Below are 116,730 nucleotides of genomic sequence, written 5' to 3' on the forward strand. Positions count from 1 at the left end.
AATCAGTTCCATCGAGAGCTCAGACATGGCAGGCACCTGCTCACTAGAAGATGCACAGGGAGTTAAATCTAAAGCAGCAGAAGCTTCCTTTGCTCCAACCTGTGGGACTGCAAAGCTTATGCAGTTCTCCCAAAGCAAAGACACGCACACAGACCCGCTGAGGATCCGTGTTTCATTCTCCTGCTTTCCTGTACCAAGAAGGACCAGGAACAATCATCGTGGGTGAAATACAAAAAAAAAAAAAAAAAACACTCAAGAAACCTTGAGAAACTCTTTATTTTTCTGTTTTCAGTGGTACCGATAAGGAACTAACAATAGTCATCTTAGCGTCTGCAGCTCATTGTATCATTAGAGGTTTTCAATAAACGGAAAATAGAAATACATTGTTTCATACAGGTTTATGTTCTAATCTACAAGATATTAACTGCCTCATTTTATTTTTAGTCGACACCACATCATTGATGACTGTGATGTCACCATTTCACATATACCCCATGTTTTATGAGTGATTAGTCAGTCAGAGAGATTACATTTGGTAAGGCATTTTTCTGCATCCCATGTGGCACACCACACAAAGCCGTCACATGGCTTTGCCAGTTTGCATCCCAACAATTGGTGTTGATGCCAATCTGGGTAAGAATCAGGCAGGACACACAAAGCTGGTGTTTGCACTGTCGGGGGAAATGGGAAGTAAATGACCATTAGTCAATCCATCTGTCACTGCCAAGTTGATCTCTTTTGAGCCAGTGTTTCAAAAAGCCAGGTAGACCCTTACTTTGGTCAAGTAATATGTGTTTTTTTTTTTTTTTTTTTTTCCTTAAGAAACTACCACACATGTCCTCATCATAGCCCATGACCTCTGGCACAATCCGTTTTTATAACAATACTTTTTGTACAATGCATAAAACTGTGAAAATCAACTGAAAAGGGAACGTTTACAATATCTTTCAAAATGAACCATTTACAACGTCAATATCAATACCACTCCTGCCTGAATTGCCCTCCTTCCATGTGACTTAAAGAAGTGGTTAGCCCGAGGTTCTGGTAATAACCTTTGCCTGTTATGGATTTCGTCTTCATCATTCCCTATCAATAGAGCAGATCTATTGCTTTGGGACCCTGGGGATTATTGTGTTGATCTAATCAAGCAAACTTCTCGTCGTTGTTGGCTACGGAAGACCTTCCTCTAGGATTTGTTTCACAGATAAATGGTGCCTACAAATGCTTTGAAAACTAATGATACACAATGAAAGTTATTACCAACATTTTAAAGGGTAAATTATATGTACTCTCCCCCACCCCCACTTATTATGCTTTCCTCTGTTTTTGCACATTATTGGAGAGGTTGCAAGCAGGCCTATATAGTCACATTTGATTCAGGAAAATATATAATTTTCCTTATTTAGATAATGATGAAAAATGCAGCCAGATAGTTCATAAAGGATTCTCAGGCAGTATCAGTGTCACTATAAAAAAAAAACCTCTTTGTTGTGTTTTCAATAAACCCCGAACAGCTTTCACATGGTACAGTGTATTTCCAAAACGGTTTCAAATAACAGTTCAATGCATCGTTTTAACTATTTAACTACTGGTAGGATGCCCTTACGTCATATTTGCAGAATAGTCAATTAAAAGTCCTTAACTCTTACTTTAACACAAACAAATGTCTTACACAATATTTGTATGTAAATTGTGGGCTTTAGTTTCCCCATTTACCTTAAACACCATGTGATAATTATTTTTTTAATAAATATAAAATTTAAAACCGAAACACAGCAGAGAGAACAGTTGATAACTACCTAGCTACAGCAGTTGATAGCGAAGTCATTTGTAATAAATGGAATTTATAGCCTAGGACACAGTAAACAGTACAGTGAATTAATGAACCCTGTCCCGGCAAATTAACTCAGGATCTTATTTTAAAGAGCAAGGACAGCACTATATTAAACGTATCTAGCTTTAATTAATTGTAACAACTGCATTCTAACAGCAGAGAAAGCCCTTCTAATGGAGATGGGAGAGTAGGACACAAAAGACAGAAAGGTGCTGGGAGAAAACAGAGCCCACTGGCAGACTCCTTATCCTCCCATTCACATTGTTCTAGGAAACAGTCCTATTATCTTGGACTGTGACTCGCCTTTATTTTAGGGAACATATTTTAACCCCCTTTAAAGATACAGAATGCTGATATTTGTCTTATAATGCAAATGCAAAGGCATACATGTGGTCTGAAATGCACACTAAGATAAGTTCAAGGCAGTAGCGTTAGAAAGACAAGAAACTTACAGCAAGCATTTGCGTGCTTTTATCTTCTATCATGTGATTAACGTCTATTTTGCACAGAAAAATGGTTAGAGCAAAAGGCTTATATTATAAATAAATTTAACATTTCTTATTATACATTTGCTCCCCCCACCTCAAGAAAAACATTTAAATCTGTAAAACTAATTTGATTTTCTTTATAACAAATGTGTCCTTTATTTCTGCGGAGGTGCTATTATAAATACACTATTTGTATTTTATTTTGAAGGGATTTTGTACTTTCCAAACTTAAAAAGGACATGCATAACACTCAGAGTAGAAAAATGTAAGTAGTAATTGTTTTGGGTGGCTACACAACACAAATAGCATTAGTCTGGAGAGATACATTGTAATATTGTTTTGTGTCGAAGTAAGCTGGAAAGAACTTGCATTAACTCTCTCTAATTTGTGCATTTTAACACTTTTTGATGCATCTCAAAGTGCACCCGAGACACCTGCATAAATTAAAATTCTGTGCATGTAAAATAATGTGTAAATGCCAAGTATTGAAACACTCAAACATACTTAATTATGTAAACCTATGTTTCTATGCTGTAAAGCATTAAAATAGGACTTCAGGAGAACACTGGCAAATAACATGCAGTGTATCTCTCTGAAACTTTCCATTGATAAAAAATATGTTTAAAAAACACTAAATACAAGAAGAACAATCTGAAGAAAGGTTTATAATTCTTGCCCATAGTGTTACTGGAAAACATGACACTAGGTAAGATCAGCCTTGGAACAACTGATTTCAGGAAATGCTTTTGTACATAAACAAGATACAGATGTTTATGGTAAGCCATCAGTATTATGGCACTTCCTTAGTGAGTGTAAATATATATGAAGACAGATAAAACGGAAGAGTATGTACAGGTCCCTTCAGGCAACCAAAACCTCATCAATGTCAATAATCTAATAGTAAAAATATATATATATATATTCTTAGTAAAACTTAGTAATTAGATAATCTGCAAAACAATGATATTTAAATGGATTTCATAAACACACATGTGATATGGCCATATTAAACAGTGCCTGTATTTAGATCACTATGAAAACTGCCTTGGCTACAAACACTCATAAATTTTGGAATTAATTGAAATACCTTATTTATGCATACATCAAAAAGGGTGCGTTTAGAATACCATTATCATTTTACCAATTAAAGATTCAACTTTCATTCTGTACTATAGTACTTAACTGGGTGTCAACTTACAGACAAAAGTTTCTTTATCTTCAAAGTAAATCATGGTCAAAAGAACAAGGACACATTTTTCCCCATTTCATTCAAGACTTCCCCCTGACGATTAGTGCCTACGTATTTGAGATAATACTGCACTGGGACAGTAAGAGCGTCGGTTAGGAATCAGTGGGTTGATGTGAACACAGGCTTAGCGTGTTAATGTGAATGTCCCTCAACTCCGCTTACCCAGAGCTCTGTACTAAAAGCCCAGCACAGCTAGAATTCAATAAAGGAGAAGGTCATTTTATTCTATAAATAACTCACACCTGAGTATCAGTGCAAAATACTGCTGCAGTCTATTGTCCATTAGCTCGAGTCCCTCAGCAGGAGCAGTTTCCACAGCCCTTCACACTGTTGAGTATGTCCTCCTGCAGCTTCTTCCTCTCCTCCTCTTTGCGGGACAGTCTCTCCTGCTTTTCGCTGGACAGGCTGTTGCCGCTCAGGATCTTGCTGTTCTGTGTGTTCCACAGCTCAGAGTAGAGACTGCTGGGATTGCTCAGGAGCTCATAGTGACTGCCGCGCTCCGCCACTTTACCCTGAAACAGACAAGGCACACAGTGTTTACCTACAGGAGTGATCTGAAAGGGGGGCAGGGGGAGAAGGATGACAACTGAAATGTATACCCTCTTCCTTGGTTTCGTACTCGTTTCATGTCCCACCGAGTTGGCAGGCTAACATCTCAATGCAGAGAGGAAGAGTGACAAATAAATAAATAAATAGATAGATAGATGGATAGATAGATAGATTAGATAGATAGATCCCCCAAGGCAGAGTGTGAGTATATAAGGTGTGGAAGTATGTGGGTGTAGCTCAGGCTTTGGTGCAGCATGCTATTCCAGTGAGCTTCAGAAGAACACGGATAAAGATAATCCGTTTCCCCACGACACTCCATCAGAGTCAATAGTGTCTCTGGAAGCTACTTTCAATTTCCAATCGCAAAGCAAATGACAAACTGGAGCAAAAAAAGAAGAGTACAAAGAACTACAAGAATGGGATGTTTTTTTGTTTTGATTTTTCATTTAAATACCTGCATTGCATTGCCCATTAAGTACGAGACAATTTCCAAATCAAACATTATCTATAAAGCAGACTTTTTATTTCAAACCATATCATCTATAAAAATACAGTTAAAAACAATGCAGTTTCAGTCAAATAGCCTAGGCTTTGTCAGGATGCATTACAAATTCAATATACAGTGAACCCTTGTTTAAATAGACTGATGGGGGAGGGGAAAGATATCCATAGAGTCTGATTGTCCGCTAAAGGCCAAATTACGAATTTTGATTACAAACACTTACTGATATGATAGTTCAGTACTGACAATTATAAAATATTGTACCAGAGGTCGACCGATAGTGGATTTCCAAAACCGATTATAATTATGGTGGGGGAAAAGCAGATTTCCGATGAATCGTCCGATAATTTTCTCTTTACTTTTCTAATCAATATATTGTATAAAATACATAGCACTCAATGTAAAATTGCAACAGTTTGCACTTTATTATATATAAAAAAAAAACAGTATGAACTAAAAAAAATGTATTAAATAAATATAAAAAATAACAAATAAAATAGATCAATTTAAAATAAATGACAAAATAATAACTGTCCAAATTCTGGAAAATTGTGAAAATTAGATGATAAATTTGGGAGTTATGAAGAATTAAATTGGAAAGTTTTTTTAAATAATTAAAGCATTAATTCAACATTACCCTTTTTAGATTACTGATGAAAATAAACTACAAATAATTAATGAAATTCCAGTAATAACACACTTTGGGTTCTTTACTTATTTTCAGATATAACGGCTAGCTGTAGAATGTGTAGATGTGTAAATAAAGCTGCGGTGCCGAGAGGCTCAGAGCTGTGGTCAGCTGTGGCCTGAGGGCAGAGCTGCTGCTCACCTGACTGACCCTCACTCTCACACAGGCTCAGTCATGGCTGATGCACTGGCTCTGCTAAAACAGAGACTCAAGACAGCTGCAGAACCGCTTTATTTCTCAAAAAAATGCATGTTGATGTAAACATAAAATAAACACATTTACAAGAAATATAGGCGGCTGCTGTTGTTTTTAGAACGGGATTAGCAAGGAAACATTAGAAAATAATTCTGGAATCATTAGTGCATCACCATGTGCATAAATGCCCAATGTTTAATCCATGCACTTGATTTGCAAAATAAATATGAATAAATAATATAAATGAACAGGTTCCTAAACAGAAATACGAATCTACAAATAAAAGACTTGTGCAATTAACTAAGTAGAAATTAGTAAAGATCCAAATGTAAAATAATGTAATGCCCTGATTAAACTTCCCCACGCAGCTACAATTCCACTGTACAATAAAATATTTTAAATTTTTATTAACTTATTATTAATTAACTTTTAATTGTAATTCTTCACTACTAAACTACTTATGGGACATAATTAATTAATTATACTTATTATACTTCCCAGTCAAATAAATTGTATAAATCCTCTTGGAAACAGAGTTTTTAATCAGTAGGAAAAAAAAAATCCAGTTGGGAAATGTTGCTGTCTGAAGTCTCTGAAATGTACGCGGGTGCGGGTTTTCGAGGATATGAGGTACTGGCAGAGTCGTAGACAAAGTACCTTCCATTTTATTTTATTCTTTACAATGTTTGATTGACTGTGTCATGACAACTTTAATTGACTCATTAACTCATATACGTACCTCTTCGGCGTCTGTGCGCTGAGCCAAGTCACATTTGATAATAAACTCCATAAGGGAGTCAGTGATGGTTTTAATTTTACCACTAGAGGCCGTGTTTGTCCCCTATAACCAAGGATATTAATGCGTACAACCCCATAAAACTATCGGCCATTATCTGCGTTCATTTCTGCCGATTGCAGATAGTTCAAAAAAGCCGTTATCGCCCCCGATTAATCGGTCGACCTCTATATTGTACTGCTTTGCACTTGCGGGGGGGGGGTGGGGGGGGGGGGGGGATTAACAGTAAGTGTAATAACACCTGTACATTAAAATAGTAATATATTGCAGTATGAACAGGTCCACTGAATGGGGATGCGTTAAACGGAGTTTACTGTGCATTTAATGATGTTATATTGAAACAAAGGACATGTTAATGATAACTGATTGTTTGCATAGTAAAAGGTTATTTTTTATGTACGTTTTGTACAGGTTAGAAGCTTGTCAGAAATTCCTCTTGAATTATTCTCAGTTTGGATATAAATATTCATGACATGAAAACTCATGAGGGGGGAATAAATTTGTCAAAATTAATGAAACCCCAAACTTTCAAAAGCTGACTAAAATGGAGACTTCAGAATACTACCATAACGGACATTCCTGCAGCCTGCATGTAGTACTTTGCACTTTGCAACACTAGATTTAATTTGCCAGGTGTCGCCCTTATCCTCAATAGTATCAAATTAATTTTCACTTGTTTTTTAAATTTCCTTTGCTAATGCTAGTGTAACATGAAAGTAATCAGTGAATAAATGTTAAACACTGATTTTCCTGCCAGTGAATGTATCTGCCAATAAGGAAACCAGAACATGTTTACTCTTAACTTACTCCAGCCAACACAGATTCGAAGACATGAACAGCAGCCAGGTAGCTGCTAGTTTCAACAGCTGCCTACAAATAAACCTTCTGGACTTGATGCATTAGACAGATGGACTTAAAATTGCAATTTTACAATTCTCTGCTTGCCTCCGATTTCGTCTTCTTGCACTAATATACTCCAGCTGCTGTTGTCCGCTGTAGTATCCTTATTCATGCACTCTGGTGGAATCTATCTCCGATATGACCCAATGGCAGAATTTTAATTTTATTATTAGAAATCCAACCCTGCACCAAATCGTCTGCCACAATCTCACATTTCTTTTTTTATTTGGATGAACCATTTAAATATAGATATGATTTTATGAAAGTCTATCTTCTCAGGTACTGCTGCACTTCAATAGAAATATTGTGTTGAGCTTCTGTGAAAGGCTATTATCTCCAGGGTTAAACGCAAAACCCGTTTTTCTTACCTGTACACAGGTAAAGCTTCCAGATGCTCCCCATGCCTACGGATTTGTGCTTGTGGAAAACCTTATCATTAAGACTGTTCTAAGATGTGAGGAACAGACATTTGTAAGGATTGAAACGCGCTATACAGACTGTGTGTGGGAGGCAGCAGCAGGCCTTTCGCAGAGAAACACATTTAATTGTTTTTTAATGTCCTCTGCCTTCCTTAGCAATGATCCTCGCAGGAATCTGCCAAGAATAATTCAAAGCAGCATTTCAAAATAGAAACGGCTTGTGCTGTCAACAGTGTAAACCTAACCCATCATCTCAGACAAGGCCTTCCTTTTTTATTATTTTATTACAGGGTAGAGATGGTCAAGCGGCAGAAGACAAAGGCACATGAGTGACAGAAGGCTTTGTGAAAGTTTGAGGAATAAATGAATAAATGTAAAGGGGACGTGATGGGAAATAAACGGTACAAGACACTTCTAAAGTTCCTGGGTGAAAACAAACTAGACTGTCACTTGCCTCCGACTCGTTTCAAATCGCTGCTGTGTGCAATTTATCCAAGTGAAAAACAGACTTGATAATATTATTCCAATGACTGAAAATCAGTGAGCGTATGCCCACCGCTGTGCACCCACACACGTGAGCCCCCCCTAGCATTAACACTTCCTTCTTAATCTCTTATACAAAAGTCCACCCACAGTTTTCAAAATAAAAAGTTCACTTCAAGAAAGACATAAACAGAGGTATCAAAGATATCTGCAACTTTAGGTCGTTTATTTTAATGAGCAATTTAGCGTGCGGTGCCCCTTATGAAACCATGCCATGCTTAAATTAATCACAGTTAATCACTTTTTCGAATGCCATTTATGTTCTATATTTCACCTTAAATTGCAGACCTTTTAATTCATCCAAATAATCAGAAAACAATTCGCAAAATAAAAAGACTAAGCCCAGCCGAAGCATTTTTTTCAGCTCCTTTACATAGCTGTCAATGAACATGCTTATCTCACCTTGGGGCTTTCTTTGACATGAAAACAAAATGTATTTAAGAGGAAAATTGTTTGTTTCTTTCCCCCCAGTATTGAAAGTAAACTAATCTAGCTGCATACATCATTTCTGCAAGCAAGATATAAATCTAAATTGTGTTTTTTTGTTTTTGTTTTATATTAATAGGAGGTAATCAAGTACTTTATTGATGGAGATAAGACTGTGGTGTTATTTCACTAATTGCTGTTAATTGGTTTGTTTTTTCTTCACAAGAGACATGAAATTCCAAGTCATTCTGATATAAATAAACCACACAAAAAAAACGTTTTACTGATGAACATTACAATTTGAAGCTCAAATCTGTAGGAATGAACAAGGCCCCTATGATAAGAAACGTTGATTCTGTTGTAGAACCTTTATTTCAATGTATTTATTTCAAAATGATGGAAAAAAACACCACATCTAAATCAAATCCATTCAATTTTCCATTTAAATTCTTTCTGTATATAAACAATTGTTTGGGAATTGTACCTCGTGCATATAAAATATTTAAAAATATATATCTTTCCCCTGTTATGGACCTTCTGATCAACTATTCTCACTGAGCAATAACACCATTTTAATGATCTGTACATATATTGACAGTAACGCAGCATGTGACGGCAGCAAATGACCCTGAAAAATTGACCTTCAATGTTTTACCTGATTCAGGACAATAATTTCGTCTGCATCTACAATAGTAGACAGCCTGTGCGCAATGAAGACAGACGTGCGGTCTTTCACCATCTCTTTCATGGACTTGAGAATATTCTGAAAAAGATCAGGGCAACAAAAAGTTAATTAAAATTAACCCCAAGATAAAATGGAAATGCCTCAAAACAGGTTTACCTCTAGCCCTATCCTACCTATACATGTGTGGTCTCATTTCATTGTTTGAAGCATGTCTATACAATGTGCCTTTTACCTCTGGAGAATTCCATGTTTGCCTTTAGTAATATGTAGTTATGACTGACAAGGTAGATATGAAAAATGCCTTTAGAGACAAAAAACAAAAAAGGCATATCACCAGGTAAATCATTGAAATATAATTATGCCATTTAATTGCTTTGTACTAAATTGTGTAACACAAAAGTTACATATATATACATTATATATACATTATATATATATATATATATATATATATATATATATATATATATATATATACACACACACACACACACACACACACACAAAATATGCAATATTTCTCAATATCAGAGCACTTGACTTTGTATCATTCCCATTAACTGCTTCCTGTTTTATATTTATGGTGAAAACCTAACATGAAAACAATCTGCAGTTTTTACATTTTATGTAGCTTGACAGAAACTCATCACTGATAAAATGAAATAAATAAAAATTAAAAAATGAAGTGGTTCCCAAATAAGTCCCTCGTTATTGTAATCTTTTGGATTAAATAACATGTTCAAGGTACTAGTAGATGTTCTCTTTAATAAGCATCCCAGCTAGCACAGATTAAACAATCATTCAATTCCTTTATTGTGAAGGTATTATTGAATCCTTTTTTGAGATTCAGTGAAACTTGGAGCTGTACAGCCACTGGAAAACATGTTTTACAAAAATAAAATAAAGAAATAGAAAATTAGTAGTAGTCCACATACTTCCTCTGTGATGGAGTCCAGGGAGGATGTAGCCTCATCATATAGCAGAATGTGTGGGTTCTTCAGAATAGCCCGGGCAATGGCCACCCTTTGTTTCTCTCCTCCTGCAGCAAACACACAAACCATGCTGCATGAAGCCTCTATCACACAGAGCATTGCAGCACACACCAGTCATGTCAATATTTCTATTCAATTTTAGGTATCCCCCCCTCACCGTAATCACCATCATTAATCTTCCTACATTTCGTATTTTAAATAATCCTATTTAACTGGGGAATTGCAAACATGGCTTTGTTTGAAGCAGACAATTTACTTTGTAAGCATTTGAGTTGGATCCCTTTTATCTGTGCATTGTCATCAGTAAAAGGCTTACTAAAGTAAAAGTGTGAAAGGCAGCAGGTTGTGGGAGTCTGGAACAAGTTACCCAGCCACGTCATTGAAGCAAACACTTTAGGATTCTTCAAAACATGGCTTGATGAAGCCCTCAGATCAATGGGTTTAAGCTTGTATTCAAAATCAGTTAGGTGGGACACATGGCTTCCTTCTAGTTGTAATCTTTCATATGGTCTTATACTCGTAAAACATTTGGAATACAAAGACATCTCTCAGGTTATGAATGCAGAAAAGATTTAAGGCTATATGTAGGAAGCTGAAACTTCCCTAAAACGATTTAAGAAAATCTAAAAGCCCTTCAAGGAAAAGAAAATGGACAATCCAAGGAATTTAAAGTTCAAACATCGGAACTCTGTAGTGAATAGCAGTTGACAACCAGAACCGCCTCAGACTGAACAGTTACAATTATGAAATTGGTCATATTTTAAGGACACAAAAGCTGAGACATGGTTGGCTTTAGAGCTTTAGAGCTTTAGATAGTCGAGCTCCACATTTGACCCCACACCACCTGCTCCCTAAAGTTTGATGGCACACGCTCAACCAGTTATTGCGGATAACTTAAGAGATGAAACATCACAATTATTAATACAAATTTGATTGTTTTGGTTCAGCTTGACAAAACACTTGCATAATTCTAAAATATCATGCATGTTCTCAAAATATTTGTTTCAAATCTGGCACACTTCCTTTGGAATCAAAGGCGTCAAGTTTTTTTTAAGGGCTCCAGTAAAATAGGCTCGTTAACATCAAGGCTGCAGTGATTAATAAGGAACAGGAGTTTCGTTGGGTAAATGGCTCAGCTTCAGTTTCTTGTCTGCCAGGTACATGTTGCTGTCTGTAAAGCAGTCTGTTATAAAAATAGCTCACACCACAGACCTACAAGTTCAAATCTATTTGGTGCTTTATTTACCAATGGCACTTTCACAGAGACCGATTTCTTTCACTTCTTTCACTCCTTCACTTTTTTTATTTTGCCGAGAAAGAAAAGAAGACCATTCTTTTTTAAATGTTGTATAACCCGGATTGTACATCACAAGCTGGGTTAAATAAAAGCTTTATTTAGTTCAAAGTAGATTAAATGACTCTACAGGTGGTGTGTGTTACACTGATATGCAGTAATTACACAGAAGACACTGCAGAAAATCATGAGGGATATTAAAGCAACAGCCTTCTTACTTCCCCACATTTCCTGAACTGTAAAGATTTACTGAACTCACATGGATTAATATCCATGATATAATAAACTAAAAAGAATCAAGTTATCAATGCGTACAATAGAGAAATATAAATAGAAACCTTTATGCCTAGAAGTACTGTGCTGTGATGGGTTTGAATTATAAGGGACATATTTCATTCACTGCATTGGGCAACATACATTTCTTCTCTATGGGCAAGATAATCACTGACAGGTTGCCTTGAAAAAAGATACTTAAATACGGCTGAAATGATGTTGAAAAATCATATCCTGCTTTAGGCAGTTCCTAGAGCCATCTCTGTTCTGTGACTACTGCACTCCCCTTATCCCTTTACAGCATTTGAAAGAATGACCGCATTTTTACAGCTCAAAGGATTTGGGCTCAAGTCTACCCTGTGCCTTGATTTTTAGAGGACTGTGATTTTAACACTATAGCTACTACAATAACGTTCCAATATGATTCAGCAAGCGTTTCCACAACTTGTCTAAACCACAGTAGCATGTATTAATTTAATACATAAACACTAGATGGACACTTAGTTACAGAATAATCCCATTTTGGTGAATGAAAACAGAAAAACAAACTGACAAACAATAGGAATTAGGAAAGCGATGAAGCGATGAGTGCTAGGTACCTGACAGTTTCAGTCCTCTTTCTCCAACCTGGGTGTCATATCCATGTGGCATTCGGAGAATGGCGTCGTGGATGCCGGCTAACTTTGCAACTTGGTACACTTCCTCAGGTGAAGCGTGAATATTTCCATATTGGAGATTATAAAAGATTGTGTTGTGGAACAGAACAGCATCCTGCAAGTCCAGACCAAAGGGGTAAAAGATAAGCAGCAGAAAAATAGTTCCATGTTAAAAAAGATAAAAATATCAAAGTCTAACAAATCAGATTTTGAAAAGTAAAGCTTTTGCTCCACATCATGGTTTCAATACAGATTCAGACGGTTATTACACAAATGGACAACTTTCATTTTTGGTGTGCCTCCCCTAAACGATACTGTATACTTTAAATTCCTCATGTCACGTCACATGATGAGATCTCTTCATTCATATGAATAGCACCACATGTAATAGCCTGATGAAGCAAAGTCAAGTGGTGTAAATGTTCCAATATATTACTGATCTACATAAGAAGTGATACTGTATAAGCAAATTAAAAAGAATGACTGTATTCTCTTAACAGCTCAAGTAATTTGCTGTGATATGCCACATACTGTCAATGTTTTACTGTGAAAGCAGCTCCATCAAGACCTCAACAGTACATTGGTATCTAATAAAAGTATCTGTTTAATTTACTTGCCATTTAAGACAGAAAAGTCTGATGAAGCAACAGCAGTTACATGGTTTTCAAATAAATCTCTTCATCTTACATAAATAAAGTGTATAAATAAAGTCATAGTGGCAGAAACTGCAACTGACTGGTGGTTTTCAAACATAAAATACATATTTGAATATTATCTTTAGATTTTCTGAGTTATCTAAATTTAGTTTTAGTAAGCTTACAGGTTTCAAGACAGGACTTTCCATGATCTCTTAATACCTACATTGATTTGCATTTTAGAATGGTATACAAATATTCAGGGATTACTCCTGCCTTGTATGAAAGATTTTAATTAATTTCCTCACCTGTGGAACCACCCCCATGGCCTTCCTTAGACTCTCCAAACTGACATCTCGAATATTCTGGCCAGCAATATAAATATTGCCTCTCTGAGGCTCGTAGAAACGATACAGCATTCTCACAATTGTGCTCTTCCTAAAATTAAACAGAAAAGCACAACAACATTACAAAATCATTGTAATCTACATTACTTTTAAGATGAATAAACATCCCTCTGAAGAGGGATTTTGTTGGTTCATAACAGTTGTCAAAAAGACCAAATGTAAGGTTTTTATTTAAATTACCTGTAAATAGTGATGCAGATATATATCTAAGGCAGGCACTACCTTCAATTAAGTCATGCGGTTTGAACAGAATAGTATGTTCAGAGCCACAAACTATTAACAGCTTGACTGAATGCAGAATCTAATAAAATTGTGTATATTGAATTAACAGACTTTCTGTTTTTGTTTTGCATTAATCTGATGTAGAGTACTTTAATTTTTCCATTGCTCAGCAGATAGTATTGTATCTGTGGATACCCATGACAGTTTAAAAAAAAAATTTAAAGAACAAAAACAAAAATCATGAACCGGAAACACTTCAGGTCCATAAAGGGCATTGCAACACAAATATCCAAAGGCTACAACAACCAGAAGCAAAAGAGATATGGTTTTGCATGAGGAATTTTCAACAAGAAAATGCAGAAAGCTTTTTTATAGTTTCATTTTTTAAATAATCAATAAACTATAATCAGTGTTAAGTTTCCTATACTTACAGACTACAATTATATATATCTCATACATACATAAATACATACATATACACACACTTTTTTTTTTAAATGCCATTTTTATATTTAAGTGCCAAAGGTAGCATATGCTGATGTTGAACATAACTGCTGATGCCAGGCCCTGATCCTTGTTTGCTGGTGATTACTACAAACAAAATACTAATCCCACAAAAGGGAAACATCAAGGAGCGTTGAGTGTGGCAGCCTGGCAAATAGCTCTCAAACACCCCGATGGTTAGGTCACTCATTGCACACACACACACACACACACAACACTTCACTTAACAGCAGCAATAGGTTTGAAAATGCTCTGTGTCAGTCTGGAAATGAACTCTGCCTCAACAACTCTCATCTTGACAGCCTTTACAGAACAAACACACTTAAGTGTCTTCATTTTTGGTAGAATACGCCTTTGCCACTGTGTAGTTACTTTAATACCACTCCACTTCCTCTCATATATGAACCTACAGGAATCGTTCTTGCCACTGCACATTAATAAACACACAGTTAAGATCATCAAATCAAAAATGCCCAACTGAATTAGGATAGACTAAATGTATTAAATGCAAAACTCCTGGCCTGTTTGTATAGCTTCCTCCCAATTAATACACAGGGCAGGACTGGACTGGAAGGTTGTGGGTTCAAATCCTGGGTGGGTCAGTGCTGTTGTATCCTTGGGCAAGGTAGTTCACTTAGATTGCTCCAGTAAAATACCCAGCTGTATAAATGGGTACAAATGTCGCCCTGGATAAGAGCGTCTGCTAAATGACAAATAATGTAATGTACATACCCAGAACCACTGCCACCAACAAGCGCTACCTTCTTCCCTGCAGGCACGTCGAAGGACACACCATTGAGCACTTTCTGCCCCTCGAGATACTCAAAATACACATCTTCGAACCTGATCGTAGCATCTTGAGGGGAAATCAGGAGTGGAGGAGCCATGTCTTTCTCCTGATGGGAAAACAGACAAACAGACAAATAAACAAAAATATGAAACCATGGCATTGCATGCAGCGAGTATTGATTTAGTGCCAAAATGGTTCTCTTATATTATTACTGCAGTGTGATGATTACAGCATAATCTGCCTGGTCACAAACATGCCCAGAATATTAAAACTGATAAATATACCACTTTTTTTATTTAATAATATTTTGCTAATTTAAAACAGGAAACTGCATACCAGTCACATAGAACAAAGAATCAGATTTTTTTATACATGAATAAAAACACAAAGTGAATGTACTGAAGAAGGCTTAAAAACCACAGTGTAATATGGATGCATATTTCTTTGTAGCTTTTACTAGTACTATCAAAAAAAGAGGGGCAGCTGTTTTTTCATTGTTTGACATATTGGATTCCCTTGAGATCTGACCACCTGTTTCAAGCCATTTTCTATTACTGCATCCTAGGGTGTCTGCACCTAATTATCAAAATGTGTTTTTAACCCTTAAAAGGTATCATGCTAACACAGTAGAAGTGAAATGGGCTTCTGGGACATCTACCATGTAAGTGATAGAAATATTATCTGATTTTAGTTGGCTTATAGCACTCTCATGTCACTCAGAAGACAGACACTCATATCATGTGACAGGGAAAAGACTGCACAGAATAGAAGGAAATGCACTAAAAGATTTGCCTAAACGTCAATATTATTAACCAAAACTTTCAGAAATCAGTGTAAGGTCTCTCAGGTCACCGCACATTATGTAAATGTATTTGAAAACAATATGCAGAACGCACTGTACTAAACACACATTAGTTGTCTTAATGAATTCTAAATTACTACATAATGTTCATTAGAGTGTTTAAGAAAAAAAGGACAACAATTTCCACATGCTATCAAAATAAAAAAATAATTCTGGAGAGTAAAAAAAATTCCCCAAACTGGCTGGCTCAGAGCAACCCACTGAAAAACGGCTGGTCTGATTTTCATAATCCATTTAAAATGAATTACAAACAATTACAGTCATGTGTAATTCATTAGTATGGTTGCAACTCTTTCAAACAAATGGTTCAATATTAGAAGTGGTCAATATATTTCTGTAAGAGGTTGGACTGTGTCCCAATAGTATTCTCCAAATATTTTTTGATCTTTACTTAAGCTGTTTGGAACTCATTTGAATTATCTATGCATCTACTAATACATCTGTTAATAGTGTCAAGTGTCTCCTTTCTGCACTGCTGTGCAGCATCACAGTTCAGAATATGGTTTCTGAATATTATTTGCATTTCCCATGACTGTATTAAGTGAAGATTTGGATGTTTTAGAAAAAAATATTGAGAAAAAATAAAAATAACAAAAGACAAATTACAAAGAATAGCAAGGCTGAATTGCCGGTTGTGACTGAGAACCCTAAGGGAAGGTTAATAGTCCGTGATGTGTCTACCTGTAGAGAAGGAAAAATCAGCCTGGCTTAATTCCCACTAAGCTTGCAACCAGAGATGCCAGACATGAATGTGGCACTTCATTAGCTAATCCCTGCATTGTAAATACGGTGCTAAATTCCACTGATTACTTCCAGGTGTAAAATGGATGCGGATGGACATTTATTGTTATGTGGGGATTACAGTTTTTTTTGGTATATATATATATATATATATATATATATATATGTATATATGTATATATACACACACACACATTTTAATTTGGCACTATTTTGACCTAAGCTAAGACGCAAGACAAGCGAGATCCATAAAAATACTGTTAACTGAAAATTAAAGATTTACCTTGATTTTGGTATCGACACTGAGGAGCGTGAACAAGGTGTTCATGTCAATTAGGGCCTGTCTCGTTTCTCTGTAAACTGTTCCCAGGAAGTTGAGAGGAAGAGAGAGCTGGAAGAGCAGACCATTGACCATCACAAGGTCTCCCACTGTCAGGGATCCTGAACACAAAAGCAATGTCAATTACAGATCCTCTCAGCCTGTTTCTAAGAATTACAAATCATTTTATTTTTTAAAACAAAACAGAGCAGTTTGCATTCTAAATAATGAGTACAAAGCAAAACAGCTTAATCAAATAGCACATTGTGACTGCTGTTAATTAATGAATGTGTACATCGTAATACAATGTATACAGATAGTAGATCTATAATGCTAATGTATACTTAGTATCCATGAATGTTTGATTGATACTTTGTTGGTTGCTTAAACATGTTTTTTTTAATATGATTTTATTTAATTTGCTTATAGTATTTTGTTTTTAACATTTTAACATTACTGAGTGAGTTCTGCTTCTTATGCCCACAAATCCAAATTAGGCCTTACTTTGTATATTTATTTTTCTTTCAAAAATTACTGAAATGAAAGCAATCTGGATTAAAATAATTAATAAAATACACAGCAAAGCTCATATATATCCATGACATGAAATTCTTATATTTCTCAGGAATGTATTGTTTCACGAGATAGAGGTTGCAGTTTCCTCACCTGACATTATACCCTGACTTGCCAGAACCATGATTCCTGTGAGTCCGATGCTGAAAATGGCATTTTGTCCAAAGTTCAGCATCGCCAGAGTTGAGGTAGTTTTGAGTGAGGAGGATTCATAGACTTTGAGAAACCCATCATATCGCTCAGCTTCATATTTTTCATTGTTGAAATACTAAAACAGGAAATGGAAAGAAAGGAAACATATTGTAGGAATTAATTGAAAAATAAGAGTTAAACCTGTACAGAAAGATAGCTTAAGTCTTAATTCCTTTCCAAGCCTGAAGGCACACAGGGAAAATAGTGATAGAGGTATTTAATTCTCAGGATTTACAATACAACAGAGGCATGTGGGCAGCTGAAATCTGACCAAATTTTGATTTGACATCACTAAGTCCTGTTCAGACGCACCAAGGGTATCCAGTCTGCCCCAGTTTGGATACAGGCTCCCTACCTAATGTAGACAGATGTTATCACAGTGATTTCAGTTCAAATCTTAATATTTTAATACAATAAATGTACAATCTGTTAAGGGGATCATGTTACCTGGGCAGCTTGTTATTAAAGACTGTAGAGCATGAACTATATAATAGTAACATAAACAGTGATAATATTTAGAAATTCCCCAAAACATTAAGTCACTAACACCTTTTACACAGTATAGACTGATCAGCCATAACATTATGACCACTGACAAGTGAAGTGAATTACACTGATAATCTTGTTATCATGGCACCTGTCAGTGGGTGGGATATATTAGGCAGCAAGTGAACATTTTGTCCTCAAAGTTGATGCGTTAGAAGCAGGAAAAATGGGCAGCGTAAGGATCTGAGTGACTTTGACAAGGGCCAAATTGTGATGGCTAGACGACTGGGTCAGAGCATCTCCAAAACTGCAGCTCTTGTGGGGTGTTCCCGGTCTGCAGTGGTCAGTACCTATCAAAAGTGGTCCAAGGAAGGAAAAGCGGTGAACCGGCGACAGGGTCATGGGTGGCCAAGGCCCATTGATGCTCGTGGGGAGCAAAGGCTGGCCCGTGTGGTCCGATCCAAGAGACGAGCTACTGTAGCTCAAATTGCTGAAAAAGTTAATGCTGGTTCTGATAGAAAGGTGTCAGAACACACAGTGCATCGCAAGTTTGTTGCATATGGGGCTGCGTAGCCGCAGACCAGTCAGGGTGCCCATGCTGACCCCTGTCCACTGCCAAAAGCGCCTACAATGGGCATGTGAGCATCAGAACTGGACCACGGAGCAATGGAAGAAGGTGGCCTGGTCTGATGAATCACGAGTGCAAGGTGTTGACTTGGCCCCCAAATTCCCCAGATCTCAATCCAATCGAGCATCTGTGGGATGTGCTGGACAAACAAGTCCGATCCATGGAGGCCCCACCTCGCAACTTACAGGACTTAAAGGATCTGCTGCTAACGTCTTGGTGCCAGATACCACAGCACACCTTCAGAGGTCTAGTGGAGTCCATGCCTCGACGGGTCAGGGCTGTTTTGGCGGCAAAAGGGGGACCTACACAATATTAGGCAGGTGGTCAAAATGTTATGGCTGATCTGTGTAGTTCAATCTATAGCAGTAGTTCTCAACCCTGGTCCTGGAGGACCCCGTACCCTGCAATTGTGTAATTGATAAAAAGTTATCTTAATAAGGTAAGTTACTTATATAATTTTATACTTAATGTAAAACCCCTACTGTTCAAAATATTAAGTCTCTGATTTATTAAATTATTAGTTAAATTAAGGATTCAATTTAAGTAACTGAGAGCTCAGTTGGACCAAAAAGCAGCAGGGTAGGAGGTCCTCCAGGACCAGGGATGAGAACCACTAATCTAAAGCATCATTAACAATATTTATTTAGGTGATCTCAACAACCAGCAGACAAAACACAGCTAATAATACATAGGCCTGGCTAATGTATTTCTATTCTAATCTAAAGGACTAAACTAACCTAAATGACTGAATCATCAAGAAAAACAGTGACTAACTGGGAAAGAAGCTAATATTTACAAGTTATAAGATGGATGTAGAAGATATAGGGCCTTACCTTCACTGTCTCATAATTGAGAAGTGAGTCAATAGCAGCATTTCCAGCCTCGTTGTCAGCTTTATTCATTTGTATTCTGAACTGTGTCCTAATGATGAAGTGGGGAAAAAAACAAAGTAAGAGCTCCTTCACACCTTCATTTCCAAAATCCATCGAAGTGATTGTATGTACTGTACCTCCACTGTGTGACTGCAATGGTGAAAGCTGTATAAGCGGACAGTGTACCCAGCGTGACCAAAGCGTATTGTCCTCCACATTTGTAATACTATATAGGGAGGGAAAAAGAAAAAATGTTAATCCTAGAATTCTTTCGAAGCCTCTACACTAAAGTACCATACATCCAACTGTAGCTTTACTTTTAACCTTTTTAATTCAGTATACTTAATTTTTGTGTGTGTCCATTCACTTGTCACACACGCTTCACAATGTTCAATTCAATCACTTCAGTGCAGCAATTCAACCAATTCACACAGCAAATATCAACTGCCTTACATCCCACTGCTCTGCCAGCAGACTCTTTCCACTAGCGCAATCTCAGTCTTTACGCAAGGCTCTGAACACAGGAGGATGTAGCTCATTTCAGCCTGCCTTCCCTGGGTCTTAATGGTTACAGCTCAGTGGTGGCAAAGTGATTAGAATCTGTCATAGCTAGTCCTCGGTACAAGGTCTGTGGGAACACAGAAGCCAACAGAATCTGCCTATTGGTTGAAGTCAAATGTATTAACTAAACTTAATGGGGAACTGTACAAAATAACTCGCTACTTTGTACTGTCATTTAAACAACCATAAGTGAACACTACCACACAAACCTAAAACATGCCCACGTCACTCACCGAATATTACCAGATAGTTTCATCTTATTTCCAACTTAGAAATCCATTGAATTATGCCAATTTCCAGACATCTGTCTAACATTTGCACAAATTTGTATTGATTAGTCTATAAACCAATTTCCAAGGGTTGACCAATTCTTTTTTTATATTCCATTGCTAAAGTTGCAAATTGCTGGGCTCCTCACTTCTGTGTAGAGTTGCTAAAATTATTATTTATTTTTTTAAATGGAGACTAAGGTTATCTTCATTTTATATATTTCTAAATATATATTCCATATAGCACCTCAAGGAGAACTTTGTAATGACAATACATGAATAGTAAGAATTCAGCAGGGTACTGAAAATTGTGTTTGCATTAAGATTATTCATATAAGAAACAGAAAAAGGTTTAAATCATGTAACATCCAATTTTTCTTTCTAGCCTAGAGGTCTTATATGTAATTATGAAATTCATGCCATTTAAATGTTTGGAAGCAGACCATAAAAACAACATTGTGTTAAGCAAACTAATACCATATTTATATAATTAGAAAAATAAATATTTAAAGCTATATTACATTTGTGGAAAAAGCTAATTTTAAAATGAAATATAACAATAAGATTAATTTTTCAAGGAGGCAAGTCATATCCCCCCAGTTTATTTTCTAGTAGAAGTAGAAGAGGAGCACAAATGTAATGTCTTTAAATATTTATTTTTCTAATGATATAAAAATGGTATTAGTTCATTTAACAGTTTTTTTTATAGTTCGCTTTCAATCATTTACATTTATCTATTAACATATACAGTACTGTGCAAAAGTTTTAGGCAGGTGTGAAAAAATGCTATAAATTAAGAATGCTTTCAAAAATAGACATGTTAATAGATTATATTTATCAATTAACTACATACAAAATGAGTGAACAGAAGAAAAATCTAAATCTAATTCATATTTGGTGTGACCACCCTTTGCCTTCAAAACAGCATCAATTCTTCTAGGTTCACTTGCACAAAGTCAGGGATTTTGTAGGCATATAGTCAGGTGTATGATTAAACAATCATACCAAACAGGTGCTAAAGATCATCAATTGAATATGTAGGTTGAAACACAATCATTAACTGAAACAGAAACAGCTGTGTAGGAGGAATAAAACTGGGTGAGGAACAGCCAAACTCAGCTAACAAGGTGAGGCTGCTGAAGACAGTTTACTGTCAAAAGTCAAACACCATGGCAAGACTGAGCACAGCAACAAGACACAGGGTAGTTATACTGCATCAGCAAGGTCTCTCCCAGGCAGAAATTGCAAGGCAGACAGGAGTTTCCAGATGTGCTGTGCAAGCTCCTTTGAAGAAACACAAAAAAAACGGGCAATGTTGAGGACCGTAGACACAGTGGTCGGCCAAGGAAACTTACTGCAGCAGATGAAAGACACATCATGCTTACTTCCCTTCGCAATCGGAAGATGTCCAGCAGTGCCATCAGCTCAGAATTGGCAGAAAACAGTGGGACCTGGTATACTCATCTGCTGTCTGGAGAAGTCTGGTCAGAAGTGGCCTTCATGGAAGACTTGCGGCCTAAAAGCCATACCTCCGACGTGGCAACAAGGCCAAGCGACTCAACTATGCAAGAAAACACAGGAACTGGGGTGCAGAAAAATGGCAGCAGGTCCTCTGGACTGATGAGTCAAAATGTGAAATATTTGGCTGTAGCAGAAGGCAGTTTGTTCACCGAAGGGCCGGAGAGCGGTACACGAATTAGTGTCTACAGGCAACAGTGAAGCATGGTGGAGGTTCCTTGCAAGTTTGGGGCTGCATTTCTGCAAATGGAGTTGGGGATTTGGTCAGAATGAATGGTCTCCTCAATGCTGAGAAGTACAGGCAGATACTTATCCATCATGAAATACAATCAGGGAGGCATCTGATTGGCCACACATTTATTCTGCAGCATGACAAGACCCCAAACATACAGCGACAGTCATTAAGAACTATCTTCAGCGTAAAGAAGAACAAGGAGTCCTGGAAGTGATGGTTTGGCCCCCACAGAGCCCTGATCTCAACATCATCAAGTTTGTCTGGGATTACATGAAGAGAGAGAAGCAGCTGAGGCTGCCTAAATCCACAGAAGAACTGTGGTTAGTTCTCCAAGATGTTTGGGCCAACCTACCTGCCGAGTTCCTTCAAAAACTGTGTGCAAGTGTACCTAGAAGAATTGATGCTGTTTTGAAGGCAAAGGGTGGTCACACCAAATATTGATTTGATGTAGATTTTTCTTCTGTTCACTCACTTTGCATTTTGTAAATTGATTAATACAATCTATTAACATGTCTATTTTTGAAAGCATTCTTACTTTATAGCATTTTTTCACACCTGCCTAAAACTTTTGCACAGTACTGTATATACACACATGTATTTATTTTTATATGAGGAATTTGAAAAGACCTCAGCAAGCTGACCTCCAGATGGACTGTGGAAAAAACTATGATTAATCACATATACAGGGTGGCTTGTACCTCAAATAGGCACTGAAATGCCATTATGGATAAATGCTATGGTTTAATGAATCCTATGCAAAATGTGCATAGTGCTCATAGGATTTACTGCAAAAACTACAATCACAATATAATCATCATTATTGGGTAAGAAGTTAATGCTAAAGCACCAGTGATTGTAATGACTCAAGTTGCCTAGAGGAAGACAAATCCGGTATTTCTGTAGTTTTTTCTGCTATCCAGGACACGTAATGTGCTATACATCTTACTCATAGACTATAGCAACACAAAGAGGCCAGGAACCATAATTTGAGGAATTTTCCTTTAAGCTCCATTTGATTCTGCAAGCAATTAAAATTAATAACACAAAACAAGATTGTGACATGCCTTGTTCTAACTGTTAGCTAAACCCTACACTATATACTCAATCACGTCCATTTGCCTGTCTCATTATGAACAAGTCATGTGCAAAGAAAAGGTCACAGGATTCAGGTATAAACAGCAAAGAACATAACATTGTGGCTTTGTAAGTCAATCACATGTCTATATGTGTCTAAAGCATAAAGGGGGAAAAAAAAAGAGAAAATAATGGAAAAATCTAAAGCCTGTGCAGTGTTTTATATAATCAAATCAAATATTCAATCTGGGAATGTAGCATACATGTTTGAGAGACCATATTTATGTTTTAACACTTGTTTTTCATGTTTATTTTTTATTTTTTGTTCCCATTGTGTTGTGTAAGCTCATTGTGGCACAATTAAACCAAAAAGATTAAAGCTTGAGTTAAGAATGCTTCATTATTATTTTTAGTGTTTTCTTTAGTACTGATGGGAGCTGCATTGCAACATGATTGAACAGTTCCTATATGTTCAAAAAACACAATATCTTGTATCAACATATTGGGCCGTAGCTGAGAGCATTAAATGCATTGTTTTCCCACAAAGTTTCTGTGCTTCTAAACATTAAAATAAAACACGTATTCTTTATAAAAAGCTTTACTTACTAAAATCCCACTGACAAGTGCTACTTCAAACATTGTGGGTCCCAGGTTAAAGACCAAGGCACTGAGCACAAAGCTGATCCCTCTGGTCCCCCGGTCAATGGTCTTAGACAGAGCCCCAGTCTGTCGGCTCAGATGGAAACCAAGATCCAGATTGTGAAGGTGCAGGAACACATTCTTAGCAATTCTTCTGATCGAGCTTTGGGCCACCTTTCCAAACACTGCGTTGCGGAGTTCATTGAAAAGTGCAGCACAGGCTCTTGATACACCATCTGACAGGAAAGAAAGAGAAGCCAAATCATAAAGCATTGTCAAGTAATTGCCTAGACAGTGACTGGACAGGAACTGTATTATTGCATTAACAGTTCTTCTTTACATTACTAAATAAACAAGAATTCCGTTAGCAATGGGTCATCATACCCACAAACTATGTTGTTGCTTTGTGTTAGACATGGGACCAAGCATTATATTCAGTGTGGCCTGTGTGTACGTTTTACTTCTTTAATTTCCATGTCCCTTAAAACTTCTTAGTTCTTCAGTGTGGTACGCCCTTTGTATTAGTGTACAGTCAAGTACACTCAGTTTTCAGTTTGGCACTGTGGTGCAGGAGTCCACTTCAGAATAAACAATCAAGGCGCACAGTAACCCCTGGGATCAACAACTGCTGAATGTTCAATTGTTTTTTATTTTTTTTAGAATAGGAAAGCAAAATCAGAAAGCTGAAAATAATACACATACAAACCCTGTAAATTCCTGTAAAAGTTTCCATTTGCTAGAGGAACAGTCCTTAAATAAAGCCACTGCTTCATCATAAATGCTCCTGGAAAACATGCGGTCAGAGGTGGCTAGTCTAATAGTTATGTACAACTGTCTTTTCACAATATCGACAGATTGTACCATGTTACAAATGATCAAGGAATTTCTGTGCTCATGTACAGTAAGTTAATTTCTACACTCTAGCTTTAAAAAGTAAGATTCCTTTCCTGATAAATGTACATTTCTGTCAAATATGAAAATAACATAGAAAGGGTAAATGTATTAGTTTAGAGTGATTTTTATGCTTACTATTTATAATCCTATTGTTTATCATGCATTTCTCTTCCCTGTGGTCACAGCTCAGAGTGAGGGTTAATCAATTACAAATTCATTCACAAGGACAACTTCAGAGAGCACAACAAAAGACTCTGTGAAGATGACTACAGCGATGTGGCTTTGTGATGTAATTATCATTACTAAGGGAAGTCAATTCTTTTGTTTCAGTATCTAAAAAAAAAAGGGGGGGTGACCATTTTTAAGCACTGCAGCAGCTTTAGAAAGTCATCACAAGCCTCAAGAATGAGAAGAGCATTTGAATGAAAAAATTACCCATGAAACAAAGCAATGTCAAAAAAGACAAAAGAAAAACTAAACAAAAACAGAGCCACCCTATTCAATGACACAATTTCTTTTGGTTAAATCCTTATGTCTTTTTTAAAGGTTTGCCAATTAAACAAACCTTGGTACAATAGTCACTGGTAATTAAACAGGTGTGTATGCAAATTAAGTAAATGTATTTAGAGGTGCCACTAGTGAGTAATTTATAAAAAGAAAATATTTAAAATAAATTAGATACAGCCAGAATCTTATTTATCACTGAGGATGAATGAGCAAATGCTATTTTTTCATTCAAACTCCTACACAATGCCACATTTGCACCTTATTGGAGATGTTTTATACAGAAGAAATATATTTTAAGACACTGGAAATTAATGAAGAGGGAGTGTGGGCTCTTAATAACCTCTTACCCACACAACTGGGCAGTAATAAGAATATGGCTTATTATTTACAAACACCATATGCCCAATTGGAGCAGATATAGAAATCTACCATTTTGTCATGCATAGGGGAATCATTTGCACAAACCATCAAAAGGTCAAAACCTGAAACAGACCAAGGGGATATAAAATTGAGTATCTCTAAAACAACAAAAACAAAAACAAAACAAAACAAAAACACATAATGGGAAGAATAACATATTCCCAAATGGATAATCAGGTTTCCCCTCCAGTGCAGGGTGTAGTGACATCCAGAGTGTAGACAGGTTAAATCCTGGTTGTCTGGGAGTTACCAGCGGAGGAGATTATTTTGGACTGGATGGGAGATACTCATGCAGCTGCACAATGGCAATCTGCCCAGGCTGGGTACAGGCAAAACTGGATGGTACCATTATGAACCCCATTAATCAAGCAGAGCACTCATGGCTCAGTCTTTGTAAAACCACTGGAGGACTGCAATGGCTTTTAGTAATAAATAATACCTTGCCATTCTATAATAACTTCTAAAAAGGGATAATAAATGGTAAACTGATTAAGAAAGGAGAGCTAAAACGAAATCAGCATGTTAGCTTCCAGTTTCTTCTATGACGCCACAAAACATAAATCCATCTCTTGCAACACTGCAGTTGTTTCATGCATTCCAATAAGGAATGTGGGGGGGAAATTACATTTACTTTTAGTTGTAAAATTGCTTTTGAGGCAAGACAAGTAAGAAGCTTAAATGAATTATAAATTCTAATTTGAGAAAAACAAAAATGTGTTTCTCCCTCTGCTTCATGCAAAAAGCCAAACTTTATTATAGTGCCAATTAATTCTGCAATGGCATTTTGTGCACAGGACTTAAACAGTCTAATTAAAATGTGTGGCTGCAGGGAAACAGAAGGCCAAGCAAATTTTTATCCATGGGAGATTGACTTAGGGGCTGAAATGAATTGCTAACTAAACAGCTATACCAAGGCAGGCAAAAACGGTGGTCTTTATTTAAGCATACAATACACTTACTGACACCTTTTCAGGACTAGTTACTGAAAAAAGTATAGGAATTATTAGTGGGCATGGCATTATTCTCATGATACTTAATTAGAGCTAACAAAATAATATACCCTACGGAGCACGATAAAAAAATCTTTTAAATTGTCCCAGTGAAAACTGTCAAAATGTATTAAAATAGTCACCTCAGATTTAAACATGAAAAGCATATAATTCCCTAAATATTTTCCATGCCGTTATTTTTCTACAAATTTTCCTTTACATAATTATTTTCATAGCACTAATTTCTGAGGTTTAAACCCCACAATACCAAAGAAACAGACACACTTCGTGGCCTGGCTATGCATTTACAGAAGGATACAAACTTATTGTGACAGAATATTATCCAGTACAACTCTGCTAATCCTGGACAGCTTCCAGGAGAATGACTTTCAATTATGCATTAGAGTAATTAGCAGCTCCACATGCCCATTTTATTAATCAATTGTTCAAACCCCTGACACTGATTCCTCAAAAAAAAAAAAAAAAGAACAAACAGATGCAAAGGGGAATGACAGCAAGACAACAAGAATCAGAAAATGCTTCTCTATCAAATGTGTGAGTTAAGTTGAACTGTGATGGTGTCCTTTAGTTGAACATGGAAGCCATGATTTTTTTGTGAAAATGAAATTAATATTCCATAATATTAGGTATTGACATTTCCAATGAAATCAAAGCACACCTATGAAAATGCTTTGCTTTTATAGAACAACACATTCTTTTTTTGCTCAAGTTCATATATGTGTGCTTGATTGATCAACGCTTCAAAGTTAAAGGTAAGATTGCCACCCGCAGAATGACAAGATAACTGAAGCCACATAAATAGACACAAAACACACCGCAATTAATCTTGCCTTTTTAATTCTCATATAAATGCAAACTTTGGTCTGGTAATTTGGCTTGCGACTCCAGTGCCCTAGTCAAATCCTTACGACAGCCAAACTCGATTTGCAACAAGGAACAAAAAGACGTTAAAGAGCAGCATTAAAATTAATCTCTTCAAAAAGGTCAGCTGCTACATAATACGCAGTAACCTTCCAGAAAAAGTCAACACCTGCCAAGAGATAACAGAATTGTACTTACAGCCAATCAGAACAGCCGTTGCCATGGTTGCAACTGTATTCGGAGCGTCACTCAGGTTCAGCATGTTTCCCGACATCTGGTTGAGGCTATCTACTGCATATTTAAACATGAAGGGAACCACGATGTTCGTCACCTGAAAAAACAGGAAAGTGATTTCAGTTTACCATTATTATTCAAGCAAGCAATTCTCTAGCCTTCTGAAAAACTGTGGAATGACCCCCATCAGGTAGTCAATTTTCAGAGACTTGCACCTTAACTCCTGCCAGATCAAGGAACTGAATGACAATATTGGATTTTTTCCACCCATTTGGTATTAGTAGCCCTCTGCTTTACTTAACCAGCAATGTCTTAAATGCACATTTCACTGTTCGCTCAAGTCTCGGGAGATGGGGATTTGGAGATTAGCTGAAATGAACCTGCTCTTCGCATAGTTGACATCCACTTGACGCTTGTAACAGAACAGGCTTGAAAGTTACAACAATTCCATCAAGCCCAAATCCCCAGTCAGCCTACTAATTATGGATATTTCATTGAACCTATTATATGAAATAAGCCAATAAAATATTACTTTTGTGTGGGGTACATTTGAGAGAGATAACAATAATTCATCACTGGAGTACACAATACTATTACGATTAAATCGCACACTGAATTATGAGAAGATTCGCTGCTGTGAAAGAACTGCCCTAAGGAGAAGTGTCTGGAGAAGTGTTAACATGTTTTATCTTAATTGAGTTGCTAGTTTTGTTTATTCTTGTCCAGATCTAGTGTTTGCATTAAAACATTATTGTCATACTCTCCCTTTCCTCACCTATTATTTATAGGTTCTTCTTCCTTATTATTATACCTGGAATTGTAACTTTGTCTGATCACGCAATACAGTATAATTTACCTCTTTATTGTGTAGTTTTAGATAATTTAATGTAATAACGGAAATATCCAAAAATGAAACATCTTGCGTACACAAACATGATGTACACTATTTTATTCTAGCATGCAATCACATTTATTTTGATTGTTTAAATGGATAATAAGAGTAATGTGGGACAACAGGACCAAATGTGAAGGAGGGTTCACTAACAATGTTGCAATGCTCCATCAACTGGGATTGTATTGGGTATTCATTCACATGGCAAAGGACCTTTGCAGGCACTGAATATTTACTTTGATCATGATTATGAAGACATTAGGAAGGTAGCTATGGGTAAAAAAATACTTCTGCTGATTTCTGGATTTAAATAAGCAGCATTGGGCATTCTGCTCTGGTGAGATATATATAAAGCTAAGCGTGCATTAAACAAGAGCCACAGGATTGCAGGATGTCACCGTCCCTAAAGCAAACTGAATGGCATTAACAATGATACAGCAAGTGCTATAAAACCAATCAAGGGAGGAATGGTGTTCCTTCATTACAAGGTGACCTTTCAGAGCAATGAAGCCGTTACAAGGCAAAACACCGGTGACTTTTCCAATAATGCTTCTTGAATTCACATTCTCATTATTAGAGTATGAACTGTAGACTCTTAACTGCTCTTAAAATAGGGCAGTCATATTCAAACAGTAAGTGGAACAACAATTTCAAGTGAGAAAGTTTATCATACTGACATGGATACAAATCTCAATTATGCTACTCAATCTATAAATGTTCTTTACCACATCTGGTGCTAAGCTGGTATACAAATTCAATCAGTAACAATGCTATGAGTGATTTCTCACTTGTTTTAGAATCCCAGAAGGGCTTCTCACCAGAAATAAAGTTGCAAACACATACAAACACTTTGTATGTCCTTGGAACTCTGAATTGGAACAACTTAAAAGTGGTAAAGCCACCTGTATGACCATTTTCCTAACAAGGTGAAAAGGCCTGAGGATAGTCTAAGGCTGTTGCTATGGACACATCACACAGAAAGCGAATACAAATATTGCATACGAAATTTGAAGTTAGAGGGATTGTATGTTGGCTGACTGATATTCTGGACAGGAGTTGCTGCACAGAAAATGCATACAAAAATACATCTATATAAAACAATTCTAACATATACTAGGTTAGGCACTAAGGATCCATAGTGAAAGACAATGTATTATTTGAGAGATTTTGTATTTAGCTGTAAATGGTCTAGCATGCTTGTGTGTGAATAATTTATATGTAATGCTACGTTTCCTTCCAATTACATCAAACAATACAAAGAAAACCGCACAAAAAACAAATGAAAATGCATGCTGATATTTTGTAATGGAGCCCTAAAATTAAAATGGTAATCAAAATGCATGTTTTCCAGCACTACTCCCCCCACCCACTGACACAAACCATTCACAGCAATTGCTGCTGCCTGATTAAAACTAATGTTTTTATTTAAATTGGTGAAAATGACAGTTAATATCACATAATGGAAATGCTGTCACATTTTTCGAAGATGAACTCCCGCCCACACAAAGGTCATGAATTTCCCATCGGAGGAATACAAAAAACAAACACCAAACAGAACCATGGCTGTATAAATTTAGATCAACATATGCGTTACCTTACAATAATGCAGAGAAAGACTATGCCTGGAATTCAGTTGTTAAAAGTTATGCCCTATAGTTCCAAATGAGGATTTACAGCATTGCAAATTTCAGTCCTACTGCTCGACATCGATTAAAAGATAAAAATTGTGTTTATCTGTCTCTGCTCACTATTGGCATGTCAATCTTTATCTTAATCCTGCAGACATGGGGATATAATAAAAAATAAATAAAAACCTGACTATCCACAAATCCCTATACCCCTGTAAAAATCATTTAAAAATATATAAGACTAGTACTTTGTGAACTATCTGAAAACTCATGAAAGGGAAATCTTGGAGTTCATAGATCCTAGATTGTTAAATTTGAAATTCGTAGATTCTCAAACGAACATTTTCAAATGTTAAATATAACCGTCGCAGGTCCGAGGTCACTGAAGATACAAAACTGTCATGTAATTTTAGCATAAAATAGTAAGTAAAAAAAATAAATGTATAACTCTTATAAATCAAAGACTGTAGAACCACGGTACCGTACCAGATATCAACCGGTAATCTCACACTGTTAATCATGTCTCCTCATCAGTGAACTCTTCTTTGTTGATTAAAAAGCAAACAAATACATTTACAATGGATACCACAGATTTTTTTATTCCACATCCATCTTAGCTAGAGGCCTAACCATTTCTCAGACACTTATTAACCTTGGATAGTTTAGAAATTGTTAATCTAAATATACAATAGTTCTACAGGAAATTACAGATTGGCATTACAAAACTAATACCAACTAGGATAATTTCATAAACAGAATGTTAAAAAAAAAAAGAGATCAATTTCAATTTGACAATGTATGTTTGTATGTAATCAAATATTTGCATTTCTTAAATGACAGTTGTGTGCCAATTGTACTTATAATTTAACATTTTTTAGTGAAAGATTTTATTGTTGTGGACGCACGTGCAATATCAAACAATGCTGGGGGGAACACCTTTTATGTTTTATGTTTTCTCTGGGAAAATGTCATCTGATAGAAAGTCTAGGCTGTAGAAATTTTTTGTATAATAGCTTAACAGAGTACATAGTGACTACAGGTGACAACTGCTTTGAAAACATAATGGCGGCAATAAATTGTACACTTAGTCACTCAATTGGCCATGAGATAGTCATGCTTACAGACTTCTCAAGACAAGACAATGGTTAGCTAAATTAAGTCTTACTCTATAGTAAGTGCTTAGCTCCTTGTGACAATACCGGCCGAGGTTCTGCTCCTGCTTTAGAGCTTTAGAAAGGTACACAATAAGACCATACCTGACAAAGATAAACTGGTCTAATACAAAATTCTGTGTAGTTTTGTATATTTTATGAAACAATTTGAGCTTTCATTATTGGGATTAGTCCATTTTGAAGAGGTTGTGATGGTGCATGGTGTTTTAATAAGGAAAATAATCATCTCTGAAATGTGCTCATTTTCTATACACACTAATGTAGCAATTCATGTGCTTAAAAAAATAAATAAAAAAAGTCCTGTACATCACACTCAATGAAGAGCGCTAACATTTTCTGGATGCATCAATAAATAAGCTTCCTTAAAACTACATTTACAGAGGATATTAGAATGAAATTAGCAAGGCCACCGCAGAGCACTGCAAGGGCAAGATAATTTCAATGTGTAAAACAAGGGTGGCACGCTGGGCTGAATAATAAGGTTCACACAAAAGGACTGGAAGATCGGATTACTCCGTAGCTGTGAACTCACAAATGCCTTTGCGGGATGGCATTATGCAAATCGAGCATCATACCAACTACAGCTTAGACGTGTGTTTTAGCACTGCCACACTTACCAGGGGTATACTAGTATACTAGTTATGTTTACACAGGCTTCCGAAGTTCTTAGGTGCCACACAACAGAGGTTCTCAACCCCCGTTATGTTGAAAAGGTGTGTGACACTAATGTTTATTTATCCTGTACCTAGCTTCAATTCTAACAGTGGTATTTGTTATGTAATGTAAAATGTGTCCTTAATTATACGTAGACAGAAGCGAGACTGTTTTGCCCAAATACATTTTAAGCATGGCTCTGGCAAATGCAAGAAGAAATAATTTAATACAAAATTACAAAATCAACCAGTGTAAAGGAGTATTGGATAGGAATGTTTAAAAGCAAGGAAAGGGTTATATCAATGTCAGATAATTGGTTCTACAGGGGCATTACTGTAAATCATAATGGCATGCTTACTTACAATGAAATGGCCTTTATTAGTTTAACCACCCACGAGAATACATTTAAGATATGGAAGATGAGATCTAAAGCACTCTTTGTTTATATCTTAGTTCATGCCCACTATTCATGCAAAGTGTATTGAAAGCCTTCACTCCATTCACTGTAGCTGCTGTGTCTTTCCTCACTCTGTAATTTACTGCATTGTTGTATTCAGCAGTTTTTGTGTCAAACCCACTCTACAGTCACTTTATGAGGTCCTCTCTAAGGTGTCAATGTAATTGTGCTTGAAAATGATAACAAATATATATATATATATATATATATATAATCTAGGTTTGACAGTTAAACTGTAGTATAACGCTAACATGGACATTGATGTCAATAATGCACCAACCATTCAATGTTAACACTGACACTGACAATAATGTTAGTCCTTTAGACAGATGTATTTGCTTATTATAAATCTTCCAATACATTTTGAAATCCAACATGGGATATGAAAATACACATGGAAACTGCGGAGTTAGTTTTACAATTATTTAAATGTATCCCCTCCTTAGAGTGGCCATAAGCTCTTTCACAAACCCAGTTGGTGCAAATAGCGTGTGCCAGCCTGAATTAATTATGACAGGAGATTATATCTTCTGTATTTTTTTATTTTTTATTTTTTTACATTTAATATCTTAGTGGTGTCATATCTTATTATATGTATTCTTCACCATTCAGAAAAGGTTCCTCAGAGCTTAGTGAAGTTTTAGAAAACGTAAAATGTTCAGGGGCAAAATACTTCAGACACAACTGAATTTGCACCTTTACATATGTGTATACTTGATTATATGCTCCTTTAATTAAAAATGACAAGTCTAACTTTATTATCATTATTGCTCATCTTGGTATCATGACATGCTGGTCATAACAGTCACCAGTTTCATTTTCTATTTGAAAAAGTAGTAAAGACTCTCATATTAAGGACCCTTTTGAAAGCACAACAAATAAAAAGGACTAAAAAGGATTAATGGATAATGGTGCTGTGCCACTTTACCCCTTTGGTGAGGTAAAAATAAGACTCTACCTTGGCGCTGGCAAGAAGTCCCAGAGAAAGAGCCACACGTGCCCGGAGATCCGGCCTGTCCTTGGGCCACACATATGACAGCATCGCTGCCAGAATCTTTCCTGTGTGGACTTCTTTCAACTGTTCATAAGAAAGAACAACAAATTAAATTAATATACGTCCTAGTCCGCATGCCCTTTCAGATAACTGGAGCCCTCTGTGTACTGTACCTCAAGTCAAGTCAAGATGGAAATAGATTTATGGTTAAGGATTACATTAACGAGGTTATGACCTTCTTATGAAACCTGAAGCTAAAAAAAGGCTTTCGTTACCAAATGTTTGAGGAGTATATGTTGATAATAATATTCAGTTTTTCAACCTAAGGGCTTCGATTACTGATTCAGAAGCAGTCATGAAGCCTTCAATTCCCATATTCTGAATTGTGTACTCTATGTCAATAATAATCATCATCATCATCATCATCATCATCATCTACATACATTCTGACACACACAGTCCTATAGGCTTCACAAAAGCAAACATTTGTTTAGAAAATTATAGAGATACACACATTCTCTGTGTGCATCACAATATTAATAAAAAAAGGTAATAATTCATCTGGCAGAGTTCTATTTGACCAGAAATTGGTCAATTTAATTTAATATGAATTTGCTAAGATATCTCTATCCTTTATACATTTAAAAAAGAACAGCATATTAAACATTTCACAATGTCAAAATTTCAAAAGAACAGTTTTTTTTTTATTATTGTAATAGGCATTACACAGTCTTTAAAATAATTTTTTAAATCTCCAAATCTCCAAAAACAGCACAGCAACAAAGAATAATAACAAAAGTAATATGATCTGCAAGGATTCTAGAAGCCACTTCACTTATTACAACTTTTGTAATACAGCAGAGTTTCAAAAATATTTCTCGAATACATTCAATTCAGACCTTAGTTTGCTAAGACCTCTGATTTCATAATGACAAATTGTTCTCTGCACTTGAAAGCTGAGAATTCTTCCCAGAAGCCCACAGGTATTGCAGAGCAGTACAGCATGGGCATAAGTTGCTTGAGTTTGATAGACTAGCGATCTGTTGCCAGTGTATCTGTTTATCTTGCATACTGCATACTGCCACCTGCTGTGGGGACGACTGTAGTCTCAAAAGCATGTGTAAACTTCTCAAACCCCTGAAATATGGCATTGGGACAAAGCCAATCTACATAGAACTACACTAGTTTTGAATAGGTTTCTTTAAAATGCTAGTGATCTTGGTTATCTTTCAAGTCGGAAGCACTGCCCATGGCTTTTCCTCCACAGCGAGAGCGTCAGCAGCGGCAGTAAACCCGAGCCCTCTTAAGAGATCTCGCCCGTGTGAGGTGCTCCTCCGCTGGCTTGCGCGCGCACTACAGCCTACAACTGCAGCTGTAGGAGATCTTGTTATCTCAGCTTGCTGGGATCGAGCTCTGCTATGCTCCACCATCCGTGCGTGGACAGTCTCTGCTGCGCTCCTTCAGCTGGTGGCCTACTACCCTCAGTCCCCTCGGACCCCGGACCCGCGTCACCTAGTGTCCCCGGAAATCCTGGCACACATGGTGTGGTTAAGCCAACAGGCCTAAGCGGCGCATGTCTGGATACACAGTGTTCTGTCCGGCAGCAAGGTTCGGTTTCGGTGCGGTTGTGCAGTTGCCCCTGCTGTTGGCCAGTGTAGCGTTGACAGGTGGAGACGCGATTACAGTGGCCAGTCCCGGTAGGCGCTCCCCCATATCGTGAGGGCGTCCCAGTTGCTACGTGCCTGCGGTGCCTGCACTGATCGGCACCACCACTGCACGCTCCTGCCAACGCACTGTGTGGCACTCACATCAGAGCATGGAGAGACTCTGCTCCTCCTCTGCTCGCCCCCACTGCTTGCGGCCATCGAACCTTACCACCCCCGACCCACCCCTGGAGTGGAGAGGTCATCTGCCCTGTCTGTTTGTCGACCACAGGCGCAGTTAAGATTTGGACCCCAACCCTGCTACGGCACGCCTCGGGTCCCAGTCACGTACAGAATGCCACCAACATCGCTGCCGCGTCCTAAGACCCTCCACGTTAGTGAGTGACAGTAGGGGCTCAGTAGATCAGAGTTCCACTTCTCCCTGAGCCCCCGTCTCCTCTTCCAGGCCAGCATACTCAGAAGCAGCCACACATTATGTGCCTACTGCTACAGCTGTGCCTGCCGTTCTTGCTGTATGCACTCTCTTGGCCACAACACAGTAGAGCTTGCTGTTACCCACTACTTGCTGCACTGGTCAGGCTGGGAGGGGTTGCTCTTGTGGTAAGCGAGGGTGCATGAGCTGGTCTCCTGTTGCCCCGCTTCTTTATTTAGTGTTGCTGCGACAGTAGAACTTGCTGCCACTCCTCTCCGAGCTGTGCTACTGAGCAGGAGGTGACTGCTCCTGTGTCAAGCGAGGGCACAAGAGCAGGTCACTTCTTGCCCTGCATGTGTGTTATATCTCAGTAAAGCTTGCTGTCGTTTGCTCCCAGCTGTGCTAGTCGAGCAGGATTTGACTGCTCCTGTTTTAAGTGTGAGTCACAAGAGCTGTCTCTTGTTGCTCCACTTTGTATACAATTGCAAAGTAGAGCTAATATCGCAACACTCTTAGCTTCCAGTTGGCAGAAGGTGAGTGCTCCTGTCTTCAGTGGAGGGTACACGAGTCAGATCTCCTGTCAACCCCGCTCCATATATGGTCTTAGTTTTGTTGAAGATGAGAGTAGAGGCACTATTTGCCCTCCCCTCTCTGCATTACTGTTCCCAGTAGAGTGTGACTGATGTCCTTACTCCAGGACGACCAGAATGTGGTCCCTAGGGGCCCCTGTGGCCGTTTTTACCTGGGGGACCGACGCAGCATCTCCTCTATAGACCAATCTAACCCAGGCCTGCTCCAGCTCTGGGCCTGGCCCCTGAGCGAGATCGCTTGATAGCCACTATCCAGTTGGTCGCAGTACTCCTACCGCTGGTGGACATTTAGCACCTGGGGCCGGTTGTATAAACATAGACAAAGTCTTTGTCTTAGTATGATAATAAGTCCTACTAACGATAGACACTCAGTTAAGACCATTGCATAAAAGTCTGAAAACTGAAAATCTATGCTATTTATTGAAATATAATGCAGAGAAATATATTTTTGGCAACATTTTCTGAAACTTCCACTAACGCACTCAAACACAAGTCATGGGATAAAATGAAAAACATTGTCAAGCCACTGTGTGTGTGCTGTGCGGTCTGTAAAAGACAGGAGAAACTATGAAGTAATATGTTAATTTAAGAGGAAACATCCGTGTACTAAGCGCAGCACAGAGTTAATTTATTATTATGATTTATTCCTTGCCAGATGCCTTTATCCAGGGCAACTTAGAAGATACAATAGCAAAACAAAAGTGCTAAATACAGCACAAAATTACAAATCTCGCATAATACAAATTTCAGTTTAAAAATTACAGAAGTGAAGGTAAAATATACAGTTAGTTATTGAAGTCTTTGGGGAGGAGTCTTGATGTTTTGGGGATTGCCAGTGTGCGGGACAGTGGGGTGTGTGCTGCCCCTGCCTGTCAGCATCAGTGACTATGTCGGTTTCAGTTGAAAGCTAGCCTGGGGCTAACTTTTCAGGCTAAGTCTTTGTCAGTGTTACTTTTTATGCAACTGACTTAATTGCATAGACTAGTCTAACTGTCAAAATAAGACCAGTCTAATGGTTTAGACTAGTCTAATATAGTTATATGCAACCGGCACCTGGAACTGTTGGACCAGGGCAAGTCCCCATTCATGCTCAAAATGTATCTGGCAGCCATCTCCACTTGTGATGTTCGGATCGATGGCGAGCCCACAACGGCTACGGCCTCCTCACACCCCCTCACTGCCCGCATGGCGTCTTGATGTAGTGCTGGAAACACTTTCCCAAGCTCCATTTGAGCCACTGAACTCAGCTGAGTTGAAGCTGGTGTCACTTGCTGGCAATCACCTCTGCAAAATGCATAAGTGAATTACACGCCCTGTCCGTACACTGTGTGTCCGTTTTGTGGGAGATGGCTCCAGGATCACACTATGGCCTAACCCTGCGTTCCTCCCAAAAGTGCTGTCTCCATTCCATATCAACAGGCCTATTGAGTTGATGGCTTTCCATCCTGCTCCCTTCTCTTTGGAGCAGGAGAGTTGACTTCACCTGCTCTGCCCTGTGCGGGCCCTCAGGTGCTATTTGGAATAAAGGACATTCGGCGCTCGGACCAACTGTTTGTGTCCTAGAGTGTGCACACAGGGCCAGGCGCTTTCAAAGCAGCACCTCTCGCATTGGAATGTGGACACTATTACCATGGCCTGTGAGTCCACATGGACCCCGGTGCCTGACCAACTGGTGGCCCATTCGACTTAAGGCGTCGCCACATTGTGGGCCCCGTTTTAATGTGCCCCCTTGGCAGACATTTGTGCGGCTGCAACTTGAATCTTGCCACTTACATTTGTCCGTTTCTACAGGCTGGATGTGATGGGGCCAGTCCCTTCCATTGGGAACTGGTGTTGGCTTCAGCTGAGCCCCAGTAGCCTGCAGGCTCTGGCTCCTGGTCTCTATTCCCAGTCTGTGGCCCGCTCTGCCTGTGAACCATTGTGCAGGAGACCGCTGCTGCTGTCCTCAGTGGAAGGCACTCGAGCTGGCTCTCATGCCAAACAGTGTACATAGTTAATTTATCCCAACACCGTAAGAGCTGCCGTTGCCCTGCCTCAGCTGTGCTAATCGGCAGGTGTGGACTGCTCCCGTGTTGCATGGGAGGTGCATGAGCTGGCTTCTGTAACCGCAGTGTTTGTAGTTAGACAGCAGGTCTGTGGCCCTGTCCTAGCTGTGCTAGTGGAACAAGGGGCTGTTGCCACTGTCCCCAGTGCATGGCACTCGAGCTGAATCTCCCTGCCTCGCTGTGTGGGTAGTTTATTGTATAGCAGGTCTGTGACCCTGCTCTAGCTGTGAGCTAGTACAGCAGTGGACTGCTGCTGTTGCTGTCCTCAGTGGAGGGCACTCGAGCTACTCTTGCCCTGCTGTATACAGATTATTTGTCCCAACAAGGAAGAGCTGTTGTTGTCCTGCATTAGCTGTGCTAAACAGCAGGTGTCAACTGCTCCTCTGTTACGGGAGAGGTGCCCCACGGTGTACATTGTGACAACATGGCCGAGCTTGGTGTGGCCTTGGTCCTAGCGGCCACCACTCCTGTGATTGCGCGTAGGGTGCATGAGCTGCAGTGTATATATATTTTTATAATGGCAGAGCCCGCTGTTGTCCTGCATCTAGCTTCACTAGTAGGTGACAACTGCTCCCGTGTTATGCGTGCACCCACGATATATATTATGACAGCACAGTGGAGCTAGCCGCTCTGTACTGTTCAGTTGAGCAAGATTGCTCTTGTGCTGTGCCGAGGCAGCATAAATGTACCTGCTGCCAGTGTTGTACTTACATGTTGTGCTCAGCTATGATTACACCAGTGTCTGACTAGCCAGCTGTATATTATGTTGAATAACAGTGGGTCTGAGGCCCTGCTCCTGCAGGATCAGGAGTCCACTGCCACGTTAATGCGCGGAAGGCGCAGAAGATTGCCAGCGCCATATATATATATATATATAAGTAGATATATGGCCTCGCTCCTAGATGCTCTAGTAGAGCAGCTGGCCTTGCTATTGTGAACGGAGGGTGTACTAGTTGACCTCTGTAGCCCTGCTTTGTATATGCTTATTGCAGACAGTTCCCGGTAGAGCGTGACTGCGGTCCTCACTCCCGGGCAGCCCAGGTGTAGCCCCAAGGGGCCTCTGTGGCTCCTGTCTGGAGTTGTGTTGCCAAGGCCCCCTAGCGTTACGCCATGGGGCAGGCTGCCTTATCAGCTCGCTGCCTCCTTCCTTGCAATGGTTTTGTTATACAGTAACCCCTCCCCCTTGGGCAGGGATTCCCACTTTGGAAATGCAACCCCGATTATCTGAAAAAGGAAGCACTGCCCAAGGGTTGCAAGGACGCTTGGGAGTTCAAGTCTCCCGGCAAAAGAGGAAGTTCCTGTACAGACGTCACGTCTTATACAAACAGGAAGTAGGAAGGGACCTGTTTTAAGTGACGTACACAGGGGCCAATGGCAGCTTTGATATAGAGATGTTTCGATTGGGTTCCAACGGAAGTGCACTGAAACCCCTCCCCCTTGGGCAGTGCATCCTTTTTCAGATAACCGGGGTTGTATTCGCAACCCATCGTTGTGTGTCATATATTGTGAGATACACATGATTATACCCAATATCAGACAGCAGAATAACTGAATTAATAAGGCTGATCAGCATGGATTGACAGCTGAATAAGTTTATAATTCTATACTTCCAGCAGCAATAGGTAAATACTCTACACTCAAGTGTACATTCAACCACAAAAAAAAAAGAATGAAATTAAATCTCACACACACATAGTGTTAATGGGTTATTTTGTCTTTATCTCAGCACAAAGACAACTGCTGGGATATATATATATATATATATATATTTTTTTTTAAGGCATTCAAAGGCCAGTAAGCACAGGCCAAGACACAAACAGAAATCAAGTACAAGTAGAATAAGAAACTCTTCACACACAACAATGTAGGCGTGTTGCACTGACTGTCAAATTATTTTGTGAATTGTTGACACTCAAGTATCGTTCAATAATATCATTTGGCTGTGATATAATAAAACTAAATAACTTTGGTTTTGGTATTTTCCATTATTAGTTATAAGTGATTTGATTTACATCTCATATTCTGCATTGTAGTTTAATGAAAAAGAAAATGCCTACCACATTCTTTGGATCTGCATTCAGACCCCCACCTGCATGACCATGCCAACATGTTCGTTTATCTGTTACCTGCCACCACTGCAGACCCTGAAACACAAAAAGCACCTTAACATTTAATTTGAACATCAAATTGAACACAGAAATACATTAACAAATGGGGAAGACCAATGCATAATACGTTTTTGAAATGTGGACCCTTACTGCTTGCTGATAAGGAGCAGTAATATGTATTTGTATATGTATATGTATGATAAACCCTTAATTACTGAAATGCAAAATAAATGTGGTGCTATGATCTGTTACAGGTAATACATGAGAAAATACATTATACATTGGGTCCATTTCAAGACACCTTCCCCAATTCAGGCTTAAATACTGAGGTTCAAAACAATGAAGCTGTAATATTAACAGCACATTTTCTCTGTTTTTCTTTATTAAACATACATTTGGATCTGTATTCTTGCTAGCCGTGCCCATTCTGGACCCCTAGCCAATGTGAAACTTTCGGTTATTGCACTGTATCCATGGCAAACCGTTGTAATGAAGAACCTAGTTCCAGGACTCCTGGAGTACACTAAAAACTTGCAGGATCTCTAATGAGTGTTATAGAGATTTCATCAGAAGACAACATGATATGGGAGTGAGATGGGATTGTTCCTTAAAATCAGCTTACCTTCGCAGCATCCAGTATCTGTTTACAGTTGTCACTTCTGTTTTGCCATGCAGTGGTCCTTACACATGTCTTTGAAACCTGAAAGGAAAATCAAAAATATGCACAAAAACAAATAACAATTAGTAAAAATATATATATATATTTTTAAAGATAGCTGGTTGATCAAAAACTTCAGTACAGAAGGAACTGAAAATGTTGTGACTCATCAATAAAAATAAATAAATGAGAAGCTGAAAATATTATATACATTTTGTAAATAAAATTAAATGCTGTATTACTGCAACACTTTGAATATTTCCTTGCATATCCGCAATGCACAAAAAATTGGGAATATTATAATGTTTTTTTTGTTGTTTTTGAACTCCCATCAGCACATCTTCAGAGCAATCAACCACACAGCTCTGAAAAGGCTGATCAATAAGTCACTCACTTAAATACTCACCCTTCCAAAAACTATTTCACTGTGTCCAATTCAGTAATGTCTGTTATTTAGGCCTCAAATACTCTTTACATGCAGAGCTACACCTTTTTCCCCCAAGAGAGATAAAAGGCCTAACCATATAGAAAAGCACATGACATCATCATGTAAACAGTTTCTTATAGATATGTTCAATGCACAGGGATGAATTCCCAGAATAATGTTTATAAGTGTTTATCTTGAGCTGCTGGGTGTGCAGTATCTGTATTTTTCTAAATAGGACTTACTTCAACTGGTCAGGTAACATAACATGGAAAATGTTAACATTGATGCAGACAATTTAAAATGATATTAATTAAGGTGAAGATAAGTTGAAATGACCAGTTTAAGCAGAACTAGCACAAGAAACGAACAAAATCTAGATTTACTGACAAATAATGTATTTTACCCAAGACATTTCAATGTACTGAAAATACACTGCAAATTGCATAAAAAGAAGCCACAAGACATAGGCTACTTCTGAAGCTGAAGGGAAAAGATACCATTTATCTATCAAACAACCTGACATCTTTAATCAACTCCTATCACCAATTTGGTAATTTGTGAAGCATACATTACTAGTTGTTGCAGCTCATTAGAACCATTAAACAGTTAAATGAGTCATAGTGAAAAAAAAAAAAATCTTTACTAAAAATGCAAACAATTATATAAAATGACAAAATGAAAAGAGCAAAATCATTATATTAACAATGGTGTCTGATTTCCTCAGAAACACAGTAATGAGGCCTTGGATTTTCAATGCTCTCAGAAAGCAATTTATATTGGTGGGTCAGTGTAAAATTAATGCTATCTAATACCTCCAAGACTTCTGAAGAAACATTATCCTTTTCCTCATGGTCTATTAAAAAACAATACAAAAAAAACACATTTGATTATCAAGTTTAACTTCCAGTCTGACAAAAAGAAATACTGGCTATGTATTCAGAAGATCCAGGAAAACAGGTCAAAATATTAAAACATTTATAAAAAAATAATATTTAAAATGAAGAGCCACATCTTCTATCACCAATCATATAGGCTAGGGCAGTTAATAGGTAAATGACAAATGAAAGTTATCATAATAAAGGAAAAAAAAACATGTTATGTAACCTAATTTTCCTACTCATAGGCAAGTGTCTAACTTGTCTTCATTTTTTATGAATAAAACTACGTATTGTATAGTGAGTAATCTAAACCTTAATAAAAACCCGAAACAGGATTTAGAGGCTTCATTTTGCATACTGAATATACTGTTTTTCTGGATCCCTCTTTTTTTTTTTTTTGCTTTAAAAGAACCACATAGGCATGCGTATCTGGTTAAACTTCCAGAGTTGTCATACATTAACATACACAGGCCATATTGTCTAGGGCAGCAGTTTCCACATTCATGAATGCTTATATGTGAAGGAGTTTTAAGCAGTCCCACCTTCATGTAATAGTATAAAATGTGCAGATCTCCCTTGAATACAACTGAATTCATATTGTAATTCATGGCACTTGTGTCTTAAAAAAATATTTCAATCAATAAGATGATGGTCAATTAAATTCCTTACATGTTCCAAAAAGTCTATGGAAAGAAATACCTGCCCAAGTGACCGATACAAATCCTAGTTAAAGAGGTTATAACACAAATATTGGAGAAATTGAGTTAATTGTTTTAAAACTGAGCAGGGCAATTGCCTGGAAATCAGCAGCACTGGTGGCACTGCAAAGCTTATCTCCCAGTCCAAGTTGCAAAACAGGAACAACACGCGTCCTGACAGATACATCAGAGCTTCCACAGGGATGGGGGGTTAAACACTGGTCGTTCAAACAACCCATTAACTCCTAAATATCTGAATCAATAAATAGTTGACTGTGATGAAAAGCTCCAATTGAATGCACTTCATGGATCTGTCACTTTTAAAATGCTCAACACTAACTGGCATACGAATACGTATCTGTACGAAACTAAAATAAAAAGCCATCACAAAAAGAGAAAGAAAAACTACCAACCCAGCCCTGGCTCTGTTTAGTATACTCATTTATATGTATATGTACAATACACGACTTAAAATTACATTCATGTAGTAGTAGTACAATGTATGTAGCTGAGCAGTAGTTAATCGCTGTAAAACAACTTCAGGAGTACGGTATACCTGTGAATGTTGTAAAGACAGGTGCACATGAAACAGTCTTTATTATTGCATGCTTGTTGCTGTCAGTGAAACACAACACCATTGTTTCAGATGCAACACTGCCTTCAAGCTTTACAATCGCAACAGTCAAAACTGGTGAATAACATCGTTGCAGGCTTACGGACACACAGTTTATATCACTCCAGCATAACTTTTAACCCACATTTCGCCATCTCCGCGTTGGGTGAATGATGTGTCCTTGTGACTTACAGACAGACAGCACCGGTGCTCCTCTTACCTGGAATGGGTGCTGCTGTCTGGGATATGCGCTGCTTTTCGGCTCATCCCGGTGTCTAAGGATGTGATAGGAGCTGCTCTGCTGCAGCAAAAGGGCCAGTTTTCTTCTTTGGTAGTGAAATCCACATTTTCGGGGAACTAAAAGCAGCGCCATGTTGAGCCAGAGAGAGGCAGGTCAGGAGAGACACTGAAGTATTGTGGGAGGTGGTTCCGCGAGCCCCACGTCAGGAAACAGGCGCCATTTTGGCTCAATCGGAAGGCAAACACCCGCTGTAAATTCTTATTCACATCAGTCAAGATGTACAATGTTCAGATCCATTGTACAATACAGCAAGCGCCAATGAGTGGTTTATCTGAGTGGTGGTTTGTGCAGGAATGACAACATCTGCCAGGCAGCAACTGCAGTGGATCTATTTACACTGACCATAGAAAAGAGCAAGGTGAAATCTTGAATGTAAACCTTATCGAGCCTAAACTATGAGATCTACATACATATCTATAGGCTACCTATTACCTTAAATTAAAAATATATCCCTGACTAGTTATAAACTGGGGGAGCGCAGTTGGACGCATATGCGCCGCAGATCTGCGCGGGTCTGCGCTGCTCTATCAATGGGAGCCGTGAGATTCTGCACAACTGCGCAGAACTGCGGAAATCTGCGCTACAAGACTGGGAGCATGGTGCTTTTTTTATACAGTCATTTCGGTATATAGTCTAACCCCGACCCAGCCTAATGAATACTAACTCTGAGCCTAACATTATCTATAAAAGGTAACTGTAATAAGGCGAGCTTCTTAAGCTTAGACTAGAGAGAGATTTAAGGATGGGTTCTGGTTGTTATTTACTCCCATTAGTTTCCAATACGTGCTTATGTATAATACAAAAGGTGGAGTTGTAAGATGATTATATATCATGCATTTGAAGATATAACCTGTGTCAAAAGAATTGCATTAGTAGGGAAGGCGCTGTGATGGACTGCAGTTGCAGCCACTCAGGGAGCAGCTCGTCCCAGGGAGCAAACATCCTGTTTCTCAGTTGCACTTCCTCTCCAGGCACAGACTGCCAGTGACGAGTGCAGTTACATCCATGGCCGAGGGGACACGTTATTTTATGTGTTGATATCTTTGAAAGCCAGCTGGACGTCGGTAGACAACACGGGCACCAGTTTCTGTTCTATGGAAACGTATTTTGACTGCGGTATCGCCACTGATAAGACCATGCCTTGCCAGAACCAGCAGCTCAACAACAGTGCCAACCAGGAGCATGCTGTGTTGAGCAGCACCAAGCAGGTCAGGTTTGCGAGCAATAGCAATAGTGGCATCTCAGCACTTTCCAACGGGGAAGTAGAGGAAATCACTGAAACGGGCGAAACTGACATCAACAACGAAATACTCCAGGAGATCGGATCGCAGTTGAAACTACTCCCTTTGAATGACCAAATCCGAGAGTTGCAGACCATCATTAGAGACAAGTGAGTCTGCTTCATCATGTGCGTAAGCGAGACGACGAGCATCGTGCCCTCGTTGGCGCGGTGTCTGACGTCACTGCGGATGACAGGCGTAGTGTCAAAGTAGCGAGATGGTAGATACATATACACACACATATATATATATATATACATTATAATTGAATCGAGGGTGAAATGTAGGTTGTTTGGTAATTCATGAAAGCTTAGCTAAATCAATATAACGCATACAGGATAAAGGCTTTGCAATCACCTCTAATTCTGTTTTTCCAATTTAATAATGTTGGCATATGCACAATACAAGTTTTGACCATCGTTAAGCAACTTAACTACGTAACAGCACGATCTGCCACCAAAGCTGTTTTCTTCCACGTCAATCCATAGACATGACATGAAACATGTTAACAGCTGTAGATGTTTTATTTTCAAATGATGTAACTGGATCTGTCTTTCTGTATCTTAATACAAATACAATAGGAAATCATGTGAAACCGAATTGCTAACTAAAAACTAATGACACAGTACCTTCACAGTAAATAAAACAAATGCCTATTCCAGGACTAAAATGACTATTGAAACAAGGCTTGGAGGTGAATGGGATGGACATTTGTAGTTCATACCAGACTGAAAATAGGCAAGTTAGCATGGCTTCCTGTAATTAAATGGTTGGAAATTAAACTCAATAAGATAAAAAATAAATACATAAAAAAGTAATGGTGTCAGCAACTGTGAATTTGAATTTCAATTATTTATATAGGCCAATATCATACAAAAGGATAAAAGGTTATTTAAAAATGATTGAATCTATTTCTGGAGAAAAAAAATCATAATCCTTTTTGAAAATAATGTTGAATATTGTGTAACTTTGAATAGAGCTTGTGAGCAGAATGACATTTCAATGTTGACATTTCACAGAAGACAGCATCTATAAGGTATATTTAGCTGGAAAAAAATCTGTTTGATTTGTGTTATTCTATATTCCATGCAATCCTGATTTAACATATTTAGTCCAGGGATTATTAACCAGACATATCCCAGCTCCAATCTACTGAGTGAATCTTTCAAATGTATTGTTTTTCCCCTAATAGAACAACCAGCAGAGGGGACTTCGTATTTTGTGCTGATCGACTGGTAAGTAGTCAAGACAACACAATATATGATTGTTTACCTACTTTTTCTTTATAAATGCATGCATGTACATATATATGTTTACATTTGTGATGCAGAACAATGAGAGGATGTTCTTGCAAAGCCATTCAATCCAAACCTGAGCTCTGGTTTGTGTAGAAAGGTTATGTGTGTCCTGTTGTTTATTGGAACGATGAACTCATGTTGCCTACAGATCAGACTAGTGGTGGAAGAAGGACTCAATCAATTACCATACAGTGAGTGCACAGTCACCACACCCACAGGTGAGCTAACAGGCCGTTCTGTTTTTTTTTGCCATTACTCGTTTTGCTGAATTGCAGTGCAGGTGTACAGAGGTTTGCATGTGAAAGAGTGAACTGAAAATCATTCATATTCATGCAATATATCACAAAAAAAAAACATTTTAATCAAAATAAACAAATCAAGAGCATGTGCAACTGCCAATTTTTAGTCTGTTAATAAGGATTTTACCAAATAGTAACTTTACTTCCCAAATAAGATTAACTATATTGTTGGGTTTTTTGTAACACGTTATAATAAAGGGCACCAATTCATAATGATTTAATGCATGAATCCCCACAGGAATAACCTCCAAATGCCTCGTGCACTTCCACTGATGTCTGATGTTGATCACAAACCCTGACCCTCACCATGTGGACCTTGTGATTAACAGATCTCAGATGAAGGATTCTTTAAAAATACACTTGAATTTATTTGAGCAAATCAAACATATGTTCAAAGATGATACAAATGATTTTTTTCTCTGAATTGTTTATGTACCAGTGCCTTGATAAGCACCCTCTAGTCGTGCTTTCTAGAACAGATGGTATTTATCTTATGCTAGTGATGTATATGTGTACATTACTTTTTTGTTTGTATAACAGGAAAAGCAGTTGCATCACCAAACTTGGAGATGGGAGGTGGGGGCTGTGACATCCCAGTCCGTTCTGTGACCTTCTCCTCTCTCTCCCTTTAGGGCACAAGTATGATGGGGTCAAGTTTGAAAAGGGCAATTGTGGTGTCAGTATCATGAGAAGCGGTAAGAGTTTATCTGACAAGAGATTTTTGGAAAAGAGCATTTCGAGCTGCCTTTATTCTGTATGATCATTTAAAGTTAGAGCTTAAATAGACTGGCATAGATAGAAAAATACATTTGCAAGAGATCATCTCAACATGAATTTCAGTCCCTGTTATTTGACTGATTTTGTTACCTGTACAATTAACTGCTACTGCTGAGACTAAATTGTGTGCATTGATGACAAGTCTAGTAATCCAGGTTATTTAAATCTTAATCTAGGTTATTTAAGTAATCAAAGCAGCAGCCCTGATACTGCTCCTGAAGGGATCCACTGTACCTTATTTTTTTGTATTTAAGGTAGTTCTCCGGATTTAATTGATTTTGCGCTTGACCCATCTGATGCTCCGGTGTCATTGCAGGCGAAGCGATGGAGCAGGGGCTGAGAGACTGCTGCAGATCCATCCGCATCGGCAAGATCCTCATCCAGAGCGATGAGGAGACTCAGAAAGCCAAAGTGTACTATGCCAAATTCCCCCCAGACATTTACAGGAGGAAGGTTCTGCTCATGTACCCGATACTCAGTGAGTATTTTCTGCTGCCGTAGCTCACTGGGTCGGGCGCGAAATGTGGCGCCCAAGCCGGCTCATGCAACGGACAGGTTGGAATGATTTATCAACCAGAAATGTAATGGTCACACTCAGTGAGGCTCACCATAAGATCAAGATTACAGCTTAGTAGTAAGATATCTTTATGTGCATGCTGGTTCACATAGGAAAATAAATAAATACTGCTGTATCAGTGTTCTCCAGTTCCCTTTAAATTTGCTGAACCGCAAAGATTGCTTGTATTGCAAATAATTCCTATCCATCGTTTCAGAGAACTCTTTTCCCCAGCTAGCTTGGAGCATGCAGGTATATCATTAGATTCTCATCAAGTTGACCTTGCTCGTTTAGCATTATTTACCCAGGCACATGAGTAAAAATAATGTGCACTGTAACATTAATATTAGTAGTATTTTTGAGTATGAAGCCATTATCTGTCTAATATATATATTTTATTGGATTTGTCCTAGGCAGGTCATGTCTTGAATCATTGTTATCTTTTGAAATAATCTTAAATGTATATTTGAATATTTGAGAACAGTAACAATTTAGATGAAAGCTGGGGCTGTACTTCAGTGGAGTCTCATAATTTGCAAGATAACTTTCTGGGGGTAGTTAAAATAAATCCCATAATCATTGATACAAGCAAGACAATTTAAACTCAAACTTAGGATGCTGTTGTATGACAGTGTGCTGTTTTAGTTTCACATATGTAAAACTGTCCTTTTAGGTACTGGTAATACAGTGATTGAAGCGGTCAAAGTGCTCATAGAACACGGCCTACAACCTAAACATATCATACTGCTCAGCCTCTTCTCTACACCTCATGGTAAGTAACTACACCCTCCCATCTAGTCTTTTTGCATGACATTTCCCTTCAAAAAGATCATAAAACCCCCCAAAATGTTATTCCTCAAATTGAGAAACTGTCTCAGTCAAGTGTTGTATGTGTACAGTCTAGAATACATGTTGTTTTCTCTGTCTCAGGTGCAAAGTCAATCATACAGGAATTTCCAGAAATCACAATCCTGACCACCGAGGTACATCCTGTGGCCCCAACACATTTTGGACAGAAATACTTTGGCACGGATTAGCAAGTGAGGTATTTGTGTTGCAAATGCCATCAAATATATCCTGTTGACTGTCTGTTTTACGTTTGTTGCTCTTAAAGAGAAGCTTTGTTGACTTGCGGTGCCATTTTGTGGATCTACTCTTTATGCCTGATCTTATATCAATTACTCTGGAACATAGCCAAGCATTTCTCAAAAAGCACATTCCACACGAGTCTCAGAAAATGGTGTGCTTGTATGGATTGCTGAGTGCTGTATGCCGTCATCGTATTTATTGGTTTGGGAGACCTTTTGTAGTTTGTTGCTTTACATTAAAATAACTAAATGTTTTTTATTTATATTTGTTTTTCTGGTTTATTTCCTTCAATTTCCATGCAAACCAAGTACGAACCGAGCTGCAATGACACTAGAAAAAACAAAAAAGAGAATTTTCAGATTCTTACATATGAGAGTTAAAAAAAAGTGCTCTGTTCATAAACAAAACTGACAATACTTTTAAGGTTTTAATATGTCAGCAATAGCTTAATTAAGACTGACAAGACGCTACACCATTGTCAGGGAAAGCTGTGCCTCTTCACAGTGACCCTACCATCAGACACAATAATAGTACATTATCTTTAGGGACTTCAGTATTTGACAGTTTGTAAACCAAAAAGTAAAATTAAAATCTATACTTACCTGATATGCACGGTTATATGTGATTGTCACTCTGTTCTATGCCATCACCTTGACAAGTCCCCACTGGCTATACTGCCAAATTCCTCTTTGTGAGCTGGCTGTGGGTTCCAGTGCGAGAATTGCTACAAAATAATCGGCTCCCAAATTTACGGAAATTACTGATAACATGTAAGCTGCGGATTATAGCCTCTACTTTTGAGGGAACCCAGTATAAATCCTTAAACCACAGCAGAATAAACCCTTCTATTCTGTGTAGCACAACTACTGTACAACACAAGATAGCAAAACTGTGCGGGGGATTCGGGAATAATTTTCACTACAGAAAAAAAAAAACGAGGTCACGAAAAAACAGGCAGGAGAATTTGTCAACCTAGTCCTCTGCAATACAATTTCCATAAAACCAGTAAGCAGTGAGAAGATCATACTACAGTCTTGTGCACTAAGAAAACATCATTATGTAAGTATTGTATAATCAACAGCTTTTATTTGTTTGTAACAAATGTAGGATCTTGATTTAGGAAGGCAATAGGAAGCTTTCCTGAACAGAATGATCACATTTTAAATAAACTGCCTGACTTTCAATAAAGCATATATATAAAAAGAAGCTTTGTAGGTTTTGCTGAAAACAAGAAACAGATACTATACATACCACCTTCACAAATGAGAAGTGTTGACATACATACAAAAGGAAAATTTTATATATTTTTATGACAGACAAAAGGTAATAAACATTATTTTGAGTTAAGAGATACAGGACATGCTTTAAAAGTGACATTACTGAGGTTCTAATAAGGCTGACATCTTCGGTAAAAGTCCAGTGCAGTAACACAATGCTTGTTGGTTTTGAGGAATAGTTGGAGTCACCCTCAGTATGACCTTATAACAGGAGTTGGAACCCTTAGCAGTCCACCCACCCATCTACCACAGCAGTAATCTTACTCATTTTTATTTTAAATTAAAATAAATAAGGAATATGCTACTTAAAATAAGGTTTCACCCTGGTTGAGGACAATAGTTATGCACTGTAGTGTGCTTTCACAGTCTCTATCCTTTTGTATTCCATTAACTATGTTCACTTGTACATTCATACAAGGTCAAATCATCAATGTGACTGACTTTTCTGGCATTAATTTTATTTTGTATATAAAAGGTTTTAGACATTGTAATTTAAGATAAAATTAAACATTTATTAGGGGACTTTAATTACGGTTATCACAAGAACTGTTAACTTTAGCACCAACGCAAGCATGAACCCTATGTTCTAATCTGGGCATTACAACAAAATCAAGATCGTTAGATAGTGGTAGTTTTTCGGCATTCTCGATGACGTAAAGCAGATGTACACTGAAACACAGAGACTGAATTACAGGTATGTAGAGTAACACACAGTTTTTAGATATCTTCAGAACATATTCTTATAGAATACTGGAGTACAAATGTTATTTAGTGATAGAGAAATCCCCCAAAAAAACATTTAATCTTGAGGAAAATGAAGCAGAAAACAAATGTGGTACAGTACAATTAGTCCAAGTACAGTAATACAGACACACTGTCACAAAATAAACAAGGTAATAAAATAAAGTGTTTGTTGGAGGGAGGGGCATACTTGAACACCAGGTAAATTACTTTACAAGCATCAAAACAAATACACCATATAAAGTCCAGTATAAATAACAGTTTTAAAACTGAGTAAATATGGAGTTAGATATCCATGTGTAAAGCAGTTGTAAGTGGTTTGGTATATTTTATGCTACCTTTTAGCTTAATTAAAACATTAATTCAAGCCATCAATGATTAGTGACCCTGTAGTTTTGACTAAAAACCCCACTGACTTTTTTTTTTAATTATTAACCCCCCTCCCAATCAGTCTCTTCCAGACAGCCATGAAGATTGACAAAAGCCTACTCTTCTGAAGTGGCAGAGATAACATAAGACTATGTTAGTCAGCAGCTACAATACAGCTACTGTGTAATACAATTATCCTTTACTTGTTATAAATTACTGTTAAAACAACACCATCATCATTATTGTGGATGCCATGAGTACACAAGTAAACATTAAACTCTACAAGTATATCACGTACAAACGCCAGAGCTAGTACCTCATGAATGAGAAGAGTAATCCACTCAAATATTTTAACTGGTATATAACTAATTTTGCATGTAAAAATGTAATTCTGTTTATCAGGCAATGCCTACTGTAACCCCTAAACATCTTGTTTTATCAGATATATAGTTAAGTGATTTAAAAAATATATTAAAAATATATCAATATTATAACAGCTGTATTTAATCCTAATTTGGAAAAGCATTTCACTATTGAAAGTGACTCATACCATTCATTGGAATCATTGGAAAGTCTAGACAAATTTCTCTGCCCACAGATACACGGCAAGGTTAGTAAATCACCATAAAGCAAAGTCCCAACTGCATGAATTCCCTGTCTCTTCACATAGTAAACTGCTAGTGAGGATGCGTGATATATGATGCACGCTGAGTGGAAAATAAGATTTTTTTTTTTTTTTTCAAAGCAGGAATGCGACTTCAAATGCAATTTCAACTCTGGCAAATCAGATTTCTGAAACAAATGAAATATCAGTTAACGACTGTTTGAGCTGAGGTATGAAATACTGTTGCTCTTCTATTCTCTCTCTGGATCCAGAAACGTTTCAGATGCAGTCAAAGCAATTCTTGGGCAAGCCTATGACAAAGTGAAGGCCACATGCCTTTATCCAGGATATTGTACAGCATCCCTTGCTCAAGAAAAACCTGTCCTGTTCCCATGAGTAATATAAAAAACAGATAAAACTGGATTAAAAATAAACAGCAATAATAGAATACTTGAATTGCACCAGTTCTTCAACACTCAGCTGGTTTCTTCTTAAGGGTTGCTTGGAAATGTTCAGTAGCTGGAATGCGTCAACTTAAATTGACTGTTAAAGCAGTACCTTTCATTTCTCCTCTTGTTTTAGTTAACAGTCTTTAAGACTTTTTTCCCCTAGATGGATAAACAAGGAAAAACAGATCAGCATCTACCCTGTGGGCTCTGATTCTACTTTGAATAGAACAATGGTCTAAAATCAGCACTCACATTGCTTACATAAGAGTAAGAGCAGAATATTGGTAAAAAAGCTACTTTCAAATTGCAGATTCTAACTAAGATTTATATGAACTCTTCATCCTGTGATAATGAAGACTCTTTTTGTTGACCTCTGAAGGGCTGTATTGTTATGCTTTCCCCTTAGAAATCACCTTTACATATTGAATGCATTCCAAAAAGAGTGCAAATCCTGCAAATTTCACAAGAGATGTCCAGTGAACTCACCAGTCTTTGAATATAAAGCCCCTTAGACAGTCTCCTATGTCTCCATTTCTATGGTCACTGAAGGATCTGTTTGAAGTGCTAAGACACAAAGCAAAAATATGAAGTTGGTGGGGAAAAAATTCTGTAAGAGAAAAACTCACTTTATTTCTAGCAACCGTGACAAAAGACATGGGTACAATTCTTGTATAAGACCTCATTTCTGAGATTACCTTGATTAAAACAGTTTATTGAGAAATTCCTCAAGGCTATGGTGTATATAAACGTAAAGTGTAAATTAGATTCAAAAATGTTCTGCATGTGTAATTCCACTTGGTGGCAGTAGAAACCCATGTTGCTAAACTGCAGTATGTGATTGTGAAACCAAACAAAAGTATGATTTAGGCTTAAACTGATTTTTAGGGCCATTTATGGAACCCATAAAAAAATCTGAATCCCTTAAGTATTAATAAAACATGAAAACAAGTAAAAGACCATACATATCCTGTATTTAATCCTCACTAGTGAAGGATTACAACCGAACTGTTTAAATAATCCTTTCAAATTAAGATTTTCGAGATATCTTGCACACAATTTTGTGGTCACAGGAAAAACTGAATACATATACAATACATATTTTATGCTTTAAACCTTATTTGTAAAGTTTTTTTTTTCCAATGAAAAAGAGAAGTACAAGTAAGTTATAAACACCAGAAAAAACAGCAACTTTGCTTTCTTACGTATATTAGCAACAACCTCTTCTGAGATCCACAAGCAAGTAAAATGAGCTCAGGGAAACTTAATTCCCCCAAAGGAAAAGAAAGGTGATACTCTTTCAATTTGTAACAGATAAAGTATACAGGAAATTTGAAACCCTGCTGTACCATCACAGCAAAGATTAGTATCAGATCAGCCGACACTAACAAGACCCGTGATCTCAGTCATCCATCTTCCAAATTACAGTTAAAATTACAGAGCTCCTCCTGGGAAGTGACAGTAATACAAGCTCTGTTTGCAGTGGTGAAATCAAGAGTGTTTGAAACTGTCCCCTTTTATAAGCATATCATCTCTGTAATCCAAATGGATGTCAATTGTATGGCTGCATTTCCAACATTTCCAACACTACTAGCAAATAAACATGAATACCCCACATGATGGCCCATGCAAAGGTTTCAAGAAATTAAATCCAGTTGCCTGCGATAGTGTCTCAATGTGGCACAAAGACTAGGAAAACCAGATCCGATACCCATGATAGTAAAATACCTTTCAAAAATTATCCCTATTCATTCACACCTTGTCTGAAGGCTGCCTTTCATTAGGTGATCAACATGAAGATAACAGAGAACACTATCTGTAATTGCAGAGTGCTATATCAGAAAATGCAGGAAATTAAGATATTTTCATTGGCCTGGTTGCTCCATGAAATGTATAAGCCTTCAAAATCACAGGTGAACAATCGCTTCTCAGCTACACGATCCTTCTAGGTCATTTGATTGATTTCTTTGCAGTTGTAATTCGGCAGTTCTCCCAATGGTCATTTAGATTAATTACCTGAAGCTCAGCACATGTAACTGTGAACCAGCTTATTTTTCTAATTACTTTCCCCCCATTTCACGTTGTCAGATGGCTCAACTTACCCGAGCTCTCTTCATCCGATCCCCCCTCGTCCCACTGCTCCTCATTAGCTAACAGAGGATTTCGGGATTCATTCACACACCGCATGGGGAAGAAGTGGCCGTCACCCAGGCTAAAGTCACCAGGTAGACACATGGGAGAGGACAAACATTAGGAGAGTGTTGTGTGAAGACTGGAAATGGAACATCTAGATCTTCCATCACCGACCAAAAATGCAAGACAAACTAAAACCCTTCCTGTCTACTGACACTGCTCAGGGTGTAGACGACTGGGTTGTGAACCACCATTGTCCCCAAGGAGTGACTCTGAGAGACCTAATCTTAGGCTGCTCAATCTATCTATTAGGTACACAGGTGTAGAGATCCAGTTTTATAATTTATGAGCACAATTTTCTAATACAGCATGCATATTGCTATGCTGTTTAAACAAAGGAATTTGATTTTCTTTATGATAATACATTCCTTGTTCACTTCTCATCCAAACACCATTCTATTGACCTTTCAAATATGCATGGGATTTTTTGTTTGCTTTTACTCAGACCTACCTGGAAGACACAGGTATGAACCAGTATTTCTTGTCTTCTCCAAACACCTGCTGCAGATTTTTTCGAAAGCCAACATTAAAGCCATTTCTGTCAGGCCCAGTCTGAAACACTGGAGAGGAAAATGCCTCTGGGATGAAAACAAACAATAGAATATTATACAAGACTGTGTGCATCATTACAAAGATCGTTACAAATCATAAAGCTTTACAAAGTACCAGGAGCTTAAAACCTTTCACAAATAGCCAGATAACCTCAGTGGTTTTATGTGTTACATAACAAGTGGTATTTTCACTCCAGGGATGGAAGTAATGTGTATAATTTTAATAATTCTGAGTTTCTGTGAGCCTTGTACGGAGGGTGGCATGGCAGCACATAGGGCACTCTTACCTAGCGTGGATCTGTTCTTAGCCACCAACCAGCAGTGGTAGACAAACAGAAACATGAGACTCACAAAGAACATGAGAGCAACAAACATTAAGAATAATACATGGAACTTGGCATGTCCATTGGGAAGCTCGCCCTGTGGGAAAGAAAAACAAAAAATTTAGAAATTCATCAAGACTCAAGGGCTCCCTCAGCAATAAATACTTACGTGAAAAGTCCAATATCCAAATATTTCAAAAAGCTTCAGCATGTTGCCAAATTACTTGACAATGTTCCAGATTTCAGCTGCTAAATCTCTGACATATTTCAAGCATCTTCTGCTGAAGAAGTTAGTGTAAGAGTAAGAGCACTGATGTTTGGAAAATTAACTGAATTTGGAACCAGTTAATCTGGGCATGATAAACAAGGTAAGATACACAAAAGATACAGAGCCACGGTGACTTTGTTAACAAAACTGGTATATTTTAAAATGAGGGAGACCTCATTTTTAACACCCACAACTCCACAAAAACTTGGTCAATTGGGAGTGGCCCCCATGGGGAATCCTGGCCACAGCTGACTAAGGACATACCCCATATAAAATGGGGGAATGATCTCTAGACTACAAGGTTCAATGTCAAAGAAGCTGAATTTTCTCATTTAAAAACTTAAGAAAACAAAATAGCGTCACACTTACTGCCCAAAACTTGATGAAATACCGAAATACTGTTGCAGCAATATAGATGCAGTAGATCATGGAATAAGCGAGGAACAACAGGAAAAACTTGTAGTTCGAAAAGCAAACACAGTTATTCACCCTGTATAAGAAGAAAGTAAAAGATATTCAGCAGGCTGGTGAAATGCTCAATGATTTTACTGTAGAACATTATATGGGGAAATGTAATAAATGCAATAAAAATAAACTGTAATTTGTGTAGTTGTTTAATATACATCTAAATTGAGTTACTTCTATAAAATTGTAACTGAACAATAACATAGTAATTGTAGTTCCAAATGTCAACACCAGGTCTGATTAAGTCAATCAACATGCACATTCGTCTTAATATCTGAATTTTCATTAATGTTCATTCAGCGATTTGTTTGAAGTAAACATGTAAAAGATGATAGGATTCCTGAACCTACCAAGGACAATGATGATCCATTTTCAGAACACACCTGTAACAAACCACACAACAAGGCACACTTTATAAATTTAAATCAAAGGTTTAACAGTTGCCTATAGTTTTATGTTGTAAAATGTAATTTGTCTTAAATCTCAGATTGTGATCTGGGCCCCACAGGCTTGGGGAAGAAAGGTCCAGAGGGGAAAATGCATTATTCAATGTGTGTGGGTGGTTAGACAAATTACACATAGGCGTGGTACTAAAGAGGGAAAATCCTGTCTGTCCAATCTGCGATCTACAAATCTTAAAACACTTTCCCATATTGCGTATACTCAGCTTCTTAAAAGAACCTCACTTGGGTTTGATCCTCTATTAAATGAGAAGTTGGATGAGCTGTAACTAGCACTTAAGGCATCCATTTCCCTTCTCTGGACTGCACCACTTCAAACTGGATACTGGAGACTCCACCCCACCAAGAGAACCCACAAGACTTAAAATAATTATGGGATTCACCATGTTAAGGCTAGAAAAGGAGGGTGCAACAGGGAACACAAGAACAAAAAGCGTATTATTTATTGATCTATCATATGATGAGTGCATCACTTTGCTCCATTGTTTCATACTTTGTTTTTCATTAGTGATTAAATAATGCCTCGTTACAAAATGTGTTCAGCCAGTACAGACTAATCAAACACTGGGTAAACTGAAATGAAGGCCTGCATGACTACATACAATTAGAAAAAATACGAAATAAAGAAGAAGACAATACTTGGAAACAAATTCCTACAGGGCTGCAATCCAGCATGTATTAGAAGTGTCTCTGAATGATCAGCACCATTAGAACTGGAAAATGTTAACTTGGTTCAGGTGGAATGGAAACTTGAAGACACTGCCGGCCTCCTGGATCACAGCTGTACAATCCTGCCTTAAATAGTTTTCAAATAGCTCTCCTCTCTGGGCATGTTACCTTCAACTTGACCTAACCTGACCTAACCCGACCTAACCTGTCCTAACCTGTCCTTAGCTTTCCATGGGTTGCTTATTATGAAAACAACAGAAGCACACACCTTGATTTTTGTCATCCAGTGACTGTACTTCTAATTATCAATCCAAATCACACACAAATGTATACAGCACACACTTAAAAAAAGCATGCCGAAGACAGATCTAGTAAAGAGCGCAGACTTACATTTCACAGACTGAACAGTGATGACACCGATCTGGCTTGATTAACTGGCATCGGTCGCAAAACCTGACCGCTGCAAACACAATGAAAACAGCTGCTATCAAGTCATTCCGTTTTAAATCAAGATTCATGATTGATCTGCATATTGGAACTGTAACAAAGTATAGTACACATGATAATATAAAAAATACAGTGGTTGAGGCAAAACACTATAATTGTATAAATAATTGTGTTGGTTGGAAATTATTTAGCACCCTAGGGGTTCCAAGAACAGACACTGGAATAGAGAGAGGCAGAAATCCCTCTGTATTCCCCTCCTGACAGAGAAAACACCCAACAACCTTTCTACTGTATTGGCTGAATTTTAGACCAATGAAATGAATAATCATCATTATGCTTTAACTAAGCCCTTCTGTATACATGTGTTCAGGGCTGGTAGATCTTTGTTAATTTTTCAGCTTAAAGTTAAAGCCAAGTTTCAAAAGTATCACTTGGTATAAAAAAAGATTGAGAAGAAAGTATGTTGTATACACATGAACTCTCACAAGCATCAGTCGGTACATTTCTGAAGGTTGTCAGGCATAACATTTTAAGAGGTTATTCCTTTTCCCCCTTACCATAGATTTACTAACATTTACATTTTATAAATTTAGTCAACCAAAATAGGACAAAAGCTCACCAACACATTTCCTTTTCACTGGCCTTTAGCTAGGCCTATTATTTTGGAACAGTTCTGTAACATGGCTTCAAGCCCAATACAACCACTCACCAGATGCCACCTTATATTTCTGAGTAACTAAAGGAAGTAGGAAAGAAACAATGTATTCAATCTTACAAAGTGAAGATCCGGTCCCTAGTTACATATTCAAAGTTTGTCTTTGAAAGAAAATTGAATATAATGGCAAAATGACTGGTAATTGCATTCTCTCTCATCTAATTTTAAATGAATCCTTGTGAACAAGGGAAAGAAAATATGAAAAAATCAAGAATTTAGACAAGTGAACTGATAGCTATTATACTGGGAAATACAGATTTCGTTAAGATCAGTAAAATAGCCAAATTATATTCATTATAGTTTATCTTGAAGAAACAACAGCAATCAGAGTTAATATTCTCATCAGCACTGTCATGACATCATTCATGCATTTCATTCTTGAATAAAAGATGCATGCGCTGTTCATTTTTCATTTTCTTTTTTTTAATGGTTCTGCAGAGTCATAGCCCAGGCTAGAAATAGAGTTTGGTTGCTCAAACAGGTGTGAAATTACAGGCACTATTACTGAATTATTATTATTATCTTGAATTGTAAGTAAAGATTTATTTTTACACTTAGCAAGTTTTGTCATTTTAAGTTAAAGCTGAGAAAGTCAAACACTGAGAAATTAGTCCATTTCACTTAAGGAATGATAAAAACAATTTACCACATAAATCACTTTAACTGGAAAAATGTCAGAAGGACAAAATTCAGTTCACATCTGATATAATGTGTCTTTGTATCATTTTCACAATCTTCTCTCACACAACAATTTCCTCTAACTTGTTGTGCAATTTTTTGTACTACAGAAGCACAACACCAACTACAGCATGAAAAATGTGTGGTCTCTTTCAGCGATTTATAAAGATGCCTGTGCTTACGTTTCTTGTAACACTAACTGCAATTGTACCAGAAAACAGTACAGTGAAAATGCTCTTTTAATAAAAATTCACATTCAGAGCTGCACATTGCTACAATGCTGAATCAAATGGTGTCCCAAGTTGTTTTTTATAGCGGTAATACAGTGGTTTTCAAACCGGTACTGGAGTACCCCCCGCCCTGCTGGTTTTTGTTCCAATTTAGGTCTTAATTGCTTAATTGAATCCTTAATTGACCTAACAAAGCAAATATACCATTCAATTAAGTAATTAAGACCTGGGTTGGAACAAAAACCAGCAGGGCAGGGGGTACTCCAGGACCAGTTTGAAAACCCCTGCGGTAACAGAATGGCCATAAAATGTATCTCTCTCTATCACTTACTCTGTATTCTTTAAAGAAACATAAATAATATTAAGAAAAATACCACGTGACATTTTAACAAATTAATTTGGTTAAAATCTGAGAAATGGTAAACCTCACTCTGTAGACTAATCTTGGTATTATACTTTCAAGTGGGTCACCTTGGAAATAACTGGCCAGATTTCCTGCTCTCAGTACAGAAAAGACAGATGCTTTTGGGCTTTATGTAATGGATGGAAGGATTGCATGGATTGACAACAAACTAGCCATGGGTTTGAGAAAGTGTAATGAGACGAGACCAGCTTTCATTTTCTGGAATGGTGTAAATCAATGACCAACATAGAAAAGTAAACCATGTCATTGGTTAGGATTGAAGAAGATTTTCTCTTTTCTTTTCTAACCTGGCCCTGTGGCATAAACCCAATCGGCCCACAGCTGCAAGCTTATTTGAACACGGTTATTAAAATAAGGTAATGAACAGAGAAAATGTGAATTTCAGCTTGAGCGGCCAATTGCTCAAATGTGGGTGTTGAATCTGGTAACTTCAATATTGATTTTAGATACAGATTTTGTTGCTCTGATTAAATAAGCCTTTTATGGCAATTTTACACTTGTTATAATAATCAGATAGAAGTAAACCGAAGAGATGGAAAATGAATGTAAAGACTCTCGAATTGCATTTTCAGACGCATGTACTTGTTTTCATATTCTGCTATTTTGTTTAATTTGTTCCCTTGAGCTCCTAAAATAAACAGCTATGGACACTGATTTACCCATCTTATGACACATTTAAATCAGAAAGTGATTGAAAAGCTTAATACAAGGTATTACTTTTCTTTCCTGTATCTAATTTCTTAATTGTGCTGTACGACTCCGGTAGTGAATGTTCTCCAATGCTTATTACAATGTTATAACAGCCCCCAGAAAGTAAATCTTGTAAATGTTATTCACCTCCAGAGGCTGCACGTGTGAACACTGGGAGCTTCTTTGCAATATCAAGCAGAATCTGTTTTTGTACTTCTGGTCTCTCCTCCATTTCATATCTTTCTTTGTCCGAGTAGGATAGATGGAACTGGAATAATAAAAATAAAAAAACACCATAATGATATGAACTGGAATAAAAATCATCAATAACAGGAGGGGCAGGGGGTATAAAGGGGAAGTAAAGGATACACAGAAAGTGGATATACCAAAAATACCATCAGGCAGATATAAGCATAAAGAAATAGAGAATCTGAAAGAATGAGAATACATCCTAAAAATCTGCATAAATGTTACCTTTTTTGAAGGTGAAGATGGGGGTGTAAAGATAGACTTCCAATACGTCCAGGCAAACATTGTAAAACAAACATGGAACACCAGTATATAGGCAACTGTAAAGGAAATCAGAAAAAATTTACTTCCACAATTCTGGATCATTCATAGGCGACATGGGGTCAAATGCAAATACAGATATAAATGTTTCCCCATTTTATAATTGTGAATTTGAAAAAGCCAAATGTGGTATTTTCACAACAGAAACAAATGCAAATATTTGACTTACAACAAATGTATTTTAAATAGTATTCAACATAATAGGAATTAAGTTACTTACTACCCTACACAAACATTAGTACAAGTCATGTTTTATGTGAATTAATTTGGCAGTTGCTCTTATCCAAGGTGACTTACAAGGTGTACAGTTATACAATAGTAGCATAAACACAGTAATCATGTAGTTAGGTGTGCTTAATTTCAATGTTTATTTCTGCTGTGCCTACCTGCCAATAAGTATAATAATTAAAGTGGAGAGCAAATCTCATTAGTTGAGTTTTTGAATAAGTGAGTTTTATTGAGATGTCCTACCTCATTGTTTAGCCTAAATATAAACTTTGCAGGCTGTGAGTGTTGGGTCTTTCAAATTGCATAATAAAATGGCTCGAATTCAAATTTCAGTCCGCTTGTTTGCCAGTGACCACATGATTGACCAGGAATTTTGCACTGCAGCACAATCTACAACATTGTTTCCCAGGTACTGTCACTGTGCTCAGAGCAAGGCAATGTCTGGGTTGTGAGCGCAAAAGAGTATTCTGTGGACACCCCGATATATATCTCCTTCTCATAGAACTAATAAAATTGTTTTTGAAGTGATAATGCAAATAGTTAAGGGAAAAAAAGGTAATGAATGCATTCTTCACTCACTTCTTCACTTTCACCATTTATTTCAAATTGTGTGGAATGAGGAAATAAATTGGCTTTCATTTTCTGGCCTAGAATATTATGAAACCAAAGATTTCACCAAAATAACCCATCACTGTATCTCACTTCCACAAAAATAAACAAAACATATTTTAAGAGCTACTGGCTTGTAGTTAATTTCCCCCCAAGCATCCAACATCACTGCTATTCTCCTGGTTCTAAATTAGATAATAGAGGTATGAGATTTGTTCTTCTAAGCTTAAAATGAATGATTACAACCGAGTATTCAACATGTATGCATCATGTAGTTCCGTAGACTATTTTTTGGTGTTATTTGAATACATAATTATGAATGTCACATGACATTCCCACACACCCTTTAACATTAAAGGCCCTGTTCCCAAAAGAGATACATAAACATCCAACTTGGGGTAATCTACTGGAAAATTGCACTTTTGCAATTGCAAATTTAGAAAAATGTTATGGGCACTACATCAAGCACAGGGTATATTAGAGAGCATTGATCAAGCAGAGGCACAACACTCACACACTTCCCCTTCTGCCCATTATGCTTTGAAAAATGCTTTCAGGAGCGATTTGCTGGTAGAATCCTTAAATTGCACATGAAATGGGATGAACATCCAGCAACAAATTAAAATAAGTAAAAAGCATGTTATGTAAGTTTAGATATAGTCTGTTGCAAGTGGAAGGTGAAACAAAACATTTAATGCGAAGACTAATTTTAGTTGTTACATGGGGCAGCCATATTATATTTCTGGATCACCTCTGGCAACTTAACTTTGTTCTTAATTTCGTAAAAAAAAAAAAGATTTACTGAATCTATAATTGAGAATTTTTATGTAAGAAAATGAACATACACTACACAGTTTCTAACATACAGATATTAGAAGAGGTCTGCTTTGATGTTGTCAGATCTGAAATTACCCATGAGTTACGTGAGCCAAACCAGCATCGTTGGGTCATCGTAAGTGCAACGTTTCAAATGGGATGCATTTCCAAACACAATAGTTAAGACATCTATGTATGGCATAATGAGCAGTCTGGGGCAATCATGAGTCTTGAAAGTACATAAATTAATTGGCTGTGTGGAAGTGTGGTGTCCTTCTCCATCGTTTAATGAAAGATATTGCTTTATTCTTTACTGTACCCAATGTAATGTGTAGGCATTGTAAACTATTACATTATCAGGGTGAGAATAAAACAATTGTGGTGAAAAGTGGTTGTCAGAGATTTATAGGAGGATTCAATTTTAAACTATTACATTACTCAGTCATTCAATATGAACTTTCCCTGCCTATCATTTAAAAACATGTGGTTTTTATAATCATGGTGAATGTATTGAACAAATCGACTTTTTTGCAATTGACTCCCCATCCTTTTCAGCACTTTTACCAAAATAGCACTTTCTACGATGTACTTTAAGATTGTTCTTCAACTGCAGTTTCACAAGGTGGTTTGGGAAACGCACGGCAATATTGATGGAAGTTGGTGGTGGTTAATCGTGAGAGTGATCTTGAAACCTCAAGTACTATCGTGATTGGGAAATGGCCCAAAGCTCAGTGCGTAGGAGAACTTGAAGAAAATCAGTTTGCTGCTTGAGGTGGTATTGGTGGACCAGTAGATGGCACTCTTCCTTCTGGACAACACATTTCTACCTGGACTCTGGCTCAACTGTTTTATCTGTCTTTTAATATAAGTGAAAATAAATTGTAGCAGAAAATTACCAAACTGTTAACTGGTGTGACTCACAATTAAAATTAGTAAGAGCCTTACATGGAGACCCCAAAGGCTCTATTTGGGGTTAATGTATTACTTAAAGATTGCTAAACAGGTTAAAATACTTTACTAGGCAAAATACCAGTACTCAAGCATAGTAAAAGGACATAACCTAAATACTGACTTTAAAATCTCAGCTCAATGTCTTATTTGGCTATATTTTGGAGGTCTTGGTATAAATAACTGAAAAGCCATATTTTGTGCAAACAGTATCTCAAGACCTGAAAGTAATTAGCACACAACACCTGAATTACTTGTGGCATCAACATGACAAGACCCAATTGATCAGAAATGTATATGGGGAAAATGTATGAATATTTACATTTAAATTTCACACACACAACCCTAGTACTACTTACCTTTTTCTAGAGTGTTGCTGAGTGTAACTGTGGAAGGGAAAAGACATTCACAATTTACATTTTAAAAGCTTTTACAACAATACAATACAAAAATGTACAGTAAAACATACCAACTATAATACTATGTATAGGAAACAATTCCAATGAAATATGCAAATCCCTTTGGAATTTCTAGTAACAATTATGAAATAAAAAAGCTTTCACTGCTTTTACTTGAAAGCAGACTGACAACATAGTGTTAACATGGACCCATTGCAATGCATGTCTTCAAATAAATAACTTCCTCGACCATAGCCTACTATTTGAAGTTAGTCATTTAAATGCACCGGGAGAGACATACTAAGCGATGTTTATCCTAAAACAACACATTCTTGTTATAATGTAAATGCAACTATCGTGTATATATAATGCAGGTATTTATATTATATATATATATATATATATATATATATATATATATATATATATATATATATATAACAAGAGTGAAAGATACATGGGATAATATTACTGATAATACAATGAAGGATGCTTATACTAACAATAAGGACAATTCATTTGAAATATGTATAGTGGTTTTGTTGTCTGTATAAATTACAAATACATTAACAAAACACGGAAATAAGTTGATTAATAGCATCGAGCAATATACATACAACACAATCAATGTCCCAGACTTCCTGATTATTATTTAGCCCCACAATCACACTTAGTTAATGGAGCTGGCAAGCTGGCTACACACTCCCCACACATTGATGCCTGTTGGTGCTACTTACACAGACACAGCTCAAAAACATAGGCGTAATAAGACCACAACACCACGGCAGTGATAATAATGACAGGTATCCAGGAGAAAATCCTTTGGCACCACCTCAGCCCTCTCGACAGAGCCATGTTCAGACAACTACATGAAGATCAGTGTCTCTGGGTTGGATTAGTAGGACTGACGCAGATCGGTTATCTTATCGACGTTTGACATCACAGCCTGGATGTCGAAGAAAAGCCAACAAGGCACAGACAAAGCCCTGAGAATAACCTATAGTGCCTCCAGCGGCAATAATGTGAAACAGCAGTCAGGCCAATAATAACCAATTGGTTGCTTGCTCGTTTTTATTATACATAATTAAAACAGTGCATAACCTTATTGGAAAAAAAGTATATATAATATTAGTATTATGAACATAAAGAGGCATGCATTTTGTATATGTAATAAAGCCCTGGGACATTCTGAAACAGGACAGGCATAATTTTGCATATATTTTACAGTATATTCTAAATTCTAAATCAATGCTTGAAATAAACTGCACCATTGTTCTTCTTGATGTGGAAAATATCTGCATGTATGTAAAATCAGCTCTACAGTTCTGTCTTCATTGGGATGATAATGAAAGGTAACACTGACCTCTACTGGTTAACAGCGCACTATACTAATATACTAGTATGTAATACTATGATCTACACTCACCTAAAGGATTATTAGGAACACCATACTAATACTGTGTTTGACCCCCTTTGGCCTTCAGAACTGCCTTAATTCTACGTGGCATTGATTCAACAAGGTGCTGAAAGCATTCTTTAGAAATGTTGGCCCATATTGATAGGATAGCATCTTGCAGTTGATGGAGATTTGTGGGATGCACATCCAGGGCACGAAGCTCCCGTTCCACCACATCCCAAAGATGCTCTATTGGGTTGAGATCTGGTGACTGTGGGGGCCAGTTTAGTACAGTGAACTCATTGTCATGTTCAAGAAACCAATTTGAAATGATTCGACCTTTGTGACATGGTGCATTATTCTGCTGGAAGTAGCCATCAGAGGATGGGTACATGGTGGTCATAAAGGGATGGACATGGTCAGAAACAATGCTCAGGTAGGCCGTGGCATTTAAACGATGCCCAATTGGCACTAAGGGGCCTAAAGTGTGCCAAGAAAACATCCCCCACACCATTACACCACCACCACCAGCCTGCACAGTGGTAACAAGGCATGATGGATCCATGTTCTCATTCTGTTTACGCCAAGTTCTGACTCTACCATCTGAATGTCTCAACAGAAATGGAGACTCATCAGACCAGGCAACATTTTTCCAGTCTTCAACTGTCCAATTTTGGCGAGCTTGTGCAAATTGTAGCCTCTTTTTCCCCATTTGTAGTGGAGATGAGTGGTACCCGGTGGGGTCTTCTGCTGTTGTAGCCCATCCGCCTCAAGGTTGTACGTGTTGTGGCTTCACAAATGCTTTGCTGCATACCTCGGTTGTAACGAGTGGTTATTTCAGTCAAAGTTGCTCTTCTATCAGCTTGAATCAGTCGGCCCATTCTCCTCTGACCTCTAGCATCAACAAGGCATTTTCGCCCAGAGGACTGCCGCATACTGGATGTTTTTCCCTTTTCACACCATTCTTTGTAAACCCTAGAAATGGTTGTGCGTGAAAATCCCAGTAACTGAGCAGATTGTGAAATACTCAGACCGGCCCGTCTGGCACCAACAAGCATGCCACGCTCAAAATTGCTTAAATCACCTTTCTTTCCCATTCAGACATTCAGTTTGGAGTTCAGGAGATTGTCTTGACCAGGACCACACCCCTAAATGCATTGAAGCAACTGCCATGTGATTGGTTGGTTAGATAATTGCATTAATGAGAAATTGAACAGGTGTTCCTAATAATCCTTTAGGTGAGTGTATGTCTAGACCAGTGTTTCCCAGCCTTGGTCCTGGGGGTCCTGTTTCTTCCCGCTTTCATGCCATTCAACATTTCTTAATAATGTTGAAAGATGTAACCCTTTATTTATCTATTTTCTTAATCAGCTCCTTGCCACCCTGTATACTTGGTTTCACAAATACTCCACTTGGCGTATGCTGTTGTCAAGATATTGAACAAACAGAATGTCCTCTGTCCTCAACTTGCTTTATAAGCTCTTGCTATCTGAACAACTCTAAACAGATCAAGATGAACGATGCACAGACCCAGGTGGCAATGATATTGTATTGAACACTCCCAGTAAGCATTTTTAATTCTGTATGGGCTCAACAGGTTACATTCCAGACAGATGGTGGCTGAAACAGCTCACTATAAATGAGAGTTTTGAAACCTAGCACTTGGTAGATTAAGGTGATTTTCTAAGGGTAAATTACCTTATTAGGGGCTTTAAATCAAACAATATCAATACTCATTTAACCAGCTTCATATTTTTGTGTGTACTTTCCAAGAGCCTTTGCCAACTATTTCTATCTGCCTGAAATGGTCTAGGATGGAAAGAAACATGTTCTTAACCACAACTGTTTGGATATAATTTGTAACAAACCTCAGTTGAAGGTCTAATTTAGAAGTTCAGTGCTTTGCACCCCAAATTCCACCAGGTGGCGTAGTTTGGTGGCTTGAAGATCTTTCTTGGATCAACTTTATTCATGATCTAATAAGGACTCGTTTACAGACTTCCCAGTTTATAGAGTGTTATTTGTTTTCAAAGCAGGTCATAATGCATATAACACCAAGTGAACAAGGCAATTCATGGAAATGCTTTTGAATAATAAATACAGACATAATCAATCTTAACTCAATATAAGTTTACATAAAATAACTTGTCATATTTGTGTGATATTCACCAGACGTGATTTGTTAACAATTCCTGCTAGCTAATTCTTTAAATTTTTCCTTAAGCACTGCACTATGTCATGTTCATATGATCTCTTTCACAACTGCTTGATTCAATTAGCAAACAAATACGCAGCACGGCTGAACTCTTCCTTTATTGCTATGTCACAGTTTGATTGTGAGGAAGGAAAAACAGCAAGTCAACAAGAAAATACATGCACTGTGTGTTCAAAGGATATCGAATACATAAATGCTCTGTGTGGGTCGCCTTTTCATTAGATGGAAAGTTTAATTGTGTTTAATTTCGTCCCAGCTTAACTGCCTCTTTTGCAGAAGGGAATGTCAATTGGAAAATATGAACTATAAATAATCTCTCTTCTAGGGGGAAAAAACAACAAAATAAATCCTTATACTCGCATTGAAGTTTCATCACCCACAATCAAGTTTCCATAAATACTCCTGATATCAGTGAGACATGCTATTTGTGTTGACAGATGAGGAACTGCTTGTCTAAAGTTACAAAGGTAAGTGCAATGCACACCTACAACAACACATTTGAGCTCACAGGAGCAAAGGAAACTGTGGAAACTCTATCATCCATAAGATTTCGCAACTGTATTTGTTTTTCATTGTAAATAAGCAATGATCCTAAACTCCTCCATAATTTCTATCTGTGTTTGTTTTCCATTTCCATAGCCTTGCCTGAAACTAAATAACCCTGTGTTGTTCTAATCCCCCATTTAAATGGTTAAACAATAAAGCAGGCTTTATTATAGAATAAAACCTTAAACAACTAAGACCAGAATTAGTGTAGATGAAGAGCAGATGAAATATAATTGGCTTTACAAATGTATTTTTTTAGATTATGCCGGTGTGTATGTATGGAGGATTACAGCAGTCATGATGGCCAAGATAAGGTCACCACCCTATTAAATACATTGTGAACAGCTGTCTTTTGTGTTTTGTCTGCTTGTCTGTTTTGTACATGTCGTGCTTTTATCAAACCATCCATTTTCAAAATCGCTTATCCTGGTGAGGGTCATGGGGAAGCCGGAGCCGATCCCGGCAGGCATAGGGCGCAAGGCCGTAACACACCCAGGACGGGACGCCAGTCCATCACTGGGCAAAACACAGACACACACACACACACACACACACACACGGCAATTTAGACTTTTTTTTACAAACCATTAACATTTTTTCAATTACAAAATTACCTTGACAAAACCAAACCTATTTCATGTTTATTGAATGTAATTTCCAAGCCAAGGCAATTTTGTACACATTCTATTTATTTCATAATGGACTAGAATAAATGACATACTATGAGGAAAGATAACAAGAAACGTGTAGTCAAAGAAGGCAAATCAAACACAAAAGTGACAGAAATGTATTGCCAGAGTAGGCGGACAGAAGTATCAATACTTAAGTTAATTAAGACTAATAGCTAAAGACCAACATAACTAATGAGCCTTCCTGTTGTCTGAACCCTTCTACCTCTGGGTCCTAGAGAACCTTGTTAGGACATAGATAGGAGTACGGGTGCAAGTGGCAGCCTTAGAAATTAATCTTCCTTATTAGGCCCTTGGCATCTGTACTGCCAAGAAAAATACAATAATCCTTCCTGTCACAATTGAAAGAAAAATAGCCAGTCATCCTTCTATCCATGGATTAAACTGTCCCCCTAAAAAAAAAACAATTGTTAGGAATTATTTTCCTCCCCCCAAAAGGCTTTCTTTGCATTAGAAAAGCTGCATCCATTCAAGAGGAAGACAACTTGAAATGTCTAGACCAGTGTTAGTAGGTCTACTAAGGTTCATGTACTAAGGTTAGTAATCAAAAGATTGCTGTCCCACAAAAACTGGACAGAGGAACAGAGACCTTTACTAGAACTTCCACACCAGAAGGGTGTGAGAAAAGGACTCATTGACCTTCCCAACACTTGCCTGTAGCAAATGTCCTCTCTGGCAAAGAAATTACCCCATTCCCAGCATTTAATACCCGAGGGGACTAGAGTAATAAAATCAATGCAAGTCTTTAATTTAAACAGATTAAAAGAGACTGTCAAGCCCTTATAAAAAATACTATAAAGGTTAATAAGTTACAGATAAATTGGGAAAATTGTTTGCAACCGTTCCTGGAAGTGAGGAAATAGTCCACCTGGCAGTTTGTAGAGGGGTACAGTCTCTTCACAAGAGGCAGCAGGGGGAGCTGGCCTGCAGGCATCGCTTGAGCAGGACTAGACAAAACAACAAAAGAAAACTAAAAAGGAAAATATGAAATTAACAGGTTTTACGGCGACAGGACACATGCTGGTACAGGGATGGGCTTTGCGTCTCCCTCATTCTCCACTGAGAAATTACAACTGTCTTGAACTCAGTGGCTCTGTTCAGGTTGGGGTTGTAAGATCCTCGTTCCACGCCAGACCTTCTCAGTGTCACTCTTCATAAGCAATGGTGTTTGACATTTTAAAAATAAAATAAAAACTGGTATCAGTTGTTCATCTTGCAATAAACTCCAGGATAGGATACAATCCTACAAAACATATTATTGATTGGCGTGTGTTGACTCATTTCTGGCAAAGACTGGGCAAAAACAACATACCAAATATCATGACTCTTTCTTAGATTACTTTAGCTCATTATCATTGATCCAAGACTGTCAGACCACCAGAGTTTAGTATCCAGCTAATGACACTGAACCAGCACTGGAGTGACTGATCACATGCCAGCATGGACACTACAGGCTGCAATATGCAGACCATGGCGATATATAGAAGATCTGGTTGTAGCTCTTATCTAGCAAGGGTCAAAGTTGTTTGTTATACAGCATCCTTCATGCCAGGCAATTCTCAAAAAATGTAGAGATTGTGATACTATGTGGGGCATCCAGGCTCTTGATATAAGCAAGGTCTCTGGAAACAGATTTAAAGAGGCAGTGATTTGGTGCACAGAGGTATTATTTATTACGTACAATGAGGAAATGTTCAATGAAATTAAACCCAAACCAAACCAAAAACCATAGCTTTCATTTGGCACTACCTTGACTTCATCCAGAGCCGTCTCTACAAACAACTGGACAGCTAAACAATTGCCAGAACAAAACATAGAATAACCCTGAACACAGAAGCCAAATCAAAACCCAGAATCTTTTTTTTCATGGCTGTGATCTTACTCTCTCTCTCTATCTGTCTCTTTCTATCTAGCAGGAACTTTTATTTCCATTCATAAGCTTCCCAGGGTAGCCAATGGAGGGATCCAAGGAATGCAGTATTGTGTCAGGAGAGAAATACCAGTTAATTGTTTATAATAACTGTGACATTGTTTTGTAAATGTTATATTTGCTACATGTCTATTTATGTTTGTGTCCATCACAAAAGAGGAGTATGTGAAAACGGATGGAATTAATTCACACACTGTTGCACGATAAATTATAACCTTATCAAGCTGAGCAAGAAATATCTGATACATCAAACAATTTATGGTTCAGATCAATTAATTTCAATTGGAATACAAAGTATTCTAGATTTATCTCAATTTTTAAATTGATTTTTAAATCGATTTAAACAAAGTGGTATAATCTTCAAAAGATTTTACTGGTGTAAACCACATTGTATTTTTTTCATTATTAATTAATTAATCCTTTAAGTCTACCTCTGTGTGGGAAGGTTCTGAAGACATGGCAAGAGAAGCCAAAAAGATTCTTCAGATTATTATATTTCTGAGCCAGGCTCTTTCATTTTTATTTTTGTTTTAAGTCTCAAATTATAACCCAATGTAAACAACATCAAATAAAGGCAGAGAGGATTAAAGGTGGAGTATAATGTGTAGTAAAAGCAGAGCAACAGAGAGGCAATTACCTCATTTGTGGCCGACTGATTCTGGCAGAGCGCCCCTGGAGCAGCAAGTACCGAGGGGTTCATAGGGGTTAACAGGCAGTAAGAGAGAAAGTGGCATGGCATTAAAAGCGGGTATTACGTCCTTCTTGCTATGGTTCTGCGAACAGCAGAGAGCAGGCAAAGACCTAGAAGCCAGCCAAAGGTGGTTGGGCTGATGAGTTGTAAATCACATTAAAAAATAATGTTGTTCATATTAAAACATACTTCAAACACTAATGTATTTTCATGTTCAGGGTTACTAAAATAAAGTGGTTGCACTGTGGTTTGTTTAAAACATTTTTTTCCAAGGAATTCAGGGAGAAATTTCAAACAAAAAAAGATTTGTATTCAAATGATGCAGCATAGTAAGGTCTAGGATTGAAGCCCTGCCACCCTGGAACCCGATTTAGCACAATCCCAAACCCCAGTCCTTTTACTGTAATTTAACTGGACTTTTATTTTTTATTTTTCACATAATTCACTAATTGGAAAAGCAGCTCTGGATGAAACAGCAATCAGTGGGATTAGATTTCATCTTAAGTTAAAAGGACCCAACATATGTAAGTAAAAAAAACAAACAAAAAAAAAACAATCCCTGTGTTCTTACATGACAATCTAGTACATGTTTACATAGTGCTATTAGTTGTTGTTATACCTATCCTAGCCTTACAACACTGGGAAAGTGATGCTTCAGGGTCATAACTTATGCTGATTGGGTTTTGTGGAAAATTGGCTTCTACTTGGGCAAAAATTCCACCTCTCGTTCTGTTTACAGTGATTGAACACAGAGTCTGTTAACATGTTGTTTTACCTTTAACACGAATGCAACGTGATCCATGATTTCACATTCTCAATCACAGAAGTACGAACTGATGGAAACTATGTTAAGCAATGCATTTGCCCGTTTGGACAACACAATCATGTTTTTATTTATATTTTATTGGCATGCTGTCATTGTTTTTCTTTATGTTTTGTTTGTTTGTTTTTGGCTGAGGTATTCTTGAATGAGAACATTTCCATCTGACACATTCAAGTGTGTGATCAAATAAATGTTTCTTTTAGTAACTGTAGCGAATCACGCACCCAGAAGCCCTGACAGAGCTCAGACAAACAACTTGTAAGACATTGTGTGTCTGCTCCCTATGTTGCTTTTGTTAATTATCACTGACTATGAGCTCTTCGTGGGCTTACTCCTTCACAACAGGTAATCTGTTTTGAATTACAGATCCCTTGCTTTTGTAGCATCGTCACACGATGACTGTTTCCAAGGACAATACCTATAGTGTAATGTATCATATCCAAAGCAGAACCAGAAATTCAGTGTTGCAAGAGATGCAGAAAAATAAGCAAAGAGACAATGATAATTCATTCGGATTTGGATAATTGACATGGCCATATGCAGACAGGCACAGTTTGTCCTATAACAGATGCACTTTTGTGCTAGCTTCAGACTGTGGGCATATTCTGCTGTCATCCTGGAATTATTCTAAGAAACCCTTTTTAGAATGGAAAAAAAATAATGGAAACCCATGGCAAGAAGAGAACAGCTTTTCTCTAGAAAAATAGACATGCACCTGCTCAGAGGATACGCTGAAATCGCCACTGTTTTTAAATGTTATTCAACCATTCATAGATTTTATACTGATGATGTATTCCATTGGCAGTCGTTTTTATCCATCTTGTTGTCTAGCTCGAGTTCTGCAAGTTTTGCATTATTTTTTAATTGTAAAAGAGATATAATAGATATCTGCATTATTATCGTCAAAATTGTATAGTCAACATTGTATACATACACAGTTAGGTAAATCAAAATCAGAACTGTTTAAGTGAATCAGCGCAAATTAGTTGGAACACTGGGTTTCACTGGGTGTGAGGTCGACCATCTGCATACCAGACTTCACCAAAGGCTTGTGGTTACAGTCAGGGCAAGAAAGGCAGGATGAGTACAAAATGGTGAAGTCATGTAGGATTTAAAACATGCTTCCAAGAAAGTATGTCTTTCTTGATTCTTTGTAACAGGACTTTGGAAAAAGACTTCTCCATGTGACATTGGTTCAGTATGTCTTGGGTGCAGGTGTCCAGTTATTCTGTTCTTTCTCTTTCCCTTATTGTGGCAAGAAGATCTGTTGACCTCTTGCATTGATTTATGACACCTGTTCCAAGCCAACTGTATAGTCACATCTCCATCACTATTCTCCTACAGAGACAGGAATGGAAAAAGTTGGGAGTTGGGTTCCAATTGGGCTCTGTAAGACTCCTTAGGGGAACCCAGCTCTCAACAGACCTCAAATGTAGACCCTTTTCTTTCTAGAGCAATGCTTAGAAAACCTCAGAACCCCTGGCCCTGCAATAACTCCCCTCTTCCAGGGACAGTTATAAATTACACTGGTGATGTCACAAACAACAGAGGGCGAAACACAATTTAAACAGAAATACATTAAATGTGTGTGATTCATTGATGGGAAGGTGTATTAAAGAGGGAGTACGTAATTGTTCAACTGCAAGAGTGTTTCTCTTGGATTGTTGCTTGTATTTAATAATGTAAACAACTGTCATCCCCTGGAGAAGATAGATGGTACATTCTGAGCTGCATATTGGGTGCGGTGTTTGCTTTTCTCGCTTTGCAATGTATCACGGGCTTGCGGATCATCTTTTGTAAGATATATACAATTTTTCACATCTTTCACATCTTACTTCTTTATGGACAGCCTCCGTATTTCATATTCTTAATTGTGGACACCCGGTACTATAATGAACACTATTTTAAATGACATTTAGCAAGGTTTAGCATGACTCAATTATACTATGCAAAGAAGATCATACTTATTGGTAAGGCTATCAAACAAATACATGAAAAGGTCATACACTAAACTAAAAGGCCATGTCTTCAGGGGAGGATTAAATAGCACTGCATTTACTTCTTATAAATACAAAGTGATTTTGAGTGAAGCCTGCTTGCTATAGTGCTTTCCAAAAACATAGAAAGAATTTGAATATCGTATTAGTATTCAGTATATAAAGGTTGAATCCAATTCTACATCTGAGTGGAAACACAAACACTAAAAGTCTTAAAGGTGGAAATCTGATCTCTCAAATGTGAAAAAAAAGAATTACAGGTGTATTTGTTCATAGGTAATGGTTGAGACTTAATGATCAGATACATCTTTTTAATACTATCTGAATTTCAGAACCAATTTGCGATTACAAATGAAAAAATATATATTTTATCCAGATTACAATTGCATTCCCAGCCTTTGTTAATGTTTCTATTGGTATCTTTGTATGTCTGTGTCTTGGTCACACACATTTATTTCATGCTTGTGACATACACAGAACTGGTATCCATTTAAGACTAGAATGATCATTTCTGCTTGTCTCCACATTGAAGAGGAAAACACACTTTCACTGAATGTGTACAGATACACTGAGCTGCACAGAACAGACAAAAGAGACATTAAAGCAGTGTGTTTTTACTTTTCCCAGCAGAAAACATGAACAAGAGATCTTCCCCCTGAAAGGTCAAAGTGTGTCAGTGCAGATGTGATGCTCTTTTTATCAGTAGTCTTGAGTTAGATTAGGAGATTTATAGTATGAATGTCATGATAAAATCACCCATCCATGGCTTGGAGAATATCTTTGTACTTGGGCAGTGATGAGAAATTGTTACAATGTATTTTCCACTTTGCCAATGCTGCCAAGAAAAATATCACATCAGCAGGCAGACTTCAAAGTCTGGTTCCTGCTCTCCTTGCTCCTGTGCACACGCCTGCTGCCAAAGCACACAGCACAACAGCACTATGCTCAGCAGCTGCTCGTAATGTTTGACAGATTTCCCTAACTCTTACAACATTTGCATAAGAATTTTCCACTTGAGGTAGTTCTTTACAGTTCCCTGCCTTTATTTTACAAGGCCTTTTTAAAGTTTCCAGACAGAATTATTAAAGTAACGTGGGTCTTGTAAGCTGTTGAAGCAAAACCAGAAATATGATTGAAACGATGAAGGGGCCTACTTGGTATCTTTCTTCTTTTTTTTTTTTAAATGCAATGCAGGTTGGTGCAGAGCTCTCCACAGAAGCCCGCCCGCTGAATGAGATGGGCACTCATTCACAAACCACCTGGCAAAGCTACGGTCACTCACGAAAGTGCCAATACCACTGTTTATCATACCCTCATAAAAATCATTTAGGAGGTCTATGATGGTTTTCCTCAGTTCCATCCCATATCTTTGTGGTATACTACATTTTTTTCTGCTATTAAAATACCAAATTTTTTATATAACCATAGCACACAAGGTTATGTTTCTTTTTAGAGAGCGGTTCAACGCAATAGTGCACAAATAATAATAAACTGTGCTTAAACCACAACATGTTTCACAGCTGTTGTTGACATTTCATGTCAAACGGGAATCCGTGGAAACATCTCCAATAAAACCAAAGAAGAATGATGTGTGTATTATTTAAATGCTCTGGGGGCTATAATCCCTTTTCTTGCCACTAACACGTGGATATACATAAGTTAACATATAGTAGAGTGTGGAAAACTACATATCTGTATATACTAAGAGAAGTATTAGAGATTTTACCAGAGTAAAAACAGCAAGAAAAAAATAAATTAAAACATCAGTGTACCCAGTAGATATTTAAGCTTCAAACAGGTTTTTCTTCAAATTGTTTCTATAAATTACAGATCTTCCTGGAAATCTTCCTCTTCTGACAATTAAAGTACTCTAATTGAAGTAGAAGAATGTATGTGAAAGTTGTATAAAGGATTAATCTATTCAGTGGATTGTTATCCCTCATAGTCAATGTTATTTATCTTTCCTGTGGTAACAACAAAGGCATCAGGCTGTTATGTTGGTTGCATACCAGAACTCTGCATGGTTGGTATATGACATCATTATGTCTGTAATGCAGGTTACAAGATTACGTCACATTGTATCATCGCCTGATACTCCTATGTGGTTTACGCAATTGTTCCTTCATGTCTGATAAACCATAAGAGCATGTTGCATTTTGTTGTATTACGTATGTAGTATGTGTCATATTTTAGGGTAATGTTTGTACTGCCTACAGCACTACAGGAGTGACCTTCTCAGTTAAGATTCTCAATATACTTACCTGGATAAAAAAAGACTGAACTGATTTCATTTTATAGTCAGGATACCACACCAAGAGGCGTACAGCAGCACTAATGCAGACTTATTTTAGTCTTGATAATCACTTTCACAATGAAGCATGTTTTCATGTCCGATTGTGTTTTAATGGGAAGCAGACTCAATTAATATAAGATTCTTTAACATGATGGATGATATTGATTCAATTTTCCAATTCTTTGTTTTCTCTGGTCTGAAATGTTTCATTACTGTTGCCATGGTCAATTAAAATGATTGCTCTCTGCCAGAATTAAAGAACTAAAGAATGGAAATGAATCCTGCAAATGTCTTAAAAAAAAATGTGCATACTTAGGTTGCTGAATACATGTCTAAATTCTCTTAGGGAACTTTCCAAGCATGTAATCAAAAGAGACATGGGTAAAATACAGACTATTTAAAGACTGATTTCATGTCTGGTTTTATAAAATATTTTGTGAATAAAACTAAAAGATTCTGGTCTTCAATTTTATATTTTATAAACTATAGTTTCTGTTAATCCTTACATATGGAAAATGAAGTCAACACTGGAATGCTGTTTATTTTATCATATAGAAAATATGAAACCAATTAGAGATGGTCAAACTAATCAAACTAGTAATTTTATCCAGGTCAGATACCCAAAAAGAGCTGTGTATAACAAGCAAACAAAACGGTAACACCTTACAATAGTTCTCCCTAATTACATAGTAGGTACTCAATAACTACATGTTAGTTACTCATAAGAACAGTGTAATTATGCATTTGTTAATATGTACTTAATGTGTGATAATGTCCAGCAGGGGCTTAGGTTTAGTTTCAGAACTGGGGGGGCACTGTCAATAGTTGGGGGAACACTGTCAGTAGTGGGGAAGTCATGTCCCCTTTGTCTGTGGAGTCAGGCATACAATGTTGGGGGGGGACAATGCATAATTACACTGTTCTTATGAGTAACTAACATGTAGTTACTGAGTACCTAGTATGTTAATAAACTGTAATTTGGTAGACCTATTGTAAAGTGTTACAAACAAAACATTTACAAATAAATCAACTAACCTGATCTCTGTGTTTAAAAACTGATATTTTCATAATGGTACCTCTACATAAGAACATCAGAACATAAGAAAGTTTACAAACGAGAGGAGGCCATTTGACCGATTGTGCTCATTTGGTGTCCATTAATAACTGAGTGATCCAAGGATCCTATCCAGTCTATTTTTAAATGTTCCCAAATTGTCAGCTTCAACCACATCGCTGGGGAGTTTGTTCAGATTGTGACAACTCTCTGTGTGAAGAAGTGTCTCCTGTTTTCCATCTTGAATGACTGTCTTTAATAAAGTGAATACCCTATACAAGACTAGCAGGGCTCAAAATAGGGGTATGATGGGAAGCATACTCGATCAACTTTGAGCATAAAAAGTCAGGTCCATTCTTAAACTTTGAATAGATCTTTGGCTACAACATATTTTCAGAACAGTCTGGACATTTTTACATTACAGTGAATCATCTCTGGCCTCTCATCATTTTGTATTTTCAGTTTTTGAAGTCAGAATGTGGAATCATGTGGAAGAAAAAAAGTGATAACCAATCTAGGACTAGAGCATGACAGAAATAGAAAAAGTAGCTGAAAAATAAAGTGTTAAGTATAAGAAGTAAAGAAACAAAAACCCCAGGAGACACTCCAGATGTGCTTTCCTGTTTGCCTTAGGTAGGAAAATAATGTAGAGAAGAAATCCATAAAAAAGACTTATAGAGCAGTCATGAATCAGACTACAGAAAGTGCCACGCACCTGTAAAAGAAAGTATTGCAAACATTCAAATTTAAGCATAAATATGTTTGAAGGTCATTTCCTGTGTGCTAGTACATGATCCATACAGTGTATGTTGGCCACCAGACACAATGGAACTTTGATTTTGGCCACGCATTCCCGTGATCAGACAGCGTACAATTGCCGTTGAAGCTGGGCTCGTCTTGTATAAAGGCATTCATGACTCCTACAAAGTCCTCACATCCTCACTGGATGTGATGATATTGCCCTCTGTAGCCTGCCTCGAGAAGTGTGAGCAACACTCACACAAGTATGATAGCAAAGTAAGTTTTGCCTGTCAAAAAAATCTAATTCCTTGGCAAAACAATCATCTCTCCTTCATCATAGCAATCAATGTCCTGCAAAATAGTCAGACTGCCAGCCTTGTTCATCTCTTTTTGGTTATCACAGTTCCCAGCCATGTGTTTGATTAATTAACAAAAGAAAAGGATAACTGTTTTTGCATCGAAGAATTACCTTTTGTACATGTTGTACATTGAATGACTTAATCATGGATTTGACACTCAGCTCCTCCTTTGAAACATTTGAAGTAATGCTGATGTTCCTCTGTTTAAACAAGATAATCTAAATATATAAATATTTGAAAAGCCTTCCAAAATTAGCAGTCAGTGGACCATCAACTTATAAACATGTTGCGATTTCCTGCTTTCATTTGGCTTTGATGTTTCCACAGTTATCCCTTGACTTGAAAATCAGTCACCTGGGTGATCAAGGACTAAGGCAATGAAATATTTAAAGTAGCACAATAATTCATGATACTACTTATATCCTCCAATTGTCTGATCTTTCTCCATGGTGGCTTATATTGTTTGAGGAGTGTTTTGCTTTTATCCTACTGTTGAGCCCATGGTTTTGCTTGGTGCTGGAAATACATAAAAAGAGGCAGTGCTTTCACCTTTAAACAAATTTGTGGATGGCTAAATGAATCCTCAATGGCTGCTAACAAATAAAAGCGATTACAGCAGATTAAGCCACTAAGAACATAAAATGGAAACTAAACAGAGAATGTTTCATTTTCCAGTGATATATTTGACATGTTTAATCAGCCATTTTTCATCAGCACTTAATGTGACAGTCCAGGGATTAGCTGATAACCTCTTGGAAAATATGATTCTCTTAAATTACTATGAACAAAATAAACTCAAAATATATTGTAATTGGCACTGACAAAGAGAATGCTGCCCGACTCATTGGTATCCAGTTGCAGAAATGAAACAACGGGCAAAATGTTATTTACACTGTATGAGTAGATTCCTCTCAGTTCTTCATGGTGGAAAGTTCAGGTCAGTAGAGTTCAGTTTTAATTTAAAGGCAGAACATTTTGGGAAGTCCATAGCTGATGTATTGTGATTTAAAAAAAATTTGCAACTGGAAAATTGGTATCCTAGAGAAGCAGATGGTACTTTTCTTAGGTAGTCCCACTGACATACCTATACACGATATAAAACAAGTTTGAAAATACACAGCATAATATACAGATCTGTTCAATTTAGAATAAATACCTGTTTGACAATATGTATGCAAAACTATTTTCATTTTTTAACTTATTTATTATGATTGCATAAGGATATTCTCAGGTTGGTATTTTGTTTATTTCACACATGCTTCTCGTGTGTTATTTGCCATTAAAGTTAGCATTTAATCAACAACAACGTGACCATTAAACCTTGTTTATAGTTTGTGTGCTGAAACAATGTTAAGATGCTGACTAAATGAAGCATCTTGCATATAAAGGTTGCATTGGCTCAGTTTGGTTGCAAGGCCAAAGAAGCACAAGCATATTCTTTCCTGCCAAAATATTCTATATTTTATTGTGCGAGTGGCAGCAGAGTGAGTTTTAATGGTGCATACATTTGTGTGACATGTGATCCACCAGTTAAAACACTAGCAACAGAAGCAGAAAAAAACCTAATGTGAACTAGTTAATAGGTTACATCTAAAAGCTGCAGCACAAATTGTGTTTTTAGCAACATTTGTCATGTGTGCCTAAACATATTAATAAGCCTTGATCAGCTTTATAATGACTTCACATTTAGGTTTCACATCTCCACAGGGTGCCCCACCCTAATCAGAACCAGATGAGGTATATCATGTCATACTTGGAGGGAAACCAATCAAACATGACAGAAGTGGGTGGGTATCTCTACACTTTTGATAAAAGAAAAACCTAGGAAAACATTTCTAAGGGGATATTCTAGTAAAACACACAAAGGGTTTTACACAGCTGTTTTGCACATTGACAAACTCGCTGTGAGCCAGTTATGGTGTGGTAGACATTGCTGAGGCTTGTTTCCATATATGCAGGGTGTTGGTACAGCATATCGCCAGCATTGCAGAAGAAAGTGATCCAGGAATACGTATTCCTTTGAGGTGATCAGGAGACTTTATTCCTTTGCGAAATACTTAAAAAGGCCCCAGTATTTAAACAACTGGAAAGGGACATTTCCCAGATGGACTGCACACAAATTACAAGGAAAACTCTCATAGTTCCCTGCTACAGCAGATTTGTTCAAACCAAATTTGATATATTCCTTTACACACCATGCCTTCCAATTACATAAAATAGCTTCACGATATCTAGACATAACATAGACACCCAGAGTTCTGCCTTTTGTGCTAAGTTTCTCCAAAACCTTACAAATATTTCAGTCCCCCACCAGAAAATGACTTCAATTGGCACGTGGAAAATGTTTTATTAACTTGCATCTCCACATTGATATACTGCCAATCTGTCACAACATACCATGTTAAATTAATCTGGATGCACAATTAACACCATAAAGTACTTTATAAAGTGCAAGAAACGCTTCTGGAAAACAGGTTAGAAGAACTGTGTGTATGTGCTGAAGCACCCATAAAAAGTTAGCAAGGAAAATAAAGTTTTTCTATTAGTTCAGTAGTGATGGTTTTAAATGGGATTTACTATTTAAGATTTGAGATTGCATTCAACCAGCTGTAGCAGACATTTAAAGACACCAGTGGTATACAGCTTGAGGGCTATTTTAATAATCTATACCAGAGGCCCTCAAGCTCTGGTCCATGGGTCACTGGAGGCTCTCTCTAGCTGGGTCAAGGAAAGGTTACACAGTTATGGGAAGAGTGCAGTTGGAGAGTTCAGATCCCATGACATATGAGAAATGTAACACCTTAAATAAAACTACAGTAGCAGGGAGAATATAACTTGAAGAGGTAAACTAAACTTTTAATAGCTTTGGAGTTAGGTGCAGGTTTAAAATGTGATCAACACTTCCTATTCCTAAGCCTAAAGGTATGTGTAGGGCTAAAAATTCTTTCAGTTTGGGCTAGAAGAAGGACTGATGAGGTATAAGTAGGGATACAGGTGGGAATGACCATCACCATTTCCAGATCTCAATCCAATAGACAATTTGCGGTATGCCCTGAAAAAAGCAGTCCACAAGTGCAAGGCATGCAAACTGCAGGAGCTGGCAATTGAATGACCCTAGTGAGAGGTTGATGAAGCTATTAGAAGGTTACAGGAAGCATCACAACCATGTTATCAAAATTAAAGTCAATCAAATTCACTGTCCTCTAGAGAGAAATTACAATTAGCTTGATTGTATTTATAACCAATACAAAGTGTAAAGCTTAAGGAATTAGTGCTACAGAAGAATTAAGAATGTCTTCACCATATTACATAAATAAATCAAGTTACAAAGCTAAAGCACAGCAAAATGTGTTTTCTGGTATTTTGAATGCACTTTTAGGCAGCATTGATAGTGTTCAAATGTTGTTTACTTCCACCTTATACAGAAGCATATGAACAGAAAAACAATCAAGATGTAATCAAATGTTTCTGCTCAGGGTGATTGAAGCACATTTTGTCTGGTTGATGGACCTTGTGTTCTGATGTCTTTTGTCAGTAACACTTTACAATAAGTCTCCCAGTTACAGTGTATTAACATAGTAGTTACTTAGTAACTGCATTATTATAATGTACTTAATGTGTACAAATTGTTAACGGTATATGTAAGTACACAGTTGTTTGGTAAGGATGCCCACAGGGACGTTACCTTTGGAGCTATACCGGGCATGGTCCACTTTTTACACATTAAGTACATTGTAATAATGCATAATTAAACTGTACTTATGAGTAACTACAGATGTAGTTACTGAGTACCTACTATGTAAATAAACTGTAACTATGGAGATGCATTGTAAAGTATTACCCTTTTGTCTGTGTGTCCAGTTCTCCATATATGAAGAGCAAAATGTAATTATATTTGTGTACACTTCAAAGTTCTTGTGAATTTCTGTGCTTCAAGTGTGTGGATTGCCTCATCCATACATTAGTGTCAAGTGCAATCCAAAAAAAAGGCTGTAAAATTAAAATGTGGCCGTAATACTTAATACATTTTTTGGTGAGTGTTGCTCAGCAAAATCCCAGTAGGCCTAATGTTTCCTTCTGCTCCCGCCAAGTGTTGAACTCTATTTCAGTAACCATTCTGAATCTACAGTAAGTACCACATCTCTTATACTTGCAAATCTGCTGGACTATGGACCACTTTACAATATATATGATTATTCTATTGCCCTTACTGTTGATCCCAATAAATCGTATTAGTGAGACACAATAAGCCCACAAACTGCAGCTCAAGAGATGTTTGGATCATCCACTGAACCAATGAAACTCAAGAAAAACTGTATCTATTTCAGTTTAATCTTATATTAATGACGCCAATGATAGCTAAAGAACCTAAGTGCGTTCCATAAAAAAATACAGCCTTCGTCTCTGCAATGTAACAGATTGAATGCTCCCTAGTGGCTCACAATGCAAACCTCCACTCTCCAGCTCTCAACATCTTTTATATCCCATGTGTGATCCCAGCCCTGCAGTAGATTAAAATTACGCAAATTTAAGGCCTGTTCCTCAGCTGGATTTCATTGCAAACCCCCAACTGCTCTATTATAACAGGGGCTTCCTATAAATCTGTATTTTAAAAAAATGAGCAAAAAAAATCAACAAAGCTTGCTGTTGCTTAATATTTCCCACAGTGGCTTCTGACATAAACTGTTCTGTTGTTCAGAAGTGAGAAGTTAAGACACAGGGTAACAATTACTTTATTAGGCTCCTACCCAATAACCCACCTGTTCCCCACACATGCCAGTAAATGTTTTCTTTTCATAGTTTTTTTTTTTTTTTTACATTATTATTAATATGTCCACCCCTGAACATTGAGCTTTGGGACAATACTGGAGCGGCAGACCTGTTTCCACTCTTCAGAGGAAGGAGTACCACAAACATATTACAATTGACGCAGCTTTTTGTTCTCTTGCATGCTGCCCATTATTTTTCAACTGGTTTCCAAAAACATATGATGTTAATGTTGACGTGGGTCCTGCTATTCATGAACAGTGTAACAGTGGACTTCCAAAAGTAAATGTAGTAAGTCAAGAATTCTGAGGACCAAGAAGAAAACAAGTGCATATTGTCTAGACATGCAAATACCACAGTGACCTCTGTTGCAACACGGCTGGACTGTACAAGTTAATGCTTAGAGGATTTGACCAAATCCTACACTAACCTAATACTTACCATATGAAAATATAAAAAGCACTTAAAGATACTATTGTTCAAAACAAAGAATAGTAGTGTAAAGAGCAGCAGTTCTTTATCAGTTTATACTTTGTATCATATAATGTCGCAAATAGATTTTGCATGCAGGGAGCTAATCAATCCCCAATTCCATGCAGTTAGATATATGCTGACTATATCTAAGGTTTTTCATTATGGATTTGCTCAGTTGGTGTATTTAACTGATAATTCTGGTGTTTTTTTAAGAGTAATTGCTGTTGGTTCCATAGTGCAGATATAATAATGTGTGCTGTATTTTACTGACAGAAAAGTAGTTGTTTTTTTAATTTCAACCCTGTAAATGATAGCAGAAGCCATGCTACCTTGGCAACAACTTAAATTAACTACTTCATAACTTGAAATAAGTTTCAAAATAAACTAGTCTATGAGCTCAAGTCCAACATACCTATTAAGACCACAAGGTGTCAAAATAATTGTTCAGCTTCAATGTACCAGCTGTAGCTCAATTGAAGTACATTTTTACACTTTATGTTAGACCATATAGCATGGGTCTTTATTTATAATTTTTAATGTATTATTTTTCATTCAAGTGAATCTGTGTATTATTTAACAGATATTAAGTAGATTTAATTTCCAATTGCCAATTGCCTTCTAGAAATATACAGCTCTGGAATAAATTAAGAGACCACCCCAAGTTCAGAAATCAATGTTAAGTGGTCTCTTAATTTTTTCGAGAGCTGTATAACTCTTGTCAACATATACACAATAAAACCTTTAAGGCAGAGATTCATATTGTTCATACTTCAGGCACAAAACATTAACATGAGATGAAAAGTAATTAATCAGATTAAAGCGGGCCTTGTCTGTTTTTGATTTTTATGAGAAGCTTTTCCTAAGCAAGGATTAATGGAAGAAGTGAAGATGATACATTTATGCATTTATTTGGAAACTGTAGCCTCAGGTGGTTGGTAAATGAATTTCATGTGACTACATCAAACAAAACGTCAGCGGCTCACCTCAATGTTAAGGTCAGGGGTCTTTCTGAAATTGTGTCTGCTCTCTGAGATACTTTAATAATGCAACCTGATGTGGGATGTTCACAAGAAGACAAATTAAGTCATCATGTGTGTTCACATGTTTCTGTTTTCTAACAATCAAAGAGCACTTCTCCACCTTTGTGGATATTTCAGTCCTTGAATTAGAAAAAAGTATTATAAACAATACATACATCCATAGGTGAAACATCACAACATTCACATTTGATTGGGTGGAATCATTCGTGCAAGGATAATGATTTTCTGTAGCTCTTATAGTATATGTGCAATAGCAATATTTACACTTAAGATGCAACACTTAATATTGTTCAGTATTAATCACATACATACATGTCCTTTTTTCCATATTCACCCTTTTGCTTTGCTGTATTAAAACTACAATTCACTTATTAAATTACTGTTTCAAACTGTCCACAGGAGACTAAAAACAAGCAAGAAAGAAAATGTCTGTTAGATGTTCCCAGGCTAGATTTGTTAATAGTTCTGCTTTGATTTGTCGGTTTCTATGGTCACTGTATTCATTAGAAACACTTTTCTTGTCAGAACACTTTACTGGTCTATCAATGGGAGCTGAACCCTCCCTTTTGGATGAATCAGACGGCACTCAAACCAGTGGAAACACTGTGTAGCTGTAATTAAACTAAGCACTAAAAGCTTCAAGCAGAATAAATAAATAAATAAGAATTGATCTTTGTCTCTTTAGTATCTTATTGAGCATGGTGTGCACTGCACTGTTTGATAGAGGTGCCCCTAGCTTTTCTATAAGCTACAGTTTTTGGCATTCACTTGCACTGAACTCACATTTATTATTCAAGCTCAGTCCAGGCTTCAACAATAGAGAGCCCCGGAGACCAATTCCATTTTGCAGGCAAACCCAACTCTAACTGTGCGTCACGAAGTCCACACTTTTTTTCATCAAGCACTTTGACCTTTTAAGAATTTTCACAATCGTTTTTTTATTTTTATTTTGCTATTTTCCCATTATATATGTATGTATGTATGTATATATATATATATATATATATATATATATATATATATATATATATATATATATATATATATATATATATATATAGTGTGTGTGTGTGTGTGTGTTGTTTTCTTGTTTCTCTGTTGATTTCTATGGTGACTAAGAACTGCCCAAGTACAATTATATGAATGGGATTAGAGAACATTAACTTTTGTGAGTTTATTTTGTTTGTTTGTTTCTTTTCTTAATTAACTTAGTGGTTGTTTTCAAAAATTAACCATATGAAACAATAGAAACAAGACCAACTCCAGGCACAAGTGATAGATGAAAGTAAAATGTTGTACTCGTTTCTGACTTTTCCCTAGTTGAGTATTGCAAGGATGATTGTATTTGTTTAGACCTTGGTGTTCGTACAAATCCTAGACATCACACAAAAGATGGAGCATAATATAATCTACTCAAGAATCGCTTTGCTCAATTAAATAACAACAAAGTTCATGTTTGACCATCTAGAGCAGGGATGGGCTACTCCAGAATTTGAAGGTTACACAATTTAGTTTTATTTGGACCATTGAAATTTCTGAATTGAATATATTAGCCAAATTGACTTTTCTTTCCAGGTCTTAATCAGTGATTAATTGAAAGGTGGGTCTTAAACCTATAAAACAATGAAAAGTCATCAGGAGGTTGTTAATGGGTGATGCAATTTGTTGCAATTACTGCTGCAGCTGGTTTGTAAATAATTTCCTTTGTGTTGCAAGACTAAAACTACACTAGAGCACCCTTTTTCATATTTATGTATAGTCTTTCACTAATTAGAGCAATAATAGAATGATTGTTTCTAAGCCTTGAGCGAAAGATGAATTAAGGGAGTGTAAGGAAATATACAATTTTATTTGATTGCTTAAATATACCTACATTCTTTAAAAGTGAATATATACTTTCCCATGAAAAACAAAATGTCTTTCATAAATATGATTTAGCAGGGAAGGGCACATCACAGCAAATCATTTGGACTACAGATTAGAAATGGGGCAAATTAATTAGTTGCTTCCTTCCATGGTGAAATATTAATGGTTTTCCCATCTGTGTACTTTCTTAAAACCCATAACCTGTCAGAATGGGGGGTGTGGTTACTTATAATTATCTTAAAGTGTTGGACTGGTGGGCTTCCACTGTTCTAATTGATTTAACACAGTAGTGTCATTGCAAGCTTTCTGAAGCCAATTGAAATGTTATGAACTCGGTTTGCTTTTACCAAAAGTGCACTTTCCACTGTGCATTGCCAGACGGTTAACTAAACTAACAGCAGCTTAAACGTCTGCCCTTCATGTCACTCTGTCTGTGGGAAGTCTATTAATTTCGAACCCACGGGGGACTGGGGTAAACCCTGACGGAGCACACATGCATTCTGTGGCTCTGGTGACGAAACCAGCTTCAGACTGAGCAGCAGCTCTGAGCGCGCCCTGGGAGCGGGAGTGATCATTTCCTACACAAACATCCTGTAAACCAGCTGAACACACAGTGGAATCCCACAAGCACTTGCAAACAGAAGTCAGGGGAGGTCCAGGCAGACACCATTTGCTAGGACACATTTTACCTTTGCTGTAAATCGAGATTGACTGTTACAGCACATTTGCTAAAAGACTATAAATCATCTCTTCACCTCAACCCTGACACTTGCTTCAGCTCATGTATAGGTTACTGAAGTCATTATTTTTTTATGATTATTATTATTAAAAGCAGAAGTTAACCTTGAGCAAGAAAAACACAGACATCCATACACCATGCAAGGTATGGTAAGCATTGTGTGATGACAAAACCCCATAAAGAGATGAAGAAAGTATGCCCAAACATCTCGTTCCAAAACATGGCTTGCATAATACTGTTTTTTGTGATAGGCTTCATATAAAGCAAACCAGCACAAATTCCCTCCATGACTTGTTTTATACATCAGCATTATCTCAATTCTGTAGCCATAAGAAAGCAATAGTGCATTTGTTGTGGGGTATTGGGAGTTTTTGTATGTATTGGCTGTCCAAATCTCCTACTTGTTTTTCTCCTTAAACTAGAAAATGATTGCGGTTTTATTTGAAAGTAAAAAACATGACAGATATTTGTTTTTGTTTTTTGCTGTATATCTGTTCTCTCTTTATCTACATTGACCTGGTTTTAGTGTAGATCATGATAACTATAATTATGGTATCGTCGTTAACATCCAGTGTCAACAAATGTCGAATGTGAAACACTGTTTAAACCGCATGTAACTGGGTAACTTATCACATCAACAGCATGCTATAAAACCAAGACTAGACTTGCATTCCTGAAGTCTGATTGTAGACATCTTCTCTTTACGTCTTGTTACGGTATGTTACCAGCTAGCTAGCTACACGCTATGTGGGATGACTGAAAAGCTGGGGATTACAGGTGATTAAGTCTGGAGACTTTTCAAAGAAAAATGTTTTAAGAGTCTTGTCTTCTTTACTTAAAGACGCTACTGAAACAAAAGACAAACACATAGGAGGGATTAAGAGGAATGTTTTTATAAAATTACCAATAGAGCTGGAATTTGGGGGAAAGCTGCTACAAGTACTTAAAGAAAAGATGACAACAATTCCCTACTTAGCTAACTAAGGAGACCGAGTAAACATTATCTAAGCAAAGTCATAACATGACAACCTGCAACCCTCAGTGAGATGGAAATTTCACCCATTGTGAAGTGTAACTCAATTATAGTTCAGAGATGGAATCTAGTAGAACTCTTGGAATGTGGGAACACAATAAAGAAAAGTCACCTGCATATGGAAAACAATTTACACTAAACCGCAAAATACCACAGCTTGAAAGACACTAACCAAAACAGAAGAACTGAAAAAATGTTCATACATGTGAGCTTGTAAAACATAAAATGAAGACAAGCAAAAATGAAGACCAGTAGGAACAGATTTAAATAGAATTCCCAAAAATGCTTACATATATATAAACATATAAAGAGAGATAAAACATAAAATATCACAAAGTCAGATGATATTAAGATATTAGTAAGATATGGATACTGATAAAGGTAGGATTGGTCTTATTGTTCCATTCATGTATTTTTGGAGCAATGCATTGATCTTCTCTCAGGTGTTGGCTGAAGAGGCATGACACATTTTTTTAGCTGCATTTTACTTTAAAGATTACTTAATGTGATTGAAAATAGAAAATACAATGATACAGGAAAGATCATTTTCAACTGAGAGAAAAGGGAAAAATGTGATACATTGGTCCAAAGTTCAGAAGAATTATGATTTAGGAAGAAAATGATGAGCATCTGGAAATTTCCCCTTTTCCATTCTTGGGAAAAAATGTTGCCATTGATGCATCATCACCAAAGATGAATGTGTTGAGCTTAGTCAGTGAGCTGGCTTTGGCCATTGGATTAAATTAATCACACTGGCTGGGGGAATGCCAACAATTGACAGTTGACAGTCTATGAGTGTGAGGGTAGTTGACTGTGACCAAGAGTGGTTTGGATGAACTTATTACACATAAATCCTACCTCCTGTTATAATTTGGAATGAATCAATTAATAAAAGAGTTGCATCACTGAAATTAACATATGCTTTATCTTTAATCCAATCAGATAAGTCTTTTGGAAGCCATTACAAAAAATATCATATCAGCTACTGCTGAATTATAACTTCCACAACAAAAGACCGTGCACCCACTGTCTCACAAAAACCTGCAAAGCAATCTTCTAAATCTATACTGTATACCTTTGCATGAGGTTTATCCCTGTGGCTCTCAAACAGTTATTGAAGGCTTCTAACAGCTTTTGCAAGCAATCCCTAGAAAAGTATCCTTCCTCATCTAATAAAGAAAAATTAAGAAGTCATTCATACTTCTTGTTCTACACGGTTCAGTTTTCCTAAACAGTTAACACAGCACCTGTTTTCAGAAATATCTTTCTTTCTTTTTTCAATAGGAAATACTGTATACTGTTTGTTTAGATGAAAATAGACTTCCTAATATCTGTCTATTGGAACCCTGTTTTGCTGTAAAGAGACTCTAGGTTATGGTCTGAGCTCCAGTAATTTCTTCACTAACAACATATTGGTATTAATCTTCGGAGGTCCTAACAAAAAACAGACAAACAAATAGACAGACCAATGAAATGACCAATGTACGAAGAGCATTAATATGGTTTATTATTATTATTATTATTATTATTTTTTTTTTTTTTTTTTTTTTATTATTATTATTATTTTTATTTTATTTCTTGGCAGATGCCCTTATCCAGGGCGACTTACAACATAAGTGCAAAACAAAGTGCAAAAATACAGTTAAGTACAAGGCATCAAACATAGCAATTCAAAATATAATACATTTTACAACTTCCAGTTGACACAGGTAAGTACAGTAAGTGAGGTCATACATCCTGGAAAGTAAAAGCTAAGTGCTGTCAAGATGTAGGGTCACAGTCAAGGGCTACGGGAAAGGGAGCAAGGAGGAAATCAATCAGAAACGCAAGAAGCATAATACAACTGGTAATAATACCTGGTAAACACAAGAGAATAAGAACAATTAAAATGTATCATGATAATGTCTAGACATTTAATTAATGACTTAATGCAGTTTATTATGTATTAACAAAATCTCAATAAGAAGCTGCACAGCATAAGGTAAGAGGATAAGGTGCAACAGCGGGTGTTGTACTAAATATTTGCACTTGTTTTGGAGCAAGACCTCGTTGCCTGAGAAAGAGACATGATTTCAAAGACAGAGATAGAATTGATGTATAGGGTTTCCTTTCCAACTACCATGCTTTCTCCATAAAGTCTGGCTGCTTTCCTTTTGACATGTCATTTGTAGACCACAAACCTGTTTGCCAACTTTCCCAGATCACATCAGGTAAGGGGCTTCAATTACAGCCTTGAAATCTGACTCTCGCTCCTAAGGCTCACAGACTCGAGGCTTTTACCATAGGTCTGAGTTCCAACACCCTGTAGGACAGTCCTGTACCCATTTCCCTAAGAAATTGGACTGATTCTCAACTCAAAAGGGGAAAGTATGCCTATGTATGACCTCGACTACACCACTGTTGTATAGTATGTAAAACACACTCTTATTATGCTTTGCAATTTTTATTAGGAAAGATTACATCTTTACAAAGATTTTCTTAAATATTTTACAATTCTTGTTTGTAATAGGTTCCCCCCTTGTGACACTAGAATACCTATCTGCTGCAGTTTTCTGAAACAATACATGAGATTAATTTAATCCAGATTTCTATGCATATCTTTTTGGTTAATGAATATATTAAACATCCAGAGTGTTCCAAACAGTTGTAGAGAGTTAGGATTTGTCAAATGGGATTTGAGGAGATTTTCCTACAGCTCTGCCTTTTGGAAAAGATCTATTCCATTTTGGAGCAATTTAAATAGACCAAAAATATACAATCTGGAGCAATAGGATATAGCAACAGCTGACAATACAAATATTCATTGGTACAGAAAACTGATACAGCAAGTTTAGTTACATTTAAGAAGCCAGACAGTTCAGAGGATTAGAGTATAATATTATGGTTTGAGGTGAACATAACAGTAATGACTTAGGCACAGGATACTTACGGAAGAGTCTACACAGTCTGGGTCCATATTTAGGAATTTCCCGCTGTGCAAACCCCCGAGCTTAATAAAGGCCATTCAAGGTCTTCCAGGTAAAGTTATAATATCTAACTGTGCAGAAACAGCCCCCAAGGCTGATGGGAATTGTGCCATGAGAGAAACTGCAGTATTTGGGGAAACAGATGTTTTTCTTGTTCTCTTTTTGGTCTTTATGTATTTCTGAGGTCCGTGCTTACAACTTGATTCCTACAATGACACAAGATTAATTGTGCACTGTCCTACAGTCCACCCGTTTGACAGATTTTTAAACTCAACTGGACTGTGGCAATTACACACCAACCCTTGATTGATTAATTTTCATAGGATTATTATTATTACGTATTTCTTGACACAATCCAGATTCAAACCAGTCGTGTCTGCGCTATATAGGGCTCAACCTGAATTTGAAATGGAGCCATTTATGAAATGAGCAATGCAGGAGCCCCAAAGTATGCATTAAGTTGACTAAAATAAAACCTGTTGTGAAGCATTTGTTTAACAGTGAGTTTCACATTTGCTTTGTTCTTAAGTTATAGTGTTTACATTGTACATTATGCAGTAACAGGAATTAACAGTTAACATCTTCACAAGGTACACTGTAATGAGCAAAATTAATTGAACTGTCATCTGGTTTCAGAACCACAGTGCAAAAGAAGCAACTGCTCTTACAGCATATTTCACATGTGTTTTGTGTTCTCCTCTTTGCAATTCCAAAATGATTGTATCATTAAATAGATTTTGGCAATTCATGACCCTTTTTATTGTATTGTTTCACAAGTATGTTTATGTTTGTGAGTTTAAACTGTTGAAACTATTTCAGGGATTCCTTATATAAACAGAGTCTTAATGTTCAGTTGTAATCTTTTGGCAAAAGCAAGTTTCATGTTTATCCTAACAGGGGTGCACTGATGGCAAAGATGTCCTTACCAGGTGTTGCAGATTTAAATAAATTCCGAGTTTATGCATTGGGTTTATTTCAACACACAAATATTTTGGACATTTAGTTATAACTCTTTCGGGAATGTAATTTATTTTTAGCAGGTGTTTTGGTAAAATGCTGCGCAAATTCAAAAATAGACAATTTGCTAAATGTTCCGAACTACACATTTTTTTAAATAAAATCTTTAAAGAATCTGCTAGACATCTGTTTTCAGTGACTAGGCCGGACCAATTTTTTTTTTTTTTTTTAATAAAAAGAAAATAATCAGAAAAAAAATAAAAAGGTGGCTTTAATTACACAGCTATAGATAACCTTCAATTCAAGCTTGGGCTCAAAGACAAACATTAAATTCACACCCTTGTCTAATAGTCTCTTTTTAATGAAAGCTGATACCTCTATCAGGCCTGTACATCATCAACTTTAGGCCACTTTTAGCTAATGTCTCCATGGCCTGACATGGGTAACCATAAACACAGCGAAACATGTAGGGAGAAATCACGCAATGGCCCAAACCTTTGAAGAATAAGCAGTGTGAACTGAATTGCTGCCATGAGAACCACAGACAATTTGTTCAAAAATCTTGCAACAGCTGTGCAAGTCATGAAGCAGACTGTGTTTCACTGTCGGGCTATCCTTAGACTTTGTGCATATGACAAACACAATTAAACAAAAAAATATATATAATAGCAACAAGAAATACCAATGCATCTCTGGACAGTCACAGTTTTCTTGGGTATCATATATTATTATGAAACCCGGGAGTTATATCAAACAATATACTTATTGCTTTCATTCCTCAAATTAGTCTTAGCAGTGCTACATTCTTTGCTGGTTTCAAAATGTGTAGGTTGACCTTACAATCTGAAAACAGCATTCATTTGGAGATTTCAGAAAGAGAAACAATGTAGTGCGGAAGTATTAGGCTTCCAGCAACAATACTATAGTGCAGAAATTAGTAGACCAACTGGTGGGCTTAAAACAGAAACACATAATGGTCCACCTACCATTCATACTGGCAATGTTGTGTGACTTGCAGTTTCATTGTATTTTGCTTTTGACAGACATAACATTAGGAAAATATTGCATAAACCTTTTACATTGATCACATTGTGATTAATTCTCCCAGATTGTTAGAAAGTAAGTTTGTCTGTACATTTCATAAGTCAATCATTGGAATTACAATTCATATAATGTGCAATTGTACTATTATTCAGTATATTCTGATAATTGTTTTAGTTTAACTTCAAGTTTTCATTATCTGTATTTTGTTATTTGTGAATATTGTTTCTGTGGAATGTAGGTTTGTAAATCTTATTTTATTATGTACTTTTAAGATGTTTTGAGTACAAATTTCTGTTGCCACAACATCATATTGTTCTATGTTTACTTTATTTGGTTAGCTATGTATCCACTTGTAAGTATAATTTTGTTAAATTAATTCACACACAAATATATCCACTATTTCAATAAGGGATGTGTTACAAGTTGAGTACTGGCCAGTGAGACATGAGAAAGAGAACAGGTATTATATATTCATGCACCTCATATAATTTAGTGGTTCAAAAAGCTGTTACAGTGAAACGAAAGAGAATTTGATTTGTAAATCTGTAACAATGGGTATAAAGAAAGGTTCCCACATATACAATAATTTCCTTCAAAAAACTTTTTTCATCATGTTGAGCATATGTCTGCTATTCTTTTTTAATCATTCAACTATTTAAGAGACCATTTTGGTTAACCAAATATTTTGCCTTTGATCTTCTGTGGATGTGTCACTGGACACCACACACAAAAAAAAAGAACAAACATCATACACAAAGGCAGAGCGTGATGACACCCGTATAGAAAACAAGAATGTCACAGCACCCTCTGCACAGTGCGGTCACAGCAGGCTTTGACAGGATCTACTGATGAATAATAATCATTAACTGAAGACGTCTGATAAACACATACCCTTTGTGTGGAGGTATATAAGGATATACACATAATCATCAAAAAAATGTATGTTAGAATATCTTCCAATATTGGCAATCACATGATCTTGTAAAGGGTTCATGTTTCCACCTGTACCCAATGGGATGTCAATCAATGTCTGACAGCAATCACTGTGGATATCGACATTGACCACAGTGGTGGAAAATGTTGCTTAGACTCATGAAACCCTTATAGGTGCCCAATAGCCCTGTCTAAACTGAAGGACTCTCAACTCTTTTCCCATTACAGCATTTTGACAGCATCTTTGTGTCTGCATGCTCTCATTTGTTTGCACTATGGTTTATGCATACCTCCTGTGTTACAATTCACATTAGTTGTGTATTTTCCCTCCCTCTACTTTAAAATTTTGTATACAAAGAGATACAGCAATGTGGTTATTCAGTTCAGGGCCAAAAGGAGCATATCCTATATTAAGTTTTAACTGGCTAGTATTAAAGGCTTACAAATATCCCCCCATAATTAAAAATGACCCCTAAAGGAAAACAGCTTGAATACAAATGTATTTAATTTATTTTCATTATAACTATTCTCCAGCCATGGGCTAAACATGTGCAATGAGTGTTGTTGATTGTACAGCAGGGGTTATTATTAAAATACCTTTCAGGTAAAAGGAAATGAATGACTTGAACAGTAACTGATGACTGTTATTAACCATGCACATTTGTTTTTGTTCAAATTGCTTTAATACATCATGTTGCTTCAGTATTACAACCTCTTTTAATTTTCTATGCATAATGGTATACAAAATGACAGTTGTGGATGTTGTGTTTTATAATGACCACCAAAGGACTTTTATTTGGTGCACCTGTTATTACCAGATTGATATGACTGGGCAAAAACTGAAGTCTCCCCTCTCCAGCTCTCAAACAGGGTCATCCCGACCAGCCCATTTTACCTGCTGGACTGTTAAGCACAGAAAGACAGTGGGTTTGTGTGACAGCACCCACTCTATATTCCCTCTGCATTATGGTGAATACACTTGGACAACCATAAGAAGCAGGTCCACTGTATCAGAAAGTCTGCACAGAGATGAATGGAAATGTGCTTAATGAGTCCAACAAGTTTAAATCATATTTTCTCACCTAGTACCCCAAATTCTCCTTTGGTGTAATTACTGCTGCATGTGTGAAAGTATTTCAGACGGTTTTTAATAAGGATGTTGTTTCCTTCATAGAGCAACAACAGACAAGATTAAATGTCAAAAATAATCCTTTTTCATTTCCCTTTTTAAATTTTGAATACCACTACCAAAGCCATAACTTGGCCTTTTTTAGTCTCTGCTTTCTAGCACAACTATTAGTTTTGCCACTGGTCTTTAAAAAAACAAGTATTGAATAAGCATTCCCAATGGAAAGCATGGCATTTGATGTTGAGAAGTGAATACTTTTTAAAAAAATCGACAATTGAGTGTCAAGAACTAATAGCAGCAATCTTTCAACCGGTGTCATCCGGGTATGTTGACACCAACCAGCCTTCTTCCCACAAAAATCAAGACAATGCTGGGTAAAGCAAGACTTGGCTGACATCACCGCTGTCTCTGGTTTCAAAATAAAGTTCAGCTATCCGAAGTAGGGAGCTCATTCAATTATAGTCAACAGCAGAAGATCAAATTACATTTTGCTAATTATTTCAGTGGGGCTAAGGACCTGCTTTTCATAGATCCGTACAGTGTACATTTCTGGGGATAGAACTGAACACCTCTCCAAGGAGCATAAACATGGGTTTAAGTTCAGATGGCAACAGCGTTCAAATGTAGACAGGCCATCCTGAATACAGCCTAGAAAAGAACATGAGATTCCGTGCTTTCAATGCATTATATTCATTCTGCAATACTTCTCATTTTCATGTCACTTCTTCTGTGGCATTTCTTCATTGACATTTCAATCCCATTTCTCAACCCTAAGCCTGGAGTAGTTTTGCAGACCATTAGTATTACTAACTTCCAACACAACTGCAGTGGATTATAAATTGCATTTGGTTTTCTTAGACATATGATACAATGGGGACACAATCTTTGTCAAAATACATACAGAGCCATGATAAACACCCTAAGGTTTCATTTATAATTCTTATTGTGGGTTATAAGGGTTTTAAAACAGTTCATACCCATTTTGGTTGGTTGTCAGTTTCTATTTAAAGGCTTGGCATTACGTGATTATTACACAGATGCTTATAAAAAGCATATTTCAGACTTCAATACATTACTGTTCCACCAAAATAGATGCTGAATATGGAAGATTGTTTAATCTGGGAAATCTGGAGCCCTCTGTTAAATTAAAATGGGTTCATTATTCATTCAGAAAATAGTTTTACAATAACTACAGCCCTTTAACAATACAAATATATGTATTGAAATATAAAATAACTTAACTATGCATACTTACTATATATTATACATCAACCAAAATGAAACTCTATATATCTATGCACATAAGTAAACATTATGGTAGTCATAGATAGAATTATTATTACATTATTATAATATTGCATTTATTGGTTTGTGTTTGTAAATGATCGGATTGCAGCAAAACACACAAGATATGTATTTTCTGGAAATATATTCTGTTTGAAAGAAATGTAACATATAACACTGGTCTATTTTGGATTATCCAATATTCTGAGCAATAGTGAGTTGACAGTTGAACTTCAGAAATATAGAAGTTTCTTACTGTTTATAGCGTAACATAGGAAAACTCTTTGCAAAATTTCATAACTATTATTAGAGGCCTCGGGCTCATTTAGATTTTCCATAAACACAAACTCACATAGCTTTAAGGCACCATGATATAAAAAATAGACGGAAAATTAGATTGTTACCAGTAGTCAATATGTTACTCGCTCAAAATCTGAACAAACGGTCCATTTCACAATTAAGAAGTATATATGTTTCAGATCATTTGGTTTACAGGTGTATTTAATTGACTCAATGTGAATACATATGTAAAGTGTGATTTTTTTGTTGTTTTTCATCCAATCACTTGGCATAATTTAATAAATAATTAATCCAAAAACTGGCTTGGTAAATAGGATTAATTAAGTGGTTAAGAGTAACTTTAAAGATCTGTTCTGGGGATTAATTTCTGCACAATTTTCAATAAAATGAAGACATTTAACTCAGCAGTCAATGAACTGAATACTATGCATCAGTCAATTTCTTCTTAGTTGTGACTAGAATTGATCCATTTACTTTAATTATATAGACACATGCTAGCAGTGCATGCCAGTTTGGCTGATGGAAGGAATGAGAACGAACTGAAATGAAGTCTTTATATGGCTTATGATGGCAGGTGGAAAATTACAAGGCAAAACACTGACTCATATTTGTCATACTTGTAACCATTAACATGTCCAGAGTCTGGGTTCTGCCACATGAAAAACTCTATAAACTACAATGCAAAATAATGATGAGCGTTCCTTCACACAGATGGAAAAATTAATTAGTGTCCTGGAAAATCCTTCATTCACTAAAGAACTTCAAATAATAACTAGCTGAAGACATATGGAAGACAAATGGTATTGTTAGAGAGTTCAGCTATAATTATGCATGGTTAATTAACTGTTCAAAGCATGGAAAACTCATTATTTTGTCACTGCATTTTCTCTTCTGTTAAGGTGTATTTCCGTAAGCAGCTGTGGATACTGTCTATTGAGAACTGACAATTAAAGCAGGTTTTCACATGTTAGACTTTCCTTTGTAGATCCACAAATAGAGGACAAAAAGGCAAAAAAAAAAAAAAATCTGTCATTGAAGGAAATGGCACCAGATTTTAAACCCATAGTAGCCTTGCTTTAATGTTCAGTTGAAGGATTTGATATTATTAACTCTGAATGACAAAAGATTTCCCTGTACTTTTTCTGCCATACAGCAAATGTATGTCAACACCATGTCTCATTAAATAAAAGTAAACAGGCAGATCTCTGGCCATGGAAACGTTGTTTCTATTAAAATACCCCGAACAATCAAGTCCCGGTTTATTCTGTGCATCATACTTTTGGTAAGGAAAACATGTTCAGTAGGGTGCCTTTGTAAATGCAAATAGGAGGGATAATTTTAGATCTGAAAGCAACAGCTGAATTTAACCCTTCCAGACTATAAATATATTTCTCTACTAGCTAGTAGCTTGACTAAATAACTAACTGTCAGGATTGAAGCAGACCATAAACAGTTGGTGTCAAACTCAAAGCATACAACTATATTTAAATCTTGAATAGCACTTAATACACAGTTGTTCTGAATGAAATAAATCCTTTATTAATAAATGTTAATATTGAAGTTTCTACATTTTCAAGTCAGGTCAAAAAGGTGAATTATTCTGCTAAAATAAAATGGTTAACTGTAGTCATTATAGAGGATGGGGTCTGAAAATAACGCAAAGCAGAGGAACAATGGTCAATGGTCTGAAGTTAAAAATAATTGTCACTCCCTTACGATCATGTCGTCTGGTTTTCTGCTCAGCTAACCTGATGAGTGGTGGAGCATGAAAAAGCCCAATGAACAATCATACACTAAACGCTTGCTTTCTCAAAATCCAGATTTCTACTTGACAGCATCATGCTCATGGGGCAAAACTATCTGGAAATGATGGTTGAATATTGCAGATAACCAAGTAATCGGGTCCAGCTCCGCCTTACAGACCACTTATATTATATTATATTACCATGCATATAATGAGAGATAGGAAAAAACCATTGGAAAACATTCTTGGGTCAATAAAACAACCAATAACCAAAAGAGCAAGTTACAATAAATCAACTAGATACCATAATACCATTACTAAATACCATTACACACCAGCTAGTGGGATGTTTCACAGAAAATAACTTCCCAAAAAGCTTGACTTCTGCACTTTAAACAGAAACTACATATCAAATAGCCCCCTGTTTTTAAAAAGGGTGACACACCTTCACTCTTTGTATTCTCATTAAGGTCAATTACTTGATTCCAATCTCTGCAACATAAACTACACTGCAGCACTAGAGGTCAGTTAAGGTGAAGGCAGGGTGTGCTCACTCTTTCACATAAGCATTTTCTGCTCCCACCACAAGAGAATAAACCATTTACAGTAACTTATTTAGCACAGCAACCCTGGAAGACAGACATCAGCATAGCTAGGTTTAAAACTAAAAAATTATAAACAAAAGTAAGCCTTACCAAGTAAAGTGTTTACAGGAATTTCTGGCATACTTCTATCCTGGAGGCATTCAGAATATGCTGTTTACATAGCATGGAATAGGTATTCAGAATATGTGAGAATATTTGATGATCTAAATATAACTGAGTGTTAAAAACCAGGGAATATTAAGATCGTATCTTTTAAACATTGTGTACTCTCCACACAAGACAGATTTATTAAGGGAGCTGTTTGCAAGTGTTTGAAATACCATTTTAATGTATCAAGGCTGACGTTTTCTTTAAAGGGTAAGTCAACAGACATTGTTTCTTTGCCAAACAGACTGAGACAATGGCTTCCCACCCATCACATGCTTAAGCGGCAGGCATGCTTCCCTTTTCTGATAATTCCTCTTTTCTGAAGGTACAAGTTCTCAAAGCACATTTCTCCTATTTTCTTACAGTGTAATTGTTTATTCCTTAAAAATATACACTATAACCCAAATAGTCTAAGATAGCTCCCTCCAGGTTTCTGCAAGTCATAATACATAAGATCCCTATCATAAGAGTTTCTTTCCATTGCAAACCATAGATTGACCAAGTCATTTATACCAAGCTACATCAATGTATGTGGGTCATGATGTCCCTTGAGACCACCAGTGAGAGCATGTGTAAGCCATGTCACTCTCTCTCTCTCTCTCTCTCTCTCTCTCTCTCTCTCTCTCTCTCTCTTTCTCTCTCTCACACACACACACACACAACACACACACACAGATTACCCATTAACATTTCCAACCCCATGGACCTGGTCCAACTGTTGGCAACTGACTAACCATTCTGTCCATTGCATTCCACTTTTCCCAAAGATTTAGAGATTAGTAGTGGATTGACTGAGGGTGAGATGAATGGATATTTATCAAAAACATTCCAAACCATTTCAATATTAAAGTCAGGGTTCTGCATCAATTTAATAATTTCTCATTTGAATTAATGCCACATTGTCTTTCAAGGGTCTTTATCATAATGAAAAAAACATTCTTCCCCATCATTTTACATTTCCAAGGATACTGAATGACATTTTACTGCAAGAACTATGTCTGAGTTTATGTGAATATGTGAATTGCTATGAATAAATAATGATGACCATGTATCCATAATAATCTTTCAAAAGGAAGGGTATTCTAAAAGGAAAAATACCTGAAAATTAAAGGCTGTATTAAACTGAGTGTAGGCCATAATTAACAGATACAGAAGAAATGGTAGGTATGCAAGCAGGATTTTCTGAGTCAGAAATAAGAAAACATATAAGACTGATAATTAAATGTTGAAAGCTAACTGCTTCCCTGGTCAGTCCCTTCATAACTAGAACTTAACTTGATGCTGTTTTGAATTCAACATCAAATCTAATTTTTAAAGAAAATGGCAAACAGAAACTTAAGTGAAGGGTGTTGATGTCTACTATAGAACAATTAGGCAAAAGCTAACGTGAAACACGAAGATGAACTTCTGCCACTGGAATTCATATCAACAATCAACAATACTATACATACATTTATCATCACCATTACAATACTGTGTTATTTTTATGCCATTGCAATACTTCTGGTTTGTGTGTATCAAAATAATAAGGTTCTAACCACAAGCATCCACTCACTGTACATATTGCCTTTTACTGAGAGAAGCTTTTCTTTGTTATTTTTCTGCATACCATTTAGATAAAATACATTTTAATAAATTAGGGTTATTGTGAGAAGGAACCATAGCTTTGGTCAAGGAAAGTCAAGACCATGATTAATATTTGAGAAACTTTTGTCAAAGCTTGCTTCATCCCAGAATTTCTTCAGTATTCAAAAACATCTGGCAGACAGGTTTTCTTTCTTGTTGAGAAATTGCATTGAAAGAGGAGGGTAATGTAATTTCCAGTACAGACTACTGGAAATGCTGGTTACATGGACAACACTAAGTACTATAATATAGAGAAATGCAGAATACTTTTTATGAGAAATACTAGTCACCTTAGGGAGTCAGTATCAGCATTGTTGGATGGGGTAGGACTGCAAACTTGTCTTAAGCACTCCTGGTGAGACACATATTCATATTTATCAATCATCCAAAACTGAAAGTGCACAGGAACATTTCCAAACCACCTATAGGGCATCTATGTTTTTTGTACAGGTGACCTTAAGACCATAAAACTATTTCAGTCAACAACACAATGTCAGCTGATACCCATAGCTTTCCTGAAAAGATTATGCCATGTAAAATTGTTTTCTAAGAAAGGAATTAACATATCTGGGGACTTGTGAGTAACAACTCTTACTTGGCAATTAACATGCCTAATTTACATATCAACCCTGCCTGTCCCCGCATGTCTTCTGAGTAGGTGTTTCCCATAGTCCCCATAGTTCCACAGAAGTGATTACAGGATAAATGTATTCAGTTGGCTTGGCAAAAGAATATAAACATCCATGGAAAACAACAAACTGTGTTTTTGTTAATCAAAAGTAACAGCTGTAGTGTCCTTCCTGTACTGTCCTTCCTTCAATCCAAATGTTAGCACAATGCATATGGTGCTTTGTAACATAATTGTGTCAAGATGCGAAACAAAAGTGAATGCTAGAATTAGACTTTGCTTACTTTAATGACACAAACTGTTATGCCGATAATTAGTCTAAGTTAAAACACTGAACATTTCTAAATATACCGAAAAGGAATCCATTTAGACAGAGAGAATGCAATTTATTGGACTTGTTTCAGATTCTGAAACATTGTGTACTGGAATGTCTATAAATTAAGGACATTTTTAAAGATTACTTACATCACCCCGGATTGAACTTTCCACAGTAATTAGCTAATGTGTCTTAATTTATCTTGCTCTGACAGGTTATGATTTTAAGGCAATAGGAGATGTTTGTTTAAAAAAATATATGAACATTTTAGCACCATCTGCTGGTGTTAAAATTAGCTGAAAACACGTCATTCACTTCCTCCAGATGAACATTAGAGGACACAAATAACATCTTGGTTTTGTTTCTGGTGGTCAGTAAGGCCAAACAAATGAGAGAAATACTTTAAATAATTTACCAGTACTTATACATATACATATATATATATATATATATATATATATATATATATATATATATATATATATATATATATATACACATATACATATATATATATATATATATATATATATATATATATATATATATATATATATATACAAAATTCATAGATACAACATAACATTTAAAGAAATCTCAGCATGAATCTTATTTTCATAGCCTGATGACCTTTTGCAAAAATCACAATTATATGAGTCTGGGCGCAAAGATTAAAAGGCTTCATGTTCAAATACAGGCATTCTAATTCCTTCTTTGTCTTGGGGAGTATATCAATTATCTTACGCAGTTTTACAGTGAAAGCCAAGGCTTTTGAAATTGCAGACACCAAGGGTCTCCAAATGGGGTCTAACTGTATGTGCTCCTGCACTTCATTGCCTTCGAGTGATTGTTTTTGGAGCTGGATCACTCAGAGAATGGGGGTCACCTCCTCTCTCATGAGGTGAGGGGTTCCCCTGAAGGGGAGTGAAAAATAGTCACCGCCTGGACTGTTGTGCGTTACATCGCAGACAAGAGCAGATGAGAAACAGACTGAAAAAGAGACAACCCATGCACCCCTCACTTGCCCCCCAATTTGGCACACTTTCCTTACTGAAAGATCCAAAAGCTTACTCATAACTATAACCTACACGTTCCAAATGTATAGCTTCAAATCTGTTCTAGAATTATAAAGGCAATATGCTTGATTTGCCCAATAATGCAATAATGCCCACTCCTGGCAAAAACACATCAGAGGAAAAAAAAGGTCTGATGAGAGGATTGCCTCAGTATGGGTTAAATTAGCTTAGCTTTTTTACATATATCTTTCTTTTTAAGTTAAAAAGCTACATGTGAATGGTTCAGCCACCAAGTGTAGACCAGTTTCACTCTTTGAAAGATAACATTTGTTTTCCTTGTAATTGTTCTCAATGTAAAAATATATATGCATAACAATATCCTGTTAATAAATTCCTCAGTCTCCTAAAACAAGTTTTCCTAGAGGCTTCATTTATTTCCTAGTAAGTGGAGTTTGTGACTGAAGTTCTTCTCCTCCAAAAGGACACAAAATCACAACACTTATTGGAGGTGCAATGAAAAATGATTGAAAGTCAGAAATCAGAAAAAGACTCTTTTGAAATGATTGGGAAAATGTGGTATTCAAAAACAGCATTTTCAGAGCCTTGATTTTTAAACCTTTCCAAATCCTTTCATGCGTCTGTAGGTTGGTACTACCTGGCAGATTAGCTCACCAATCAGGGTTTACCATTCCCAGCAAAAAATTTACGAAAAGCACCAGGAGTTACAGTAAAGAAAGCAAGGGAAAGAGGTGGGGAAAGTGTACCGACTCCTGAGATACACAGGGTCTTAAGGGTTTCATTGTATCGAAGTTCTCAATTGCTAAATTCCTAATTATCACTTCATGAAGTACAATTCGGAGATACATTACAGCAGTTGCTGTTCACAATGCTACACCAAGTGCAAGGTGTGAAAATAATTACGTAATTATACTTTCACCATAATTACACCCTGTGGTTCAAGCATCCAGCTGTGCAGACAGACAGAGTCCGGATTCAAACAAAACTCAGCTGCTAATAACAAACTACAAACAAGTACTTGACAGTTTTAGAAGAGTAGAGGAGAAAAGCATCTGAAAGCTAATTAAGAAAGTTTACAAACAAGAGGAGGCCATTCAATCCATCGTGCTTAATTAAGTTGCCTGTGTACACGGTTGTAGTTTTCTATTATCAGGTGGGTCAAATTTATGTTTGGCCCTGATCCAATTCAACAATTTTTTGGACAAAAGTCAAACTATCAACATAGATTATTTTAAGATACCTATAAATAAAATGCCTTAAAAAAATAAACTTAAAAAGAAAGATGTGTATTTTGTGCTGTGTCACATCAGACACATTTTAAATCTGTTTTGATTTTAATGAAAGGGGTATGGAAGTTTGTGCTGCAGACAAAGTAGAGAGAATATAGTTTTGTATTTACTTAAAATTTCACCGCACACTGTTCTGCTATTATGCATGTCTGTGTCCAGTGGCGGGTGTAAATGCGCCAGCAGAACTGAACTTTTACAAGTTTTGGTTGGAATTTGTTTGAGAAGACTGACATGCCTTTTCTAATCAACGGCTTGAATGTTCCAGAGTGTTCCAGAATGCCACTCAGTGAAAAGCAAGTGAATTAAAAATTAAAAATAAATAAATAAATAAAAATAGACCAGCTGGAGTGCCATGTAAATAGTTGTGAAGATAGGTAAAGAATTAGGCTCACTGCCAAGAATTCTACAAAGGCTGCTAACATCTGTTTGAGAGTAAATGTGGGGTTCGACTTGTAGAAAGAAAAACTCTCTTTCTTCTTGCAAGCTGTTTTCCTACTCGATCAGATCATGAGCTTGCATACATTTCGCGCTTTGTCCAGATGAATGACAAAATGACAGGATTCTACGAAACGTGACCGCTGCTGTTGTTGCTTGTTTTCCCCCCTCATTTCAGAAAGCTTGAATTGGACAGGAAAAAGAAGGAAAGGTAGAGCACAACCAGTGTTTACATTTCCATGTAAAACCTGCAGAAAAGGTCGTAGCAGATTAAGTCCATCGCATATCAAAATTAATTCATTATACTTTCTGGTTTACTATTTTTTTTTAGCTGCAGATTGTAATGGCTCCCGACATATTTTGAAGGTCTTGTGCTTTGCATTGCATCATCCAAGTTATAGGGTACAAAATATTGGTCAACAAGGAATATGAATAACCCTCTTCAGAGTTACTCACAGCTTAAATATTAGAAAAACATAATATACAATAGTTACCTTAAAAAAAAAGTGGATATTCCCTGGTTGGATATATAGAGATAATGAATTTAAAATGTGTTAAACTTTTGCTGAAAATTAATTATAGTGTCACAGGCAGGGCGCGATGGACTTAATTAGGGTACTTAATTAGGGTAGTTAATTGCCTAATTTAGGTTCTTTTTCACCATTTGATTTTTATTTATACTCTTGCACATTGTATGGTTCATGGGTTGTTTATTTATAACTAAGCATTGCTTTCTTTATTCTTTTGTGTGTTTTTTATTATATTTCATTTAATGGGTAATTGACATTGATTGTTCCTTTGTCTGCTGCAAGCCACCAATCAACATTCCCACATGGACTTACCTGAACTCTAACCCTTGATTGTTTTCACCTGCGCCCTTGTTTCACTAACTGCCTATAAAGGCTGAGGTTCTGATCATTCAGAAAGCAACCACTGAGACACACACAGCATGTATGGAGTGTAGGATATTAACGTCAAGTACAGGGCTGGAGGGAGAACGGCGAAGAACTCCCCGAAGAAGGATTATAAATAATTACTCAGAGGAAACCCCTGGAAACGTGGACGGAGATAGAGGAGAAGGACACTTAATCGTTGGAGTCAATGGCGAGACTTCGGAGTGCTAAGTATCTCTAGTTTATGGGGAAGTTCAAGTAAAGAACAAGTATACGTGGCAATAGATGAACTTGTTTTATTGAGACATTTGAACCAGTTTTCGACCGTCATACAACTTTGCGGTGTTTCATCTGGAAAGAGGTTCTCTGTGCTGGGTTTCCAAAGCTGCCTGTTTTCAACCCAAATAGCCCGTGGAGTAGCGTTATACCTGTGAACAAAGAAGAGACGGTTATTAAATACTTGGGCATTGTGCAATTTGGAAATTGAAAGTAAGTAGTTTCTTGCCTGCATCTTTGTTGGGGTCCCAGTTGGCTGACGGGGTCCTGGCGTTGTGCTGAAAGACAGTTTAACCTCCTTCAAGAAGAGGGGATGTGCTCCATGCAATAGTACTTTTTGTGAAACTATTAGAGATTTGAAATTTGGGTTGCTGCGATTTTATTTTAGATTAGGGGAATTGGGTTTTATTTATTCTAACCTTCTTTGTTACTGTTGGTAGGGTTTTTACTAGTTTTCTTGCCACTTTTTATTAAAGGCAACTTTTTAGAATAGGTTTTGTATATTTAGCATTCCCATATTCCCTTTTTGTATTGGTTTAACCTGCTCTGATTTTGTGTATGGAGCTCTTGAAGGTCTCGCAACAAGGGAGATTTTTTTTTTTTTTAATTATTTTTTATTAGAGGCAGGGGAAAGAGCCACTAGCTGGCAGATTTTCAGGGCAGTAGACACTTTACCTTGTATGCGGCCTGAAGGCTGGGCTGCGCGCACAATTCTTCTAGACTAAACCGCATAAAGGAGAGACTCTGGGGGGCCTTCCCTTCACGGTTGCAAGAATTGTTTTCCAGGTGGCACCAGAGGAGCAACGGGGGTTGGCCCAGGAAGAAGAGACTCTTCGGGACCAATATCTCTGGACTGCTAGAAGAAACATGGCTGTGGGATAAGGAGGTGGCCGTTCGGCTGGTGACTACAGCTGCCTCAGGAGACCAGATGCCTCTGAGTTCAGCCAAATGGAGGTCAGCACTAATGACTGAAGTGCAAGCATAGCTGCAGAGGCAGGTCGTGGAGCTCGGCTGAGTCCTGAGAGAGGAGTTGGGCTGGCCAGGCCCTGGAGGAAATCTAGAGCCTGAACAGGCTGCTCGAAGGGCCCCCCCAGTGATGCCAAACTGGGTGCTGTAGGACCCTCCAGGAGGCCAGAGGTGTTAGAACTGCCCCCAGAGGTGGGCTGGTGGGATGACAACCCCGTTCTACCCTCAACAATGGTAGAGCACTTGGGCAGAAGTCGGGCCTGGGTTTACTCCACCATCCGCAGGCCCGACTTGGTAGGCGACCGTCCAAGGGTTGAGGAGATTGTAGAGGGGGTTCGACTCCCTTGTGTCCTAGATACCAGCTCCCATGTAACCTTGTTAAATAAGACCTTTAAAAATACTTGGAATCCCATAACATGGGGGACTGCAAAGAGATCACTGGGCTAAAGCTTAGGGCCACTAATAGTTTGCAAATTCCCTATATTGGCTACGCCCTTTTGGATTTTTTTTTTTTGGTTATTGTCCCCCCAAAAGGGGAGTAGTTATTGTAGCTGATGGTAATTTGTGCTACTGAAGGCATTTTGGGGATGAATGTGCTTGGAAACGTGTAGAAACTGTTGTTTGAGGGACAGACAACCCAGTGGACCAAGTTCCGGGGAGCAGCCGGAAGAACCGAGAAATGGGATCGGGCATTCGCGGTGTGTCAATGAATTCGGCGCTGTGGCAGTGGGGACGGCTCGATTTGACTTGTCAGGCCTCGTACAGATTCCTCCTTGTAGTGAGATGGTGCTGTGGGCTCATGTCGCTGAATTTTCCCACTGGGCAGAACACTGCATCTGGACCACACACAGGAGTGGCAAGTGGGGCGGATGGTGGCATGGGATCACCAGGGTAAGGTTCCCGTAAATCTGCTTAATCTTTGTACTTACCCCATAGATGTGCCCCAGCTCCGGCCGCTTGTCTAACTGTCCTGCATTGACCCATCGACTATGTATGAAGAACATAAGGTAGTGTTCCACTACCAATCTCCTGACGTGTGCCCCACTGAAATGGAAGGCTGAGTGGAGTGGGCCCAAGATGCTGAGGGGTTGTCAGCCGAACAGCAGGACCACCTCAAGACATTATTACGGAAGTGGCGTTTGTCGCTCATGTTGAGGACTTTGGCCGAAAGGAGGCTGTCTATCGCCACATCCCGACTAGAGCTGGCCTCCCATCGAGAGAACATTACCAGCCCATGCCCCCGGCAATATTTCAAGAACTCTGTGGGCTGATCCAACAGATGAGGACCCAGGGTGTCATCTAAGAGCAGCAGTCCCTGGGCCACCCCTGTTGTCCTAGTTAAAAAGAGATGGGTCGCTTCATTATTGTTTGGACTATTGGCGCCTAAATTCAATCGCTCATAAGGACGCCTATCCCCTCCCGCGTATCGAGGAGTCTCTGACCAGCTTGACCAGGGCCGAGTGGTACTTGACCCTCGACTTGGCCAGTGGGTATTGGCAGGTAGCGGTAGACCCTAAGGATAGAGAGAAGACAGCCTTTGTGACTCCAGTCTGGCTTTATGAGTTTGAGAGGATGTCGTTCGGCCTATGTAATGCTCCAGCTACATTTCAGCTAGTGGTGCAATGGTGCCTAGGCGATCAGGTGAATAAATCATTGTTCATTTACCTTTGTCATCTCTTCGCCTGACTTTGACAAAGTTGTCTCACCTAGAACAGGTTTTTCAGACGCTCCATGAATATGGGTGCAAGTTGCAGCCCTGGAAGTGGCCCCTGACCCAGAGAAGATCGCAGCTGTAGATAATTGGGTCGTTCCTGGTACGCTGCGGCAGGTGTGGTCTTTTCTGGATTTTGTGGGGTATTGCCGGCGTTTCATCCCCGCCTTTGCCAAGATCGCAACCGCTCTATATGGGTTGTTGGTAGAAGCAACACCCTTAAAGAGAAATACCCCCATTGTGTGGACGCCGCAGTGCCGGGCAGCTTTTGAGCAGTTGGTGAGTGCCCCTATTCTCTCTTGCGGATTTTTCCAAATTTAATTTATATACTGATGCCAGCTTGGATGGGCTGGGAGTATTTCTGTCTCAAGTACAGGAAGGGGAAAGAAAGGGTTATTGCTTAAGCTAGTCATAGCTTGCATCCTGCAGATCGAAATTATCAGAACTGCAGTTCCTTTAAACTGGAACTGCTGGCCCTCAAGTGAGCCATTATGGAGAAATCATCTGGGGGATGACCTTTACGGTCTTCACTGATAAGAGTCCTTTGGTGCACCTCCGCACGGCTAAGTTGGGAGCAGTCAAGCAGTGACTTTGGAGATCTTGGCATTGGACCATCTGTCGTTTGGGCACACTGATTATTATCCTTGCGTACTAGTTATGGTGGATTTATTTTCCAGATCTGCATGGGCTGTGCCAGTACGAGATCACGCCGCACCCACTATGGTGAAGGCCTTATGGAGAGCTGTTTTCCAGCCCCAAACGGTTGCACAGTGATAGATGGGCTAGTTTTGAATCAAAGTTAATGTCAGACCTAGCTACTATGTATGGTAGATGATACCCCATACCATCCGCAGGGGAATGCGGCCTGTGAACGCATGAACCAGACCCTGTTCTCCCTGTTGGGGGCACTGGGGGAGGCTGAACAAAGTAAGTGGCCCGACCGACTCCCCAAACTGATTCATGCCTATAATCACATTGTGCATGAAACCGCTGGCTACTCAACATTTTGATGTTTGGGCGGCGGGCCCCCTCCCCATGGATGTGCCCACGGCGGCATTACCATCAATGGAGCTGCAGACACTGGAGGGGTGGGTCGCCAGCCATCATTGACGGCTGAGTGCTGCCTATAGAAGTGCAGCTAAAAAAGCGGGCCAGCAACAAAAACAATTGGGGAGTGGTGAATAACCCCTTTTTACAGGGAAAGGGGGGTCTTTGTCCAGAATTTTAGATGCAGGGCCCAGGGTAAGCTGGCACCATATTGGGCTCCCAACCCATTTGTGGTGGTATCATGCTTGTGGGACAGGGGCCCAGTGTACAGGCTTCGTCCAGAGGGCAGGGAAGGCCCATTACATACTCTTCATCTGAGACATTTGAGGTCTTGTCGGGCTTGGGGGTAACAAACCTTCTTTGTTTCTTTCGGTAGTGTTTTTCTAGTTTTTTTTTGTTTTTGTGCCCCTTTTAATTAAAGGCAATTTTAGAATAGGTTTTATATATTTAGCATTCCGATATTCCCTTTTTGTATTTTTTTTTTTTTCCCCCTGCTCTGGTACGATCTTCATGCCCTGTCTGAAAATCACTGATTTGCTAAAAGGTAAAACTCTGCATAAGAATTTCATACACTTAGAAAACCATTGAAGTATTAGATGACGTATGTGTACTTTTAACACTTTACTTGGTATTAAGAGATTCATTTTTCTCTACCTTGACCTTAGTTCTTAATGAAACACAACAATGCATACAACAGCCAGTCTGTGATATTGCTTGTCTGTTAATTGCAGTCTTAAAAGTAATTATAAAACTCAAGGCTGTGTGAAGAAAATACGAACTGCCATCTTGTCATTTATCCAAGCTAATAACAAACACTCTTGGCAATCAGAGGATTTACAGAAGTGCTGATCACATGGCCAGGTCAGAGGTCAGCAATAGGTGGATTGACCAAGAAATATTACTCTAGGAGTCACAAAGGCAGACAAATATTACTTGTATAATGAAGGTTATAAACTTGCAATATTTTAAGGTGGGACAGATTAACAGGCCAACTATACTGGACTTGCTCAACATCCATGTTACTGCTAAAACATGTGAAAGTAATTTGTATAGCAAATGTTGGTTTTAGACAGTGAGCCGTGTTGGTGATGGTTTCTCCCTGGCAGGCGCGTGTTTCAAGTTAAGTAAACAATTAAATTAACACTATCTTCAAAATGGGTGGCCAAGGAAAGCACACAGTGAAATCATATACCATTACCTAAATGTAAATGCATTTTTTGGGGGTCCCAATGAACTCCAAGTCTCTGTGCAGCGTTGCCTTGAAGGAGAGGAGAGGACTGCCGACAAGAAAGAGGAGAAACCAAATGTTATGTCTTTGTTACAGAATAAAATAACATAAATGCAGCTTTGCACATAGCTCAAGCAGCAGATCACTTTCCAAGAAAAGCGCAACAAAGGTAAAATAAGAGCCGATGATATCATTCTATTGCAGTTGGAATTTCCTTCGAATGCACAGCCAGTTGCAGGAACCTTTTCAGCAGTCATTGCGAGTGGACTTTTATAGTTCTCTCTAAGATCTTCCACAGCAACAAAGACAGAAAAAATGATCATGCCCTTATATCACCCATCACTAACTCAGATCCCATTATTTCTCCAGATAACTATATCAGGAATTAATGTTTCTATGCAAATGTAAAGATTGGGTATTGTGTGGGACTAGTTTAATGAGAGAAACGTGCATAGTTATATTTTTATCCGCTTACTCCGATTGGCATTTTAAACATACTTCAAGTCAGAAAAAAACACTACATTCAAGCTGCCTGTGCCCTGAAGTGAGACACCCTAGCCACATTGCACTTTTTTCCTAGCAAAAGGATGCAGGGAGTTTCCTTGTCATCGTCTAAAGCTTTTATTTTTTTAATGGAGGAGACTGTTGCCCTTTCAGGAATGACAAGATGTTAGTAATTCGGGGATAATAGTGAAGATGAGCAATACCTTCCCTCAGTCACTGTATACATTATTTCTTTCTTCCAGACATCGGGCCTGTATGTAGTTACAAAATTGTGTGATCCCAAACTCTGAGCTTTTCCAGGATTTCTTGGCTTTTGCTTCGGATCAGTCTGTATTTCTGAGACAAAGTTGGCTCGCGCTATTCTTCAGGTCAAACAGTAATGATTTATACTATTGGCATTCTTCTGAGGTCTAATATAATTCATGTTGCTGCTCATCAAAGCCGCAATAATCTTACAACAATTAATCATTGTCCTTTGTGAGAGAAAAGAGGGGTATGATGAATTTAAAGAGGTTAAAAGTATGCTTAAAAGCAGGAGGGAGTTTCTGAGAAGTTGTGATGGAGAAATATAATAACAGGTCTAATTGTTAAAACATGCCGAAGAAGTAAGAATAGACTCTTCTTTCCTTTTATCTTGGCAGTTTTGCTTGTCAATGATGTATTGCTATAAGAATTGGCTAATTAAAGCACAACTGTGCGAAAACAAATAACAAACACAAATCCTATTTCACTAGTTTTTTTTTTTTTTAATATGAGACAGTATATGTAATATATTTTTGCACCAAAATAAGGGGTTACTAAGACAAATTGTTTGGTTAAAGTTATTAGATTAAATGAATTATTATTGTGTATTAGCAGACTTCCAGTTTACAAAAGAAACATTTCAAACAAAGCATTACAAAGTGCAGTAATACTATCAGTACAAAACACAATAATCATCCATCCTAGTATAATGAGCTAACAAATACAGACATAATACAGTTAAGTCCCAGGTATGTGCTAAAGGGAGGGGTAGGAATACGAGAAGTTGCAGGAAAACAAAAGTGCTAACAATACACAAGCAATTAAGAGCATAAAGGAAGCATAGTTTAATAAAGTGCAATAAAAGCAAGAGTGCCAAGCAGCCTAGGGGATTAAACTGCTGGATTACAGGTAGCCTGATCCGATGTTGATGTTAATTATGATATTAAAACTGCTGAATTACTCTGATGAACCATTTCCACTATGAATAGCTCAACTGTAGATGGGATATCCTTTATCAAACACAGACAGCACACTTTCCCTCCGTAAATCAACGGCTATTTGTTCTGGCACCACATTAAAATATGAATAACGAGATTATAACGAAACAAAAACAAAATAACAAATGGAACCTCAAACATATTTGTTCCCCCCAAAAACAATAAATACACCAGTGTCTCTGTAAAAGGGAGCAACAGCGCCCCCTAAAGGACGAGTAGTGTGTAAGCAGTCTTTTCTTTTTCTTTTCTTTTTTTAATTCCCCATATTCATGTATTTGGTAACTTCATAGACACATTCCTGATAACAATTACAAGCAAACGTAGCAGAAACGGTAGTGGTACCATTAAAATCAAACCACTACAATATAATACTATATGAAGCAATATTTTTTCTTAAGTTATATCTTCACCATTTAGTGTTTTTAGTGTTGGTGAGCTTAAATTCGTCATCACCTTGGTTTTATTTTCTAGCTCTCCCTATTTCATGTCTCTCACAGCTGTTTTAAAGCTACAGCACTAGCGCCTTGGGGAAAAAGCAAGGAAGCACCTGTTTCCAACCAGGAGGTGGAGAAACAGCTTTCCTTTAGACTTCAAACCCAGCCACTTCTCCAGTGGCTTGTAATGTGTACTATTCCTCTGTATCTGCTGAGCTGGGCTGACCTGGGGACTTTTGCTTTTCAGTTGGAGTCAGAAACAGGGGGGATAAGGACACAGGGGGCAATCAGGGGGGCCTGGAGACCTCTCTGTGATAAATGGACATCACAACAAGAGAACGCGAGCATTTACATACTAGCTTTTTTTCTTCTTCTTTAACATATTTTGGATTGTACCCTTGGGAATCCATAAAAAAAAGCATTGCAGGCACATGGTTGTGTGGTTTCATCAGCAGCCAACACACTCTTGCCAAGAGTAGTTCTGCTCCAATGCCTGGGTGCAATGTGTCGATTTCTTGAGAAATGTAATATTAATAATCAGCATCATCAGCCTCACCATTACAATCACAACAAGATCAGCATCAACAACAAGAGCAATACAAGGGGGGAGTGGAGCTTCACTTTTCTCCAGGACGCAAACACATGTGCGTGAAGTGGGGATGCCAGCCAGGCGGGGCTTGCATGTGAATATCCAATATGTGCATGCTTGGGGAGTATGTATATAAACGGCTCTTTCCATCTGATAAACAGACATTTGCACAGGGATGAATGGCAAGAGATGATCCATGAACACAAACCTGACCAACTCCATTGTAACAAGCCTGTTAGCACCGCGTAAAGTGGCGCGTTGCGGATACGACTGGTGAGGCATCTTTATGGGTTTGTTTGATACCTTTGAGAGGTCACTTTAATCTCCGAGTCGACCACACTTTGAATTGGTTGAACAGCTCTTCCAACTGAACCATGGCCGAGGTCGGGGGCTTCCTTGGGGCGCTGGATCTGGATTTACAAGCTTTTCCAGCTTTTGGGAATATCCCTCTGCCGGAGTCCCCTGTGGGTCTGGATGAGAGATTGGGACAGATTGAAGGGAAGTTGCAGAGGGGCTCCCTGACGGATTTTGGGCACTTCAGAGGCATCTTGCGGCGAAAGCAGCAGCTGTACTGTAGGACTGGGTTTCATCTGGAGATATTCCCCAACGCCACGGTACACGGGACCAGACAGGACCACAGCAGATTCGGTGAGAACGAGAGAGATAGGAGGCAGTTTTTTGACATCCAGATCTGGTAGTGTTTTGATCACCATCAATTCACTAAATATGAAAGTTGGTAGTGTAGCACCTGGAACACTTTTTACCGGCTTACTTACTGATGTAACGAGTAGAAATGTCAGAGGTGTCTGTAATGTAAACACTAGTTCTAGTTATAATATTCAAAAGGTTGTAATTAACTGTATGTGAATCATTATGTGCTTAATTTAAAACAGAATCGAACACTTTTTCATGATTGTGACAAAAACATAGTGACTTAATTTGCAGAAGCTTTACCCTAGTTTAAGACGTGATATTAAGTGTTTTTACGCACGCTTACAATGCAACAGTAAATTATATCGAGGTGGTGCGCGATTATTTTGAGCACTTCAGAAAAACCTCAGGTGACAGCATCCCATGCCAGCAATTTGTCCAGTTAAGTGGTGAAAATAAGCACTGCGATGGGATTCACCTTGAATGGCAATTTTTAATAAGAAATGTGACGTTTACCTGTTTCTAGGTGTTACAGTCCTCGTCCCCTCGCCATAGGTGCGCCCGCTTGATCCCCGGGGATCACAGGTGTCTCTCCTCGGTTGGAAACAGGCGATCAGGCTCTGTTTTCTTTTATGGACATGTTCAAAGGACCACAGCCACAGACACGACTAATTATACTATTAATATCAATCACTCCAGCCGCAGTTAGAACGAGAGTGAGAAACAAATTAGGTCATGGCACAGAAATGCGCATTTTTGCGCTTCAAGTCCACAGTGATTCTGCAGGTGCAGCTCAGCTTCAAAATGTGAAATTTTTAAAGCATGACCGTTTTGGAATTCAAATAGGTTGTATGCATACCACTTTGAGCCAGAACCAGCGTTTTAAAGGGATTGGGTAGTTTTATCATCACCATATCCCAATTGAAATGTCTGTAGGCTCTGTGCAGGAGGCAGGACATAGTATATGTTCAGTAACATGGGAAACCGTGGAGAACAGTCTAGTAAATTATCTTACTAGAGCTAAAGATGCGACTTTTGTTCTTCTTGTATAAAAAGTTCCAAATATGTTTTACCCTGAACATGCATGGACGTTTTTTTTCTAAGTGTTGCCAGTTGTCAACTGTATAGGCAATGAAACGCTACCCCACAGAAAAAACGTCCTAGAAAGATGTGTGGAGTTTGTTAATAGTAAAGGAATTAAAGAACAGTGCTAATATTGTTTGGATAACGTCATTTACTAGTACTCCGTATCCATTTGACACAATAGCAAGGAATGCATATAGCTATAGCTATAGGTAATACAGCTATTCAATATCAATATTAAGCTTGGATGATTAGTTTATCAAAGAAAAAGAAAAACGAGTCTTGAATTCACTTCAGTTAGAGACGTTACAGGATTCTAGTGTTTAACTTCTCCACTTGTTCTTATTCCTGCTTAAGTGATGTAGGTGAATTCCCCAGATAGTTCATATGCTGGCATCTGTGAACGCTGTATGAGTTAGAGTTGAAGACTTCACTTCTTCTTTCTCTCATGCATCGTGTTTTAGG

General features: G+C 37.5%; 4 protein-coding genes across 4 annotated transcripts in view; 2 read left to right on the forward strand and 2 right to left on the reverse strand.

Annotated features, from left to right (window-relative positions):
* Window positions 1–258: 258 nt before the first annotated feature.
* On the reverse strand, window positions 259–44,245 carry abcb7 (ATP-binding cassette, sub-family B (MDR/TAP), member 7). Its single transcript, XM_066714955.1, has 16 exons — window positions 44,053–44,245; window positions 41,181–41,258; window positions 40,508–40,594; window positions 33,704–33,823; window positions 27,907–28,039; window positions 23,984–24,252; window positions 19,858–19,946; window positions 19,682–19,769; window positions 17,636–17,810; window positions 16,934–17,091; window positions 14,990–15,153; window positions 13,433–13,562; window positions 12,433–12,604; window positions 10,210–10,313; window positions 9,245–9,352; window positions 259–4,083 (listed from the first exon to the last, which is right to left on the reverse strand). Exons 1-16 carry the CDS (start codon window positions 44,203–44,205, stop codon window positions 3,868–3,870), a joined length of 2,244 nt encoding a protein of 747 aa, XP_066571052.1. The 5' UTR covers window positions 44,206–44,245; the 3' UTR covers window positions 259–3,867.
* An 851-nt stretch (window positions 44,246–45,096) lies between these two features.
* On the forward strand, window positions 45,097–49,694 carry uprt (uracil phosphoribosyltransferase (FUR1) homolog (S. cerevisiae)). Its single transcript, XM_066714957.1, has 7 exons — window positions 45,097–45,523; window positions 46,606–46,648; window positions 46,860–46,929; window positions 47,643–47,705; window positions 48,104–48,265; window positions 49,017–49,115; window positions 49,274–49,694. The coding sequence occupies exons 1-7, from the start codon at window positions 45,228–45,230 to the stop codon at window positions 49,378–49,380; spliced, it is 840 nt and encodes a 279-aa protein (XP_066571054.1). The 5' UTR covers window positions 45,097–45,227; the 3' UTR covers window positions 49,381–49,694.
* Window positions 49,695–50,496: 802 nt separating this feature from the next.
* zdhhc15b (zDHHC palmitoyltransferase 15b) lies at window positions 50,497–65,452 on the reverse strand. The gene is made up of 12 exons (XM_066714956.1): window positions 65,290–65,452; window positions 64,514–64,540; window positions 61,458–61,552; window positions 61,131–61,251; window positions 58,190–58,259; window positions 57,020–57,052; window positions 56,574–56,694; window positions 55,901–56,033; window positions 55,514–55,640; window positions 54,972–55,081; window positions 53,359–53,436; window positions 50,497–53,031 (listed from the first exon to the last, which is right to left on the reverse strand). The coding sequence occupies exons 1-11, from the start codon at window positions 65,405–65,407 to the stop codon at window positions 53,393–53,395; spliced, it is 999 nt and encodes a 332-aa protein (XP_066571053.1). The 5' UTR covers window positions 65,408–65,452; the 3' UTR covers window positions 50,497–53,031; window positions 53,359–53,392.
* A 48,988-nt stretch (window positions 65,453–114,440) lies between these two features.
* fgf16 (fibroblast growth factor 16) overlaps window positions 114,441–116,730 on the forward strand; it is a 12,409-nt gene continuing 10,119 nt past the window's right edge. The window contains exon 1 of the mRNA XM_066714958.1: window positions 114,441–115,179. Within this exon, the coding sequence (XP_066571055.1) occupies window positions 114,906–115,179 (274 nt within the window). The 5' untranslated portion in view covers window positions 114,441–114,905. The remainder of the gene's footprint in view (window positions 115,180–116,730) is intronic.

This window comes from Amia ocellicauda, chromosome 10, assembly GCF_036373705.1.
Source record: "Amia ocellicauda isolate fAmiCal2 chromosome 10, fAmiCal2.hap1, whole genome shotgun sequence".
NCBI classification, from domain to species: domain Eukaryota; kingdom Metazoa; phylum Chordata; class Actinopteri; order Amiiformes; family Amiidae; genus Amia; species Amia ocellicauda.

Coding starts and splice junctions, on each gene's coding strand:
- abcb7 (XM_066714955.1), bottom strand. CDS start 44,205: ATGGCGCTGCTTTTAGTTCCCCGAAAATGTGGATTTCACTACCAAAGA. Junction 13,563..14,989: donor GTTGGTGGCAGTGGTTCTGG/GTATGTACATTA, acceptor GTTTAATTTTAG/GAAGAGCACAATTGTGAGAA. Junction 12,605..13,432: donor CCATGGGGGTGGTTCCACAG/GTGAGGAAATTA, acceptor CTGGACTTGCAG/GATGCTGTTCTGTTCCACAA.
- zdhhc15b (XM_066714956.1), bottom strand. CDS start 65,407: ATGGCTCTGTCGAGAGGGCTGAGGTGGTGCCAAAGGATTTTCTCCTGG. Junction 64,541..65,289: donor TGTTTTTGAGCTGTGTCTGT/GTAAGTAGCACC, acceptor TCCCTTCCACAG/TTACACTCAGCAACACTCTA. Junction 56,695..57,019: donor ATGGATCATCATTGTCCTTG/GTAGGTTCAGGA, acceptor CTTCTTATACAG/GGTGAATAACTGTGTTTGCT.
- uprt (XM_066714957.1), top strand. CDS start 45,228: ATGGAAACGTATTTTGACTGCGGTATCGCCACTGATAAGACCATGCCT. Junction 45,524..46,605: donor CAGACCATCATTAGAGACAA/GTGAGTCTGCTT, acceptor TTCCCCTAATAG/AACAACCAGCAGAGGGGACT. Junction 46,930..47,642: donor CACAGTCACCACACCCACAG/GTGAGCTAACAG, acceptor CTCTCCCTTTAG/GGCACAAGTATGATGGGGTC.